The 107964-nt window shown below is 42.2% G+C and overlaps 1 protein-coding gene across 2 annotated transcripts; it reads left to right on the top strand.

Moving 5' to 3' along the window:
* The first annotated feature begins 432 nt into the window (after nucleotides 1-432).
* On the top strand, nucleotides 433-105990 carry LOC140464080 (alpha-N-acetylgalactosaminide alpha-2,6-sialyltransferase 2-like). 2 transcript variants are annotated; one of them, XM_072558770.1, is made up of 11 exons: nucleotides 433-634; nucleotides 47785-47865; nucleotides 48018-48136; nucleotides 54930-55152; nucleotides 77804-77972; nucleotides 85133-85307; nucleotides 86159-86297; nucleotides 90169-90272; nucleotides 92281-92364; nucleotides 98440-98539; nucleotides 103018-105990. In XM_072558770.1, exons 3-11 carry the CDS (start codon nucleotides 48036-48038, stop codon nucleotides 103198-103200), a joined length of 1278 nt encoding a protein of 425 aa, XP_072414871.1. In that variant the 5' UTR covers nucleotides 433-634; nucleotides 47785-47865; nucleotides 48018-48035; the 3' UTR covers nucleotides 103201-105990. The 2 variants fall into 2 exon arrangements, with proteins under 2 accessions (XP_072414871.1, XP_072414872.1); XM_072558771.1 differs by lacking the exon at nucleotides 47785-47865.
* Nucleotides 105991-107964: the final 1974 nt, after the last annotated feature.

The raw sequence follows: 107964 nt of genomic DNA, 5'->3' as shown, positions 1-107964 counted from the left end.
AAATATCGTCTCTTCACTTGCAGGAAGTTACTGTTTTAATGTGCTTAATTATTTGTGTTGTGGGTTTTGAGTTGCAATCGAATTGTGCCTCTCACACCTTGGAGAAAACGAAAATAATAATGGGTAAAACGCATTTTCTCATTTTATTAAGAATTGCTTTTCGAGTGGTCTTTCAATTTGACAGAAACAGGGTAAAAACGAAAACAACTCATACAGGAAACTTTCAACAGTTAAACAGAGTGCTATTCTGTTTGGGGGATGGGTGTTGCTTTGTAACAGTTCAACTTTGGAACGTGACTATAGCTAGCTCCCTGCTAATAAGCAACTGCCTCTTTAAATAACTGTTCCCTGCAGAGATTATAAAGCCAAAACTCCTGCCTCGGTTGTTTTTCCAGTAACAAGTGCCCTCACAATTGGGAAAGGGATACAAAGACGGTTTCAAAAACACCATCTGACCGTGTTTGATTTCCTCTGCACTGTTCTGTGAAAGAGAGGCGTTACCAATATTTAAAGAGGAGGGATCGCCAGCAAATGTAAAGTTAAAGCCCAATACTGACAACAGTATTGAGGTCAGCCATATGCAGTGAGCTATGTGACTTTAGGCTGTCTGGATTAGAATGATTTGCTGCTATCTGTGAGTAATGTGGTTTTATTTCCCCCCCTCTCTCCCCACTGTTGCTGAGAAATGTCTGATTTATGCAGATTGGAGTCGGTGAATTTGCTAACTTGTGGAAAAGTTTGCTGCACTCTGCTGTGATGTAGCGATTTACTCCAATTACTGACAATAGTACTGAGCAGTTACACGTTTAAACTTGCTGCCGTTGGAAAAACCCCAGTGTTTGGTGTTAACTCGGCGTATGAACACACAGCCTCACTCCCTTCCAAGTAAAGCTGTGGATTTTACAATAAGCGTTTCCCTAGCCCCCCTTAGACGGCGTTCCTGACACGCCCTCACTGTTTAACATGGCAGGATCCTTTAAGGGTAACGTTTACAGGAGATAGCGTTAACTCGAGGGCACCAGGGTTGTTATCATTGATCTACAGTTCGGAGGAGGCCATTGCTACAATAGTACAAATGTTGTAGAGCCACATCCCCCCTCGCCCTTTCAGTCAGCGCGAAACTGGAGACACTTGGGAGAAAAGCTAGTGGATTTGTTTCTGTCAGGAAGGACTAGTTGAGAGGCGATGTGATGATTCCGTAAATGTTAAAGGAAAGATCTTCTTGCAGTCATGTTCGAAAACTCATTTTTGACAAAAGGGCCACTTGTTACAGCGGTGTTGGCGACAGTTTGGAGTAAGTTAACAATTCATAAGGACAGGAGCCAGGCCATTCAGCCCGCCAAACATACCTCGTCATTCAATATGATCATGGCCGAGTGAACATATCAAAACCTTTGAAGGGCTTTTGCCCGAAACGACGGTTTTTCCTGCTCCTCGGATGCTGCCTGACCTGCTGTGCTTTTCCAGCACCACTCTAATCTTGACTCTGATCTCCAGCATTTGCAGTCCTCACTTTCGCCTACATCAAAAGCTTTTGCCCACCCCATCCCTATAACCCTGTGCTGGGAATCAGAACTCGATCAATCCCTCCCATAAACACACTGAGAGACAGTGGCAGAGGACTCACAATCCTCTAAGTAAAATCATTTCTCCTTATTTTGGACTAAAATAGCATCCCCCTTTTACATTGTAGATATTTTTTACACGGTGTGGTTATTACACTCCTGGAGCATGTGGGACTTGAACCTGGTCATCAGGCCCACAGGCAGTGCAGGAATCTTCCTCTCTATTGAGAGATGCTAGTAAACTTCTTGCTTGATAAGCTCAGGAAAGAAATGTAGCTGTGTCTGATGTGATGCTGAATAGTGATACCCACTTTGAGAGGAGGCTGGTTTTCCATTATATCCCACACCTTGGGGTGGCACAGTGGTTAGCACTGCTGCCTCACAGCGCCAGGGACACAGGTTCAATTCCAGTCTCGGGCAACTGTCTGTGTGGAGTTTGCACATTCTCCCCGTGTCTGCGTGGGTTTCCTCCGGGTGTTCCGGTTTCCTCCCACAGTCCAAAGATGTGCAGGTTAGGTGAATTGGTCATATTATAAATTGCCTGTAGAGTTAGGTGCCTTAGTTAAGGGGAATGGATCTGGGTGGGTTACTCTTCGGAGGGTCGGTGTGGACTAGTTGGGCTGAAGGGCCTGTTTCCACACTGTAGAGAAGCTAATCTAACCAGGTAGGACTTGAACACAGGTCTCCTGACTCAGAGGTACAGACATGACCACTGCCCAATATTGGCCAGTCCCTTATGTCAAATGGGAAGCAGGGGTGAATTGCCTGTTGAAGGGATTATTGACAGTTAACAGCAGCTCCTCATTCGGCAGCTTTCCATCTTCACTATCCATTGCAAGTAGACTAAATGCTGCACATTTTTGGCATTTAAGTCAGAGCAGATACCCAGTGGCTTCATTAGAACTTCTGGCTCAGTGATGGTGTCCGTGCCACTGGACTGAGAGATCTGCGTTCAAGTCCCACCCTGCTCTGGAGGTGTGCAATAACAGGTTGATTAGGAAACTGGGTTTTAAAAGAAAAACACCCAGTGACTTCAGCTCACTCCAGACTACAAGGGGTCTCTACCTATTCACCACTGTAGGACATCCAGGCACACTGCCATATGCACCGTCTGCAATGCCAATCTGTAAGAACCCTCCTCTCTGATCCACATTCAGTACACCTCTCCCCTTCATTGCTGGGGTGTATTGGCAGCCATTATTGTAATGCTGCAGCAAGAACACTGAGTGCTGAGGGGGTTGCACCCAGTTCATGCACTGGACCAGGTTGCAGCTCCAGGCTGTTCATTTGCTCTCATAGCATTCACTCGCTCTGAATCTACCTGGATGCTCACAGTATCCCTGCCTTGCCTTATCTTTTTATGCCTTTTGCTCCTCAGCCGTAGATACAAGGCTCAAAGTCTGAAAAAGTGTCCTTATTGTCAGCAACTGTCAGCTAAGTTGAAGGGGTGCTACCTTTTGGGCAGGCGTCCTGTTGCAGAACTCAAGGGCAGCTTCTGAGATTGTGTCTGATTTTGACAAAATCAAGCAAGGACCACTTGTTACAACAGTGTGGAATAAGTTAACAATTCATAAGGACAGGAGCCAGACCATTCAGCCCACCAAGCCTACCCTGCTATTCAATATGATCATGGCTGAGTGAACATATCAAAGCCAGAGACTTGGACATAATCATCAAGTCGCTTGGGCAATCAGTCAGGGTCCCTCCTCATTTGGGGTGAAGTGCTGAATGTCAGGCAGCTTGCCACCTGTCCTGGCTCTTTTGCCTCCTGTGGGCTGTTTCCCTTCTGGAATGAGAGAGGTGCAGCTATTTCAGGAGATGAAAGTGGGTGGTACAGGCATTCGTTGTTGGTGCAGGTGGGGAGGTGGTTGCGAGCAAGTAAGTAGACAGTGCATGCAGGGGCAGTGGTGCCAAGGAGTCGGCGTGGGAGAGTGTTGCAGGCAGTAGTGAGAGTGGTAGAGTGTGCGTCTTGTGGGGAGGTAGGTGCAGTAGCAGAGAGAGAGAGAGAGAGAGAGAGAGAGAGAGAGAGAGAGTGTGTGAGTGAGAGGTATCAGGGTCAAGATGGTGGCACCTACCCTGGCAGAGTGGAGGAGATCATTGACCTTCTTCCAACAGTGTTGGGCATTCCTCCAGATGGCAGAAACTGTGTCAGCCTGGGTGGTGCCCTCAGTCCAGCCTGGCAGCATTTGATGTTGTGCTGTCCTAGGAATGAGAATATTTCACCAGCGCACCACCCTGTTCACCAGGTCATCCAAAAGCCTGACTGAGAAACCAGGTTTCTTTTCTCTGCCATGTCTGGGACAAATGTCTAGAGCCGTGCAGGGCAGCCCCAGAGCTTGTCAAGATGCCCCCATTGGCTTTCAAAGATGGTGCTAATGCTGGCGATACAGATTCATTCTCTTGGTTTCTTTTTTTGGGTATAGCAAGGGTAGAATATAGTCAAAAGGGTATGGGTAAATAGCTAATGAGAATGGTAAGACACAGTGAGAAATTCGCCAGGTCTTGAAGGGAAAAACCCACCATGAAACTTGATGGCACTGATACTTAAGGCCTAAAAACATGACAGGTTCCTGCTTGTAAAGCTCATTTCAAAGAACAGTGTGAGGAATTAACACTGTGCTTATGAACCTAGTTAAGGAGGATCAGCTAGCTCTACATTTTATGGAAAAAAAGCCTACTGTTCACAGAATCTGTACAGCCTGAAAGCAGGCCATTTGGTCCATCATGCCCACACTGACCTACCTGACAACCCCTACCCTATAATCCTACATTTCCCATGGCTAACCCACTTAACCTGCACATCCCTGACACTAACGGGGGCAATTTACCTTGGCCAATCCACCTAGCCTGCACATCTTTGGACTGTGGGAGGAAACCAGATCATCTGAAGGAAACCCACACACGCAGGGAGAATGTCTTTGTGGAATATGCAGTCGCCCGAGGGTGGAATTGGACCTGGGTCCCTGGCACTGTGAGGCAGCAATGTGAACTACTCAGCTGTCTTACCCCCATGTTATGGAAGTAGTTCCTGAAGTTATGTTAGTAAGATCAGTGTGTTTTTAGATATTTTAATCACCATGTCCTGGACATGTTATAACTCACATCTGAGACAAATGGGACTTGAACATTGGCTTCTGGCTTAAATGCAGGGATTCAACCAGAGTCTGCCAAAATATCAAGAACAATTTAAAGCACTTCAGAAATTTTGCAGAGTCATGTAAATTTGCTGTTTTGGAAATGGCTGTGTGTTGTTACTACAGAAATAAATCTGCTTTATTAAAAGAGGACTACTCAGTAAGTAGATATTGGTCTTGATACGAGACACAACATGGTTACAGAACAAGATCATTTTGTCTACTGTTTGTTACAGTTCTCCAAAAGAGTAAATCTGTAAATTCTAGTTCACTGCCATTTCCCAAGTCCTGCAAATGTTTTCTTTTCAGCTCCTTATCCAATTCTTTTTTGAAAGTCACATGTATCCCTCGGTTCAGTGTAGATTCTAACCACTTACTGCACCAGAAAGGTCTTCCTCACATTGTATGATCTAGTATAGAAACAGAAAATGCTGGAGAAACTGAGCAGATCTGGCAGCATCTGTACAGAGAGAGAAACAGGGCTAACGTTTCAAGTCTGATATGACTATTTGTTTTCAGAGTCATACCAGTTTTGGAATATTAACTCTGCTTCTCTTTTCACAGATGCTGCCAGACTTTCTCCAGCATTCAGTTTGTTTCAGTTTTCCAGCATCCAAAGTATTTTGCTCTTATTTTCATAATACCTTGTGTTTGTTTTAATTTTAATTGTAAGACTAGGGTCAATTGCAATTAATTGACTAGGTTTGGAGAGCTAATCAGAAAGGGACTTGCAGCCCAGAATAGTTATTAAACCACAGGGTACGGGAACACATGGCTAATACTGATACTTGGCAAAGGTCAATGGAACATATCTCAACCTCCGTTGACTGTGTTCATTTATCTTTTGGTTACAGTTGATCTTCTGTCTTTCCCTCCTCCAGATGAGTCCTAATGGCTCGGTGGTTAGCACTGCTGTCTCTTAGCACTGGGGACCCAGGTTCGATTTCAACCTTGGGCGACTGTCTGTGTGGAGTTTGTACATTTTCCCCGTGTCCAGATCAGTTTGCTCCCACGTTTCAAAGATGTGTAAGTTAGGTTTGATTGGCCGTGCTAGATTGCCCATAGTGTCCTGGGATTTTCAAGCTGGTTAGATTAATCATGGGAAATGCAGGGTACAGGGGTAGGGGACTGGGATTGGGTGGATTGCTCTTTGGAGCGTCAGTGTGGACCCAATGGGCCGAATGGCCTGCTTCCACACTTATTATCTGATACGTATTTTATGCACACATCCCAGCTTGGCACTGTGCCATCTGATTGGTCGGTCATTGCCTAATTGCCGTACTTGATGGTGATATGGGCCTGGTTCAAGTTGTTGTCATCATTGTTTGTAGGAGGGGGAAGAGGGCCATCAAGATTTGTGCTTTCTTGCTGCTTATTCATCCACTAGAAGAGACTAATATACGCTTGGGCCAATATCACAATCATCTGGTTAGATGGGTTTCCAGTCATTAGTTAAAATTCTCCATGCGCATTCTACGGGTTTTTAAACAAAGGATCTTTTACATTGTCTGAATTCACTCCTTTTGTTGATTCCTGACACGGGCTGTTCCCAGGGGCATGCATGGAGATAAACATCAAATGTAGCTGGAAGGGTGCTGTTTGGTGTGCCAGTGCAGATATGATGGGCTGAACTACCAACTCCTGCTCTGTACCCATTCTGTGACTCACTGGTTTTCCACTGTGAAGGAGTTGCCCGTATGTGAATGTTATAGACTGGCACATTCCAAAGTGCAGGAATAGTTGCTGGGGGCTGTGTTAAAGCTTTCTCCAGCTGCTGCAGAGACACCATGGGGAACGGATACCGTCTTTGACCTTTCAGCTGTTGTACACCAAGGTGGTGGGTCCCCTCGAGGCCTGTGCCTTGCAAGGATTGCACATTGTTAACATTAAGCACAGTGAGGCACCTTAGAGCAGAACGTGGGGTATGGAGAAAAGATCATTTTCTCTTGCATTTTCTGCAGTTTTCAATTTGAAATGTTTGACCTTCAGGCTGTCAGCCATGTATGGAATGTATAATTGTTCACAATATGACCCTTATCATATCTAAGTTCAGTCTCATTCTACTGAATTTTGAAGTTGAGATCTCTTGTAATGTTCTCTTACAAGGTTTATGAATAAAGTATATTTTTGGAAGCAGTCATGTCATGTGACATGTCATGACTTGTAAACAACTGTAGCTACCACCAGCTGAGCTTATGTATTGTGCTTTAGTGTTTATGTTACATATAGAAAACTGGTTTAACCAATACACTTCAGGATAGTTATTGTATCTGTTGCTCCCGATGCGGTCTCCTCTACATTGGGGAGACTGGGCGCTCGTAGCAGAGCGCTTTAGGGAACATCTCCAGGACACCCGCACCAATCAACCATACCGCCCCGTGGCCCAACATTTCAACTCCCCCTCCCACTCTGCCGAGGACTTGGAGGTCCTGGGCCTCCTTCACCGCCGCTCCCTCACCACCAGACGCCTGGAGGAAGAATGCCTCATCTTCCGCCTCGGAACACTTCAACCCCAGGGCATCAATGTGGACTTCAACAGTTTCCTCATTTCCCCTTCCCCCACCTCACCCTAGTTCTAAACTTCCAGCTCAGTAACTGTCCCCATAACTTGTCCGGACTTGTCCTACCTGCCTATCTTCTTTTCCACCTATCCACTCCACCCTCTCCTCCTTGACCTATCACCTTCATCCCCTCCCCCACTCACCCATTGTACTGTATGCTACTTTCTCCCCACCCCCACCCTCCTCTAGCTTATCTCTCCACGCTTTAGGCTCACTGCCTTTATTCCTGATGAAGGGCTTTTGCCCGAAACGTCAATTTCGAAGCTACTTGGATGCTGCCTGAACTGCTGTGCTCTTCTAGCACCACTAATCCAGAATCTGGTTTCCAGCATCTGCAGTCATTGTTTTTACCTATAGGACAACCAAGCTCTAACAACTCTACTACAAAATAAACTAAAACGTACAATGTCACCAATGCTTTCTTTGCCAATCATCTTAAATTAGTCCACTAATGTCTTTAGGGAAGAAAACAATCCAAAGATGTGCAGGTCAGTTGAATTGGCCATGCTAAATTGCCCATAGTGTTCGGTGCATTAGTCAGAGGGAAATGGGTCTGGGTGGGTTACTCTTCGGAGGGTCTGTGTGGACTGGTTGGGCCGAAGGGCCTGTTTCCACACTATAGGGAATCCAGTCTAAACTGCTGTGCTTACCAACATGTGACTCCAGACCCACAGCAATCTGACCTGCCCTCTGGGAAATTAGGAATGGCCTAGCCAGAGATATTGTCATCCTGTGAATGAATAAAAGAGAAAAAAAAAATTGGTGTCCCCTGGTTTCTAACCTTTTTACCAAGAGGAACAGTGCCTGTGTATTGAGTCAGATCCTTTTGTTATCTTGAACACATCTCCCAAATATATTTTCAAATTTCTCTTTTCTGGATAGAACAGTCTCAGATTCACCAATCTACCATGTAACTTAAAAGTATCTCATCTCTAGAACCATTCTCGCCAATCTTCTATCTCATTAACATCCTCTGAGATCTCTGTGCTCCTTCAATTCTGCCAGCTTGGGCATTTGATGCACACTTGGTCATGTCTGTCACTGTCCTTCCTCTCAATCCCTCCCACTATCCAGTCTTTCTTTCTTGTTATGGTAGCTACTTAAAAGGCAATATTTTCATTTTTTCTTTCATCCTTGAGCTCCCTTCCTGAATTTCATTCCTTTCTTTAGTGTAGGCACATTCAGAAGGCTGTTGGCTAGGACATGCCAGGAGTTTGAGAACAGTCAAGAAAATTTCAAATTTGTTGTCACAAGATAAAGTTTATTGTGATATAAATTGAAATAAAACTGGATTGTTGAAGATTATATTTTTACCCTATTTCCTACAATCCATGCCTGTTCCTTTTAATAAGCGTTGATAGGTTTTAAAATGTATCACGTATCCCAGAGGGGGGGAGAAACACAGTGGTATTTGAGGTGAAAGTATTGGCTGTACTGGAGCACTACACTGAGGTGCACAAAACAGTTCTGCATCACAGAACCCATACAGTGTGGAAGCAGGCCATTCAGCCCATTGAGTCTACACTGACCCTGCAAAGAGCATCCCTCCCCTTCCCTTGTAACCCTGCATTTACCATGGTTAAGCCTGCACATCCCTGGACACTAATGGGCAATTTAGCGTGGCCAATTCACCTATCCTGCACATCTTTGGACTGTGGGAGGAAACCCACACAGACACGGGGAGAATGTACAAACTCCTCACAGACAGTCTGCTGAGGGTAGGATCGAACCTGGGTCCCTGGTGCTGTGAGACAGCAGCGCTAACCGCTAAGCCATTATGGCTCATCCAGAAGAGGAAACGCAGAGGATCAACTATAACCACTGTGCTAGCCCTCACAGTCATGAGTCATTGACCAGTTTTACTGGACTTTCCTTCTAGGATGGCCTACTTGAGGAGTTGATCCCACTGCTGTCTTTGGTGGGGAGTATACTAGTGAAGAGCAGCTCAGACCGATTCATATCGGTTGTTTTAATTTGGCGTAAACATGTTAAATGGGCTATTTAGAGAATGCTATCATGTTCCTTTGCTTGGAGAGGTTGGGTCAGTCATTTACACTCCAAGTTAGTGTCTTCAGGGTCTGGCTTAATCCAAAATTAAGAGGAATTATCTGAGCCTGGGATTGTTCCAGAAGGGTCTAGTATGATCTGCCGCAATCACCCTGTTGAAGGTACGGTATAAACGCAAGCAGCTGCTGTTGCTGCATTCTGTTTTCTTCATGCAAATAAAACAAAAACTTGAAGCAGGACTAGACCACTCGACGCTTTGAAAAACTTTTGTCCACAGTCACGCCTATTCCCAATTAACTTTCAAACCCTCGCTTATCAAAAACTTTGCAACTCCTTTAAAAGACTCTCACCAACTTTTGAGAAAGATATTTCCAAAGATTCATGACCCTCTGAGCCCTGTCTTAAATGGGCAACAGCTTATTTGGAAACAGTGACTCGTGGTTCGACATTGTCCTCCAAAGGGAAACCTCCTTCCCACCTGCACCTTGTCAAGACAGTTCAGGATCATTATATGTTTTAATCAGGTTGCCTGAAACCCAGGCAGATACAAGCCCAAGTTGCCCAAACTTTCCTCAAAAGGCAACCTGCCCACTCTAAGTACTTAGGTACTCGTCTTGAACTATTTCCAAAGTATTTACATTCTTCTTGATGTATGGAAATTAGTGCCACACAAAATGCTCCAGAGTGTTCTGGGTGTTGGCCGAGTTGTATTATCAGTGGATGGTGAATCCAGAGACCCAGGTAATGTTCTAGGATTGTGTTTGAATCCTGCCGCGGCAGTTGGTGGCATTTGAATTCAATTAAAAGTCTGGAGTTAAGGAACTAATCGCCATTGCTGACTGTGTCAGGATAAACCCATCTGGCTCACTAATGTCCTTCAGGGAAGAAAACTGCCATCTTTACCTGGTCTGGCCTGTGTGTGACTCCAGACCCACAGCAATGGGATTGACTGTTAACTGCCCTTTGGGCAATAAAAGCTGGCCTAGCCAGCAACACCCTCATTCCATTATTGAATAAAAAGTTTCACCAATGCCCTATTCAAATGAAGAACAACCTTCCTACCATTGTATTTGATTTCCCTTGCAATAAACAATAACATTCTATTGATTTTCCTGATTATGTGCTGTACATACATGTGAACCTTTTGTGATTCATGCAGTAGGTTTAGGACACCTAGATCTATCTGCATGCCAGAGCTCTCAAATCTCTCTCAATTTTTTGATTTTCTTTATTCTTTCTGCTGAATTGGACAGTTTCACATTTTGCCTTTCATACTATATTTGTCAACACTTAATCTTTATTTCCGGATGTAAGTTTGCTCACTGAGCTGGAAGTTCATTCTCATGAAAACGAACCTTCCAGCTCAGTGAGCAAACCTACATCCAGAACTTCACACTGAGCTACAAATCTTCTCAAAACTCGCTATTTATTTCCTTCTGTCCTCTTCAGACTTACTATCCCACCTAACTTTGTGTAATCAGCAAGTTAGGCAGCGACACCTTCACTCCTGACATTTCAGTCATTTCGATAAATGGTAAATAGTTGATGTGCTAGAATGAATCACTGTGGCGTATTACTTGTTGCCAACAAAAGAAAGATATAGTTATGCCTGCTCTCTGATTCCTATTATCTAATCAATCTTCTATTCATGTCAATGTTACCTTCTATACCATATGCTTTTATTTTCAGCAGTAACCTTTTGATGTGGCATGTTTTATATCCCCTGAAAATCTAAGTATAGTACATCCAGAGGTTCTCCTCCTTTATTCACAGCACAGTTATTGATTAAAGAATTCCAATAAGTTGGCTAGACGAGGCTTCCCTTTCACAAAACCATGTGGACTCTGCCTTATTACTTTGAATTTATCCACGTGCCTAGGTATAACATTTTAAAAATCGCTTTTAACATTTTCGTACGGAGATGTTAAGCTAATGGAAGGATGATGCTGAGAAAAACATCTCTGCAATTATCCCCATATCACTTTGCTCTCCCTTTTGAAGTGTACAAAAAAATATTCAAGTATATGTCCAACTTTAGCTTTTTGTAGGATAAATGATGCAAGTCTTTAAGATCAAAACAGCTACGCATTACATGTATTATATTTAATGCATTGCATTTGTAACTGAAATATTTGCTAGGTGTGTGAAGATAGTACCACATTTTTTTAAAAAGCAATATATGAACAAACAATCTTCAAAAAGCACAGGGCAGGGGCAGTAGGAGCAGATCCTTTCAGTCGTACAGCCTTCCACATAGGAGCAACTGGGCAGACTGAAGTACTGACAAGGTAAAAACAATGACTGCAGATGCTGAAAACCAAATACTGGATTAGTGGTGCTGGAAGAGCACAGCAGTTCAGGCAGCATCCAACGAGCTACTCGTTGGATGCTGCCTGAACTGCTGTGCTCTTCCAGCACCACGAATGAAATACTGACAGCCAATCATGTTTGAAATAGCTTTACATTTTATGGGTACCAACACTATCAATGTCACAGCACAATATGGTGCTGGTGTTGAACTGGGGTGAATAAGGTCAAAAATCACACATCACCATGTTATGGTGCAACAGGTTTATTAGAAATCACAAGCTTTCGGAGCACTGCCCCTTTGTGAGGTGAAGATTTCGCCTAATGAAGGAGCAGCGCTCTGAAAACTTGTGATTTCAAATAAACCTGTTGGACTACAACCTGGCATTGTGTGACTTTTGACACTAGGCAATACAATTGCCAAAAACGGAATCCAACAAAATAAATTTGCATCAAAAAAGCTATTAACATACACTACACCTGAAATACTGAAGACGGTGTTTATCAGCTGAGAAACCCTCACACGCACAATTTAAATGATATGTGACATGGTCATATATTAACCGAAAATAATTTGAATGTCATGCAAAGGAATTGTCATTACTCAAGGTTGAGTAAAAATGTACTCGTGTTAAGTTAATGAATTACAAAGCCCAATGCAGTTGTGCAGGGTTGAATGTGTTGGGATAGGTAAGAAGAGGATAATAGCAATGAAATCACTCCTAGGGAAATAACAAGATCTTATTTCAGATACTTATCCAATTACATCGTTTGTATATGTTACACTGGATTAAGAGACTTGTAATGGTTGTAAATGCAGCAAGATGAGCATGAAAGGGAGGGGTAGTTGCTTTAAAATACCTCTGACTGGAGAATATTATGGAAGAGTTTACTACTGGCGTAACTAATTCATGCCTTTAAACCATAGTTGAAGTGATCCTACTTATGCTGTAGTCACGGTTTACCAACATTCAATAGGAGTTTTAGGCCATTGATAGGATGATGTATATCTGATATTAACCAAATTTGTAGAAATTCAAGAATGCTGATTTCAGGCAGCGTATCAGTGTATATGATGTGTGTGAATAGAAGCAACCTGAAATTATATGAAGTTAAAAATTGGAAGCACTAGCTTTCGGAGTGACGCTCCTTCATCAGGTGCTCCGAAAGCTAGTGTGTTTCCAATTAAACCTGTTGGACTATAACCTGGTGTTGTGTGATTTTTAACTTTGTACACCCCAGTCCAACACCGGCATCTCCAAATCGAAATTATATGATGTTACATTGCCTGGAAAACTCTTGCCAAATTAGCGTTACCAATCAATAAAGCAGCCCTAAGTATCATCTTAGCCAAAGTTGATGAGTACTGTTTAATTAAAAGCTAGATTTGGGAACACTACCATATTCTCCTGTAAACCTCATTAGTGTGAAGAACAAAATGGCTTCAACAGATATTTAGTTTTGTAACCAAACGACAGCATCCCAAATAAGTTAGCCATCAGTTACTTAAAAAAGTTAGCAGATACTTAAAAGCGCACAAGTTGTTCCATTAAAATCAAATATACCTGGCTCATATGGCATTGGGTTGTTTTTAAAATACAATAATCTTTATTAAACAATTGAAATCAGAAATCATTGCAACAGAAAAATGAACAGTTGTGTTATCACGCTATAAACATTTTTGAACATTGTAACTTTGGATAATGAACTCAATTTAAAGCTGCAATGTTCAGAAAGGAGTTTGTTGGAGAAGACAGTTAACATTTTTTGAGTTTGAAGAAAATCAGATAGAAAATATGTGCATTGAGTTAAGTAAAAGTTGTTATGAACAGAAAATTAATGGCACTTGAATTTTTAATTCAATCAATTCTCAACTCTCTCCACAGCAAGAAGCAAGGTTAAGACTTCAAGAACTCTCTCATGCAATAACTGTTGCTTTCAAATTAGCTTGGAATATTGTGTAATGATTGGACATCATAGAGGAGGTCCAGTTTTTAATGGTAGTCATTGTGTTCTGTAGATAACTCTGTGTTAAATGTATCATGTTCACAAAATGGTTCCTGTTCCTGACCCCTGTTCTACAGGTTTCTTGTGATACAATAATAGTGCTTCTACCTCTGAGGCGGGCCATGAGTTCAAGTCCCACCTAGGTTGATTGGGGAAAAACAAAATCAAAATTGTTGTTCTACGACCTTTTGAGGGAAATTTCTAACCTTTTTTATGGGGTTGCACGGCGGCTCAGTGGTTAGCACTGCTGCCTCACAGTGCCAGGGAACTGGGTTCGATTCCAGCCTTGGCGACTGTCTGTGTGGGTTTCCTCCAGGTGTTCTGGTTACCTCTACAGTCACAAAGATGTGCAGGTTAGGTGGATCGGCCATGCTAAATTACCTGTAGTGTTCAGCGACGTGCAGGCTAGTTAGATTAGCTATGGGGAAACACAGGGTTACAGAGATAGGGGCTTGGGTCTCGATAGGATGCTGTTTGGAGGGTCAGTGTGGACTCTATGGGATTGAATCCCTGATGAAGGGCTTATTCCCTTTTTCAGCGCCACATACTCGACTCGATGGGCCAATTGGCCTGCTCCCAAACTGTCTGGTTCTAATGATCCTGCTTCCTGTCTCCCATTTTGAATAAAAGAGTTAGATTTGCAAATTTCTAGCCTAATGGTACCATGATGTAGGACTATGGTTTTTACTGTTCGGGAAACCCAGATTCTAAACTAGAGGTAAATGATTGTTTTGGTTTTTGTTCTGTGGATGTGACCTTTTTTTTTGGCAATAAAAAGTCAATTTTGAACAGAGTCAAACTGTTGTTTGCAGTAAATCATGTGATTTGCACTAAATGTTAAGCTTACTGGGAAGCTAATTGCTAAAGCGCTTAGTAATTTGAATCTTGCAGCAGATGGAAAAGGGGGCCAGAAGCATGTTCATTTCAGAAGTGATCTGTAACAGCAGATTCATACTGTTTCATAGTCATACGGTAATCAAAGTCCAAAAACTCAGTGAGTTAGCCAGTGTCCATCATCTCTGAAAGATGGAGAGAGTCACATAGAGTGATAGAAATGTACAGCACAGAAACAGACCCTTCAATCCAACTCGTCCATGCTGACCAGATATCTTAACCTAATCTAGTCCCATGTGCCAGCACTTGGCCCAAATCCCTCTAAACTCTTCCTATTCATATACTCATCCAGATGCCTTTTTAAATGCTGTAATTGTACCAGCCTCCACCACTTCCTCTGGCAGCTCATTCCACACACGTACCCTCTGCGTGAAAATGTTGCCCCTTAAGCCCTTTTAAATCTTTCTGCTCTCACCCTGAATCTATGCCCTCTAGTTCTGGATTCCCCCAACCCAGGGAAAAGACCTTGTCTATTTACCTTATCCATGCCCCTCATGATTTTATAAATCTCTATAAGGTCACCCCTTAGCCTCCGATGCTCCAGGGAAAACAGCCCCAGCCTGTTCAGCCTCTCCCTATAGCTCAAACCCTCCAACCCTGGCAATATCATTGTAAATCTCTTCTGAACCCTCAAGTTTCACAACATCTTTCAGATAGGAAGGAGACCAGGATTGCAAGCAATATTTCATCTTGTGTATGTGCAGAAGGTTGCTGAGAAGGGAAACTTTGTCAATTGATTAAGAAATTGTAAAATGAAGTCAGAAGGATACTTCACTGGGGTTAAAGGTATAAAGGATGTTATTGAGAGAAAGTGTTGAATCTTTTTACATGGTTGTGATCTGATCTTTTAAAATATATAAACATTTGATATTATTTTCCCTTTTGTCACAAATGTGTGTTCTTCAGTTAAAGGTACATTGGTGACATCTTGTAACCAAATTACAGAAAGAAAACTCATGGCCAACATGCCAGGTTTCACTTTGGGATCTGACTTGTTCAGCATACCATCAGCAGGGATCATCACAAATTGGGACTATTGGAGGGATAGAAATCCATTGAATTCAAGAGTGATTAGTGATTCTTTAAAGAAATAAATACATGGAAATACTGGACATACACTTCACAATAACACTGTTTATTACATGGACTGGAATAAAACAAAAAATGGCTTTGACGACTGAGGACAGTTCTGGGGGGAGCGATCTTGACAGTGGATTATTGAAATCTTTGGCTGAGGCTATACTGAGAGAGGCATTGCAGGTAGAAATAGATGCAGTGCCTCACAAAGATGGAATATTTAAAAGTTTAAGTTATAAAGAGGGAGACCTAAAATTGATGTGTTACTGGTAGAATTAGTTAAGATTCAACGAGAAACGAGAAAGAACTTGCCGTGGTGGAAAAAGTGAGAGGAAGTGAAATGAGAGAACTTTAATGATTAGATTCCCTACAGTATGGAAACAGGCCCTTCGGCCCAACCAGTTCACACTGACCCTCTGAAGAGTAACCCACCCAGAACCATTTCCCTCTGACTAATGCATCTAACACTATGGGAAATTTACCATGGCCAATTCACTCTCTCTTCGGAGAGTGGGAGGAAACCAGAGCACCCAGAGGAAACCCACACAGACACGGGGAGAATGTGCAAACTCCCCAGCCTGAGGCTGGAATTGAACATGGGACCCTGGTGCTGTGAGGTAGCAGTGCTAACCACTGTGCCACCGTGAATCCAGGAAAAGGAGTTGAAAGTCAACAAAGCGTAAACAAAGAAAAATAGAAAAAGAAAATAGAAATAGACAGTTTGAATTGGAGAGTAAGGGGAAAGAAAGTAAGGAAAATGGGAAAAAGCTCGATCATCTTCAAAGAGGGAAGTCCAACATGACTTGGTGAGAGAAAAGCTTAGAGTATATGAAGAAAGGAGGAAGTAACTCAGAGGATGATTCTGATTCTATTGAGAGATTTCATTTGAATAGAAATCTGCATTTTAGTGCCAATATTTAGGAGGATTTTGTGGAAAGACATTTCACCTCCATTTAAAAAAGTACTGTAGCCCAAAAAAGCTTGGTCTGGAACTTTGCTATTCTATATAAGAACCTCTCTGTAGAGTAGCTTAACTAGACACAAAGCACATTACAGCATTTGTAAATAATTTGACAGTGTACTTTAACTCCCCTTCCCACTCTCTCAAGGACATGCAAATCCTGGGCTGACTGCACCACCAAATCCAAGCCACCTGATGCTCTTGGGAAGAATGCCTCATCTTTCGCCTTGGGACCCTCCAGCCACACGGCATCAACATCCTTTTCACTAGTTTCCAAATCCCCCCCTCCCACCACCCGCACCTCCACACCTCATCCCAGATCCAACCCTCCAACTCAGCACCACCCTTTTTGACCTGTCCTCCCTGTCCATCTTCCTGCCTGGCTAACCGCTCCACCCTCCCCAACCCCAACCTGCAACCACCTGTTGCCTTCCCAGCTACCTTCCCCCCACCCCACCCCACCCCCACCCTCCTATTTACTTCTCAGCCCCCTTCCCCCTCCACATTTCTGATGTAGGGCTTACACCTGAAGGGCTGATGCCCGAAACGTCGATTCTCCTGCCCTTGGATGCTGCCTGACCTGCTGCGCTTTTCCAGCAACACATTTTCAGCTTACACCTGAAACGTTGACTTCTCCTGCTCCTCTGATGCTGCCTGACCACCTGTGCTTTTCCAGCGCCACGCTCTTCTCCAGCATCTGCAGTCCTCACTTTCTCCTAAATGTTATGTATTGTCAAGTGTGAAGCGATAGACTGGACAATTTGTTCATACCCGCAAGATTATAATTTAAGGGTCATGTTAAGAGAAGGCACTCCATCAGGAATAGTAAATGAAACTGGCAGGTCTAGAGTGGTCTGCTGCTCCATACTTTGGAAATGTTTGCTGACTTAGAACATAGTTTGCCATGGAGTTTTTCTTAGATTAGATTAGATTACTTAGTGTGGAAACAGGCCCTTCGGCCCAATAAGTCCACACCAACCCTCCGAAGAGCAACCCACTCAGACCCATTCCCCTACACCTAACACTATAGGCAATTTAGCACGGCCAATTCACCTGACCTGCACATTTCTTTGGACTGTGGGAGGAAACCGGAGCACCCGGAGTAAACCCACGCAGACACGGGGAGAATGTACAAACTCCACACAGACAATTGCCTGAGGTGGGAATTGAACCTGGGTCTCTGGTGCTGTGAGGCAGCAGTGCTACCCACTGTGCCACCGCCCTTATAAAACCAAGAACTGCAGATGCTGAAAATCTGAAACAAAATCAGATATTTCTGGAGAAACTCAGCAAGCCTGGAAGCTTCTGTGGAGAGAACAAAGAGTTAATGTTTTGAGCCTTCTTCAGAACTCTAAGTTTCTCCAGCAATTTCTGTTTTTGCTTCTAAATGAATTTTCTTTCTGTCGTTCTCCAACTGAAGGCTAGGTTCCTCTGTCCGCGCAGAGGAACAGCAGATTGTAGTGAAGTTTATCACTTTTGGAATTGGGCATCATGCTCCTAGTTCTATTCATGACCCCCTTGTGAAAATTGGCCATCTTAGTGAATATTGTTGAAGAGTGCAAACTACACTGAGAGCATGTTCCAAGCCAATTGGATAGCTGAGGGAAATGGTGTGACTCTGCTAAGTCATTCGTTTTTGATGACCACCTCAATTCCCTTATTTGTCATTGACCTAGAGCTCAGGATGCAGAAATATTCATAGAACAGGCTCTGAAAATGGAGGCTGTGGGACTCAACTTTTCAAAGAACAACATTCAGTATAATTTCCAGAGTATTCCAGCAAGTTGTTATAACATTCAAAACAATTGCCTCTGCTTGTATGTTCAAAGTTACATATCAAATGGGGAACAAGACAGTGCAATTTAAAAGATGTTGACATAATATAGAGTCATAGAGCTGTACAGCATGGAAACAGACCCTTCGGTCCGACCAGTCCATGCTGACCCGATATCCCAAACCAATCTAGTCCCATTTACCAGCACTTGGCCCATATCCCTCTAACCCCCTTCCAATTCATACACCCATCCTAATGCCTTCTAAATCTTGTAATTGTACCTACCTCCACCACTTCCTCCAGCTGCTTATTCAGTTTAGGGTGTAGGTTTGCTCGCTGAGCTGTAGGTTTGATATCCAGACGTTTCATTACCTGGCTAGGTAACATCATCAGTAGCGACCTCCAAGAGAAGCGAAGCTGTTGTCTCCTGCTTTCTATTTATATCTTTCTCCTGGATGGGGTTCCTGGGGTTTGTGGTGATGTCATTTCCTGTTCGTTTTCTGAGGGGTTGATAGATGGCATCTAGATCTGTGTGTTTGTTTATGGCGTTGTGGTTGGAGTGTCTTTGCTTTGCCTGTCCCAGGATAGATGTGTTGTCCCAGTCGAAATGGTAATTTTTTTCATGCAAGGACTGCCACAAACACTATGTAGGACAAACAGGAAGAAAGTTAGCCACCAGGATACACGAACACCAGCTAGCCACAAAAAGACACGACCCTCTCTCCCTCGTAGCCCTACACGCGGATGAAAAAAAACACCATCTCGACTGGAACAACACATCTATCCTGGGACAGGCTAAGCAAAGACATGCCAGAGAATTCCTAGAGGCCTGTCACTCCAACCACAACGCCATAAACAAACACATAGATCTAGATGCCATCTATCAACCCCTCAGAAAACGAACAGGAAATGACATCACCACAAACCCCAGGAACCCCATCCAAGAGAGAGATATAAATAGAAAGCAGGAGACAACAGCTTTGGTTCACTTGGAGGTCGCCACTGATGATGTTACCTAACCAGGTAATGAAACCTACACTCTAAACCTCAACCTGAGCTACAAACCTTGCAAAAAGCTTATTCAATACATGCACCACCGTCAGTGTAAAAAGATTTGCCCCGTAGGTCCTTTTTATATCTTTCCCCTCTCACTTTAAACCTATGCCCTCTGGTTCTGGACTCCTCTACCCTGGGGAAAAGAGCTTTAGTTATCCATGCTCCTCATGATTTTATAAACTTCAATAAGGTCATTCCTCAGCCTCTGACGCTCCAGGGAAAATACAGAAATATTAGGACAGAGTAATGGGGTGTTCCTTTTGAGTGGCAGTGGTGCATACCCTCATTATAATTGAAAATAGAGGGTTGGTTGGCTGAATAGCTGGTGTGTGATGCAGAGTGAAGCAACAGTGGGCTTCAATTCCCACACCAACTGGGGTTACCCGAAAGGACCCTCACTCTTATCCATTCCCCCTTGCCTGTTCTTGTGGTTAAAATATCACCTATCTCTCTCTCTCACAAGAATGCATGGCCTAACGTGACGATGGCAACTTTACCTTTTTCCTTGAAGTGCTGGAACCTAAAGATCTGGAGACCGTGATCTGGAAAGTGGATTAGGCTGATCGCTGTATTCCATATGGTGCATACACAGCTGGCCAAAGGATCTCCGTCTGCAGTGTACACCTTCGGTCCCTCCAAGTCTCTCACCTGTGGTGTGGTGATCCACTTACTGAAGATGCACATGAATTGCTAGTTGCTCATTAACCGAACAGCTGAACTGACTTTCACTCTAACTTTGTAAAAGCAGTACATTTGTATGGAAAGGGCAAAAAATAACTTCTTCACTATTTACCACTTAATGACAGAAAAATAGTTAAGAATGTTTGTGTGATCGCTTTTGATTTAAAAGGGCATTGCAAAAAGTACTCTGCGAAGCCATTAGCTTAGTTGTAAACTGACTAAAGGACAAGTAAATAACCAGAATAATAACCAAAGACAAGACAAGACAATTCTACTTGGAACTGGTAGGAAATAGCACGGTTTTGTCTGTTGTGCTAATCTTGAAAACGAGTTATCCTGAAAAACAACCCTTGAATACTAACCTGCTGCAGTTTCACTGTCACGGCTTTGTACAGAAAATGTCAAAGCACTTTCAGAACTGGATTGGGACAAAGGAAATTTAAAACGATCACTTGTCTTCAAACAGTTACCAATCAAGAAAGGTTGTAAGAAAACTCTGGACGATTCTAGCATTTGAAATCAGTGACTGTTTCTTCTCTTCCATATACCCCTTTCTCTGAATTTCAGTTTGAAACTGATGTTTGCTCAGAGTTTGTGCTTTGAAGCAAACTGGGACTATTTCCTCTACCTATAGCATGGCAAAAGAAGCCAGTGGGGATGATCAAAAATGCTTTTCATCATGGCGATGCGAGGAATCACGGACAAGCTGTCCAGTTGACAATATATGATATGTTAGCTTATTGCATTGTCAAGCTGACTTAAAGCATTCTGCTCAATGCTGCAAGCTCATTAGAAGCTCCAAGTATTACTCCAGTTATGTACTTCCTGAAGGCCCTATTCCTCGATCAGCACCAGTTCTTTTGGAACCATATTCACCTAGTTTTGTATTAAAATGAGAAACTCTCCTATGTGACGTTTTAGTTTATTAATAACGTGTGCAGGGAACCTTGCAGCCCACATACTGCATTGCACTCATGTTCACTCTTTTTTTACTTTTCTCTGCCACTCATGTGTAGAAATGTCATAGCTTTGTTCATTATTTAACAAATGAAGCCAAGGGTGGAATATTTGAATATGATATTTGTGAGGTGATGCATTTTTGAGGATCAAATTTAAGGTGTGAATTATGCCAGCTCATAGGAACATTAACATACAAATGAATCTGGGAGTGCAGGCTCACAGTTTCATAAGTGGCAACACAGGTGGCCAAGGTGTTTTAAGAAAGCATATGACAATCTTGCCTTCATCGGCCAGGCATGGCAAAGGGATATAAAACCCTTGCTAGGCTGCATTTGGAGTATTGTGTGCCGTTTTGGTAGCCACACTATGTGGAAGCTTTGGAGAGAGTGCAGAGAAGATTCACCAGGATGTTTCCAGGGCATTGGTTAGGAGAAAAAGTTAAAATGACTAGGATTGTTTTCATTGGAAAATCAGCGGCTGAGAGGAGACCTCATAAAGATCCACACAATTTGGGGGGGGGGGGGGTGGGGAGTTTGAGAGATGCACAAGGGATGTTTCTCATGTGGAGAATGGTAGGAGCCTGGAACACACTGTTTGAAGAGGTGGTGGAAGCAGGTGACATTTAAGAGGCATCTGGATTTTCACATGAATAGGGAGTGGATAGGGGGATACGGACCGAATAAGGGCAAAAGGTTTGTGTTTTTTTAGCTTAGTTGGGGCATGATGATCGGCACAGGGTTGGAGGGCCGAAGAGGCTGTTCCTGTTCTGTACATCTCTTTTGTTCTTATAACTGAATTTGCCAGTGAAGGGAGAGGGAAAGTGTATAGAAGCCAAATTGTACAGACCACAGTTTTTACTTGGTACCAAAACCAAACCCAGGGCACAATAGCCTCTTGAAAGTCACATCATTGTCACTGTGTGGATAACCTGACAGTGATTTTCATGTCTGAAAGCCCTCCGAGCACCAACATTTTAAAAAATCCTGAAAGAACTGCAGATACTGTAAATCACCAAACAAAACCATAAATTGCTGGAAAAGCTCAAAAGGTCTAGCAGCACTTTTGGAGAGATATCAGAGTTAAAATTTTGGGCCGAGTGACCCTTCTCAGAGCCTGCTAAGCTTCTCCAGGAACTTCTGGTTTTGTTTGTGATTTATAGTAACCGCAGTTCTTTCAGGATTTTTTTAAAGTTGAGGGCTTTCAGACAGGAAAATCACTGTCAGGTTCACCATATGGTGACAATGATGGGGCTTTCAAGAGGTTATTTTGTCCTGGGTTTGTGTTTTGGGCGAACAATTGTAAGGCAGAGGTGGTGAGCTGTCTCTCTCTCTAAGAAGGTAAACAACTAGGTGAATTGGTTATACTAAATTGCCCATAGTCTTAGGTGAGAGTGGTGCTGGAAAAGCACAGCAGGTCAGGCAGCATCCGAGGAGCAGGGAAATCAACGTTTCAGGCAAAAGCCCGTCATCAGGAATGGACCATTCCTGATGAAGGGCTTTTGCCCGAAACGTTGATTTTTCTGCTCCTCGGATGCTACCTGACCTGCTGTGCTTTTCCAGCACCACTCTGATCTAAACTTTGGTTTCCAGCATCTGTAGTCCTCACTTTCGCATAGTCTTAGAAGCTTTAGTCAGATAAATGGGTGTGGGTGGGTTACTCTTCAGAGGGTTGGTGTGGACTGGTTTGGCAAAAGGACCTGTTTCCACGCTGTAGGGAATCTAATTAAAAAAAACTTGTGAAGCTGTGGGTTTTTTTTAAAAGTTGGAACAATGGAAGCAGCCTGGGTGTATGGTCGGCTCTCTGACCAGGCTTTTTAGCTTTTTTTAAGTTCTTAGCTTCTGCTTAAAGCTAAAACTATTGGGGTCTCAAAAGAGATGGAAGCTTCAGTGAATGTTTGTTTCTTGGTTGCTACTCTCTCCGAATTTTCTCTTGATTTTTTTTCTCCTGGATTGGAGAACCACCTGTAAGAATCTGTATCTGAATTTTCCTTCTCAGCAAGAGCTGTGTTTTTGGGGTGTTTCTATATTGGAACCATGAAATTAGTAATTGTTAGTAATAATTATCTATTATTCTGTTAAGTTTCAAATAGAGTTGTTATTCTAAATTCCTCTTTTTAACTATAGTCATAGAGTCATAGAGATGTACAGCATGGAAACAGACCCTTCGGTTCAACCCATCCATGCCGACCAGATATCCCAACCCAATCTAGTCCCAACTGCCATATCCCTCCAAACCCTTCCTATTCATATACCCATCCAAATGCCTCTTAAGTGTTGCAACTGTACCAGCCTCCACCACTTCCTCTGGCAGCTCATTCCATACACATACCACCCTCTGTTTAAATAAATTGTGTTTTGCTTAATGTCAATCTGGAATACTCACTTCACATCTACCTTTTAAAATAAAGCATTGGGGTCTCAGCTGCCTTCTTAAAACATTGCAGCAGAGAACGGTGGGTGCAGGGTGGAAGCGAAGTCGGAGCGCAAAGCTGGTCGGGAAGGTAAGTGATTGTTATTTGAGTGGGTGTGTTCTAGACCCCAGGTCCTACAAAGTAGGGCCTCCCTCCCTCCCTCCTCCTCAACCTAAATTAAAAGTCCACAGACTTGCCCCAAAAAGAGGGTCCAAGGAAGTTCCTGTGGATTGAAGAGTGAGAATTTAGCTCAGGAGTCTTTGACAAGGAAGTTGAGTGTTGTGATTACGCCACAGTTGAAGAGGGTGAAGACATGACTGCCAAGCTGGTTCAGTGTGCTACGTGCTTGATGTGGGAGGTCAATGACTCTGGTGAGTCTGGCTCATATAAGTGTGGAAAGTGTGTGCATGTTCAGCTACTGACAGAGCATATTGCAGCACTGATGAAAGAACTCGAGCATCTTAGGCTCATCCGAGAGAACGAGATCTTTCTGGACAAGACCTTCAGCGAGGTTATTACACCGACCATACCAGAAGAGAGCAGACGATGAGGAAGGCAGAGAGGAGACAGGTGCAAGAGACCCCGGGGGAAGTACCTGTCAGGAACAAGTTGAATCTTTTGGAAACAGTAGAGACAGATGACACTGCCAGTCCGCAAGGCGGCCAGGTCTGTCAATCAAAAGTTGGCGTGGAGCCAGAGCGGAAGAGTCTGACATCGCACAGAGCCGCGGTGATAGGGGACTCCACAGTGAGAGGAACCGAATGGGGTTCCTGTGGCTGCAGGCGGGCTTTAAGGATGGTGTGTTGCCTTCCTGGTGCCAGGGTTAAAGACCTCACAGACAGAGTGCAGGAAATCCTCAAGGACGAAGGTGAAGAGCCAGAGGTGGTGGTACATGTCGGCACAAATGATGTCGGGAAGAAGAGGAGGAACATACTACAGTGGGACTTTGGAGAACTGGGAAGAAGGCTGAAAAGCAGGATATCCAGAGTGGGTATCTCCGGTTTGCTTCCAATTCCTCGGGCTGGAGAGGCCAAGAATAGGGAGATAATGGACTTGAATGTGTGGCTGGGGAACTGGTGCAGGAAGCAAGGATTTAAATTCTTGGATCACTGGGGTATGTTTTGTGGTAAGCATAAATTATACAAGAGAGACGGTTTGCACCTTAATAGGTTAGGGACCAGCATTCTGGCAGGCAGGTTCGCGACTGCAACACAGCTACGTTTAAACTAAGTAGCTGGGGGGGGGGGTGGGAGGGGACAAGGGACAAGGGACAAACTGGAAGTTTAAGAAGGAAATTGAAGGGTAAGTTAGAACAAGGGAAGTCAAGAAAGACAACTGTATCAATGAAGCGGAAAACTCAGAAAGGGATCATGCCGTAAGGTTGAGTAAAATAGGAGTTGATGGGAAGGGTGAGGACAGTAACAAATTAAAAATACAGTATATGAATGCACGAAGTATTACAAATAAGATGGAAGAGCTTGAGGCTCTTTTGAAAATTGGCAGCTATGATATTGTGGGGATAACTGAGACTTGGCTTCAAGTGGACAGGGCCTGGGAAATGAATATTCAAGGCTACACGTGCTATCGTAAGGACAGACTGACAGGCAGAGGGGGTGGGGTGGCCCTGTTGGTAAGGGATGATATTCAGTCCCTTGCACGGGGGGACCTAGAATCAGGGGATATAGAGTCAGTGTGGATAGAGCTGAGAAATTCTAATGGTAATAAGACCCTCTTGGGAGTTATCTACAGGCCCCCAAACAGTAGTATGGATATAGGGTGTAAGTTGAATCAGGAGCTGAAATTGGCCTGTCGCAAAGATGTTACTACAGTTGTTATGGGGGATTTCAACATGCAGGTCGACTGGGAGAATCAGGATGGTATTGGACCTCAAGAAAGAGACTTTGTGGAGTGCCTCTGAGATGGATTTTTAGAACAGCTGGTGTTGCAACCTACCAGGGAGAAGGCAATTCTGGAGCTGGTATTGTGCAATGAACCAGAATTGATCAGGGACCTCGAAGTGAAGGAGCATTTTGGAAGTAGTGACCATAATACAATAAGCTTCAATCTGTAATTTGAGAGGGAGAGGGTACAATCGGAAGTGACAATATTTCTGTTGAATAAAGGGAACTATGGAGCTATGAGGGAGGAGCTGGCCAAAGTCCATTGGTGCAATATCTTCGCAGGGATGATAGTGGAGGAACAATGGCGGATATTTCTCGGTATAATGCAGAAGATGCAGGATCAGTTCATTCCAAAAAGGAGGAAAGATCCTATGAGGAGGCAGGGGTGGCCGTGGCTGATGAGGGAAGTTAAGAAACATATAAAGTTAAAAGAGAAAAAGTATAACATAGCAAAGATAAGTGGGAAAACGGAGGACTGGGAAGCTTTTAAGGAACAACAGAGGATTACTAAGAAGGAAATACGCAGAGAAAAAATGAGGTATGAAGGTAAACTGGCCAAAATATAAAGGAGGATAGTAAAAGCTTTTTTAGGTATGTGAAAGGCAAAAAAATGTTTAAGACTAAAATTGGGCCCTTGAAGACAGAAACAGGGGAATATATTACAGGGAACAAAGAAATGGCAGAAGAATTGAATTGGTACTTCAGATCTGTGTTCACTGGGGAAGACACAAGCAATCTCCCAGAGGTAACAGCGGCTGAAGGACCTGAACTGAAGGGAATTTATATTTGCCAGGAATTGGTGTTGGAGAGACTGTTAGTTCTGAAGGTTGATAAGTCCCCGGGGCCTGATGGTCTACATCCCAGGGTACTGAAGGAGGTGGCTCGAGAAATTGTGGATCCGTTGGTGATTATTTTCCAGAGTTCGATAGATTCGGGATCAGTTCCTGCGGATTGGAGGGTGGCTAATGTTGTACCACTTTTTAAGAAAGGTGGGAGAGAGAAGGTAGGAAATTATAGACCAGTTAGTCTGACCTCAGTGGTGGGAAAGATGCTGGAGTCTATTATAAAGGATGAAATTACGACACATCTGGATAGTAGTAACACGTTAGGTCAGAGTCAGCATGAATTTACGAAGGGGAAATCATGCTTGACTAATCTTGTGGAATCTTTTGAGGATGTAACTCTGAAGATGGACGAGGGAGATCCAGTAGATGTAGTGTACCTGGACTTTCAGAAAGCTTTTGATAAAGTCCCGCGTAGGAGATTAGTGAGCAAAGTTAGGGCGCATGGTACTGGGGGCAAAGTACTAACTTGGACTGAAAGTTGGTTGGCTGATAGGAAACAAAGAGTAGTGATAAACGGCTCCATTTCGGAATGGCAGGCAGTGACCGGTGGGGTACCGCAGGGATCAGTGCTGGGACCGCAGCTTTTTACAATATATATTAATGATATAGAAGATGGTATTAGTAAATTTGCTGATGATACTAAGCTGGGTAGCAGGGTCAAATGTGAGGAGGATGTTAGGGTGACCTGGACAGGTTAGGTGAGTGGTCCGATGCATGGCAGATGCAGCTAAATGTGGATAAATGTATGGTTATCCACTTTGGCAAGAATAGGAAGGCAGATTACTACCTAAATGGAATCAATTTAGATAAAGGGGTAGTACAAAAAGATCTGGGTGTTCTTGTACACCAGTCAATGAAGGTAAGCATGCAGGTACAGCAGGTAGTGAAGAAGGCTAATAGCATGCTGGCCTTCATAACAAGAAGGATTGAGTATAGAAGCAAAGAGGTTCTTCTGCAGCTGTACAGGGCCCTGGTGAAACCACATCTGGAGTATTGTGTGCAGTTCTGGTCTCCAGAACATTCTGGCTATTGAGGGAGTGCAGCGTAGGTTCACGAGGCCAATTCCTGGAATGGCAGGACTACCTTACACTGAAAGACTGGAGCGACTGGGCTTGTATACCCTTGAGTATTGAAGACTGCGAGGGGATCTGATTGAGACGTATAAGATTATTAAAGGATTGGACACTCTGGAGGCAGGAAACATGTTTCCGCTGATGGGTGAGTGCTGAACCAGAGGACACAGCTTAAAAATACAGGGTAGACCATTTAGCACAGAGATGAGGAGAAACTTCTTCACCCAGAGAGTGGTGGCTGTGTGGAATGCTCTGCCCCAGAGGGCAGCGGAGGCCCAGTCTCTGGATTCATTTTAGAAAGAGTTGTTTCAAGCTCTCAAGGATAGTGGAATCAAGGGTTATGGAGATAAAGCAGGAACAGGATACTGATTAAGGATGATCAGCCATGATCATATTGAATGGTGGTGCAGGCTCGAAGGGCAGAATGGCCTACTCCTGCACCTCTTGTCTATATGGTTTTGGATCAGCTCAGACCCCTTCAAAACATGTGAAACAGATGAATTGTTCCTTTGATATTGTTATTGGGTTTAAGTCTATTTCTGTTGCTGTAACAACATGTCTAATCTGCTACAGCTTATCTGCTGCTGAAGTCCTCAGTCAGGCCTTTGACTATTGCAAAAAACTTCTGGGTGCCCCACCTTTTGACCCTTGGTAAACGCAAGGCCATTCAGAACTCTACTTTCTGAGTCCTTCACATAGCACTCTTCTACTCACTGGCTCACATTATTTTCTAGTTAAACAGCACCTGATTTTGAAATTTCCAACCTCCCTTTTTCAAATCCAACAATACAACCTGTGTTTGTGTAGCCCCTTCCAGGTAATAAATCTGTCCCAAGGCATAAGCAGTCCAACACCAGTTCCTCCACATTCATCTTGAGATAAGCATCAGTTATGGGTGATCAGAGAAGCAGCAGTTCTGGAAGACGCTAATGATATATTGCCCAGACAACTACACGTGGAGAAATAGATAAGTGGAAAATAACAAAGAAATTGGCGGAGTAGAAAATCTCTGGAAACAATCAGAAAGACACCAAATAATAAAGGAGTTTGGCAGGAGTATAAAAGTGTTTTTAAAAAAAAAATATACTTACTTACATTGTGATAACTCTGGATATATTAAAGTCAGTGAGTACAGCAGATACTGGAGATTAGAGAGTGTGGTGCTGGAAAAGCACAGCAGGTCCAAGGAGCAGGAAAATCGATGTTTCAGGCAAAAGCCCTTCATATTAAAGTCAGCCTGAGGGCAATATTTTTTACACAAAGGATAGTGCATATATGGAATGAACTGCCAGAGGTTTTGGTAGATGCAGGCACATTTATAACATTTTAAAAGACATTTGGATAGATATATGATAAGGAAAGATTTAGAGTGAAATGGTCCAAACATGGGCAAATGGACAAGTTTAGTCAGGGATACCTGGTTGGCGTGGGTGGGTTGGACCAAAGGGTCTCTTTCTGTGCTGTATGTCTCTATAAGAATTACAGCGGTAGAAATGCCTATGGAATCCTCCAGAGAATGGGTATTAAATCAGCGGCAGTAATGTTGGTGGAGCATCTTTCATCAAAGTCTACCAGGAAGAGAACAATCAAGCTCATTCTTCCTTGATGACTGATAATCAGATAACTGGAGTTTGTAAATACTTTATTTCAAAGGGAAAAGTAATTCCTTATGCTTCCAAACAAGGAAGTAAACCAATAAAGGCATGAGAGATTCTGGAGTTTGTCAGTCACTAATGCTGGCTAATGTTGCAATTTTGTATTCCTGAGTTAACTGAAGATGTTAATTGAAGGTATGCATGGAGATTGCCATAATACAGAGTTGGAATAACGACTGACTTTGGAAAGGACTAGATTGTAATTGGAATAGTGCAACAAATTCCTGTGGGAGGACTTGATTTTATCTTGTGGAATGGCCTGGCTAGTTTGAAAATATCATCAAAGATGGTGGCCCAACCAGTGGAAGTAATTTCCATACTGTACATCTCTATGACTCTAAGATGCTACAGGAAGAACATCTTGATTTTTATTTTCCCTGTTTTGTGACTGGGTGTCAGATCGATAGATTAAACAAGAGAAGCCTGTAAAAAGGGAGGTGATGAGTTAATTCCGTGATCTGGTATTATTTTCAAAAACCTAGTGAAAAGGACAAAAGGAGACTAAGCAAACTGAGCTTCATGTATCTAGCCCATTTTCTTTAAAGGCAACAGATGGATCCTGAAGTGAGGAAGTTGTATCAAATAACTGACTCAAATTGAATTTGAAGAATACCTTAGCATTAAAAATAAAATACCAATGAGGAAATGGAGGCTAGCTCAAATATCAGTCCTTTGAATAGAAAAGTTAGGTCAACATGATGAGGTTGTACAGGATATTGGTGAGGCCTCTTCTGGAATTCTGTATCCAGTTATAGGAAGGATGTTATTAAGCTGGGGAAGGTTCAGAAGTGATTTATCAGGATTTTGCCATCTCTGGAAGGCTTGAGTTGTAAGAAAAGGCTGGGACATTTTTCACTGGTAGGTAGGAGGTTGAGAAATGACCTTAAAGAAGTTTATAAAATAATGACGGGTATAGATAGTTAATGATAGGTGTCTTTTCCCTAAGATGGGGGATCTCAAGACTAGGAGCACATTTTAAGGTGAGAGGGGAGAGATTTATAAGAAATGAGGGGCAAAATTTTTAAATAAAGGGTGGGATGAACTTCCTAAGGAAGTGATGGCTGTGGGTACCATTACAACTTTTAAAAGCCATTTGGATAAGTACATTATTGGAAAGGTTTGAAATGATATGGACCAGGAGGGGGCAGGTGGGAATAGTTTAATTTGGGATTATCTTTGGCATGGACTGGTTGGACCGAAGGGTCTGTTTCTGTGCTGTATGACTCTATGACCAGTTGATGAGGAATGGGCAGTGGTAGTGCCACCTGACTATGGTAACAAAATCCAATGCATGGCTCATAAAATTCCAAGGTCATCTAGATCCTAGGAAAGTACAAGCCAAAATACAAAATCATTTTTATTTACCAGGGTTATATAAAGATGTGGTGAAATTTTGATTTGGAAGTGAACATTGGAGGTATAGTTAGTAAGTTTGCAGATGACACCAAAATTAGAGATGTAGTGGACAGATGGAGTCTATTTTGGATAAATGCGAGGTGCTGCATTTTGAAAAAGCAAATCAGAACAGGACTTATACATTTAATGGTCAGGTCCTAGGGAGAGAACTTGGAGTGCAGATTCATAGCTCCTTGAAAGTAGAGTCACAGGTAGATAGGATAATGAAGAAGGTGTTTGGTATGCTTTCCTTTATCATTCAGAGCATTGAATTTAGGAGTTGGGACATCATGTTATGGCTGTACAGGACATTGATTAGGCCACTTTTGGAATATTGCATGCAAATCTGGTCTCCCTCCTATTGGCAGGATGTTGTGAAACTTGAAAGGGTTCAGAAAAGATTTACAAGGATGTTGCCAGGGTTGAAGGATTTGAGCTATAGGGAGAGGTTGGATAGACTGGGGCTATTTTCACTGGAGCACCAGAGGCTTAGGGGAGACCATAGAGGTTTATAAAATCATGAGGGGCATGGATTGGATAAACAGACAAGGTCTTTTCCCTGTGGTAAGGGAATCCAGAACTAGAGGGCATAGATTTAGGGTGAGAGGGGAAAGATATAAAAGGGACCTAAGGGGCAACGTTTTCACGCAGAGGCTGGTATGTGTATGGAATGTGCTGCCAGAGGAAGTGCTGGAGGCTGGTACAATTTACAACATTTAAAAGGCATCTGGATGAGTATATGAATAGAAGGGTTTAGAGTGATATGGGCCAAGTGCTAGCAAATGGGACTAGATTAGGTTAGGATATCTGGTCAGCATGGATGAGTTAGACCGAAGGGTCTGTTTCTGAGCTGTATATTTGTATGACTCTATCCCATATGTGTTAGGTAGTGAGGGAATCCCAACTGTCAATTAAACCAACATCTAGAATTCCAATGTGAGGCTTTTGAAGAACTTTTTAATGGGACCTTAACAAATTGTCAAGGGTCACTAAGTAAAACCAGTTGCAGGGACTCAGTATCTTTGAACAATTATGGGTGTTTTGTCAAGCTTTCCTGAGTTAGTGCCTTTTGGGGAAAGCTATGTTAGAAATGGTAGTGTGGGAGTTAGTTCAATTTTTCACAAAATAGTATTACCCAAAGAAATAGTCAGATCAAGGTTCAAATTCTAGGTCACTGATATTCAAAAGAATAATAGTCTTGGAATAAAAAAAAATCCATCTTGTGCTTATCATTCACAAAGTCTCACTTGAGGAACATTTGAAGGAAAGGCATCAACCTTGGGGAACACAATGACCAGAATATATTGGTAAGAGTCCAATGAAATAAAGGAATTCCTTTTGTTATTGTTTGCCATGGGAGATGCCTCAAACAAATCCACATGATTCATTACCTTGAAAGTGGTTATGAGGCAAGAGGAGCCATTTAAGTTAAGTTTGAAATATTTGTAGACAAAAGCTTTGAGAATACACTCCCAATCTTTGTCACATTTCCAAGAAACACTAACCAAAATGTGAGAGTTGGTCAAGAAGCATTTGACTAGTGCTCAACAGGCAATGAAAGCCGATGGAGACAAGAAGACCAAAGATGTGGCATTTTGTTGCTGGATGTTAATGTGTTAATATTGTTATATGTCACTGGGGAACATTTTAAAAGCAAGATTCACTGGACCTTATGCAATCAAAGAGCAATACAATGATTTGAATTTATGCAGTGACTATTCTACACGAAGGAAAAGCAGTAAGTGTCTCATTCTAATATGTTAGTGATACTAAACCTGAGGGGATAGTCTGAACAGAAGTGAATGTACAACAGGGAAAGCACTAGTGAATTATATTAAAAAAAAGTGGATTAATCAGAATTTAAAAATTCACATTTTAGTTCTCCATTAAGCAAATTAGGTATTGGAGGTGCTTTAAAGAAAATAGAATATTATGCCTTCTCCCAGAAAGCTATTGAAAAACTATGTTTAAAAGCTGTTACAGATGCCTAAATCAAATTATAAATACACTGCCAAGCTCATCTTTGGGTGTACACAATGTCGGTGATTAATTACTCAAATCAACATCCTGACAGACTCAGCTTAGAGAAGTGTGCCCATTTGAGGGAAGGGATTAAATTTAAGATGGGCGATGACATCACTGAAACAAATCATAGGAGCTGGAGATCACCTGTTGTGATGGTGCCAAACCAGATGTATCACAAAGATTGTCCCAAAGTCAACTTCTTAAAAACATAAGAACTAGGAGCAGGAGTAGGCCGTCTGTCTCTTAGAGCCTCCTCCACCATTCAATTAGATCATAGTTCCATTTAACACACACATTTTCACCATAATCCTTACTTTTTTTGAAAAATAAAGGAATTATCTACCTTAAGCTTTAAAAGCAATTACTGATGTAGCGTTAACTACTTCCCTGGACAAGGAATTCCATAGATTAACAACCCTCTGGGTGAAGAAGTTCCTTCTCAGTTCAGTTCTAAACCTGCCTCCTCTAATCTTGAGGCCACGCCCTCTTGTCCTAGTCTTACCTACTAGTGAAACATCCTATCTATTTCTATTTTATCTATTCCCTTCACATTTTTATGTTTCTATAAGACCCCCCCATATTCTTTAAAATTCCAACGAATATAATCCCAATTACTCAGTCTCTCCTCGTAAGCCAAATACCTCTGCTCTGGAATCAACCTGGTGAACCTCCTCTGTACCCCTCCTAGTGCCAGTACGTCCTTCCTCAAGTAAGGAGACCAAAATTGCACACAGTACTGTAGGTATGGCCTCACCAGCACCCTGTACAGCTGCAACATAACCACCCTGCTTTTAAACTCAACCCCTTTAGCAATGAAGGACAAAATTCCATTTGCCTTCTTAATTACTTTGTTGTACCTTCAGACTGATCCTCTGTGATTCATGCACAAGGACACCCAGGTCCCTCTGCAAATCCAGCATGCTGCAACATTTTACCATTCAAGTCATAATCTATTTTTCTGTACTCCTACCAAAATGTATGACTTCACATTTACTAACATTGTCTTCCATCTGACAGATCTTTGCCCACTCGCTCAATGTATCTATGTTCCTCTGCAAAGTTTCACAGTCCTCTGCACACTTTACTCGGCCACTCATCTTAGTATCATTGGCAAATTTTGATACCGTACCTTGGTCCACAACTTCAAATCATCTATATAAATTGTAAATACTTACGGTCCCAACACCGATCCCTGAGGGACATCACTGGTCACTGATCACCAGCCAGAATTGCACTCCTTTATCCCCACTCTTTGTTTCCTGTCAGTCAATTAATCCTCTATCCAAGCTAATACTCTACTCCTAACACCATGCATCCTGATTTTATGCAGCAGCCTCATATGTGGAACCTTATGAAAAGCCTTTTGGAAGTCTCGGTACACCACATCCACTGATTCCCCATTGTCCACCTTGTTTGAAATGTCTTCATAGAATTCCAAAAGATTTGTGAAGCATGACCTGTCTGTCATGAACCCAAGGTTGATTTGTTTCTGATTTCATGATTGGTGCATTGTATTGCGTTTGCTAGGAACCACACCAAACCCCGGCAAAATATATTATGAGGATGGTCTAGACCCTAACCTTTTCTTATTTTCTTAGAATGCAGTTCGGTTGGTCAAACCAGTCTTAAAGCAAAACACACATTATTCATATACTGTGTAGTTAAAACACCACAAAAGAAATTGGAACAACTTTACTCTATTGGAAGACTTAATAGAATTATTTAATTTCTAAACAGTAATTGTTCGAATTTAGTAGTATCCCGTAAACGGCCCCTTGGTAAAGACAAATTCAGCAAAATAGATGGTCTTGCATGCAATCTTCAGTCCAGAAGGAAAAACATCAAGAGCAAACGTGTGTGTGTGGCAGGGAGAGATGTACTGTAGCTTCCAAACCCAGCTTCAAGACCCCTCCAACTGCTACTGAGAAACTACAACAAAAATTCCTGGTCCTGTGGGAGCATGACCCCATCCATTCAAACTGCTTCCATTGTTTTGTTGGTAGCCATGATGTGGAGAAACCAGTGTTGGACTGTTTTGGACAAAGTCAGAAGTTACACAATACCAGGTTATGGTTTCTGGAGGACTGCTGCTTGAGCAGGTGAAGACTACAAGAAAAACTCTCCATAAAGCTGTTGCTTTGTGGGCTTTGAAGCAGAGGGCTCAGCCTCTGTCTCAACCTTTCTTCATCATTTAAAAAAAACAGGACAAAGTTTGGGAGAAGATTTGTAGCTCGGGTACTCGTTGTTGTAGTTCTGTTCGCCGAGCTGGGAATTTGTCTTGCAAACGTTTCGTCCCCTGTCTAGGTGACATCCTCAGTGCTTGGGAGCCTCCTGTGAAGCGCTTCTGTGCTGTTTCCTCCGGCATTTATAGTGGCCTGTCTCTGCCGCTTCTGGTTGTCAGTTCGAGCTGTCCGCTGTAGTGGCCGGTATATTGGGTCCAGGTCAATGTGTTGGTTGATAGAGTTTGTGGATGAGTGCCATGCCTCTAGGAATTCCCTGGTTGTTCTCTGTTTGGCTTGCCCTATAATGGTAGTGTTGCCCCAGTCGAATTCATGTTGCTTGTCATCCTGTGAAGCGAGTTGCACGACAAGCAACATGAATTTGACCGGGACAACACTACCACTACAGGGCAAGCCAAACAGAGAACAGCCAGGGAATTCCTAGAGGCATGGCACTCATCCACAGACTCTATCAACAAACACATCGACCTGGACCCAATATACCGGCCACTACAGCGGACAGCTGGAACTGACAACCGGAAGCGGCAGAGACAGGCCACTATAAATGCTGGAGGAAACAGCACAGAAGCGCTTCACAGGAGTCTCCCAAGCACTGAGGATGTCATCTAGACAGGGGACGAAACATTTGCAAGACAAATTCCCAGCTCGGCGAACAGAACCACAACAAAAAACAGGACCAAATACACCTCTTAAAGCCATAGTATTGTCACAAGAGGATTGGACAAATATAATTTGTTACAAAAATTAACTTGTTGAAAGGATATTAGTAAGTTCTATTGACTGATACTGCCAAAACAAATCAGCTTTTGTCATATTAACACTTTATCAATGCAAAAACTTTGAATTTAAAAAATTGTCATTACTTTGATAATTAACCAACTTTTGCTATAAATTCTGTGTCTTGCAATCTTATTCTCCATAGCTACCTGATGAAGCAGCAATGCTCCGAAAGCTAGTGCTTCCAAAAAAACCTGTTGGACTATAACCTGGTGTTGTGTGATTTTTAGCAATTAGACATGTAATCCATGGCTAATACTTTGGAGACTTGGGTTTGAGTTGCACCATGGCAGCTGGTAGAATTTAAATTCAATTCATAAATCTGGAATTAAAAGCTAGTCTAATATTAAGGGAAATGGGCCAATGGCAGTTGTATGGAATTAGGCCACAGATCAGCCATGGTCTCAATGAGTGGTGGAGCAGGCTTAAGGGACTGAATAGCCCACTCCTGTTTCTATGGTCTGAATTGTGACCATGTAAACAAAACCTCCTCTGGTTCACTCATGTCCTTTAGGGAAGGAAACCGGCTGTCCTTGTCTATTTTGGTCACCGTGTTCGAGCAGACCCACAGCAACATGGTTAATTCTTAACTGCCTTCTCAAATGGCCCAGTAAGCCATTCAACTCAAGGGCAATAAATACTGACTGTACCAACATTGCCCATATCCTATGAAAGAGTTAAACAAAAACTAAACTGGGTGATGGTGCAATATTGTTAAAGCAGGTTGGGTGTTGGTTATTTGTCAGAGAAACTAGATACATGTATTCAGAAATATCAGTGCTGGAGAACGCTATTCTGAGCCTGACGCTAGTTGTACAACAGTGTGACATTTACACATCGCACAATGCTGCTGATTGGGACCACAGTCCTATCCACTTCTTTGCAACGGTTCCATAATAAAATCCTGAGATTATTTCATTACAGTTTTAATGTTATAAGAATACATTTATAAAAATCATTCATGTAGCAGATAAAGGCAATGCTGGAATTATAACACTTAATTTGGTGAGAGAAATTTGTGAGTGGCATAGTCTCTTGGGAAGAGCAGGGAGGAGCATAAATAGATTCATTTTTGCTGATGTGTCACTTATTGTATGTCAATGAAAACATGTTGAATTTAAAAAGCTGGAAGCAGTATCCTTTTTGTAATGCATGAATATTTGAATGACTTCTGTCCTTGACCATTTTGCCTCCTTGGTTGACATGATCAAAGCAGAGAGTATAACAAGGTGGAATTTGTACATCCATTAAATATGAGCGCTTTTGAAGAGAGCTATGTTAAAGTCTTAACAGAAGAAATTACTTCACCCGATAAGTATTTGCGTTAACCTCACCTGTTTGAACCCTAGTGTTAAGATCCTGAGTTTTACAATAAACGTGTTGTAATGTATACAGGAAAAAAATGCTGACTTAGTTGTAACTTTGCACCCAACTCAAAATTGCAAAGCTGAACATCCTCCGTGGAGATTATTAAACATAAAGACAGTTGATCTAATCCATGCAGATGTCGTCTCAGGCACATTCAGAATAAACCAGTCTGGTGACTGGGTAATGGAGTAGGTTGGAAATTTGATAATTTGCATTCAGAAAGATTGTACTGATGTGTGCAATTGAAAGCATTGCACTGGCATGGTGCAAGCTGCTGTCCTGAGGAGCGAGATGATATTAGGTTGGAGATGCAAACCTCATAGGCTCTATCTCAACTTCAGTGCTGAGGCTGGATGCCAAAAATACCGTGTACGCCTTGAACTTGCTGTCACCATGAGGAACACAAAGTTAAAACTGCCTAAGTGTCAACATCTGAGCCTGGGCTATATAATTGTAATGGATGTGTAGGTGGTTGATCAGGTCAGACTGTAGCTTTGAAGAAACAAGCACTGTTTATGATTGCTGAGGTTGCTGTCTCTAGATGCACTATCCATGCCTTGGCTGCAAGGACCATCTTGTCACGAAAAGACTCTCTGGATTCAGCTGCTCAAAGTCCAGCCAATGCACATTTGGAAGACTCCAATTCAAATCCCTTTCTGAGATGGCCAATATGGGAGTCTAAGTGTTATAATTGACCTCTGTGCCTATGAACTGGGAATCGGTTCAGCTCTGTTGACTGGATTGTTGGTTTACAGAGCTGTGTAATGCTAACCGTGTGGGTACAATTCCCATCACTGGTTTGAGGTTACTATGAAGGACTCTCCTTCTCAACCTTTTCCCTCACCTGAGGTCTGGTGGTCCTCAGGTTAAATGGTAAGGGCAAGATTTGTGAACCGTAGATGACTGGAGAAATTTTACGACTAGCCAAGGCGAAAATGGAAGCGTACATAAGTTCTAGGCAGCTAAGAACAGAACAGGCCCTGGAGAAATATCGGAAGAATAGGACAAGTCTTAAACGAGGAATCAAGTGGGCTAAAAGGGGTCATGAAATAGCTTTATCAAGCAGAATTAAGAAGAATCCCAAAGCATTTTATTCTTATATATGAAGCAAGTGGGTAACTAGAGAAAGGATTGGTCAACTGAAGGATAGTAAAGGAAGGCTGTGTGTTGAACCTGAGAGAATGGATGCGATTCTGAATGATTACTTTGCATCAGTGTTCACTGAGGAGAGGAACATGATACTTGAGATTAGCCATAGAAGTTTGATTAGTCTGGATCACGTTGGCATAAGTAGGGAAGATGTGTTGGGTAGGCTAGAGGTTATTAAGGTGGACAAATTCACAGGACTGAATGGGATCTATCTCAAGTTGCTGAGGGAGGCGAGCGAGGAAATAGCTGGGGCCCCGACAGATATCTTTGTGGCATCCTTAAACACCGGTGAGGTGCCGGAGGACTGGAAGGTTGTTCATGTTGTCCCCCTGTACAAGTAGGGTAGTAGGGATATTCCGGCTAACTACAGACCAGTGAGCCTGACGTTGATGGTGGGAAAGTTGCTGGAGAGGATACTGAGGGATAGGATCTATTTATATTTAGAAAAGAATGGGCTTATCAGTGATAGTCAACATGGTTTTGTGCAGGAGAGATCAAGCCTTACCAACTTAATAGATTTCTTCGAGGAATTGACCAAGTTGATAGATGAAGGAAGGGCTGGTGATGTCATATACATTGACTTTGCAGATGACATGAAGATTGGTGGAGTAGCACAAAGCACAAGGGACTGTCAGAGAATACAGGAGGATATAGATAGACTGGAGATTTGGGCGCAAAAGTGGCAGATGGAGTTCTATCCAGACAAATATGAGGTGATGCATTTAGGCAATACAATGCCGTTACATACAATACATGCCATTTCACCCAGCCAGTTGAAACATTAGCTCTGTCTGTTATTAATGTAATTAGATAGTCAGTCAATTTTTTTACAAGGCCACAGCACTTTCGACTCCCGACTTCACATCAGGATTTAGCCGCATCTTGAAATCCAGTGATTCGCTCTCTTTCTCCATAGATGCTGCTTCGACCTGCTGAGTTTCTCCAGCATTCTCTATCGTTTGTTTCAGACTTCCAGCATCCACAGTTCAGTGTTTTATCCCCCTAGCATTTACCAGGTTCTCCAGATCGTGAGCGATATTATCATAATGCCAGCATCTCCCCCACGGAGATCAAATATCGTGATAAATGCAGCCAAGCAGACAATTCTGCACTTGCGTCACTCTGTCTGTTTCTACAGAAGTTTAGTTAGGAAAGTCTGTCCAAACACAATCTCGATTATCACATGCAATCATTCTTGTCTGGTGCACACTAAATCTAGCTTGTTAGATCACAATTTTTACATCAATAAAATTGTGCAATCAATTTAACGAGGACAGCTAGATTGTTTATTTGCAATTTTAATGTTGAAGTTTCCTGCTGTTGTGACCTTATCTTTGTGATATGGATTTTTCAAAAGATTAGTTTCTGCTTCTTAACACAGAATGCAGTGAATTTCTTACCAGACAGAAATTGTTATGAAAAGAAGTTTAAAAATATGTTTGCACATTCAATACAACTGAGTGGCTTGTAGATAAGGGTGGCACGGTGGTTAGCACTGCTGCCTCACAGCGCCAGAGACCCGAGTTCAATTCCCGCCTGAGGTAACTGACTGTGTGGAGTTTGCACATTCTCCCCGTGTCTGTGTGGGTTTCCTCTGGGTCTTCCGGTTTCCTTCCACAGTCCAAAAATGTGCAGGTCAGGTGAATTGGCTGTGCTAAATTGCCCGTAGTGTTAGGTGAAGGGGTAAATGTTGGGGAATGGGTCTGGGTGGGTTGCGTTTCGGCGGGTCCGTGTGGACTTGTTGGGCTGAAGGGCCTGTTCCCACACTGTAAGTAATCTAATATAATCTAAAGATAATCTAATCTAATGGAAGACATTGAAGAGTTAAGCACGTGGCTGTGTCAGGTGTAGGTAAGACCAGGCAAGAGTGGCAGCTTTCTTTCCTTAAGGCAAATGAGTGAACCGGTTGGGCTTTTAACAAAAATATCATACTACTGAGGCTAACTGGGAATTCCAGACTTCCACATTGAAATTGAATTCCACACAACTGTTGTGTGGAAATTGACCCCATGTCTCCTGCGTACCAGGTTCTTTTCCTGAGGTTTCACACATGAGATGCAATTCGCACACACTAACTTCTGCAAACAGTTAAAGTTTATTAAAGCCTATACAAACTAGGTAACCCTTTTGACTCTCCTCGCAGGCGTGCAAAGTCAAGTCAAAGAAGCCCTGAACTAAGGAAACACATCCCCTTTATACAAGTCAGTTGGTAATGCTCACAGATGCTCTGGCCACTCCCCCATAGTCATATGCCACTCAAGAAAACCCCCAGCTTCTCAGTGACTAATTACACCAGATACAATGATAAGATGAGGTCATCCTCTGAGATAATGTAAATGCCCAAATCCTGGAGAATCATTATGCAAACAATTTCCTGATTCAGTGATTCCCCAAGACAATGCAGGCGTGACATACCTAGCTTCAGGGGATGGCTAGAAAATATTTCTGAATGGAGGGGGCTGAATTTAGTTTAAATTCAGTAGGGGAGTAGTAGCAAATGACTGTCTAAATGGTTAGACAGTCCATTTCCAGAATGTTCAGTCAGTGCAGTTTATCTCTTTTTAACATTACATTAATGTTCAGAGAGTGATTTCCATTTAATCTGTTAACATTACATGAGCACTAACTTGAGATTTCTGGATCACTATTTCAGTGATACCAGCTCCTTTCCTTAATTGTTTTTGTTATTTATCCTGAGTGGCCTTAACCTAATCAGTTAATTATAGCTTTTGCTTTAGTGAGTGTAGCAGAAGTTCGAATGGGATTGGAAAAATGTTGTTTTAGATGCAGGATGTTCAAATTGTTAGCTTCATTCTGGTACACAACTAACTGATTAACAAAGTTTCAAGATGAAGCTAAGTCTTTATCCTAGTGTGAAACATGTTGTCTTTCACTATTGGCAGTTGCAAGTTGTGTGGCCTTGTAAGAAACTTGACTGTGTAATAACATTCAATTCTTCATAAGGTGACTTCGGTTATACAGTGTCAAGACATGCCATTTCACCAAACCAGTTTATGCTGGTGTTTATACAACAGCCGAGCCTCCTCCCATCTTTTCGCAGAATCATTTAGATTCCCTACAGTGTGGAAGCAGGCCATTCATCCCATTGGGTCCATGCTGACCCACTGAAGAGCATGCTACCCTGACCCACCCCATCCCTGTAACTTTGTATTTCCCATGGTTAAGTCACCTAGCCTGCACATACCTGGACACTGTGGGCAATTCAGCCTGGCCAATCCACCCTAACCAGCGCATCGTTTGGACTGTGGAAGCAAACCAGAGCACCTGGAAGAAACCCACACAGGCATAGAGAGAGTGTCTAAACTCCACACAGACAGTCACCCGAGGCTGGAACTGAACCTGGGTCCCTTGTATTGTGAGGCAGCCGTGCTAATTACTGAGCCACCATGCAGGCCTTTTCTTTTCATTTAAATCTATTATTATAACCCTACATCTCTATCTCCCTCAATGTGTGCTTAGTTCTCTGTTAAAGGCATCATTACCAATTTACTTGACACTTTCCATGGTAGTGGGTTTCACATTCTTACCAAATCGTAAGGAAAAGACTTCCATCTTGAATTCCCAATGGGATTTCTTGGTGACTGCTTTGGTATTTTGTCTGTGGCATTTTGCTCCTGACGTTGGATCCAGAAGCGGGCAGCACTAATGCTTGTGTCCAGAGCCAGTTTCCTTGGAATCCCAATTAAAATTGAAAAGTGGGCATGGGAGACATGTATGGTTCATGTGGCTGGGGAAGTTTCTCTTCGATGAAACCTGCTGTTAACCCACTCATCCTTGCTGTACTTCTAGCTATCGTTATCATTTCCTGGGCAAACATTGCAGCCACAACATTCTCATCTAACTCTGTTGCCATGAGTGTAAGATACATTGACAGTACCAAGATGGCATGGGTGTTTCTCCAATTTGATAAGTTTCCTTTTAATAATTGCACATTAAGTTACTTCCAGTTAATCATGTGACCATCATCATTATTCTTTCAAGAGAAACCTCTTACAATTGCGGATCATTTTTAATATTGGGCGAGTCTGATTAGAATGAAGCCTGGCTTGTTTGACCGTGAAGTTGCAATTTGGTTACCATGGGTTGATTTATTGTAAACTTTATTAATGTCAACATACTTTAAACAGAAAAAAATGTATTACAAAATGGAAAATACAGGGAGAACTAGCTATTTGGATACAGAACTAACGTGAAGATAGAAGGCAGAGGGTGGTGCTGCGGGTTGCCTTGTGACCCGCGTGCGCCACAAGGATCGGTGCTGGGTCTACTGCTTTTTGTCATTGATATAAATGATTTGGATGTGAACATAGGATATATGGTTGGTAAGTTTGCAGATGACACCAAAATTGGAGGTGTCGTGGACAGCGAAGAGGGCTACCTCCAATTACAATGGGATCTTGATCAGATGGACCAGTGGGCTGAGGAGTGGCAGATGGAATTTAATTTAGATAAATGCGAGGTGCTGTATTTTGGAAAGGCAAATCAGGGCAGGGCTTATACACTTAATGGTAAGGACCTGGGGAGTGTGGCTGAACAAAGAGACCTTGGAGTGCAGGTTCATAGCTCCTTGAAAGTGGAGTCACAGGTAGATAGGATAGTGAAGGTGGTGTATGGTATGCTTTCCTTTATTGGTCAGAGCATTGAGTACAGGAGTTGGGAGGTTATGTTGCGGCTGTACAGGACATTGGTTAGGCCACTGTTGGAATATTGTGTGCAATTCTGATCTCCCTCCTATCGGAAAGATGTTGTGAAACTTGAAAGGGTTCAGAAACAAATTACAAGGATGTTGCCAGGTTTGGAGGATTTGAGCTACAGGCGATGTTGAACAGGCTGGGGCTGTTTTCCCTGGAGTGTCGGAAGCTGAGGGGAGACCTTTTATAGAGTTTTATAAAATCATGAGGGACATGGATAGGATAAATAGACAAGGTCTTTCCTTCAGTTAGGGGAGTCCAGAACTAGAGGGCATAGGTTTAGGGTGAGAGGGGAAAGACATAAAAGGGACTTAAGGGGCAACCTTTTCACAGAGGGTGGGGTGTCTATAGAATGAGCTACGAGAGGAAGTGGTGGAGGCAGGTACAATTACACCATTTAAAAGGCATCTGGATGGATTTATTAATAGAAAAGGTTTAGAGGGATATGGGCCAAGTGCTGGCACATGTGACTAGATTAGGTTAGGATATCTAGTTGGCATGGATGAGTTGGACCGAAAGAGTTTTCTTCCAAGCTGTATATCTCTATGACTCTATCTAAGAATATTTTTTTAAAATCTTATCATAAATGAAGAATTCAACATTTTTCCCAACAATGACCTTTACAGACACACCATGCCAATGAAGTATCGCTCTTCTATTCATTCCAAAATTTCTCACACAGCTGATATTCACCAGCTATCTTCCTGTTACTGTCTGTCTCTAATATACAGACATCAGCTAACACAGTGACTTGCCTAGTTAAACTTCTTAAAAAGCCCTATCTACTTGAACTATTAAAAATAATTTAAAGACATCGTTCCAGATCTGAAAGTTTTGGGAATTCTGGTTCTGATAGCTGCCCCATACCTGGTAAAAAATCTAATCTCCTAAACCGAAACCTTATTGTAGCACCTGGACATCTGCCTTCTCTGTGTTTTATTAAACATGAAATTCAATAATCAACAGTAATTATTACATTGGTAGCTATTTGAGTTAATTAGTTTAAATCCTACGATTACTTTAGAGGACTGTTGTAAATAACTTTCTGAACCTTGCCTGAAAATAGAAATCCCATTTTGCACCACTTTAGAATCCAAATTCCCAATTAATGATATCATATTGTAAATTTTCATCATTTTTCTTCCCATGGAAAGGTATTTTTGAGAAGCACTTACATTTTCTGTCACCATTTTTTCTCATTATTTCTGATGACTAACAATATGATTACATCGAATGCACAGGAACCTCCATAAAAATAATTTTACACCAGTCCAATTTGATATTGAGAGTTTTCTTAAATATTTGCTTTTGTCAAAGTATCTGATATACGATTATCTTTCCCTGAGATACCATTATCTTTTTCTAAACCATACAGCATTTATATGGTTGTAGCATTAAAGACCAGTTAATCAATTATCTACCCCACCGCCCTTTGGCCGACCACTTCAACTCCTCTGCAAGTCCTGAACCACCACCACCACTGCCAAATCCAAGCCACCTGAAATCTGAAGGAAGAATGCCTCCTCTTCTACCTTGCGACCTTCAAACTCTACAGCATCAACGTCGACTTCACCAGTTTCCTCATCCCAGGTCCAACCTTCCAACTCGGCACCACCCTCTTGAACTGAGTTCCACCTGTCCATCTTCCTTCGCACCTGTCCGCTCCATCCCCCAGCCTACCTTATTAACAATCACACTACCCTGCCTGCCTCTCCATCATGATCCAATACTTTCCCTGTGCTTTTACAGGCTATGTGACCAGCCCTGCAGGATGTAACATTTTCAGAACAGTGTACAGGTCATTCTGTTACAACCCATGTTTCATCAATATGAATTTACTGTAACACCGTTGACAAATTGGGGATGCTGTTTCTAAAGTGCAAACTTTTAAAATGTGTGTTGGCTGTAACGTGATTACAGCGCCGACACTTTGATCGCTGTTTCTAAAGTGTGATTTTTCTGTAACTCTGGTTTTGCATAAGAATGCAACCATTATGTTAAAGAAGAACTGACTGTATCTGAGCAGCGAATCATTTAAGGAACACAGCATCAAATAGAAGTGATGTCCTATCTATTTGTGCTTGCTCAATAATGTAGTACACTTCAAAATGAGGGAGACGTTGTTTCCACTTACGTGGCATTTTAAGATCTGAGGAGTTCGGTACTGGTGTCGTCTCCTGTGAAACATGCTGTAACTAATTTTAGGTCCTGTAACTAATTTTAAAACCCCTAATCTTACCCAATATTTAGTTGCTTCTTTCCAGTTAGCTCACACCCAAAGAAACTTTCTGATCCATTCTGCAAATCTTTTTTAGTACACATTTGATTTACTGCAAATCTGTTTGAATTACTGTTCTTAGCTGCATTTGGGCAGTTCTGTTTAGGATTAATTTTCTGGAATTTATAAGAATGTTTTATTAAGGAAGTGTTCCTGTTGTTTGGCCAAATCCATGTTTTCCTGCTTTCAAACTTTGGGTTCTAAAGAGCATGTTCATTCATGCTTCAATAACTGCTCATGCCTCTTAAAATACCTGTTTCATCTTTGCTGGAAATTTGCTAAACAACAGAAATTGTTTTTATATTTGGCTGACTGTTCAAACTACGGATGATATAGTAAGGGAGGTGGGGCAGATGGTGGCATGATGGTAGTGTCATGGGACTGGTAACCCTCTATGGGCTTGCTGAGATTGAGGGCCTCAGTCTGACAAAGGCTGTCGTAAAGGTCCTGTAGGAGGAGGATCTCCCCCCTGCTCTGCATCCTGGGGCTGGATCTCAAATCGCCCACTTCCAACTGAGTGAACAGTCAATCCACTTTTTAAACAAACGTTGCTCCAACTTAAAATAGCCACAAATTATCTGGTCATCATTTCAATACATTTTCACAACAATTTCCTAGCCTCTGACCTGCCCTTGTAACCACTGTATTTATGTGCTGTTTGAGTTTTTGGTCAATGGTAATCCCCAGGATGTTGATAATGGGGATCCAGTGATGGTAATGCCGTTGAGTGTCAGGAAGCGGTGTTAGCTTGTCTGTCTCTTATCAGAGATAGTCATTGCTTGGCATTTGTGTGGCATGAATGTTACTTGTCACTTATCAACCCAGGTCTGAATATTGTGCAGATCTTGTTGCATTGGACAGTGTCTGTATCTGAGGAGTTGTAAATAGTGCAGAACATTGTAAAATCATCAACAAACACCTCCAATTCTGATGTTTTGGAGCACAAGTCTTCAGAACTATATGCTGGGATGTTGTCAGGGCCCATAGCCTTTGCAGTATCCAGTGCTTCCAAATGTTTCTTCATTTCCTGAGGAGTGAATCAAATTTAGTTAAAGGCTGGTATTGGGATGCTGGGGACTGCTGGGGGAGGCCAAGATGAATCATCTAGTCAGCACGCTGATGAAGATTGTTGTGAATGCTTCAATGGGCGGCATGGTGGCTCAGTGGTTAGTACTGCTGCCTCACAGTGCCAGGGACCCGGGTTCAATTCCAGCCTTGGGTGACTTCTGTGTGGAGTTTGCACATTCTCCCCGTGTCTGCGAGGGTATCCTCCGGGTACTCAGGTTTCCTTCCACAGCCCAAAGATGTGCAGGTCAGGTGAGTTGGCCATGATAAATTGCCCATAGTGTCAGGCATGAATGTAGGGGAATGAGTCTGGGTGGTTACCCTTCGGATGGTCAGTGTGGACTTGTTGGGCCAAATGGCCTGTTTCCACACTGTAGGGAATCGAATCTAATCTTTATCTTTTGCACTGATGTGTTGGGCTCTTACATCATTTGAGGATGGGATATTTGTGGAGCTGCTTCCTCCAGTGAGTTGTTTAATCGTCCACCTCAATTCACAACTGGATATGGCTGGATTGCAGAGCTTAAATCTGATCTGTTGGTTATAGGATTATTGATTTCGAAGCTCCTTGGATGCTGCCGGAACTGCTGTGCTCTTCCAGCGCCACTAATCCAGAATCTGGTTTCCAGCATCTGCAGTCATTGTTTTTACCTTATTTAACTCTATGATTGGCTGCTTATGCTATTTGGCACACAGGTAGTCCTGTTGGGTAGCTTCACCAGGTTGACACATTATCTTCAGTTGCTGCTCCTGGTATATCCTCCTGCATTCTCCATTGAACCAGGGCTGATCCCCTGGCTTGATTTAATGGTTGAGTGGGGGATATGCTGGGTTTTGAGGTTACAGATTGTGTTGGAGTAAAATCTTGCTGCTGTTGATGGCCCAAGCGCCTCATGGATGCCCAGTCTTGAGTTGGTAGATCTTGTTCGAAGACTGTCCCATTTAGCATGGCAATAGTGCCACACAACACATGGAGGGTACTCTCAATGTGAAGGCAGTACTTTGTCTCCATGAGGACTGTGCACTGTTTATTCTTACTGATATTGTCATGGACAGATGCATCTGCAGCCAGCAGATTGGTCTGGTATGTTTTTCCCTCTTGTTGGGTCCCTCTAGTCAAGCAGCTGTGTCCTTTTAGAACCTGACCAACTCAATCAGGAATGCTGCTGCTGAGCCACTCTTGCTGGTGGATGTTAAAATCCCCCACCCAGAGTACATTTAGCACCCTCTCCACCCTCCATGCTTTCTGCAAGTGTTGCTGAACATGGAGTTCTAATTCATCAGCTGAGGGAGGATGGTAGGTGGTGAACAGCAGGAGGTTTCCTTGTCCACATTGACTCCGGACCCCATGAAGTCTCATGGCTTCAGGTTAAATGTTGAGGACTCCCAGAGGAACCCCCCTCCTGACTGTATGCCTTAGTGCTGCCACCTTTTGCTGTCTATCTGGTAATGGTAGTGTTTGGGACATTGTAAGGTATGATTCTGCCAGTATAACCATGTCAGGCTGTTGCTTGACTGGTCTGTGAGACAAATCTTTCGAGGTTGGCACTAGCCCCCAGATGTTAATGAGGAGAACATTACAGGGTTGGAATTTCCAGTGTTTCGGTCAATGCCAGGTAGATTTAATTTTTTTGTTGAGACCTTGCTGTGTTTCTGGAGTCACATATTGGCCAGACCAGTTGAAGACAGCAGATTTCCTTCCCTGAAGGACATTAGTGGGGTTTTTTTGACAATTCACAACGAACAATTTTTTTTTCAGGGATGATCAGATTGTTAACTCTGTCATGGCAGGATTTGAACCTGGATTGTTAGGTTATTTGGGTCTTTGGAGTAATCAATAGTGTAGCAATTGATAGCACCTTTCTATCACATGACTGACTAGGAAACTTTCCCTCTCTCTTATATAGACATAGCATTTTCCTTTCTCGTTTACAAACGGTTTCCGTGCACCAGGTCCTCACAGTGACACTTGATCCCTGAGCTCAAAGGTAAGGATATGAAGGAGATGTGGAGATTAACGTGTGAACTGGAACTCTCCGATTTAACAACGAGTTCGGGGGAGGGAAAAGGTGTGGTGTGAGTTGCAAAATGGTGTTTTGGTTTCTCCAATTTCACATGTTTTTTTTCTCTCTCTCTAAAGTTGATCGATGAGTTTGAAATGAAGATGTCAACGTCTGTCCAAAAATATTTTATTCTGGTTTTCGGTTCGCTAATGACCGTTCTGGTGTACTTTCTCTTTCTGAGTGGATCATCGATCAGGTACAACTTCTTGTCTGTCTGTCACCCTCTCCCTCTCTCTCTCTGTGGCTGTTACTGACCTGCACTGTGCAATATTCCTTTTTATCCAGTCTGTTCCCTCGCTGTTCCTAACGTGAAACTAAATCAACTTCCTAATAGTCCCCGGTCCCTGTTCTGTTCGGTTATTTCAATCCGTTCACCCGCTCAACAATCGGATTGTTATTCGTTATTTCCAATCATCGACCTGCGAATGTTTCTTTTTATTGTAGTTTGCGGATAAATGTATCTCCTCCTCTTCAACCCCACATCAAAAAAAAAGTTACTGTTAACATTTCTCCCCATTTGTGTTCCATCTGTTCCGTTTTTCCTTTGTTCGACTTGATTTTATGTTTAAATGTAATTTATTTTTCGCAAGAACCAGGAAACGGTATGTTCCCGTTCAGAGGATAAGTCCGAAAAGTTTCTGTGTAGGGAGAGATGCCGCGTTACTTTGTCCACTGCTCAATCTGAAATCTCTGTCTGAGTTATAGACATTTTGCAAGTTTTCCATTGGAACAGGGAAATGATGAAATGTTTCCAAATATAGAGCTGTACCCCCTGCTGCGGATATACCTTTTGGAGTTGAGAGTGTGGTGCTGGAAAAGCAGAGCAGCATTCCAGGAACAAGAGAATCGACGGTTCAGGCATAAGCCCTTCATCAGGAGCACCACACTGGACGACTCTGATCTATCCAGTATCTGCAGTCCTCACTTTCTCCCTGTATTCTTAGGGTGGCATGTGGGCTCAATGGTTAACACTGCTGCCTCACAGTGCCAGAGACCCAGGTTCGATTCCACCCTCGGGTGACTGCCTGGCTGGGTGGAGTTTGCACATTGTCCCTGTGTCTGTGTGGGTTCCCTCCAGGTTTCCTCCCACAATCCAAACTTGTGCAGGAACTTGTCCCATCATGTTAGGCGCATTAGTCAGATAAAAATGGGTCTGGGTAGGTTACTCTTTGGAGGGTCGGTGTGGACTTGTTGGGCTGAAGGGCCTGTTTCCACACTCTGGGGAATCTAATCTTTTTAAAAAAAAGCATTGCAAATTGTTTCTAGCACTGAAAGATTTTGGTACCTGCAGCTCCTAACCAGCCTGTTGATAGATTCCTGTTTATGTTCATTCTGAACTGTCTACATCAACACAGGAGGTTGCTCCAGCAACCGAGATATCCTGTAAACTCTGCGACAACCCAACATCATCAAGCATGGGAGTAAATGTCAGCCATTCAGCCCATCAAGTCTTCTCCATTTTATGAGATCCTGGCTGATCTGATAATCCTCCACTCCACTTTCCTCTTTTTTTTCTTTCCTCCCCCCCCCCCCCCAATTTCTCACTAAAAATCTGTCTATCCCAACCTTGAATATTCTTAAAGATTCAGCCTTGATGGCTATCTGCAGAAAAGAATTCTCAGTGCTACAGCGAGTCTCAGTGCAAACTGAAAGAACAACATCTCATTTTCCGTTTAGGGACTGCACAGTCTCCAGGACTCTAATGAATCCGCAGTAGTCCATGAGACTATTAATTATGTTCCGAATTGTATTTTTTCTCACAACGTCCCAGTCTCTGAACTTAAACTAACTGGTCTGGTGTTGCTTGCCTTATCTTTACAGTCTTTTATGAGCAAATACATAATGTCAGTAATTCTCCAGTCCTGGGGCATCTTCCCCAACTCTAGAGACGATCATTATTCTGGTGATCTTTTGCTCATTGTAATGCCAGTAGAGACAGAGGAAGAATGTCTGCTCTGTAAACATTCACAATGTTTTGAGGTCTTGGTTTACCAGTGGTCGTGCAGTGTTGAGCTGACTCTAAAGCTTATCCTTCCCATGATTCAAATGGAAACATGTCCTCTCACTCATAAAGCAATTTTCCAAGGTGCGGTAGGAAGACGGTTTTAGATTACTGTCAAATTTTGGCAGATGAAAACGTTGCTCGTTTTTTTTTTGTTGGTCAGATTGTAATAGTTGCACAGTGACTTCATTGTTTGAATCTTCCAAATGATCACTAGATGTTTGGATTGCGTTTCAAAAATAATTAAACATTGTTGTCCCTTTGCATTTCAATAGTCATAAAGATGTACAGCACGGAAACAGATCCTTTGGTGCAACTTGTCCGTGCCAACCAGATATCCTAACCTAATCTCGTCTCATTTGTCAGCACTTGGCCCATATCCCTTTAAACTCTTCCTATTCATATCCCCATCCAGATGCCTTTTAGTTGCTGTAATTATACCAGCCTCCACCACTTCCTCTGGCTGCTAAGTACACTGTTTCTTTTTCAGAAAGTTCAAAATGACCAAAATATTTTGTGTTCTGTGGAACTTGGAGTCATCTGCATTTGCACATCATGATGCTGTACATGTGGGCGCTTGTTAGGGGTGATGTATCATGTGTTAATGGATTAGTAGTCTCAGGCAAGATACTGATTATCTTTGAAACTGGTGGAGCAGCTTCTGCATGAATAAAAATAATGAATTTGATGTAAAGATCGCATATCTACCAGTTGGTTCCTTCGAATGCGGCTTTGGAAAGAAGAAGAATTAATGAGTTAAAATCTGTGCTGGTTCAATAAGTTGAAGGTCACTTGATATGTTTTTTTTTAGTGTAAGTCTTCATTGTTTCTTCATAATGAATGACCGGACATTGTTTTCCTTGAAGCAGAGGAGACTTGGGGAGGCCATGATTGAGATACCTAAAATTGAGGTTTGTTGACAGGAAGAAACTCTTCCCTTGATGAGGGATCAATGAGGAGAAGGCATAGATTTGAGGTAAAGGGAAAAATCCTTTCATCCTGAGGGTGGTGGGAATTTGAAATGTTACCTCCTGCAAGGGTGGTAAAGGCAGGAACCATCATAGTGAGTAAGGATCTAAAATCTGAATTTCGGCTGTTGTCAGGAGCAACCATTTTAATGCATGCTTTTACTAGCTACAAAATGGCTTCTTAAGGCAAGTAACATGAAATAACATAACAAAATGGCTTCTAGGAGCAATGCCATCTAACTCTGCTGAAAACTGCATTCCTGAACTAATTGAAAGATGAGCAAACAATGCCCTGTTCATCGTATGAATTAACTAAGCAAGATAGGACATTATTAAAGTATTCAAATTGGCCTTGGAAACCAGGTGGCAAGAGATAAAGACGCGAAAACAAGTTAGTTCCTAGGAAATATCATTGGCTTAATTTTATGTTTATTTATCACATTTCATTTTATTGGATTCATTTTGCAATTAAAGCTGTTATCTTTAAGAGACCTATAAAAAGTTGTCTGTGTTTTTAAGATTGCGCACAGCTTTTCCAGAATACACAGGGGAGTTTAACCTCTGTGTTGCTGGATAACCTATGCCCAGCCCATAATAAATTGTTGAAACTTGCTGAAGCAGACCGCATTCCTGTTGATTATTTGACTGATCGTGGAATCGAGAGACCCCTCTTAGGGGGTCGAGATCTACAATAGCACTTGAAGTATTTAGGTGTTCACTTGCAATGCCAAAATAAAACTATGGGCCAAATGGGATTAGCAAATTAAATGCTCTTGTTTTAACTGGCACACACTGAATGGGCCAAAGGGTCTTTCCCTGTGCTGTAGATCTCCATGACTCCATTGTATCCATGGCAATGAATGGAATCTATTAATGGTAATCTGTTTCTTCTCACAATTCAGTACCGTTTTGTTACATTTTGCCACGGCATTGGTTGCCCTGGTCCCGGTTCAGTTGTTTTCGGGGAAAGAGAAACTGATAGAGTAATGAAACTCGCCCAGGGTTTCTTCCAGTGTGGTTGGAGAGTGCGGGAGAGTTGCTCCTCCTCTGACAATCTTCAATTTGTGGGAAATGTCCTCCTGCAAGGAAGGAGGATGATGCAATGCTTTGTGTGCTGTGTCCAAAATGTCAATGTTGGGGGTGGAAGGGCTGCAGTGGTGGGGGAAGAGTGAGAATAATTGGAAAGAAGTGTGCTGTTGCATTTGCAGGAGATTGAAAAGGAACTTTGAAGAATAAGGCAGAATAAGAGACTAATGAGCTGTCGTGGAGTCCTAGAGATGTACAGTATGGAAGCAGACCCTTTAGTCCTACCTGTCCCTGCCGACCAGATATCCCAACTTAATCTAGTCCCACCTGCCAGCAGCCGACCCAAATCCCTCCAAACCCTTCCTATTCATTTACCTATTCAGGTGCCTTTTAAATATTGTAATTTTACCAACCTCCACGACTTCCTCTGGCAGTTCATTCCATACATGCACCACTCTGTGTGGAAAAAGTTGCCCCATAGGTCTCTTTTTATATCTCTGTTTCTTTAAATAACTATTTTAAAATCTGTGCCTTTTTAATAGCCCACCAGTCTGCCACTGGAAGACTGATATTCCTCCTGGATTTTGAACACCTTTTTTTAAAAAGACCTTTGTCCATCTCCAAAATCCCTCTCCCCAGCTCTCAGTGCTCCCACCAAGATCCACATCCCTCATCCACTCTTTGTAAACCTCTGCGTTCTTTAAAGATTCTCTACCTCTCGCAGAAAGTGGCGAAATTTCACTATCATTAAGTTCAGTGGAAATTAAATCAGGCCGTTCTGGAGCAGGTAGTTAATCGTGATGCCAACTTTATGGTTGTACCAAGTCTTAACAAAAAAAATTCCTACCTCCTGAGAAACTCCTAACTCTCAAACTGTCTAGGTATACCAGTGTAATCAGATGTTTGAAAAGGTTCATGTGGTAATATTAAATTTATCTTCAACATAAGCAAATATGAGGATTAATAAAACAATACTATAGACTCATTAATTGAGAGCAATTGATAAGGTTCACAGTATCTGACAGGATATTTGGTTTCTATCATGGCTGCTTTCAGACAGCCTGCATGTTATGGGACAAATGTATCAAATCTAAAAGGTGTGAGATTGATGGGTTAAGATAGCACACCTACCAAAAAAAATGACATGGCATCATATCTTAGAAAAAGATATATTCTGTTAAGTTTTCTTGTATTCTGGATGACTGAGACATCAATCCTTTAGACAATTCTCCGATTTGTATCAGTTCTTTGAAGGTAAGGATATTTTCTTTTGTTAAGGAGGCTAACAACGGATACAGTATTCCAGGTGTGGTTACAGCAAGGGTCTGTACAGTTTGGGAAAGACTACCTTATTGACCCTTCATGACAGAGACTAGAATATAACGTGATTTCCAAATTGCTTGCGCTAGACCTGCGCTCTAAGACCAATTTATCTATTTTATCTGTAGCCGTCTGCTGTTATGTATTGATTTGCCAACTTTTCATGTCATCAATTACTCCAGCATGATCTCTATCTAAACTAAATTCCTTAATTTCACTGCTTTCTTTGGCTCCTAACCACTTGTGGAATGGTTTCCTCTATTGTACCCACTGTACACCAGTGACTGTGTAGCCAAAATTGAAACAACGCCATCCACAAGTTTGTTGATGACACCACTGTGGTGGGATGGATATCAAACAACCATGAGTCAAAATACAGAAAGGTGATAAAGGGCTTGGTGTAAAGGCACAATGGTAACCCCCCCCCCGCCTCTCTCTTGTGCACTCTCGCTGTGTACCCAGTGCTATATCTGAAATAACCTATTTACTAGTTGAGAGAGTAGTGCTAGAAAAGCACAGCAGGTCAGGCAGCATCCGAGGAACAGGACAATCGATGTTTCAGGCGTAAGCCATTCATCAGGAATGAGGCCAGGCTTATGCCTGAAATGTTGATTCGCCTGTTCCTCAGATGCTGCCTGACTGGCTGTGCTTTTCCAGCTGGCAGATGTGGTGCCAGTCAAGCAGGTTGCTTTGTCCTGGATTGTATCCGGCTCTTCGAGAGTTGGAGCTGCTCCCTTCCAGGTAAAAACAATGACTGCAGATGCTGGAAACCAGATTCTGGATTAGAGTGGTGCTGGAAAAGCACAGCAGTTCAGACAGCATCCTTGGATGCTGTCTGAACTGCTGGGCTTTTTCAGCACCGCTGCTCCCTTCCAGCCAAGTAGGGACTATTCCATCACACTCCTGACTTGTGCCTTTGCAGATAGTGGCTTTGGGGAGACCAGAGGTGAATTTCCCACTGCAAGATTGCCAGCCTCTGACCTGCTTTTGTAACCATGGCGAGTCCAATTCAGATTCTGGTCAATGGTAACTCTCTCCAAGAAATCCTTTAGTGAAGGATTCAGCGATGATAATGCTGTGGAATATCATGGGGTGATGACTTGATTCTCTCTTTGCTGGAGAAATGGATATGGATTCATGAGGAAATAAGAGCTGCAAAATGCAACCTAAATCTGAGATTGAGGATGTGTGAGACACGGTCAGGGGGCTGGGGTATCTGCCCAATGCCATTTGTATTTATTTACAATTTGTGACAAAAATTGTTGAGCAAACAAAACTTCTGAAAAACTTTTGATTTTGGAACTTACGCTTTTTTTTTTCAATTACAGGTTGTTCTGTTATAACATGTATATCGTCAGCGTGAATTCACTGTAACACACTTGATGAATTGGGGATGTTTCTAAAGCGCGAACTTTTAAAACGTGTGTTGGCTGTAACGTGATTACAATGCTCGACAGTTTAAATGCTGTAACACGGGGTTGCACAAGAACGCAATCATCGCAATATAGAAGAACTGATGGTAGTCCCTTTTTAAAAGGGGGAAGGCCTATTATTAGAATAGTGTGTGGCCTGTGGGTGGGGTGGGGGAGGGCAATAGATTTTATTGTGTGGCTTATTCCGTGCTCTTGCCTTTTAATTAGCTGAATGGATGTCTTTTTTTTTCTCTTTCTCAGTAAATTAAGGCACATAAATTCCAAATCCACTAACGTGAGGAGTAATATTACTTCTGAAAAGTCCAAAATAATAATTGCTGTGAACTTTTGGGGTGTTGATACAAAAAGTGTAAGAATTGAAAGTTTGCTTCAAAATGCTACAAATGGAACCCGTGCACCAGTCACTACAGAACCACCATTCCCAGGAGACAAGTATGCCATAGATGATACCTACCTACATTCGGTAAGTTACAATTTTGATTACGTGGTTATTTAATTTAGTTGTGTAGATTTCTGTTTCAATCGTGGGCCCAGCCCGGTGATTGGCAAAGTATGCAAAGCTGTTACAGACAGCTGAAGAAAATGGTGGGTTTTTTTTTAATAAAAAGGAAATGTGTTGGTGAAAAAACTGTTTATGTCCTTGTATTTCTGGAATAAAAATGCAGAACCATTTGTGTATCTTGAGCATTTTAATACTCAGTGATTCTCTTTAAAGTTATGACGCGGAGTTGCTGGTGTTGGACTGGGATGGATAAAGTCAGAAGTCACATGACAACGTCCTATAGGTTTATTTGATATCGAAAGCTTTTGGAGCGCTGCTCCTTCACCACATGAAGACATATTAAAGTTAACATGCAGGTGCAGTTAGAAAGACAAATGCAGTGTTAGCGTTCATTCCAAGAGGTCTAGAATACGAGATCAGTGATGTATTGCTGAGGCTGTATAAGGCTCAGGTCAGACTGTATTGGGAGTATTATGAGTAATTTTGGGCTCCATATCTAAAGGATGCACTGGTGTTGGCAGGAGTCCAGAGGAGGCTCACAAGAATGAGGTGACACAGTTAGCACTGCTGCTTCACAGCACCAAGGACCCAGGTTTGAATCCAGCCTCCGATGACTGTGCAGACTCCACACAGACATTCTCCCTGTGTCTGTGTGGGTTTCCTCCGGGTGCACCAGTTTCCTCCCACAATCCAAAGATGTTCAGGTTATGTTGATTGGCCATGCTCCATTCCCCATTGTGTTCCAGGATGTGTAGGTTCAGTGCATTAATCGGGGGTAAATGTAGGGTATTGGGTTTAAGTGGGATACCCTTCATAGGGTCAGTGTGGACTTTTTGGGCCAAAGGGCCTGTTTCCACATGTAGGCGATTCTATGAAGAATGATCTCCAAAATGAAAAGCTTGTGAAATGAGGAATGGCTGAGCCCCCACATTCCTGATGAAGATCTTCTACCCGAGACATCGAGTCTCCTGCTCCTTGGATGCTTCCTGACTGGCTTTTCTAGCACCCCTCTTTTCCATTCTGATCTCTAGCATCTGCAGTCCTCACCTTTTTCCCATTTAATGACCCCCGTTGATCAACTCTTCAAATATTCCTGTTGACCAGAAGTCTCTACGCAGTCAAAGTTAGCTTTATTCCCCCATCCCATTAATTTACATATATCCCCATAGTTTGGCAGCTAGCCCCTGCATCGTCTGATGCTGCTATGTTTACCAGCCTTTGCTTCATTAACAAGAGGCAGGAGGACACCTCACAATTTGCTCAAGTCTGGAACATATGCTTTTGTTTTTTGTAAGTTGCAGCAAATCATTCATTGAAGTTCATGTTTTAGGGAAAATTTAATTGCTATGGTTAATCTGTGTTCTGAGAGAGAAGAGTACTTTGACGGGCATCATGTTCTTGATTGCACATTGTAAATTGTTTTTTTGTTTTGTGTTTTGCAAATTAGAGGGAATGACTTAGCTGATGTAAAATCTACTGTGAAATGGATTTGGTTCTTTCTGTCCTGGGAGGAGAGGAGGCAATCTCTAAAACGTGCAGTGCTGGTACTGTGTAGATGAGTGTCACGTGATCTCTGGATTGGAAACGCCTTCAAAGCCCCTTCAGATAGCTTGGTTACTGTTTATGAGCATGAAAATGGGGACTGTATTTCCCTCCAGAAGGTTAAAAGTGTAGAGGAACAAAGTTTTGACTCTTTAATTATCCAAGTTATTTTCCCTGGCAAACCTTATTTCTGTGCTTTTATAACCCTTTTAAAAGGAAGATTTTATTAATGGGAGTAGTACCTCGGCAAAACTTTCTTGCAGTAACTCTGTTGGATATTAAGAAAATGAAAAACGTCAATTTGCCAGGATGCAAACTCTATTCTCAGCAAGGTGTGATGGGAGGAATATGTTGACAACCAAGCTCCATGACCCCCGTCTGTTAGTTTACGAATGTCAATTCAATCATCAATAGGGCCTGTTCTGTTTTTTTGTGCTATTATCCAGAATAAAATAAACTTCCTCCTACCTATTTCAATGAACTGTAATAAGAGGGCGGCATGGTGGCTCAGTGGTTAGCACGGCTGCCTCACAGCGCCAGGGACCCAGGTTCAATTCCCGCCTCGGGTAACTGTGTGGAGTTTGCACATTCTCCCTGAGTCTGCGTGGGTTTCCTCCGGGTGCTGCGGTTTCCTCCCACAGTCCAAAGATGTGCAGGTTAGGTCAATTGGCCATGCTAAATTGCCTGTAGTGTTAGGCAATTTCTAATTGTCCTAAAATGGGTAATGTAGTAACTAACTACATTAGTCAGAGGGGAATGGGTCAGGGTGGGTTGCTCTTCAGAGGGTCGGTGTAGACTTGTTTCCACACTGTAGGTAATCTAATCTAATCTAAACAGGTTATTTTAATACTACTTCTTAAAACTAGTGGCAAAAACTGGTTAAGGTCAAAGCTGCAATCCAAACTTAGAATAATGTCCTGTGAACTCCAAACACAGAGACGCTCTCACAATGCAGAAAGATGACAAATCCTGCTGTGGACCAGGGATCTGGAAATAGGATGAAATATTGTGACTTCTCATGACATTGGAGGTTTCCTGTCAATGATATTGAATCGTTGACAGCTGGTACAGAAGCATATGTTCTGAGTACAATCAATCTGGATCAGAGTCTTCAGAAAGTGATCCTGTTGGGTACAGTGCTCTCTCATTGGAATGTTAACTTTTGTTGTAGGGCATGGACCCCAAACCTTATCACATCGACGCTAACGTTTGAGCCACCGCTTTTGAGGTTTTACCAGATAGTCAGAAATACTGATGCTCAACTTTTCTCAGATTCCTGGAAACTTCTACTGAGAAAAGGATCCTCCCAGCTCCCGGAACGTATTTCTTAGTAACTACTGAAGTTTGTTTAGTGTTTTATAGATTACAGAATGGATTGCTAGGCAACTTTTAACATCAAGGCTACCTAATTCTTTCATAACCATAAAGGCAATAAATTCCACTTCTTATCTCCTTTCAAAGCTTTCTCCAAAGTAATTTAATAGTGTTCGATACAGTTGATAGCTTCTAGCCCACATTAAACTATTAACCTTCTTCCTTGGTAAATCCCCATTTAGATTCTGGAAATCCAATCAAGTCCACATCTTCCAATTTCTCATGCAGTGTTTGGATTACTTATTTATATTTAAGGACTATTTTGTCAATACACCTGAATTTACTTAATATTATTTCTTCTTATACCTACATTAAAGCAACCTGTAGATTATTCAAATGAATTTCCTTTGAAATTGCTGTTGCTGCAGAACCGAGAGTCATAGAGAAGTACAGAACGGAAACAGACCCTTCAGTTCAACTCATCCATGCCAGCTAGATATCCCAACCCAATCTAGTCCCACCTGCTAGCACCTGGCCTATATCCCTCCAAACTCTTCCTATTCATATACCCATCCAAATGCCTCTTAAATGTTGCAATTGTACCAGCCTCCACCACTTCCCCTGGCAGCTCATTCCATATATGTACCACTCTATGTGAAAAGTTGTCCCTTAGGTCTCTTTTATGTCTTTCCCCTCTCACCTTAAACTTATGCCCTCTAGTTCTGCATCCCGCCTGCCCTTTAAAATACTGAATTAGTTATTAACATTTTCAATTTGGACTTGTCAAATGCAAAACTAAAAATTATTGCATTTGATTTGGAAATGGTTCAAGAGCAATTGCTTGATGTTTCAGTTAGCTGTGACGAATTAATTAACTCTGTAGGAATAGACCCTTTTTTATTTCTGGCCGCTGTTAATAACCATTTCTTCTAGTGTACATTATTCAAGCCATTTTCTCCAGATTACTTAAGACCACTGCTATCTTGAGACAGACTTGCTGAAGAGAAGCATAATTGCAAGCAGCTCCCACATTTCGAATGAGTTTGATTCTAGAGTTATTCACAAATTGATCTGTACACAAGTCAGAAGACAATGCAGGACAATATAAAATAGCCACTTGCAAGTATGAGGAAACATTCGTATGTTGGATCTTTGAAATTAATAATTGTATGGGATCTCACTTGGAGGCACGAGTGTTTCTAAGTCAGCCATTTGTAAGTTGGGGACCCCCATAGCCCAGTTCCAAAGACCATGTTCCCATATCCTGGGATATCATTGTAAACACAAGCTTTACAACTCAATTTGGTTTTCACTTCTGCCATATTATCACCTCCAGCTAATTTTGCCCCCTTCAAAGATGTTCTGCTTGTTTACTCCTTGCCACTTCAGCTGTTCTGTGAAGTATTTTGCAGTTTCGTTTGAATGGTCTTCATGCTGTTTTTCTTGCAGTTACAAAACAAAACTCCTCTTGAGACCAGACCAGTTATTTGGCACTACTGAGTGTGTTCATAAAATGGAGGGACTTGAAACTGTGCACTTTGTACTTTTTCTGGCAATCTCAAGATAACGGAAATCCAAAGAAGTGCTTTATTTCAAAATTTATTATCTGCTATATTGTAGGACAGGGAAAATTCAACTTTATTGCAGCCATAATGATTCACATATATCTAGTGCCTTCCACAGCCGTCTGATGTCTTTCCTCCCATCACTTTTTACAATGCTATCAGGATTGTTTGTAGCTCGCAAAATAGACAAGAAGAAAGGTCACAGGACTGAAATGTTAACTCTGTTTTCTCTCTACAAAAATTACCAGAATTTCTCCAGCAATTTCTGTTTTTGTTTGTTACAGTCAAGAACTCTCGTGCTCTTCAGAAGAAGTATGCTATTGTCTCCCATTTATCTAAGAACTGGTAGGAATTTGGTTTGGCACTTTCTAGGGTACAGTGCTCTCTCACCAGAATATCAACTTTTTGTTTTAGGGCATGGACCCCCAAACCTTATCACGTAGATGCCAACGTTTGAGCCACAGCTAACAATGTGCTCCTGACTAGGTCATCTGTTTTAATGAGATTCTTTGATGCCTAGCAAGACTGTTGGCATTGCGAATGGAAGAATTTTATTTTGCCCTGTACCCACTATCGCTTTAGATACTCCTTAGGCAATGGATTCAATCTACCTCCACCTTTTTAAAAGAAGTTAATTGACCCTCCCTCCAGCACCTTCTGAGGCGCTGTTTCGTAGATGGACAGCCCTCTGAGAAAAAATATTACCTCTCTCCCAAAAGGGTGACCCTTAATTTTCAAACAATGACCTCTAGTTCTGGGCTTACTCACAACAGGAAGCATCTCTTTCCATGTTGACCTAATCAAGACTCTTTGGAGTCTTGTCAAGTCCCTGCTCACTCACTAACTTCCATTTAAAACAAACCCTGGTCTATCTGACTGACCCAATGCACCAGGAAGAACAACCTTTAATGCTTTCTGAAGCAAAGTAGTTACTTACTACTTTACAAAAGATCTGGGCTTTTCAAGCTGGATGATGGTTTGCCGTGCTGCTCCACATTGGCCTTTTACTTGCTACAAATCTTATTTAATTGTGGAATGCGAGTGCCTCTGGCTGGATCAGCATTTATTGCCCATCCCTTGTTGCCCTTGAGAAGGTTGTGGTGAGCTGCCTTCTTGAACCGCTACAGCCCACCTGCTGTGAGTTGACCTGCAATGCCAGTAGGGATCAAATTCCAGGATTTTGACCGAGCGAGTGAAGGAATGGTCATGTATCTCCAAGTCCATATGGTGAGAGGATTGATGGGAACTTGCAGGTGGTGGTGTTCCCATGTGTCTGCTGCCTTTGTCCTTCTAGATGGATGTGGTAATGGGTTTGAAAGGTGCTGTCTGAGGATCTTTGAATTTCTGCAGTGTATTTTGGAGATGGTACACACGACTGCTACTGAGGGTCAGTGGTGAAGCGAGTGAATGGACTGCTTTGGCCTGCATGTTGTCAAGCATCTTTAATGTTGGAGCCCCACACCTCCAGGCAAGTGGAGAGTATTCCATCACGCTCCTGACTTGTGCCATTATGAGCAGGCTTTTAAAGAGTCAGGAGGTGAGTTACTTGCTGTTGTATTCCTGCTCTTGAAGGCACTGTGTTTATGCCGTTGAGTTTCTGGTCAATGGTTAACCCCATGGATGCTGGTAGTAGGGGATCCAGTGATGGTAACTGGTTTCTGAATGTCAATTGGTGATGGATAGATCATTTCCTATTGAGAGATGGCCGTTGTCTGGTATTGATATGGCACAAAATATGTTTGCTACTTGTCAGCCCAAGCTTGGATATTGTCCAGAACTTGTTCATTTGAACATGGACTATTTGAGTATATGAGGAACTGTGAACGATGCTGAACATTGTTCAATCATCCACAAACATCCCCACTTTCTGGCCTTATGATGGAGGGAAGGTCATTGAAGCAGCTGAAGATGGTTGGGCCTAGGATATTATCCTGAGGGACTCCCACAGAGGTGTCCTGGAGCTGAGATGACTGACCTCCAACAGCCTCCAACCAGCTGAGACTTTGCCCCCTGATACCCATTGATTCTGGTTTATCTAGGGCTCTTTGATGCCATGCTTGGTCAAATAAAGACTTGATGTCAAAGGCAGTTGTTCTCCTCTCACCTTCGCTCTGTTGTCCCTGGTTGAATCAAGGCTGTAATGAGGTCAGGAGCTAAGTGGCCCTGGTGGAACCCAAACTGGGTGTCACTGAGCAGGTGCTGCTTGATAGCACTATTGATCACCCCATTCATCACTTTACTGATAATCAAGAGTAGACCGATGGGATAATAATTGGCTGAGTTGGATTTGTTCTGCTTTTTTGTGAAAAAGATATACCTGGGCACTTTTCCACATTGTCACATAGGTGTTATTGATTGATCCACTGGAACAGCTTAGCTAGAGGCACAAGTCATCATATTGTCAAGATCCATAGCATTTGCAGTATCCAATGCCTCCAACCATTTCTTGGTTATCACATGGAGTGACTCAAATTGGCTGAAGGCTGGTATCTGTGATATGGGAACCAGTGGAGGAGGCCGCGATGGATCATCTACTCAGTGCTTCTGGCTGAAGATTGCTGCGAATGCCTCAGCCTTATCTTTTCCACTGCTGTGCTGGGCTCTTCCATCATCGAGGATGGGGATATTGGTGGAGCTGCCTCCTCCAGTGAATTGTTCGATTATCCGCCATCATTCACAAATGGAAATGGCAGGACTGCAGAGCTTAGATCTGATCTGTTGGCTGTGGGATCGCTTAGCTTTGTCTATCACTTGCTGCTTATGCTGTTTGGCTGCAAGTAGTGCTGTTTGGCTCCACCAGGTAGACACCTCATCTTCAGGGATGCCTGGTGTTGCTCCATTGAACCAGGGTTGATCCCTTGGCTTGATGGTAATGGTTGAGTGGGGTATATGCTGTGCCATGAGGCTGCAGATTCTGCTGGAGTACAAGTCAGCTGCTGTTGATGGCCCACAGCGCCTCATGGATGCTCAGTCTGGAGTTGCTAGATCTGTTCAAGTTCTGTGTCATTTTGCACGGTGACCATATTGCCGATTTAATGTCAGGCTGTTGTTTTACCAGTCTGTGAGACAGCTCTTCCAATTTTGACACTAATCCCCACACGTTAGGAAGGAGGACTTTGCACAGTCGATAGGGTTGTTTCTGACACTGTCTTTTCGAGCACCTAAGTTGGTCCGTGCAGTTTCATTTTTTTGTTGAGACTTTGTGGTGCTTAGTACTACTGAGTTGCTTGCTAGGTTATTTCAGAGGGTTTTTAAGAATCAGCCACTTTGCTGTGGGTTTGGAGTCACCAAACCAATTAAGGATGGGAGACTTCTTTCCTGAAGGAATTGGTGTGTGAGGTTCCCTTCATGAGATTCTTACACGCTTGATGCAACTGCAATACGCCAACTTTTTGCGAATAGCCATAATTCAGTTAAGCATGTAAAGCTTTTTGGAGGATCACTTAACACTTTTTTTTTAAGCTGCTTGCGGAGTGTGTCAAGCGATACACTCTGACTAAGGGAACAATCCTCCCTTTATACAGGGTTTTACATCCAAGCCAGTCACACGCAAGACACAACCCCCATGCCACTCCCCCATAGTCACATACCCAGCAACCGTGATAGTATGTGTCACCCAAAATCCATGTGTAATTAGATTATTCCTTATTTTTCAACTGCTATCTTGGATGGCTCAGTATTTACAGGGAACAGAGTATGACTAGATTGTCACATCTTGCCTGCAAGACAGAAAAACTAAACCCTCTCTGTGTAGTTTAGCATCTAATTTCTTACATGTCAGCAGAACAAATGCAAGCCAGATGTTTTTTATTTCCCAACAACTGGCAATGGTTTCATGGTCATCATTAGATTCTTAATTCTGGATAGTTTTTATTGAATTCAAATTCCGCAATCTTCTGTGGCAGAATTTGAACCCAGGTCCTAGAATATTAGCTGAGTTCCTTGATTAATTGTCTAGCGATAATACCACTAGGCCATGGGCTCCCCATATAGAATGGCTTCCAACTGTACAGTCAGTTTCTGAGTCTGTTATCTAGTGGACACTTCCTGATCTCACGTGGGTTCAAAATGAATTGCCAAAATATTTAAACAAAAGTGGGAGGAAATAGATAAATGAGAAGAGTGTTTGTCAAAAGAAAAGCCAAGAGGAGACTGCAAGGGATTATTAAAAAAATGTGATCCTCAAATAAGTGTGCGTAGAATGTACCAACCTTTTTAAATATGCTCCTCTTGTGGAAACCATTTTTTTAAGCTTCATTTGCAAATTGAGAATCCAATAATGGCTCAGCTATTCAAACCTATTCTTCCAGCTATAAGCGAAAAAAGATCCAACCAGTTTATTTTGAGAACTGCAATATAATTTGTCTTGTTGTCTTTATTTTAAAGATAACTTCCTCTTCTTGAGTTTTAATGCCTTCAAGCTTTCTTCATAGTTGATTAGATTCCCTACAGTGTAGAGACAGGCCATTTGGCCCAACCAGTCCACAATTGATCCTAAGAGTCCTGACCTGCACATCTTTGTGACTGTGAGAGGAAACCGGAGCCCAGAGGAAACCCACACAGACACAGGGAGAATGTGCAAACTCCACACAGTCACCCAAGATGGGAATCGAACCCAGGTCCCTGGCATTGTGAGGCGGCAGTGCTAACCACTGAGCTACTATGACAGCCATGCCGATCGCAGCTGGGAAAGGTTGCATGGAAGAAAAAGAAACATTTTTAAACCTCATTAGACTCCAGAAGCTTAGGTTACAGACGCTGAGCTCCCTTAACTGCTCGAATGTTTCCTTTTCGCTTCTGAGTTTTTAAAAAAAAAGGAGAACTTGAGCTTGTGTACTTTTTGAGACATCTCGGAGTGCTTTACAGTCAATTGATGACCTTTCAAAGTGTAGTTATAGTTGTAAAGTAGCCAAACCTGGCAGCCAATTTGCATTCTGAAAGGTCTCAAACCGCAAGGAGGTAAGTGATCAGATAGGATGATGGTCACGGCACGAGTAGAATTTCCTTGCTCTTCAAATAGATTCACGAGGTTCCGTTTTACACCTGATTGAAGAATGATACATCTGAAAGGACAGTATGCCCTTATTCTGATTTGAAATATCAGTGAAGAAGATCTGCTTGAATGAGGTTTCAGCCACAAATATCTGAGCTGGACAAATGTGTCAAGAGCAAAGCCGAGGGCAACTTTTAAACTGTGAAATGCTCAAAAGAAGCTATTGTCTTCAGGCATGTAGCTGCCTGGTGTGTTCAGCCATGTGAGTGAGAAGAGAAGATTGTAGAGTGAACTTTGGTGGTATTGCCCACTCAGTCCAATCTCTGCTGCATGGGAGTTCAGTGTTATCTTTTTTCTTCTTTAAACTAAGAAAAATATGGGGTATTTTCTGAAATGTTGAGAAGCATTTTGGAAAGGCAAATCAGAGCAGAACTCCTACACTTAATGGTAAGGTCATGGCAGGTGTTGCTGAACAAAGAGACCTTGTTCATAGTTCCTTGAAGGTGGAGTCGCAGGTAGATAGAATAATGAAGAAGGTAATGGGAAGCTTGCCTTCATTGGTTAGTGCTGAGTATAGGAGTTGGGAGCATATTGCGGCTGTAGAGGGCATTGGTTGAAAAGGGTGCTGCTGGAAAAGCACAGTCAGGCAGCACCTGAGGAGCAGGAGAGTCGGCGTTTTGAGCATAAGCTCTTCACCAGGAAGATGAAGAGCTAATGCTTGAAACTTTGATTCTCCTGCTCCTCGGATGCTGCCTGGCCGACTGTGCTTTTCCAGCACCACACTTCTTGACTCTGATCTCCAGCATCTGCAATTCTCTTTTTTTTTTCTCCCAGGACGTTGGTTAGGTCACTTTTGCAATGCTCTGTTCAATTCTGGTCTCCCTTCTATCGGAAAGATATTGTGAAACTTGAAAGGATTCAGAAAAAAAATTAACAATAATGTTGCTGGGACTGGAGGGTTTGAATTATAGGGAGAAGCTGGATAGGCTGGGGCTGTTTTCCCTGGAGCATTGGAGACTAAGGGGTGGCCTTCTAGAGATTTATAAAATCATGAAGGGCATGGGTAGGGTGAATAGACAAGGTCTTTTCCCCAGATGGAGGAGTCCAAAACTAGAGGACATAAGTTTAGGGTGAGAGGGGAAAGATTTAAAAGGGACCCAAGGGACAATATTTTCATGTTTAGGGTGGTGTGTGTATGGAATGAGCTGCCAGAGGAAGTGTTGGAGGCTGGTACAATGAAAACATTATAGGCATCTGGATGGGTATATGAATAGGAAGGGTTTGGAGAGATATGGGCCAAGTGCTGGCAAATGGGACTAGATCAATTTAGTCAGCATGGGATCTGTTTCCATGTTGTACATCTCTATGACTCTAACTGTGGAGCATTAGAGAGACTTGGGTCTTGGTGAATGGGGAGAATGTAGACTTTGGATTTGTTATAGGTACTGGTTGTCCTGGTTGGGTCCAAATTTTGTTGGTCTGAATGTAGTCCGGAGTCCGTGCGGGGTCAGTCGGTTTCGTAGACAGGTGCTGAGGGAGGAGATGTGGCTGTGGTAGCAAGCCTGTTTGAGAACGTGGCTAAAGAAGGGCTCATGCCCGAAACGTCGATTCTCCTGTTCCTTGGATGCTGCCTGACCTGCTGCGCTTTTCCAGCAACACATTTTCAGCTCTTGGTGAATGGGTCACATTGGATCAGTGCAAAGAAAATCAGAACATTTGTAGCATTGTTGACTTTTCCCTCAACTGAGCTGGGATACAAATTACGAGAAGTAATGTAACATTACAAGATATCTTGTACTTGGAAGGGGGTGGACTGCAGATTCATCAGAATGATCACTGAATTGTTGTTGTTACAGAAGGAGGCCATTGGACCCATCATGCCTACTGTGACTCTTTGAGCAATTCTCTGTGTCATTTCCCCTGCTTCGCCTTGAAATCCTGTACTGTCATCCTCTTTGGGTCATATTCCAATTCCCTCATGAATGCCCCAAATGTGCCTGCCCCAGTTACTTACTTGGACAGTTGATTCTGGACTTCAGTCACTCATTTTGTGAAAATAGTTTTTATGTTGACGTGGTTTCTTTTGTCAATTACCTTTTTAAATCTCTGACCTCGCATTCTTGATCTTACCACCAGTGGGAATGATTTCCAGCTTGATGACTCTTCCCCACTCCCAGCTTTCTCTTTTCAAAGGGGAAAAAAATATTTGAGCTTCTCCAATCTATCTCCATGACCAAAGTGCTAGATATTGGATTAATTTGAGGACAAGTTATTGTAGCTTGTAACTGCCTGAATAAAGAAGGTTAAGGAATGGTATAACTGGGTAGTTTTGGAGAGGCGTAAAGGATTCAGTAGGGTAGATAGACATTATTTCCTCTGATGGGGAAAACGAAATACCACATCAAGGTTGGAGCGAGGTAAATCCTGGCAATGTTGGGGAAGCACTGTGAAAAGGGAAATGGGAGCCTGGAATACATTTTTGTTTTGCTCAAAAAGGCTGGGTTAAACTGAGGGTGTTTGGCAAGGGCACCGATATTGAGGGATAATGAAGCAACGTGAGTAAATTCAATTGAGGCGTAACTAGAAACTGATTTAAAGCGAGTGGCTGAATGGATGCTCGCTCCTCCTGCAATCATGGATCATGGGATTGTACAGCACAGAAGAGACCATTTGGCCCATCGAGTCTACACCGACCTGTCTACACTCATCCCACCTTCTTGCACCTCTCCCACAACCTTGAATGCTATGACATTTCAAGTGCTCTCCCAAGTACTACTAAAAGGTTTGTGAGGTTTCTCCCCCTTCCTTCCTATCTGCGGCCCCAGAACTGCATTCAAAACTCTGAATAAAAACAATCTTTCCCCAAATGCCCTGTAAACCTCCTGCCTTTCACCTTAACATTCTGTCCCCTCCTATTGAGGTCTTTCTGTTGTCGCCATGGATGTGTCAGCTTTCACTGAAGAATGGATAGAGTTGTGCATTTCCATCCTCGAAAGTTAAAATTCCAGACTATTCAATCATATCAATGGAATTGGACTTGTTGATTTCTTGACCCTGAAATGTAGGACAGCATTCCAGTTGCTATAAAGCACCAGGTCCGTGGGCCCAGTCACAGCATGAGAGATTATCATCTCTCATAGTCATTTTGCAATTCCATATTTAAAACCGAGCATATCCAATTCTTCTGAGCTTTGAGGTCAGTTATGTTCCTACTCAGCTGCCCTTCTCTTAGGTTACATTTCAATGTCAGGTGTTCCACTAAGGAGCTTGGCTTGTTACTGCCCTGTTTGTAGCTGTTAGACACATTGTCTTTCAGGGACACCCTTGGGTTGAGTAGCCTTTCATGCATTTTCTCCTGTGCAATAAAATATTGCTATTCACCTTATCTTATTGAAATGCTGATACCATATCCTCCAAATTGCTGCAACATCCTCAGAATCTGCAGTTTGGAAGTTCAAGTTCTTGCTACCTGTAAGTAAATATTAGCGAGTGACAAACGAGATTTGATTTCAGCCCAAACGTCTTCATGTTTGAGCTTATGCAAACCGAGGAAAGGGTTAGCCAGCTGCATGTCCCCTAACCTAGCCCAACCTATTCACAAAGCTCTGAATTGATGCTGAAAGAAGGCTATTCCCATTATCTGACATCTCACACTGGTTTTCCTTTTTGGTCTATCAGCTGTAGTTAAAAGATGCTCTTGTCTAGAAAGCTACCTGGAGGCCAAATTAATTATTTATTTCCTCTTGTCATTGAGATGAAAATGTTGCCTTTTTGGAAGCTTATAAATGTAGAAACTTTTGCTCACAGTGTTAAAGTATGGGAAAGATTTATTGTATGAAGCACATGCAACTAACTCAATAATTTTACAGCTTTGGTTTGAATGAGGATACAAGTATAACATAGGATTTATTTAATTTTTTTTCAAAAACTCCTTTTCTTCCACCCTGCCCCTCCTGATCTCCTAAGGAAAGCTTTTAAAACACAGGCATTTATCCCAGCGAGAGGTGCTATATAGCAGATTGAATGATTGATTTGTTTGCATAGGTGAGGCAGGGCAATAATTAAGTAATGTGGTTTAAAAAGAAATGCTGAGTACGGTCTCTGGTCTCTAAGCTGCTGGGCTAATGGCTCAAGGATAAAACATGACTCCAATGTGCTGCACTTTGCAGAGAATGAAGCATAAGCCATAACTGTACCAGAGTCATTGCCGTAGATTACTTGGTGAAATGTGTGACACATGGCAAAGAAATGTTGATGTGTGATGAAACATCTCCCCAGTTTCTCACTGAATCTATTCACCGTATGTTTTTGGACTTAAGTTGACTTGCATTATTTTGCATGTTGGCGAGAGGTTTAAGATGAGCGTTTTGTCAATAATAAATGAAGTAAGTAGTTAAACATATTGCTCAATGGGTGTGCAGCATACTCATTCCTCTCTGTTTGCGTCAGCTTGACCAAAAGAGACTTTGTACTTCCAGAATTGACTGGTCCAACCTGCTTCTCACTGGTACTTTGTACTCTCTGTAAACTTGACTTCATCCAAATCTCTGCTGCCCGTCTCTGTAGATATGGGCAGTCCTTTTTTTGCCTATTGCCCATTCACAGGCTGATCTCCATTTGGCTCTGAGTCTGACAATGCTTTGATTTTAAACTTTGCACTTGCCTTTTCAAATCTTTCCATAGCCTCACGCCTGCCCAGTCTATGTAATCTTCTCCTGCCGAATAACCCTCTATGATATTCATACTTGTCTAATTCTAGCTTTTTGAGCTTTCCTGTTTTTAATTATTTAATTGCAGTTGGAATTGCTGCCTTTTATCTGCCATGGCTTGAAGTTCTGGAATATTCCCTGCCTTGAGTTTTTTTTTTCTTCCTCCTTTGAAACACTTTAAAACTCATTGACTAAACTTTTTGGCTATCTCATCTGATATCCCCTTATGTATTTTAGTGTCAAGTTCCATCTTATTCCAAAGAGTCTTGAGAGATTTAATTACACAAGGTGCCTTTATACCTGTAGTCTCCAGATATACTAAACTGTTAAAGGGGAAGGAAGGAATGATTTAAAAGTTAGTGTCTCTGAAGTATAAAGAAAACTAATACACTTGAAATTCTGGTGTTTTTGATATTGTTTTCTTCCTTTTTAATGTTTTTTTTTCTGAACATTTTTCTCCCTGTTATTGCTACTCATTGTGATTTTGGATCTGTTATATTCATGCAACGATTGAGCTTATCTATCTCCTGTCAAGGGAGTTTCCCTTGAGCAAAAGGGAAGTTTAAGTATTGAATTGTTGGGGCTGGGTTTGAAGCCCCTAAATAGATAATTCTGAGATTTTAAGCTCTGTGTATGGAATGGTTGGATTCTTGAGTATTCTTTGTTCAGGCAGCACTTTGAACTAAGATTCCAACATCGTGTAGCAACTGCGTACATGCTCAACTACCCATTGTATTGGTTACTGTCAAAAAGTGTGGCGCTGGAAAAGCGCAGCCAGTCGGGCAGCATCCGATGAGCAGGAGAGTCAACGTTTCGAGCATAAGCTGTTCAGGAATTCCTGATGAAGAGCTTAAGCTTGAAACGTTGACTGTCCTGTCCCTCGGATGCTGCCTGGCCTACTGTGCTTTTCCAGCCCCACACGTATTGACTCTGATCTCCAGCATCTGCAGTCCTCCCTTTCTCCATATACTGGTTACTGTCCTTTAATCTTTGTTCCTTAAGTTACCATTATAGTCCCAGTCAATTCCGTTGGGTTCAAGTTTGTATGCTACATTTGGGAACCAGCATTTTACTATTGCCTTGTCTGTGGAGGTGGTCTGCAGCATTATTTATTAAAACTGCTCTAGGCAGGGATTGTAACTTTCTGTTTTAACAGACGTAACTGAAATTCCCTGGAAAGTAACTGCATAAAGTGTTAGTGCAATTGCTTGCTAGAGGGGAGAGTATATCACTTTTTTTTTTAAAATAGTGTATTTTTTAAAATACTCTTTTTATTTCTGTGCAAAGACTTCAAGATTATCAGTGATTACTTCTTCACCTATTAATGCACTATCCTTTTTGGAAAGTGGTGATTTGTACATGATATCATGGGCTGTAGCAGTCTTTGTTATTAATCTTCATGCCTTGTGTTTAGGCAGTATGTGCTAATGGAGTACATCATCCTCGATGTCTTTGACATCAAGCCTGATCATCTGAAGAGCATACTTTCAAAGAGGGGTGACTGGGAATAATGATCAGGACTGCAAGGTTCCGGTTTTATTTTGCTCTCTGTCCTTCCCAATCCTCAAGCCGAACCAATAGAGCCAGTTATTGCAGTTGAGATGCACAAAGCTGTCTTCGACTTGCTCCCTCTGCACAGATTGGCCACAAGGCCTGGGAAATTTCTGTGCTCTGTTCACATCGTGAACGAACATTTGGAGAACTTTTTTCTCACTGACTTTAAAATGCAGAAAATGTCAAATAAATTAGTGTGTTTAAAAGGAACTCCTGCATGGTGCCTTTCCATTATGATTTTTCATAACCACTTGACACCTAAATTAAAGGTTTTCCAGTTTGTTTACTGGATTTTTTTTTTGCATCATGTCACAAAATATTCAGTTAATTGCATCGCCTCTAAATCAAAATCTTTCTCTGGTAACTTTCTCTGACCAAGGACAACAACTTGTATCCATGTAACAAAACTTCCAAAGGTGCTATTGTTTAGTCTTTTCAGGGGATTGTAACGACACAAAGACTCAATTACTTTAAACAAATTAAATAAATCCTTTAAGAGTATTAGAAACATCATTCAAGGTTATTCGCAGTGATAGCTTGTGAAATTAAAGATTAGAGCTTCAATTGTTGAATATGTAGTATCTCTGAAATCAACAAATTTTACAGACTGTGTACCAATTACTTTGCATCTGCCTGCTGGCATCATTGCTTTCTCCTCTGTCCCAACTGGACTGAGTGGTGAATCATCTTTGGTTATTAATGTGCTGATGCCTGTTCCCTTGGAGATGACCCATGCTTAGTATGTCCCACCAATTTAAATCTGGAGCTTGAGATTTAAAATGTCAACATGGCATGCTGTGAAACTGAATCGCACGAGTCAGGTCATTGGTGAGATAGTACCAGAAAGGTTAGGCCAGAGTAAAATCCTAGTGTTGTTATTAATGTCCTACCAGTCCAAGCCTGCGTGCAAGCCATTTATAATCAACCTCCATCAAGGAAATAGGTATCACTGCTGTGGGGGCTACAGCTGTTCAAGGTGGTCTTGTTATTACCTTCAGGGAACCAGAGATGACTTAAGTCTTGTATTTTCATTCAGGGAAATAGCCAAAAACATCGTACATCCCATATTGTGTACAGAATGATTTCAAAAATTTTAAAAACTGTACTAACATAATATCAGCAAATATTTATAGAAAATAGGAGCTAGTGTAGGCTATTTGGCCCCTTTTTGAGTCTGCTGTCTTATTTCATATGCTCATGGCTGATCATCCCACTCAGTCCCCTGTTCCCCTTTCTCCCTATGCCCTGTGATCCTTTTAGCCCTAAGAACTACTGCATTCAATTCAGATCTCGCTCCTAGCGGAAGGATGTTGTGAAACTTGAAAGGGTTCAGGAAAGATTAACAAGGATGTTGCCAGGGTTGGAGGGTTTGAGCTACAGGGAGAGGCTGAACAGGCTGGGGTTGTTTTCCCTGGAGCGTCGGAGGCTGGGGGGTGACTGTATAGAGGTTTATAAAATCATGAGAGGCGTGGATAGGATAAATAGACAAGACCTTTTCCCCACAGTGAGGGAGTCCAGAACTAGAGGGCATAGGCTTAGAGTGAGAGGGGAAAGATATAAAAAAAAGACTTAAGGGGCAACATTTTCATGCAGAGGATGGTGTGTGTATCGAATGAGCTGCCAGAGGAAGTGGTGGAGGCTAGTACAATTACAGCATTTAAAAGGCATCTGGATGGGTATATTCAATAGGAAGGGTTTAGAGGGATTTGGGCCAAATGTAAATATATATATTTAGGATATCTAGTCAGTATGGACAAGTTGGACCAAAGCATTTGTTTCCATGCTGTATAGCTCTATGATACTATGAATATCCAACTCCTTCTTGAAAGCATTCAATGTTTTGGTCTCAGCTGCTCTCTGTGGCAGAGAATTCCCCAGGCTCCCTACTCTCTGGGTGAGGACATTTCACTGCATCTCAGTCCTAAACCCTGTATCCTTAAACGGTAACTCCTACTTCTGGGGTTTTTGTTGAACCAAAATTAGATTTGCCACATTTGGTAAATTTTGCTAAACTGTAATGCATTTTTTTTTTAAACGTATCATAAAAGCTTTGAGTTTCTGTCTTAGAAACCATAAATATTACAGAACCACAAATACTTTCAGTTGCTCTTTTGGACTCTTGATATAGAATCCGTGATTATAGTTGTGACTCATTTTGTAAATCTTCAGTTTGTTTTATTGCTAATATTTTTAGTGTTGGAAAACCTGAATAGAATTGTCCCGAAAGCTATAGTCCATTTCTGTTATTCTGTATAACGTTGGTTTCCTGTTGCAAATAAGCAATTGCTTTTGGGGTTTAATTCTGCTATAGCAGCGTTTCAGTATGACTTGTAGCACCAAGGTCAATAAATTTGTAGAATTCTTGAGATTAAATTTTGATAGAAAATAACAGTGATACCATTTTTATGTTGAGTTGGATTTAACAATGATAAGGATTTTTTTTAAAAATTAAAAAGTGATCTTCAAATCCCCTCATGGCAAATTATCAAAAATGTTGAATAAATATACTTGTGTTTGAGGCAGTTCAAGGAAGGTTCATGAGGTTGAATCCTATAAGGAAGAGGAAATGTTAGCCGATATTCATTGGAGCTCAGGATGAGACATGGTTGTGTTCAAACATAGGAGATTCTGAGGGGGTTTGGTGGAGTTGATGCTGAAATGATATTTCCCCTTTTTTAGAATTGGAGGACATATTTTCAGAATTTTATTGCAAGACTGAGGTGCAGCAGATTTCTTAATATCCAGAATTGTCTACCATAGAGAACAGAGGTCCAAAGCTGAAGGAGTTGCATTTTCAGGTAGTTGATGGTTTTGGGGAAGAGGCAGGAAACTGTATTGAGGCAATGCTTAGATTCCTCCACAATCTTATTGAATAGCAGAGTAGGTTTGAAGATCACATGGCCAACTCCTATTTCTTAAACCCTTAGTGAAATCTTGCCTTTATATAAAGACTCCGAGTGCTTTACAGCCAATTGAACTTTACAACAGTGACTAAACTTCAAAAGGAAGACAATCTGTCAGGTCACTTTGGGCACTGCAAGCTCCAACACCCAGCATCATGATAATGGCCAGATACTAATATTCATTGGTAACATTGATCAATTGAAAATATTGTCTCAGACACTGGGGTGATGTTATGGACCAAGCCAGACCGCCCCCCCCCCCCCCACCTCCAAAAAACATTTCAAGAAAGTAGCCCAGACCCTAACTTTGCTATCTGTTTTAAGCAGGTATAAGGTGGATATTCCCGGAGTAATGCAGCTGGCCCAACTATTTAGTTTTAAATGAAACAGAATTTATTTACAAGATTTACCAAATGAAATACAAACAAAAGAGAACAGGTTACAGAATAACAACTGTTTGAAAACCCAAACTATTTATCCCAACTTAATAATGCTGTTCCAAGTACTTACAACGATCCCCACAAACACCCCTTTGCAAAAAAAGCAAAAGTGCAACACAGGGTCTTACAGGAGAGATGTCTGAGAGAGGGAGGTTCACAATGGACCTGCTTCTTTGGGTCCAGCAGCTTCACAATTAACTGCTTATTTTCTCTGAACCCAAACCAGCTGAACTGGGAGAACTGGCTACTCCCCTTTCATTGTACGAGTGTTTGTTCTAAATCTTAAAAGCCTTTTGCCTGAGGTGGAATCTGTTAGCTACAATCAAATTGGCCATAAAACCCATCCAAGCCAAACCTTTTAGCAACTCTGCATTTGTGACCCTTCTGATTAAAGAAACCAAAGGCAACCACTGTCACACTAGCTCCATAATCCTAATGCCAAAGCAGATTGTGCAAGGACTCAAAAATGTAAGATGCAATTGACATGTCATCCTATATGAGAAGTATATTTAAACAAAGTCATTTCAAAGCACAGATCTTCTGGCAGACTAGACCATGTTGAATATACTGCAGCATCATACAAAAACATTTATGGGTGGCTCAGTGGTTAGCACTGCTGCCTCACATCGCCAGGGACCCAGGTTCAATTCTCGCCTCTGGCAAATGTCTGTGTGGAGTTTGCACATTCTCCCCGTGTCTGCGTGGCTTTCCTCTGAGTGCCCCGGTTTCCTCCCACAGTCCAAAGATGTGCAGGTCAGGTGAATTGGCCATGCTAAATTGCCCATAGTGTTAGGTGCATTAGTCAGGGGTAAATGTAGGGGAATGGTTCTGGATGGGTTGCTCTACAGAAGGTCAGTGTGGACTTGTTGGGCCGAAGGGCTTGTTTCCACACTGTATGGAATCTAATCTAGGAATCTAATTAGATACACCTCTGCCAGAGGACCTTGTACATTGCATTCACCTTGCTTAATGTACAAGGTCCTCTGGCAGAGGTGAATCTAATCTTTTTGTATAATGCTGCAGTATATTCAACATGGCCTAGTCTGCCAGAAGACCTGTGCTTTGAAATGACCTTGTTTAAACATACTTCTCAAAAAAGGGTGACATATTTAGGGTGTAGGTTTGCTCGCTGAGCTGTACGTTTGATATCCAGACATTTCATTGCCTGGCTAGGTAACATCATTAGTGGCGACCTCCAAGTGAACCGAAGCTGTTGTCTCCTGTTTCTATTTATTTCTTTCTCCTGGATGGGGTTCCTGGGGTTTGTGGTGATGTCATTTCCTGTTCATTTTCTGAGGGGTTGATAGATGGCATCTCGGTCTATGTGTTTGTTTATGGTGTTGTGGTTGGAGTGCCAGGCCTCTAGGAATTCTCTGGCATGCCTTTGCTTAGCCTCTCCCAGGATAGATGTGTTGTCCCAGTCGAAATGGTGGTTTTTTTTTCATCCGTCTGTAGGGCTATGAGGGAGAGAGGGTAGTGTCTTTTTGTGGCTAGCTGGTGTTCATGTATCCTGGTGGCTAACTTTCTTCCTGTTTGTCCTACGTAGTGTTTGTGGCAGTCCTTGCATGGAATTTTGTAGATGATGTTGGTTTTGTCCATGGGTTGTACTGGGTCTTTTAAGTTTGTTAGTTTTTTTGTTTGTGTGTTGGTGGGTTTGTGTGCTACTAGGATTCCGAGGGGTCTTAGTAGTCTGGCTTTCATTTCTGAAACTTCCTTGATGTATGGTAAGGTGGTTAGGGCTTCTGGCTATGTTTGGTCTGCTTGTTGGCATTCGGATTATGGAGCTAGTATGGTTGTGGAGATGTCGGTATAATTTGTTGTATTGCAGGTTTGCATTAGATTTGCAAATAACTTCCTCCATAAAATTTTGGTATCAATTTTGTTGTGAAATGGAAACAAGGTCTTATTCCATAAGGACTGAGATATGTTTGAAATTCTTTTGTAACTTTTTAGAATGAGCCTTTGCATAAGAATATTGTATGTTCTGTGTGGTTCTGAAAAGGTTGCAACTTGATTGGGAGCAGTAAACATTGGCCACACAGATAACGTCATGAGGACTTGATCAGTGTAAAGAGAAACTGAGAGGAGGGCTATTGTGCTCCAAACACACAACCACATTAAACAAAAGCAGAAATTGCTGGAAAAACTCAGCAAATTTGGCAGCATCTGTGCAGAGAAATCAGAGTTAACATTTCTGGTCCAGTGACCCTTTAGAAGTTCTGAAGCAGGGTCACGGGACTTGAAACATTAACTCTGATTTCTCTCCACAGATGCTGCCTGACAGGCTGAGCTTTCCCAGCAATTTTCCTTTTTTTGTTTCTGATCTCCAGCATCTGCACTTCTTTCAGATTTGTACTCTTTCCAGTTATGTGGGTCATATTCATGTAATGTGCATAGGGCTGTGCGTGCGCACAACCCACTTCATGCCATTTACTCAACAGGACCTTCTGGTTGGATTAGAAAGCTGGCTCACCCTCCAAGTGTTGCAAAGTTGGGCACAGTAACTGTGGATTGGGAGACAGGAAGTTCGAATTTGGTGTTCGTAAAATTTGTAAAATGGGCAAAGCATTGCATGGTCCCTTTTTAAAAGATGGTGTTTTCTCAGTGCTTCGGGATTTTAAAATGGATGTCTGTGAAAAGTAGCTGGAAAGTTTACAACTACAGAGAGCAGCCGAACTGAAGCATTTTGAATAAAAAGGCCATATAGTTAGCAGAACAAGCAGCAGTTTTAACCAGGACAGCCAGGTTTTTAATTTAGAGTCAAGAGTGTGGTGCTGGAAAGTACAGCAGGTCAGGAATGAAGGAATCCTTATGAAGGGCTTTTGCCCGAAACGCCATTCTCCTGTTCCTTGGATGCTGTCTGACCTGCTGTGCTTTTCCAGCACTACACTCTTGACTCTAATGTCCAGCATCTGCGGCCAATCAATTTGAACCAGCTACTTGGAAACAAAAACCTATTGCATTTAAATCAATGGTTTCGACAACATAGGACCAATCCTATGTAAGAAATATTCTGTATATGGAATGGATTGCCAGAGGAAATGGTAGAGGCTGGTACAATTACAGTATTTAGAGATAGAATTAGAGATCTGCACAGGTACATGGATAGGAAAGGTTTAGAGGGATGTGGGCCAAATGGGATGAGTTCAGTTGGAGAAATCTGGCAGGCATGAATGAGTTGAGCCCAAAGGTCTGCTTCCATGCTGTATGACTCGATCATTCTCTCTTTGTACAGCACCTTTTTACAGTTTCTGGCTTTCGTAAATCACTTCACAGCCAATGATGCTCATTGAGGAATGAACATTGATCAAAGTGCTGAGGTAACCTCCCAGCTCCTTTCACTGTGGGATCTTTTATCACTTGAGAATGAGTGGGATGGCCTCCTCTGAAAGATGGCTACTCCAACTATGCAGCAGTGCTCATGTGTGTCAGCCGACACTTCTGTAAACAACGATGAGTTAGTTAGTCACCAGAGAGTCTGTATTTGGAGATGTTGACTTGAGGGATAAAATTGTACCAGGTTGTTTGGAAAATTTGTTGCTGCTCTCCTCGCTTTACCTTTTTTATTATTGAATTGTCTTTCCATTCCTAGGAATGCCCTGAAAACTTGAGAGCACGAATTGCAAAAATACCGGAGTTTAAAGATGTCTTTTTGGGGACAGTACCTCTCCTGCAGTGGAATAAACATGCTACTCAGCAGGAGTATCAAAGACTGAGTAGATATAATGGGGCTCATGGTTGGGAAGTCATCAGCTTTGAAGGTAAATACTATTTTTGTGTGATTAAATAATTATTGAATATACAACCATAAAATTTCCAATAAACTAATGGAACCCACCGCTTGATGGATGTAAATTCTGATATACATTTTTCTGTTCACTCACTATCCCTATGAATGAAGGTTTTGAGTTTGGGGGCTAAGGATACCCAAGAAAGGCAGTTGATTTTTGTAAGTAATTTTAAGGTAGTTTTATTAAGGAGCAGCAGTTTTAATATGATGCATGCGACAATTAAACAACTCATTGGAGGAGGCGGTTCCACAAATGTCTCTATCCAGAATAATGGGGGAACCCAAACTTCAGTGCGAATTGTAAGTCTGAAGCATTTGCAACAATCTCGTATCATCTACATGTGTTAAGTAGAGGATCCATTTTCACCACCTCCAGGAGGCCCCTTGTGTCACCTAAAGCCAGTCTTTGGCCAATTTGATTAATTCCACACAGTGTCAAGAATTGGCTGAAGGCACTGTATAATGCAAAGGCTACAGGCCCTGCCAATATACCGGCATTAGTACTGAACACTTATGCTCCTCAGTTTGCTGGCCCCGCTAGCTAAGCTGTTCCAATACACTTATAACACTGGTTATTTACCTGGCAATGTGGAGAACTGTCTACATATGACCTGTGCACACAAAGGAGGACCAATTCAACCTAGCCAGTTACTGCTTTATCCATCTCTTCTGGATCATCAGTAAAGATATGGAAGGTGTTGTCAACAGTGCTATCAAGCAGAACTTGTTCAGTAATAATTTGCTCTTAGACACTCCAGTTGGTGTCCTCTACTGCCCCTCAGCTCATTACTGTCTTGGTTTGAAACAGGGACAAATGTTTGAGGTCGGGTGAGAATAACTACACTTAATATCAAAGCCTCATTTGGCTCAGTGTGGAATCATAAACCCTGCAGGGTTTTCCTTTGGTAGACATTTTTAATCAACCTGGTCTCACATATTATGACACATCTCTGGAGCAGGTGGCCCTTATACCTGGGTCTTCTGGCCCAGAGGTAGGGCCACAACCACTGCACCACCAGACCCCTTATTCCTCAAGGCTGTGTCCTCGGCCTAACCATCTTGAGCAGCTTAATCAATTACCTACTCCCCATCAAGAAGTCCGAAGTGAGGATGTGCAAGCAGTAAGGAATGTCCAGCACCATTTGTGACTCCTTCCTTTTTTCCTCCAGTTATCAGGGACCACCTTCAACTGTCACAGGCTGTACATGTTTCCTGTCTATTTAGCTAATTTTGATTTTAACAAATTCAGGGCACTTGGATGTCATTGGCTGGGCCAGCATTTATTGCCCTTGAGAAAGTGATGGTAAGCTGCTTTCTTGAACTGCTGCAGTCCATGTAATGTATCATCTCCCATGATGCTGTGAGAGTGTTCCAGGATGTCAACCCGGCAACTGAACAACAAAGCGCTTGGGGCTGCAGCTACCTTGGAAACTCTCTCAGCTGATGAATGTGTATTTCATTCCTAGCAGCTGGTAGCTTTCCTTCTGTCCAGCATAGTTTGAAACCTTCTGTCCAATGAGTTTTGGACAGTTATCCAAGATGTCAAGATGACTAGCTGTCTCCCTGTCCACCCTGCAGCTTGCACCTTTTTTTTTTCGAGCCACATGCACAGAGAATTGATGCACAAGGTACCTCAAACTCATGGAGCTGCCTTAGCACTGGGAATACAATGTTTATCTCTATCTTCTCTTGGTCCCTGGCTGTTTAGAATTGGTCACGTCTTTGGCCAGCGAGAAATTCAATGCCATAGCATTAGTTCTATCCTACACAGGATGTTCGTGAAGTCTCCTCTGGATTACTGCGTGCAGTTCTGGTTGCCCTGCTCTAGGAAAGATATTGTTAAATTGGAATGGGTTCAGAGAAGACTTACCAGGATTTTGCTGGGACTGGTAGGTTTGAGTTTGAGGGAGAGGTTAGATAGGCTGGGGCTTTCTTTCACTGGAGCGTAGGAGGTTGAAGAGTGATCTTGCAGAGCTTTGTAAAATCATGCGGGGTACAAGGGTGAATGGCAAGCATGTTTTTCTGAGGGTGGGGGAGTCCAAAGCCAGGGGACTTTATCAATCTTTCAGGTGAGAGGAGGAGGATTTTAAGAGGACACGAGGGGCAACTTTTTGACTGAGTTCTTAGTGTCTGGAGTCAACTACCAGACGAAGTATTGGATGCAGGTACCATCAACATTTAACAACATTTAGATAAGAACATGAATAAGGAAGGTATGGAGAGATGTGGGTCAAATGCAGGGCAGTGGGACTACTTCAGTTTGGGAACATGGTCGGCATGGACTAGTTGAATCAAAGGGTCTGTTTCCATGCTGTATGACTCTAAGACAGGGTTTTGGCATTTGCTTTGTTCTTGCAGCTCCTCCCAAGATCATGAAATGTGTTCTATTAATGCAAGGTTTTCCTACCTCACTCAAAGTTCATATCGCTCTGCTGTTTCCCAGGGCATCCATGTGTTAAGAATGGTTTTGTCAAGTCTCTTTCTGACAGAAGTGTTACTGAACAAAGAGACCTTGGAGTGCGGGCTTATAGCTCCTTGAAAGTGGAGTCACAGGTAGATAGGATAGTGAAGAAGGCGTTTTGGTATGCTTTCCTTTATTGGTCAGACCATTGAGTATAGGAATTGGGGGGTCATGCTGCCACTTTTGGAATATTGTGTGCAATTCTGGTCTCCTTCCCATCGGAAGGATGTTGTGAAACTTGAAAGGGTCCAGAAAAGATTTACAAGGATGTTGCCAGGGTTGGAGGATTTGACCTTTAGGGAGAGGCTGAACAGGCTGGGGCTGTTTTCCCTGGAGTGTCGGAGGCTGAGGGGTGACCTCAGAGGTTTATAAAATCATGAGGGGCATGGATAGGATAAATAGACAAAGTATTTTCCCTAGGGTGGGGGAGTCGAGAACTAGAGGGCATAGGTTTAGGGTGAGAGGGGAAAGATATAAAACAGACGTAAGGGGCAACATTTTCATGCAGAGGGTGGTGCATGTATGGAATGAGCTGCCAGAGGAAGTGGTGGAGGCTGGTACAATTACAGTATTTAAAAGGCATCTGGATGGGTACATGAATAGGAAAGGTTTAGAGGGATATGGGCCAATTGCTGGCAGGTGGGACTAGATTGGGTTGCAATATCTGGTCGGCATGGACCAAAGGGTCTGTTTCCGTGCTGTACGTCTCTGTGATTCTATAACATATTGCAAAATGTGAAGATCAGTCCCTGTATGATCCAGATCTTGCCCTAATTAGGCGTCACAACTAACGTGTATTCAAAAAGCCTGAGGGTGAGACCATGTGTGCATAAAGGATTGCCCGTATTACTCAAGGACTTAAATAAACAAGGAAATATTATGAAATGGAGTCTGCAAATAACATTGAAGCCTGAGGCTTAGAAAAGTACACTTTCATCTAAGAATGAATCATTTAAATTTTAACTACTTAATAGCTGACAAATAGGATTAAAGAGAATCCCAAGGCATCCTATACCTTTAAAAACAAGAGGATAAGTAGGAGGGGCAATGGCCTAGTGGTATAATCACTTGGCTGTTAATCCAGAGACAATGGTGACATTCAGAGGACCCGGTCTGAATCCTGCCACTCCAGATAGTGTAATTTGAACTCCGTAAAATCTGGAAGTAAGAGTCTAATTATAACTGTGAATCCATTGTCAAATGTTGGAAAAACCCATCTGGATCACTAATGCTCTTTAGGGAAGGAAAGCACCATCCTAACCTGGTCTGGCCTACGTGTGACTCCAGACCCACAGCAATGTGGTTGACTCTTAACTACTCTCTGGGTAATTAGGGGTGGGCAATAAATGCTGGCTTAGCTAGTGACACCTTCTCCCATGAATGAAATTAATAAAGAAACTAGGGAGAGGGTAGGACCACTTGAGGATGAAGGAGGGAACTTGTGCTTGGAAACAGAGGGTGTGGGAGAGATCCTAAATGAGTACTTTGAGTCAGTGTTCACCCAGGGGAAGGATATGGAGGATGGTGAGATTAGTGTGGAGCATGCTAATATGCTTGGGCACTTTGAGATCTAGAAAGAAGTGGTGTTCTGTTTCTTCTGAGAAAATGCGGGCTGCAGATGCTGGAGATCAGAGTCAATAATGTGCTGGAAAAGCACAGCCGGTAAGGCAGCATCTGAGAAACAGGAGAATCAATGTTTTGGACATAAGCCCTTCATCAGGAATGAGGCTTGTGGGCCAAGGGGGCAGAGAGATAAATGGGAGGAGGGTGGGGCTGGGGGGAGAAGATAGCTAAGCGTGTGATAGACAGATGAAGGTGATAAGTTGGAGAAGAGAGTGGGGTGGATAGGTGGGAAGGAAGATGGACAGGTAGGACAGCTGAAGAATGTTCAGGTGGAGAAGTCCCAAGGGCCTGATGGGGTCTACCCCAGTTTGTTGTGAGTGGCAAGAGAGGAGATTGCAGGGCTTTGACCAAGATCTCTCTAACCTCGCTAGCCGCTGGAGCAGTCCCAGAGGACTGGTGAGTAGCATTGTTCCCTGTTCAAGAAGGGAAAGAAGTATAATCCAGGAAACTATGGACCAATGAATCTCACATCAGTGGTTGGGAAGCTTTTGGAGAGAATCCTTAAGTATCAGATTTTGGAAAAGCATGACCTAATTAGGGACAGTCAGCTTGGCTTTGTTCAGGGCAGGTCATGTCTTACTAACTTGATTGAACTTTTTGAAGCAACGATGAAGGTGATGATGGGAGTAGAGCAGTGGATGCTGTTGACGTGGATTTTAGTAAAGCTTTCAACAATGTTCCTCATCGTAAGCTCATCAAGAAGATTTGCATGGGATCCACAGTGACTTGGCCATGTGGAGTCAGAATTGGCTTGCCTGTAGAAGACAGGGGGTAGTGGTGGAAGGGTGTTTTTTCAGGCTGGAGGTCAGTGACTAGTGGTGTTCCACAAGAATCAATACTGCGACCTCTGCTGTTTGTGATAAATGACTCGGATGAAGTTGTAGATGGGTGGGTTAGTAAGTTTTGCAGATGATCGGTGGAGTTGAGGATTTATGTAGAAGGTTGTGAAAGGATACAGTGGGATAAAAATCAATTGCAGGTTTGGGCAGAGCAATAGCAGATGGAGTTTAATCTGGGTAAGTGTGTCATCATTTGATATAAATGATTTAGATGTGAGCATAAAAGGTATAGTTAGTAATTTGCAGATGACACCAAAATTGGAGGTGTAGTGGACAGCGAAGAACGTTACCTCAGATTACCACAGGATCTTGATCAGATGGGCCAATGGACTAAGGAGTGGCAGGTGGAGTTTAATTTAGACAAATGTGAGGTGCTGCATTTTGGGAAAGCAAATCTTAGCAGGACTTGTATACTTAATGGTAAGATCCTAAGGAGTGTTACTGAACAAAGAGACCTTGGAGTGTAGGTTCATAGCTCCTTGAAAATAGAGTTGCAGATAGATAGGATAGTGAAGGTGGTGTTTGGTATGCTTTCCTTTATTGGTCAGAGTATTGAGTACAGGAGTTGGGAGGTCATATTGCGGCTGTACAGGACATTGGTTAGGCCACTGTTGGAATATTGCATGCAATTCTGGTCTCCTTCCTATCGGAAGGATGTTGTGAAACTTGAAAGGGTTCAGAAAAGATTTACAAGGATGTTGCCAGGATTGGAGGGTTTGAGTTATTGGGAGAGGCTGAACAGGCTGGGGCTGTTTTCCCTGGAGCATCAGAGGCTGAGGGGTGACCTTTTATAGAGATTCATAAAGTCATGAGGGGCATGGTGGGGTGGGGGATTTCAGAACTAGAGGGCAAAGGTTTAGGGTGAGTGGGAAAGATATAAAAGAGACCTAAGGGGCAATGTTTTCATGCAGAGGGTAGTGCGTGTGTGGAATGAGCTGCCAGAAGAAGTGGTGGAGGCTGGTACAATTACAGCATTTAAAAGGCATCTGGATGGGTATATGAATAGGAAGGGTTTGGAGGGATATGGCCCAGGTGCTGGCAGGTGGGACTAGATTGGGTTGGGATATCTGGTCAGCATGGAAGAGTTGGACAGAAGTGTCTGTTTCCATGCTGTACATTTCTATGACTGTGAGGTGCTGCACTGTGGGAGATCAAATGTTAAGAAAAAGTATACAGTTCATGGCAGGACCCTGGAGAACATTGTACAGAGGAATTTTGTAGTTCAAGTCTACAGCTCCCAGAAAGTGGCCATGGAAGTAGGTAGGGTGGCAACAAAGGCATTTGGAATGCTAGCCTTTATTGTTTGGGCAATGAGGATGTCATTTTGCAGCTTTATAAGATTTTGGTTAGACCACACTTAAGAAGAGTATTGTGTTCAGGAAGGTTGTGGAGGGCTCAGAAGAGGTTTAGCCAGATGCTACCTGGATTAGAGGCTATCAAGGAGAGGCTAGAAAACTTGGCTTGTCTTCTCTGGAGTGGCAGAGGATGAGGGGAGACTTGATAGAAGTCTATAAAGTTATGAAATTCATAGATAGGGTTGACGGTCAAAATCTTTTTCCCAGAGTTGAAATGTCTGATACCAGTTATTTAAGGTGAGAGTGGAAAAGTTCAAAGGAGATGTGAGGGACAAGTTTTTTTTTAAGAGTGGTGGGAGTCTGGAATGTACTGCCAGAGGTGGTGGTGGATGCAGATATGATAAGGGTGTTTAGGGAGCTTTTAAATAAGCACATTGAATGTGCAAGGAATGGAGGGATGTGGATCAAGGAAGGCCGAAGGGATTAGTTTAATTTGGTGTCCTGTTCGGCACAACATTGTGGGCTGAAGGGCCTGTTCCTGTGTTGTACTATTCGATGTTCTATATAATTCTTAGTTACTTAGCATCATAGAGACATGCAGCATGGAAAGAGACCCTTCGGTCCAACTCATCCATGCTGACCAAATTTAATCTGGCCCTATTTGGCCCTTATCCATTTCTGGACAAATGGTGGAGATTGTAGGCTGAAGATGCCAGTCTATATGTCTTTGTATTGTCACTATGCTTGATGTAATCTAGGAGAAACTGTCTTGGTAAAATGCACATTTTCGTTTAGTTTGCAAATTCAATATTTTTAAAAGTTAAATATCATTCTCTTTATTTAAAAAACCATTGTTACTGTGAAATTACACAGCAAACTGTATTAATAAAATAATCTCAATCCTATGTTGCAGATCTAAAAGCTGCCTTAAGCTATCTTAACACGTCTGCAAATGCTTTTATGTTTGATGACTGGGAGAAAAGACCAAATAAATCTTCCTGCATTCGTTGTGCAGTGATTGGAAATGGTGGAATTCTGAATGGCTCTCGGAAGGGTGAGGAAATTGATCAACATGACTATGTATTCCGGTATGTTCATATTTGTATCTCAATGTGGATTGTGGCAAATGAGCCTGGAATGCCTGTGAAACTCTGTTCATCTGTTAGCCTAGGACACCAATCTAAGCCAGGTCAAAAAAAAATTGTCTTTTTGTTGCTGAATTGAAGAGTTTTAAATAAAATGAGTCTGGGCATGGAATCCAGTTCTGCTTCCAATACTGTTTCAGTTCTACAGGGTTCTGTTGTGGTGTCCATATCTCTGAGCCAGGAGGCCTGGGCTCAAGTTTCACCTGCTCTAGAGGTGTGTAATAACATCTCTGAATAGGTTGATTAGAAAATGCCAACCAATTGAGTAAATTGGCAACCTCCTAAGGATTTTTAGCACATGGCATTTTTATTGCTGTGTTGTTGGAAATTTGAGTGTTGTTTACAATCTTCAGATTTAGGTGCTGCTTCTACTGACACACACCCAGTTTTAATTTTTTTGAAATCAATATTCTGTTGAAACGTAGTTTGTATTTTGGTGACAGCGATTTGTTTGAATATTTGGCCCTTGCAAACCAAGCTTGCCATTTTGTTCATTGCCTTTTGTTTATAACCCCATTCCGATTTGGCGATCCTTGGAATTAAAATTCATCCAAGTCCTGTCAATATGTAATGTGTATATTAATTTTATGAAACCTACAAAGTGGGGTGCTACCCAGTTTGAAGAGTAAAAGGAAGATTGAGTAAAGCAGTAAATAAGATAAGCTTTTTTTTTTGTTTTAAACGACTGTAGGTTCTAAAAGGTAAAGAGGGCTGGGAGAAACATGAGAGAGTTAAAAGGTTTTATTTTCTATCAGTCTCACTATTTGTTTGTTTCTGCTGTTTTTCTGATCTAGAGCAAATGGTGCCATTATTAAAGGATTTGAGAAAGATGTAGGGACCAGAACATCATTTTACACATTTTCCACAAATACAATGAAAAATTCTCTATATGCGTATCACCGTTTGGGATATATTGGTCTGCCACAATCTGAGGTAAAGTGTTTTTCCAGGTCAGCTGCCTGAGGCCAAACTGCACAGTTTACAAACCTTGGTGTCACCTTTGACTCTCAGCTGAGCTTCTGACCACTCATCCACTTCGGCTGCCTATTTTTACTTCAAACGGAGCTGATTCCACTCTCAGCTCAGCTGCTGCTCCGTGTCTTAGTTACCTCTGGACTTGACAATTGCACTCTTTGATGACCTCTCATTTCTCCGTGCACTTGAAGTTTATTCAAATCTTTGCTGCTTCCTGCCAAAGTCCTATTCGCCCTCTGCCTACGTGCAAGCTGACCTACAGTGGCCAAATAAAGTCCAGAGTTTTAAGATTCTCATCACTACTTTCACATTCTCCTGCCCTAGTTCAGTAATCTCTAACCATCCCTTGCCTTTGGCAGTTTGGTCATCCTTCAATGTCAGCTGTGATCAGTTACTCAATGTTCTGGAACACAGCCACTGTCTAACCCTGAGGCCCCACACCTAGTGCTTTGTGTAACAGCAAGAGAAGCAACGCATCCACTTTGGTTACAAGAACTTACTCCTATGGGACTATTCCATGAGTTGAACCTAAGGGGCAACTTATCAACGCAGAGAGTGGTGCATGTTTGAAACAAGTTGACTGGGGTGGTGGTGGAAGCTGGTATAATTTTACTTTTTAAAAGGCATCTGGATGGGTATTTCAATAGGAAGGATTTAGAAGGATATGGGCCAAATGCTGGCAAATGGGATAGGATTAATTTAGGATAGTTGGTCAGCATGGACAAATTGGACCAAAGGATCTGTTTCTGTGTGGTACATCTCTGGAAATGTGAACTTCCAGACGTAATGTTCAGACGTCATTACAGCTCACTCATGTTGGTATATGACACGAATCTGGGTAACTGCTGGAAATCTAAAAGCCAAAGTTGCATTCAGATTGTTCAATCATTCAGTCTTTGCCTTTGATAATATATCAGTGAAAATTTGAAGGCACTGGCTTTATTGTTCACCTGGTTGGCTTTGGAAAGAGACTTGACAAAACTATTAGATTACTTAGAGTGGAAACAGACCCTTCGGCCCAACAAGTTTACACCGACCCTCCAAAGAACAATCCAGCCAGACCCATTCCCCTACATCTAACACTATGGGCAATTTTAACATAGCCAATTCACCTAACCTGCAGGTTTTTGGACTGTGGGAGGAAACTGGAGCACCCGGAGGAAACCCACGCAGACACTGGGAAAATGTGCAAACTCCACACATGAGGTGGGAATTGAACCCAGGTCTCTGGCGCTGTGAGGCAGTGGTGCTAACCACTGTGCCACCATGCTACCCATGTTCTTTTCATGCCCTGGCAAATGTCATGCCAATATGAAATTCATTGAGTGAGGTAGAAAGAACCTGCATTGATAGAACAAATGTCCTGATTATGGCATGCCCCAGAGAGCTCCAGAGTCAATGAAGGGATTTTTATTTTTGTTGTAGTTTAGTCGTAGTTGTAATATAGGATGCAAGTTTGTGCACAGCAGGTTTGGATGGTTTGAGCTCTAAGGAGACGCTGAATAGGCTACAGCTATTTTCCCTGGAGCGTCAAAAGGGTGACCTTCGAGAGATTTATAAAATTGAGAGGCAGAGTTAGGGTGAATAGCCAAGATCTTTTCCCAAGAGTGGGGGGATCCAAAACTAGAGGGCATAGGTTTAAAGTGAGGGGGGGGGGAAGATTTAAAAGGAACCTAAGGGGCAACTTATTAACGCAGAGAGTGGTGCATGTTTGAAACAAGTTGCCTGGGGTGGTGGTGGAGGCTGGTATAATTTTACTTTTAAAAGGCATCTGGATGGGTATTTCGATAGGAAGGATTTAGAAGGATATGGGCCAAATGCTAGAAAATGGGATAGGATTAATATAGGATATCTGGTCAGCATGGCCAAATTGGACCAAAGGATCTGTTTCTGTGTGGTACATCTCTATGACACTAAGTCCCTACAAAATGGAAATGTGAACTTCCAGATCTGTTTTGGTGAAGGCTAGTTGAAAATTAATTGGCCAGGGCACCAGCAAACTCCCATCTCCCATTCAGAATTGTACCAGGGAATGTGTTGCATCTATCTGCAAGAGAAGATTCGCTAGGATGTTGTCTGGGATGAAAACTCTAATGAGAAGAGATTGGTTAGGCTGGGTTTGTATTCCTGGGAGCAGAGGAGGCTGAAAGGGTTTTGAAGTACACAAAAAACTGAGAGTTGTTGACAGGGTGAGCTATGAGAACCTTTGTCCCTGTAGCAGACACATGAGACCAGCGGGCACAAGTTTAAGGTGAGGAGTAAATGGTTTAGAGATTGGAGAGAAAATGTTTTTCACCCAGACGGTGATAGATATGTGGAACATGCTGCCTGAAAAGGTGGTAGAGATTGGCGTACTCTCAACATTGACGTGCTCATCCTGATGCTTCTTAAAATGCCAGGGCATAGTGGGCAGTGGACCAAGTGCAAGTAAATGGGATTGATGTTGTTTAGTCTTTGTTGGCTGCCATCGAATGGTGGGCCAAAGGGCCTGTTTCTGTGCTGTATGACTCAATGACAGTAAAAACAAAAAGGCCCTTTGGTTTCATTGTTCATCTGAAAGGCAGCATCCCCAGCAATACAGCCATTTTTCTCTCTGTATGACATTGAAATGTTGTGTTAGATTTTATCCTCTCGTTCTGAAGTGGAACTTGAATCCAAATTTTCTGATTAGAATCAAGCATATGACACGCTGAGGCATGGCTGACACCCACTGTATAGTCAGTCCATAGACAGAGTAAAGGACATGATGAAAAATTTGAGGGAATGAGCTGTAAGTTGGGTTAAAGTAGGAAATTTCCATCCTCCTTTCGTATGAACTAGTAATATATCCAGAGTCTTCTGGAGTAAATGAACTAATAATAACTGGGTTGGTGGAGATAGACAGCACACTCTGATCTGGATTTTTTTGTTATTCATTCCTGGGATGAGGGTGTTGCTGGCTAGACAACATTTGAGGCCCATCCTCAGATCCCAGAGTGCAATTAAGAGTCAATCACATTGCTGTGCGTCTGGAATCACATGTAGGCCAGACAGGGTAAGGATGGCAGTTTCCTTTCCTAAAGGATCTTAGTGAACCAGATGAGCTTTTTCAACAATCAACAATGGATTTGTGGTTATCACGTAATTCAGATTTTCTACTTTTTTTAAAATCAAATTCAAATTGCATCATCTCCTGTGGTGGGTTTCGCTCCCGGGGTCCCAAGAACATTATCTGAGTCTCTGAATTGACAGTCCAGCAGTAATACTGCTAGGCCATCCCCATCTCGTCCCCTCTCCCTCCAACCCATATTATAATAATATATGGACATAATATAACTTTGTTTTAGTGACTGAGACTGAGGAAAAGATGGGGATCCAAATGGAGTTTGAATATTTTCTTTTTTGGAAGATTAAAGCTTACAATTAGAATAGATGGCACTGGTGTTATCAGAGTGCTCAGAAGGGAGGAGACTTAAAACATCTACATTAGTTCTGTAATAATTACAATATACTGCATGACCATATTGGGGAAATGAAAATTAGTTGGGTCGGCAAAACAGTTTGTTCTTGATGCTAATTTGAAAAGTGATTTAATTAATCCCTGATCCCTGTATTAACATGGGAAAGGAAAGAATTAAATAAATACTTTATATGGTTGTGTTTTATAATTCAGGCAAATAAACCATTCTTGTTACATTTTGATTATGATTTGTATACTTGGCAGCAATATTTACCTCATGTGCATGAGGAATGCCGCGATTAGTCTGTACAATTTCATCATCGTTTGTAATTGAGCCATTGCTTCCATTCTCCATGTAATTTCTCTTTATTTACTTCTCTTTATTTGAAGGAGACAAGATACGTGTTTCTTCCAGATCACAACCGAGATTACTACCTAGTAAAAGCTGCCATACTGAATGCACCCATAGAGAAGGGAAGTGACAAATCCCAAAAGTAGGTTGTTGTGGTTTATGTTCAGTTATGCTGTTGTTGCATCACTATCTGAGTCAGTCAGTCACTGTGATTAGTAGAGACATACTGCATGTAAACAGACTCTTTGGTCCAATGAATCCATGCTGACCATAATCTCAAACTAAACTAGTCCCACCTACCTGCACTTAGCCTATATCCCTCCAAACATTTATTAATAATGTACTTGCCAAACATCTTTTAACTGTACCCACATCCACCAGTTCCTCTGCAAGTTCATTCCACACATGAACCACGCTTTTTAAAAAAAAATTACACCTCCTGTCTTTTTTTTCCTCCTCCTCACCATTTTAGGAAAAAAGTGCCCACTAGTCTTGAAATCCCCCACCCTAGGGATTTCATTCACATTGCCATTCACCTTATCCATGCCCTTCATGATTTTATAAACCTCTATAAGGTCACCTCTCTCTATATCCTGCGATTAACTGAAAAACGTCCCAGCCTATTCAGCCTCCCTTATAACTCAAGCCCTTCATTCCCAGCAACATCCTGGTAAATCCTTTATGAACCCTCTCCAGCTTAATAATATCCTTTCTATAACAGGGAGATCTGAACTGTACACAGTATTGCAGAAGAGACTTACCAATGTTCTGTACAACCTCAAAATGACATCTCAACTCCTATACTCAAGGTCTGAGCAATGAAGGCAAGTGTACTAAATACTGCCTTAACACCCAATCTATGTGATGCAAACTTCAAAGAATTATATATCTGAACCCCAAGGTGTCTCTGTTCTATGATATTATCCAAAGCCTTACTTTTAATTCTATCAAGTCTTGCATTTTGGTAAATCAAACAAAGGCAATACCTTGCGTTTATCCAAATTAAATTCCATCGGCCGCTCCTCAGCAGAGAGGAATGATTGCTTCACTAGCTGCGAGTGCACACACTGTGCAAAATGAAGTGACTTGTCTCTTGCTGGATATAGAGCTGAAAACGTGTTGCTGGAAAAGCGCAGCAGGTCAGGCAGCATCCAAGGAGCAGGAGAATCGACGTTTCGGGCATAAGCCCTTCTTCAGGAATGAGGAAAGGGCTTATGCCCGAAACATCGATTCTCCTGTTCCTTGGATGCTACCTGACCTGCTGCGCTTTTCCAGCAACACATTTCAGCTCTGATCTCCAGCATCTGCAGTCCTCACTTTCTCCTCTTGCTGGATATATTCAGCATTTCACTTTCCCCTTCTGTTCAAGGTGGGGCCACATTATACCGGGTATGGATTTACCTTAAGTACAGTGTAATCCCTGTGTAAACAACTTTTTAAAATAGGCATTGCAATGACAGTTATGACCAATTATTTCCCTCCAAGCACCTTATTTTGCTTAAAAGGGCCCTTCTGGTGCGGTGGTGGTGTCCCTGCGTCTGGAACAGAAGGCGTGGATTCTGGTTGCTGTAGAGGGCTGTCTGAACTGTTTGACTGAAAATGCCCAGCTTTTTCTGCTCCACCTCGTTTTATTTTTTTGCAATGGAGATTAATGTGTGAGTGTGCAAATCTGTCCTGAGGACAGTGCATTTTGAATCAGATTAATTCTGGGAATTCAATGCGGAGCTGCACTGCCCCTCATTGTCCAACTGGATGGTTTAACCTCCCAGAATGACATCACAACTGTGCGTCCAATTGGCCATCTGTAGAAGAAAGATGAGTAGGAAAGCCAAACTTGGACTCTTGTTGCTGATTTTGTTTTTGTTTTGTGTTTGGTGGTACAATGTGTAGGAATGTTTCCCATCCTTTCACAGTTGAGCGGCCCATTACATTCAATGTGTCCAGCCACACATGAGGAAGAACTATTTAGTAACTTACTAAAAACCATCTCTGTGGAGCCGCAGTTGACTATTTTCAGAAACAGTGGATGAGAATTGCATGGCTATTGGAAGCATCGGGGAATTAAAAACTGAATGCATGTGTAGCCCTGGAAGGAGTTCTGAAGGGAATGACTATGTAATATTTTGGTTTTCTGTTTCTTTATGCCTTAGGCCACCGACGTATTTTGGAGAAAATGGTCGACCTGAAAAGTTCAAGATGTATCACCCTGACTTTATTCGATATGTTCGAAATAGGTAAAAAGGAGATTTGATTTTGCAATGTTAAAAGGGAGAAGGAGTCAGAAATGCTTGAGAATGTATTGACAATTGGATTTGTAAAGTTGCCATTGTCCCAGAGGAGAAAGTGAGGCAGATGCTGGAGATCAGAGTCATAGAGTGTGGTGCTGGAAAAGCACGGCTAGTCAGGTGGCATCCGACTGAGCTTATGCTTGAAATGTTGATTCTCCTGCTCCTCGGATGCTGCCTGACTGGCTGTGCTTTTTCCAGCACTGCACTCTTCGACATTGTCCTAGAGGACCACTCGACTGTTCTCTCTCGTTAGCGAGTGACTGATTAGTGTGTAGCCTCAGGGTCCCCACTGATCAGGTGGGAGCAGGTAACCTCAGCTGGAGCAGGTATTGAATCCATGCTGTTAGCCTCACTCTATCCCGAACCAGCTGCCCAGCCAATGGAGCTAAAAGGGCTAAGGATAACCAAAACTGCCTTAAGGGTCAGATGTTTTGTTCAACATGTGCCACCTTTACTAGACAGAGCATAGTTGGAGAATTCCCACTCTTGTTAATGGTTATAGTACAGTGTTTGAGCGGTGATTGGATTTGGTGCTAGTGGAAGGGCATCACTGTGTCATCAAAATGGACCCAGTGGCAGGAGATGTGACTCTGACATTGGTGGGTTGGGAGCAGATGATGGCAAAGGACAATTTCCCAGTGGCGAAAGGTGGAGCCTGAAGAGTGGCAACTTCAACTTTGGTTGGGTCCGGTGTAGATGGCGATGGAGACGGGATGGTGACACAGGCATCATTGGTGACAGGCATCATTGGTGAGCTGGCTCGGGACTGATGGACTCTCTTTTAAGCTACATAGAGTCTTAGAGATGTACAGCATGGAAACAGACCCTTTGGTCTAACTCATTCATGTCAACCAGATAACCTAAATTAATCTTGTCATGTTATATCCCTCCTAAAGCCTTCCTATTCATGTACCCATCTAGAGCATGTTTAAATGCTGTAATTGTACCAGCCTTTATCACCTCCTCTGGCAGCTCATTCCACACACACACCACCCTCTGTGTGAACAAGTTGCTTCTTGGATCCCTTTTAAATCATTCCCATTTCACCTTGAACCTATACCCTTTAATTTTGGACTCCCCGAGCTCAGTGAATTGACCTTGTCTATTTACCCTATCCCTGCCCCTCCATGATTTTACAAATTTCTATAAGGTCACCCCTCAGCCTTCACTCCAGGGTAAACAGCCCCAGCCTGTTCAGCCTCTCCCTATAGCTCAAACTCTCCAACCCTATCAACATCCTTGTAAATCTTTTCTGAGCCATTTCAAATTTCACAACATTGTTCTTGTAGCAGAGAGGCCAGAATTGCAAGCAGTATTCCAACAATGGCCGAACCAAAGTCCTGTACAGCTGCAACATGATCTCCCAACTCCTGTACTCAATGTACTGACCAATGAAGGCAAGCATTTCAAATGTCGTCTTCACTATCCTATCTACCTGTAATTCCACATTCCAAAAACTATGAACCTGTAACCCAAGGTCGCTTTGTTCAGCAACACTCCCCAGGACCTTACCATAAAGTATGTAAGTACTGCCCTGACTTACCTTTTCAAAATGCAGCACTTCATGTTTATCGAGTCTGTCTATTTTCTTTATCATTAAACTATTCAAAATGGCACCGGATTATGGCGACAGTGGGAAAGCTTTTGACTGTATTTTACTGTTCTCATAGTCAAAGGTTCTCACAGTAAAATACATGTCACAATAAAATCTTTCTTTCATTCTTTTCATTCATTTCATTCATTTCTTTCGTTCTTTCTTTCGTTCTTTCTTTCGTTCTGATCTTTCCGGCCATTCCCTGACCTCCATGTTCCTTTAATCACATTCAATCACTCTCCATCCCTTACGACCTCCAATATCATCTCCTTTGTCCATCTCCGAGACATCCATCTGTCTCGGAGAATCTTTGCTTGAGTTTTACCAGCTTGCAGTTATTGCCAAGAATACAATGACCTGCATTTGTGGGGTTTAACAGGTTTACACTTGATTAGGTATTGATGGATTTATGTCTTAAGAATTTGAATTGGCACTTGTTACAAGCATTGAGATGGATCAAAGGATGATCTTCTGCACATGTGAATGAGTTAAACTTTCTGATGAGTCCCTTCTTACTTGCAATCAATTTGCTTTTTACATTTGGTTAAAAGACCATTGCATTCCCAACTCTTCTATGCCAATTCACTTACTCTCGATTTTCATTCTGAGTTTCTGTAGCCTTGACACAGAGGGAGCTAAAGCAGCACAACTGCTATGTTAATTTCTGAGTTAGGACTGCTGCAAATTTGAAGGTGAACCTGTTTAATTATGCTGATTTTAAAAAATCAAATTCATGTCTTATCACTTTTATGATTTCTGTTTAAAATACAGAATAATTATACAATATTAGAAAACAAATTGCCTTTACTTTTCACTGAAAGTTAGGTTTGACTTATAATTAACAAACCATAGCTGCAATAAAAATTAATCACTGTGATTCATTCTCAATGACACTGTCAAAAATACTCGCTATTTCCCTGCATTGCTGACTGCACTGGAGTCTGTGGAGGTGAGATATGAATGTGTTGAGCATAAAATCTTATATCTGAGTGGGTCGAGCCCTAACATCTGAGCCAGAAGGTTGTGGGTTCAAATCTCAGTCCGAACTTTTTGTGTGTAATTGTGGCTGTTGCATTGGTGTGGTAGCTCGCCTGAAGATGCTAGCTTTCTGAGGTGATGCTACATTTGAGGCTTTGTCTGTTGTCTCAGGTGCACATAAAATACCCCATTACACAATACTGAAGCAGATTGGATAGAATTCTATCCAGAGTCCTGTTTAATAGTCATCCTTCAATCAAGACCACAGAAACAGATTGATTGTTTGTCCATTATCACATTGCTATATTTGGGAGCTTGCTTTTTGCAAATTGGGGACTGAATTTGCTGTATTGTAGCAGCGACTACTCCATACCAAATATTTTTGGGAAGTATTGAGGATTATAAAAGTGCGAATCTGTCCTTCTGTTTTAATCTTAATTATTTCATACTCTAAGCTGGCAGCAGTCGAGGAGAAAGAAGTTAATTTACAGTTTCTCCCTCCACAGATGCTGCCAGGTCAGGTGAGTTTTTCAAGCATTTTCTATCTTCGTTATTTCTTTTCTGGAAGGGTCAACACTAGGGTTGCGTTATTCACAAGCCATATACATGATTGAGGCACATTATTTGAGAAAGGATGTACTGGCAGTGGAGAAGGTGCAGAGGAGGTTCACTAGGCTAATTCTGGAGTTGATAAGGTTGCCTTGTAAGGAGAGTAGACTGAGACTCTCCTCATTGGAGTTTAAAGAATGAAGGGGAATCTTATAGAAACATATAAAAGGATGAAAGGAATGGATAAGATAGAAGCAGCGAGGTTGTTTCCACTGGCTGGTCAAACTCGAACTAGGGGACATAGCCTCAAAAATAAGGGGGAGCAGATTTAGGACTGAGTTGAGGAGGCACTTCTTCACCTAAAAAGGTTGTGAATCTGAGAATTCCCTTACCAAGTGAAGCAGTTGAGATTACCTCATTAAAGACCGAGAGACTTTTGAACAATAAATGGATTAAAGGTTATGGTGAGCAGGCGGGTAAGTGGAGCTAAGTCCATGGAAAGATCAACCATCATCTTATTGAATGGCGGAGCAGGCTTGACAGGCCAGATGGCATACTCCTGCTCCTGTTTCTTATGTTCTTATGCTCTTATTACTTTGTTTCTTTGTTTAATCACCTCACCGTTTAGTTTCCTCCTACCTCTTCCCTGCCCCCCCCCTCCCCCTTGCTTTGTAATCCTGAACATGAAAGATGCAGTCAGCTTACATGAGGACGTAACTTGATGTGTAATGTGGAAATGAGATAATTCACTGTGGTCATAAAAGAGTAAAGCCAGATTGTAAATATTGATGCTTTGAAACACACTGTTCAGGGACATTTTGGTTGTGTTCACTTATTCAACACAAAGTTAACATGTAATTACTGTAAGCAATTTTGATATCAAGTAATATGTTTGAGGTACCAAGTTCCAGTCTCTGGATTAAAAAGTGTATCCTGAATTCATCGCTGGATTTGTTAGTGATTATTTTGTATCTAGATTTGAACTTCCACTGCCCCCTTCCATACATCTACCTTATCAAACGCTATTCAAAATTAGTGTTATTGAATGGAGTGGGTCTGTGTCCTCAAACTCAGCTATGTGAAGTAATCTGATAGAGTGGAGCAGTTCTGAAAGCTAGTATTTCCAAATAAACCTGTTGGACTAGAACCTGGTGTTGTGTGACTTTTAACTTAATCTCATGAAAGCTTACAATTCTAGTAGAGGGTTCAACAGTGTGAGTATTGAGATGCTGTCATTCCTTTTTGGGTGTCTTTTTTAAAATATTTTAATCAACATTGTGATGTGGGTGTCAATGGCAAGGCAAGAATTTGTTGTCCGTCTTCGGTTTCCTTGAACCAAAAGGCTTGCTAGACAACTTCATAGGTCAGTAAAGAGTCAACCACATTGCTGTGGGTCTGGAATCCTGTGTAGGCTGGTTTATTTATTTTCATTAAATTCAAATTTCACCATCTGCCCTGGTGAGGCATAGTTCTACATTACTCGTCTAATGATATCACCACTACACCACCCACAGCTTCCTGTTTAGAATTATGTGTCACAGAATCCGAATAAGGAACTGGGGTGTAGGCCTGAGGTGAGGGGAAGAGGTTGAGAATCTATTGAGAGATGTAATTGTTCACGTGTTGAGTATGTTCAGAACTAGGATTGATAGATTTTGAACAGTGAGCCATTCCTGGTGTATCTTGTAGACAGGACAGTGACAAAGGTATTTGATACACTTGCCTTTCTTGATGACTCCATTGAATATAGGAGTTGGGAGGTCATGTTGTGGCTGTACATGACACTGATTAGGCCACGTTTGGAACACTGCATTCAATTCTGGTCTCCCTGCTCTAGGAAAGATTTTCTGAAATTTGAAAGGGTTCAGAAAAGATCTACAAGGATGTTGCCAGGGTTGGAGGGTTTGAGCTATAGGGAGAGGTTGAATAGGATGGGGCTGTTTTCCCTGGAGCATCAGAGGCTGAGGGGTGACCTGATAGAGGTTTATAAAATCATGAGGGGCATGGATATGGTGAATAGCCAAGGTCTTTTCCCCAGGGTTGTGGAGTCTAAAACTAGAGGGTTTAAGGTGAGAGGGGAAAGATTTGAAAGGAACCTAAGGGACATTTTTTTCACAGAGGGTGGTACGTATATGGAATGAGCTGCCAGAGGAAATGGTGTGGCTGGTACAATTACAACATTTAAAAGGCATCTGGATGGGTATAGAAGAGTTTAGAGGGATATGGGCCAAATGTTGGCAAATGGGACTAGATCAGTTTAGAATATCTGGCTGGCATGGACAAGTCAGACTGAAGGGTCTGTTTCTGTGCTGTATGATTGTGACTTTCTACGTGAACTGATGTAGATCAGCTGTGAGCTGTTTGAATGGCAGAACAGACTGGAGGGATTTGAGTCTTGCTTCACTTTTTAATTTAAGTAACTTAATTTGGTGAATTACTCAACCTTCTATTTTCTGGAGAAGAGTCTCAACTTGTTCATTTTGGTTTTTCATGATAGCTAAAACTTCCGATCTGGCGTCATCCTTGTGGATTGTTGGAGGTACTGTTCTCTAGTGCCTCTGTTCTCTAATGTACGGATCGGAACTTTTGTATTAGTTAACTCCATTAAACCACTGAATGATAGAACCGTAAATTGTTGTAGACTACATTCAGTGCTGAGTCATAAAGTATTATCTTCATAACAGTTTGCCATTGTTATTCTCTGTTTGTGCAGCCATAATATTCTGTCTTTGAATTATAGCTAAAATAAGGTTTATGATATTAAACCTACTTCTCTACAGTAAGAAAAATAAGTATTCTGGGTCTCATTTCAAACCTTACCTAATATTGCTTCAATTTGCAAGATTCAAAGTTTTCTAAAAGGGTTGGGTCATTCTTTTAATGTAATGCTATCTCTATAGGTTTTTGTGGGCACATATATTGAAGACTTCACACCGTAATATTTACCGTCCCTCCACTGGTGCGACCATGCTCCTTGCTGCTATCCATTCCTGTGATGAGGTGAGAGCTGTCTCTTCTTGTATTTCAATTGCTACCTGCCCTTGCATTTCTGCTCCCAGTTGGATTGGAGGCCATTGTGGAGTTTGGTTCCAAGAGAGTTGGCAGTTGAAATGAACGCCTCTAACCTTTTTAATGGGACAGGGAGTGGCAGCTTCACTGTGATATTATGACTGAAGAGGCTTCTAGTCCATAGGGCTCTGGCAGATTGTACCATTGTGAGCTCAAGGGTAAGTGGTAATCTTGCTGAACAGATAAAAAAAAAAGGTTTAGTTGTCAACATTTTAATTCTTGAAAGTATAGAATCCCTACAGTGTGAAAGCAGGTCATTTGGCCCATCGTGTCCACACCTACCCTCCAAAGAGTATCCCATCTGGACCTGACATCACCCACAAACCCTGCATTTTCCATGACTAACCCACCTAACCTACACATCCCTGAACACAATGGGCAATTTGGCATGGCCAATTCACCTAACCTGCATATCTTTGGATTGTGGGAGAAAACCAGAGCACCCGGAGGAAACGCATGGAGACACTGGGAGAATGGGCAAACTCCACGCAGACAGTCGCTCGAGGCTGTATTTGAACCCGGGTCCCTGGCACTGAGAGGCATCCGTGCTCACCACAGAGTCACCGTGCTGTGAAAGTTCTCATGTAACTACGTTCCCCCCCACCCCCATATAAGCATTTTTCCACATTCTTGTTTGCTTTTGAATGGGCCGACACTTTCATGCTCAGCCAAACCCAATTAGTCCCCCTTGCTTAAATTAATTGAACACGCTGAATAATGTCTTTAAGGTTTTTCAGACTGGAGGCCTGTGAAGTGACCAGTGGTGTGCCACAAGGATCGGTGCTGGGTCCACTACGTTTTGTCATTTATAAAAATGATTTGGATGTAAACATAGGAGGTATGGTTAGTAAGTTTGCAGATGACAACGAAGAAGGTTACCTCCGATTACAACGGGATCTGGATCAGATGGGCCAATGGGCTGAGGAGTGGCAGATGGAATTTAATTTAGATAAATGCGAGGTGTTGCATTGTGGGAAAGCAAATCTTAGCAGGACTTATACACTTAATGGTAAGGTCCTGGGGAATGTTGCTGAACAAAGAGACCTTGGAGCGCAGTTCATAGTTCCTTGAAAGTAGAGTTGCAGGTAGATAGGATAGTGAAGAAGGCGTTTGATAGACTTTTCTTTATTGATTAGAGCATGGAGTACAGTAGTTGGGAGATCATGTTGTGGCCGTACAGGACATTGGTTTGGTCACTTTTTAATATTATGTGCAATTCTGGTCTCTTTCCTATCGGAAGGATGTTGTGAACTTGAAAGGGTTCAGAAAAGATTTACGAGGGTGTTGCCAGGGTTGGAGGATTTGAGCTATCGGGAGAGATTGAATAGGCTGGGGCAGTTTTCTCTGGAGCGTCGAAGGCTGAGGCGTGACGTTATAGAGGGTTTATAAAATCAGGAGGGGCATGGATAGGATAAATAGACAAAGTCTTTTCCCTGGATTGGGTTAGTCCAGAACTAGAGGGCATAGGCTTATGGTGAGAGGCAACGATATAAAAGAGACCTAAGGGGCAACGTTTTCACGCAGAGGGTGGTACGTGTATGGAATGAGCTGCCAGAGGAAGTCACGGAGGCTGGCGGAATTGCAACATTTAAAAGGCATCTGGATGGGTATATGAATAAGGAAGGGTTGGAGGGATATGGGCTGGGTGCTGGCAAGTGGGACTAGATTAGGTTAGGATACCTGGTCGGCGTGGATGAGTGGACCGAAGGGTCTGTTTCCATGCTGTACATCTCTCTAACTCTGTGACTCAATGTAAGCCAGTTTAACCAAGCACAAGTTGATCCTCCAGCACCTCTGCAATTTGGGGTTGTACTATTGTGTAGTTCCCAAATAGTCGGTGGGAATTAGAGGAACAAATATGCAGAGAGATTGGAATATTTATGGAGAGGGACAAAACTGGTCCACAGGTTCAAGTTCTAAAGTGGGGCAAGGCTGAATTTTGATGAGACAGCAGTTTGTGGGGTTTGATTGGAATGGTTTGTTTGCAGGCAAAGGGACCTCTGGCAAGTGAGAGGCCTTTAAAAATAAGATAGCTAGAGTTCAAGGTCTGTCTGTTCCTGTGAGGGTGAAGGGCAAGGTTGTCAGGAATAGTGGACCCTAGATGATATATTGAGGCTTTGACCAGAAAAATGGAGGAGACATCGCTCAGGTACAGGCAGCTGAGATCAAGGGAATCCTGGAGGTATGCAGGGAATACAGGAGTTTACTGAAGAAGGAAATCAGAAGGGTGGAAAAGGGGCATGAGAGGGCCTTGGCTGAGACGATTAGGGTGAATCCAAAGAGATACTTTAAGTATATTAAAAGAAAAACAATAACTGGGGAGAGAATAGGACCCCTCAAGGACCAAAGTGGACATGTATAAGTGGAAGCACAGGAGGTGGGCGAGGTTCTCTATGAATAATTCTCCTCTGTGTTTACCATCGAGGAAGATATGAAGACTTGGAGAAGCTAATAGCAATATCTTGGGGACTGTTCATATCACGATTAGAGGAGAAGTGTTGGATGTATTAAAATGTATGAAGGTGGATAAATCTCCTGGTCCTGACCAGATATATCTATGAGCACTGCAAGAAGCTAGAGAAGATATTGCGTAGGCCCTGGCTGATATTTTTGCATCATAGTTAGCTACGGGTGAGGTCCTGGAAGACAGGACGGTAGCGAATGTTGTGCCATTACTCAAGAAGGGCTGCAAAGCCTAGGAACTGTAGACCAGTAAGCTTAATATTTGTGGTGGGTAAGATACTTGAAGATTCTGAGGGATAAATGTACATGCATTTGGAAAGACAGGGTTTGATTAGAAGTAGTCAGCTTGGCTTTGTGCATGGGAGATCATGCCTCAAATTTGTTAGAGTTCTTTGAAGTGACCAGGAAGGTTGACGAGGGCAGGATGGTTGGCACAGTCTATATGTATTTCAGTAAGGCCTTTGATAAGGTTCCATACGTTAGGCTACTCTGGAAGGTTAGATCGCATGGAATCTAGGGCGAGCTGGCAAATTGAATACAAAATTTGCTTGATGGTAGGAAGCAGATGGTAATAGTGGAAGGATCCTTGTCGGACAGGAGGCCTGTGACTAGTGGAGTGCCTCAGGGGTCGGTGCTAGCCCGATTTACTGTTTGTTATCGATATCAATGATTTGGATGTGAATGCACAGGACCTGATTAATAAGTTTGCTAATGACACCTAAAATAGGTGGTATCATGGACAGTGAGGAAGATTATTGGAAATTGCAGTAGGACATTGATCAGCTGGGGAAGTGGGCCAAGAAATGGCAAATTGTGTTTAATATAGATAACTGTGAGGCCTTGCATTTTGGAAAGTCAAATTAAGGTAGGAGTTTCATGGTGAATGGTAGGGCCTTGAGGAGTGTAGTGGAACAGAGGGACCTTGGAATTCAGGTTCACAGTTCTCTGAAAGTGGAGTCACAGGTAGATAGGGCAGTGAAGAAGGCTTTGGGCACACTGGCCTTCATCAGTCAGGGCATTGAGTATAGAAATTGGAAGTTGTTTTGCAGTTGTACAGGATGTTGATGAGGCCGCACTTGGAGTGTTGTGTTCAGTTTTGGTCACTTTGTTATAGGAAGGATGTTATTAAACTGGGAAGAGTGCAGAAGAAATTTACAAGGATATTGCCAGGACTCAATAGTCTCCGTTAGAGGGGGAGGTTGGACAAGCTAGGACATTTTCTTTAGAGTGTAGGAGACTGAGGGGGGGACCTTTTATAGAGGTGTCTAAGATCATGAAAGGTATGGATAGGGTAAATGCATTCCGTCTTTTTCCCAGGGTTGGGGAATCGAGGACTAGAGGGCATCAGTTTAAGGTTAGAGGAGAAAGAATAAAAGAGAGCCTGAGGGACAATGTTTTTACGCAGACAGTGGTACGCATATGGAATGAGCTGCTAGTGGAAGTGGTTGAGGCGGGTACCTGCACAACATTTAAAAGGCATTTGGACAAATACACAGCAAGGAAAGGATTAAAAGGATGTGGGCCAAGTACAAGGAAAAGGGGTTATTGTGGATGGACACTTTTGGGCTAAAGGGCCCATCACTGTGGGTTTGTATCGCCAAATGCTGTTGTGGAAGGAGTTCCTGCATTTGGATCCAGTGGCAATGAAGGAACAGCGGTTATAGGTTCCAGGCCAGAATGGGGAGTGTCTTGGAGGTAAACATGTGGATGGTAGTGGTACTCCCATGTGTCTACTGCCCTTGTTCTGGTAAAGGCCAGGATTTGGAAGCGGCTGTCATTAGATCCTCGGTGAGCTGTTGTTGATCATCTTGTCATGAAAGTTAGCAAATTCGGATCTACCTTTTTGCTGTGAAATCAGTTCGCACTTCGAGCTTTAGGCTTGAAATCTGTGTATTTCCAATTCTGTGTTCATTGTTTAAAATGTTTCCTGTTCTCTTCTCTTTTAGGTTAGTGCTTATGGATTTATCACTGAAGACTATGTAAAATATTCAGATCATTATTTTGATCGGGCCTACCATAAATTGGTCTTTTATTCGAATCATGACATGAAATTGGAAATGAAGTTATGGAAGAAGTTGCACAATTATGGGATAATTAAACTCTACACCAGGGAACAAGATGCAAGATGAACTCGAATCTGAGATCTCAATCTGATTTTCAAGACTATATTTCTAGCGTTATTACTCTCTTTGGCTCGGGAAATTGCAGTGGGTTATTTTGTGTCCTTTTGTCACTGAATCTTTGGGATGTGAATCTGACCTGAAATTGCAAGGTCGAAAGCATCATCCCTGTCTCTCTGTCTCTGTCTCTCTCCCTCTGTGTGTGTGTGTGTGTCTCTCTCTCTCTCTCTCTATGTCTGTCTATCTCTCGTTAGCATTGGTTGCTGCTAGGGCATGGAAAGCATTGGAGAGAGGGATGAAGGTGGTCAGTTTTTGACAGGTGATAGAGGGTGGAGGTATACGTGGGGGCATGTCCTCCAGTTCAAGAGAGTTAAGCCTTTTTGTGTGAAATGAGTCTTGAGGTTTGTTCAGGACGGATTAGGGTATTGGATTTACATCTCTGTAATTTTGCCACTTTGCCAGACTTTAATTTTGCTCTTTATCATTGGGGCCTTTTATAAGGCAATTGATAATTTAAATGCCTGGAAACTACTCCAGTATAAACTTGTTCTGAATGTTTGCTAGAATGTGCCAAAAAAGGATGTGATATTACTGTATTTAAATGATTCATTCCACAGTACTTTTAACCAATGGAGGAATCCTATACTGCAATTAGAATGTTATGTTGTAGCGTTGTGGTTATGGACGTTCGTGTTGAATTGAGAAATGATTGCATTTAAGTGATTGCCTGAACAAAGCATCAGAACCAAGAAAACCATTCTGTCAAAGGCTACATTGCTCAGGTTTAACTTTAGGTGTGGAAAGGACAAGTTAGTAGCTACCCTGCTATGACAAGCGAGGTATCAATTCCAGTCCAGGTTAGTTAGAGGCTTGGGAGGGGTGGTGGGGTGGGAAGAGAGCACAGGTTAACCATGGACAAATCTATTCCTGTGGCATCCGTAAACACACTCTCTTATTTATTCTGGCTGCGCAATAATTGTTTATTTGCACTTTTGAAGAGGGATTTCCTCCTCTTCACTTCACAGCCTGGTTCAACTGGACTGTAACAGAACAAGCATTGGTCTAGTTGTCCCTTCGCTGTATCTGTAGTATGGGACCTCCCATTTGCAGAAGATAACGTATGATTCAGGTAGGTGCCACAGACAGCTGTGGAAGCCTTCAGAAAATATGTCAATAGAACATTCACGTAGCAGAATGCGTTAAATCTGCTACTGTCTCATTACCATTTGAGTTAGTGGAGTCACAATTGGTTCTTGTTTCATTATTTCCTAATTTTTGTTCCATCTTAGTAACTTTCTGTGCCTTCCAGAAGCCTCAATTACTGATAAATCATACTTTTTCTCTAACAAACTTTTTTTTTAACGAATCTATATTTTGGCTCATAATGATTTGAGTTATAATTTGAAAATGTTTTGCATTTAGATTAGATGTATGAGTTAGAATTCATTTATTTCTTGTCCAGTTTTTGAATGTTAGCAACAATCAATACTTCCAACTTGTACTATGTATGAGTGAGCATTTAAATCTGTCACTAACGTGCCTTAAATAATGTGCCTTAATTTACTTTTCAAAAGAGATTTGTTAGTACGCTATGCACCTCAATTACTGATGCAAATATTGGCTTTGCTTAGTGACCCAAGTAATTTTGTCCTTGATTAATTTGCCAAATTGGTCAACAGCACCTAGGTCTTGGGTAGATCTTGCCAAACCATTCTTTTGTTTCTACTTATTGTTGAACTTTTGCTGCTGGGATCACAGATTCCATTCTTATTACCCAAAATGTCACAGCCTCCATTTAATTCTCGCTTATTGCTGGGGGTGAGACCATAAATTCAACTGAACTGGACGCAGAAGGGAAGGAAATATGAGCAACTCTTCATTATCGAGAGAAAATTCAGTTTCTCTGCTTACGTTAGTTCCTCCAGTTGGGATTGCTGCCTGATTCAAGATTTGACAATTTTCTCCTTTTAAAAAGGACATTGAAGGTATTGTGTTGGTATAATGGGCATTTACTGGCACAAGCCGTTGTGTTGGACATGGAGATATTGACACTAATGTAAAATTGTGTGGGAGTGTACAACTTGACATTAACATGATTCTAAGCTTTCTTTGAATTGATATGTATTTGTGTGTATTAGCAAAAGATTGAAGCAATTCTCACCATTATTTCTGCACTTCCCCATCATTGGTCTGCCTCTATCAGCTTTGCCCATCTGACAATATCCTTTTACCAAGATGTAGAAAGTGGAATCGAGCTGTGTTGGGCTAAGTAACCTGACCTCCATATTGGCTATTGTTTTGTCAATGATTTCTGCTATTATAGTTGCGAGTGTAAATTGACACATATTTTGGATTAGTCAGTTTTTGAGAGTTGCAAAGAACAAGCTGCCTTCTGTGGAATTCATTACCCCAAAAAACATACATGGATCAAATGCTTCTTTAAGTACCTGGTTTACCAAAGACTCTGAAAATTCACTGAAGTTAAGTACTTAATGTGCAACATTCTCAAGTTTTCTTGAAGTTAAAAGCACGGGAATTTGTTTGGCATTGACCGCAAGTAGAGAGATTTTCCTTGGAAATTGTGGTCAATCAATTCAATGATATGAGGTGGATGCATTGCACACACTACACAGCAGTAACCAATGGTTTAAAAATAACAAATGTCTCCATAAAGTACTTTGCGAGAATGCCTGTTTACAAATATACCATGTTCTATCATAGAACTATTATGTTGAATGTACAGAGATTTATTTTGTTTTCATTTGCACACTGATCAATAAATTTGAAGATATTCTGAAAGTTGTGACATTTTATTCTTAGCTTTGCATCTGAAGCCTTGCCAATTTGCGAGAGATTCTAGATTTGTATTTTTGTTTAATTCTCCTCACTGCTGTGGGCTTCACTGGCTGGACGAGCATTTATTGCCCATCCAGAGTGCCAAAGGTACACCACCTAATTTGTTCCACAAATCCGATCGACACAGATTTTCTGTACAACGGCAGTGGCTTTATTATCGGACAGCCGGCTGAGAGATTCAAATCGTCTCTAAAGTAGCCAAGTGTCTACTTGTGGTGACGCTTCTTCACGAATCTCTGCCTTGCACACAGTGACAGTATATTTTATAGGAGTCAGACAAAGGCATATCAGTCACATGGGCAATTATCATTACATAGTTTAAAGTAGGTAATTGCGAATTTACAAACCTTGATGAATGTCGATGTCCTGTGATAACGTGTGAATAGATTACAGAAACTAATTATCGTTATGTTCATGGTTATGTGTTGATGGGAAGAGATTAAGGCAGAAGGATCCTTCTTTCAATAAATGGGGGATTCACTTACCTATGTTAATATGGAGGAGAAGTAAGACAATGGGAGCAGGAGGCAGTTTAACAGGGTTGCGGCCAGGGCCTTGTCTGGAAAGGGCAAATTCCTCTGAGGCTATGGGGGAATCCACGTGTGGCTCCAATAGGATCTATTTCTGAGATACAGTCAGCCTCCTCTTTGCCCCCCCCCCCCCCCTGAGGTATTCTGTCTGGATTACAAGAGTACAGGCCTTCAGTTGATACTGCAGGAGGTCCTTTGGCAGGGGAATGTGTAACCCTTGAGTCCCTAATGTGTTCTGAAAGAGAAGCAAAGTATGGAACTGGCCTCTCTGTGGCATTTTAACTTCCTCACCACTGCCCTTCCCACCACCCCCGAGAAGGATTGTATTCTGTCCTGTTGGTGAGTTTGTTGCCTGGCACGAACGTTATTTATAACTTCTCAGCCCAAACCTAGATATTGTCCTTGCCTCTGAGCCAGGAGGCCCAGATTCAAGTGCCACCAGTGGTGTGAAAAACCTCTCTGAACAGGTTGATTTTAGAAGATACTTATTCTGAGGAATTCCTGAGGATTCTGGAGATGACTGACCTGCAACAGCTGCAGTCATCATCCTTTACATCTGTTATGACTCCAACCAGTGGAGGGTTTTTTACCCAATTCCAGTTTTGCTAGGGCTCTCCCTTGGTACCTCTGGTTGAAAATGGCTGCGAATGCTTCAGCCTTTCGCACAGGTGGAGATCTGATGGACTGAATGGCATCCTGTGTGAATGCAGCAACTGAAGATGTACATCACTCCTACATCAAATTAGTATGTTGTTTCGGTGTATTTTAAGGGAATGTTGAACAGACATGAGAGATAAAGGGAATAATTTATGTTGATTGGGTGAGATTAAAAGGAATGGAAGGAAGCTCTTGCCTGCAGCATAGATCAATGGACTGAATGGCCTGCTTCATAGAATCCCTTCAGAGTGGAAGCAGACCATTCAGCCAATCGAGTCCACATGACCTCTGAAGAACATTCCACCCAGACCCAGCCCCCGCCTTATCCCTATAACAATGCATTTCCCATGGCTAATCCAACCAACCTACATGTGGGCAATTTAAACTGTTTATTGAGAAAACAGCAAATCCACACGCCCCAAGAAATATCTGACTTTCCAGAGAATTTTTTTTTGTCCATGGGGCAATTTGCCTAACCTGCACATCTTTGGACTGTGGGAGTAAACCAGCGCACCTGCAGAATTTGCAAACTCCACGCAGTCACCCAAGGGCAGAATCAAACCTGGGTCCCCAGTGCAGTGAGGCAGCAGTGCTGACCACTGAGTCACTGCGCCTTCTGTATGTATAATCTACACTTTGGATAGAATTGGAATAATTTTGGATCTTGTCAAGTTGCAAGTAAAAAATGCGCTTTGTGAGTATTAAGGCATGTTCATCATTGCATCTGCTC

This window comes from Chiloscyllium punctatum, chromosome 39, assembly GCF_047496795.1.
Source record: "Chiloscyllium punctatum isolate Juve2018m chromosome 39, sChiPun1.3, whole genome shotgun sequence".
NCBI lineage: Eukaryota > Metazoa > Chordata > Chondrichthyes > Orectolobiformes > Hemiscylliidae > Chiloscyllium > Chiloscyllium punctatum.
This window is presented reverse-complemented; position numbering and strand designations above follow the sequence as displayed.

Excerpts from the sequence above, each read along its gene's own strand:
- LOC140464080 (XM_072558771.1), top strand. The coding sequence starts at position 48,036 with ATGAAGATGTCAACGTCTGTCCAAAAATATTTTATTCTGGTTTTCGGT. Across the intron at positions 55,153-77,803 it reads ATGATACCTACCTACATTCG|GAATGCCCTGAAAACTTGAG; the intron begins GTAAGTTACAAT and ends TTCCATTCCTAG. Across the intron at positions 77,973-85,132 it reads GGAAGTCATCAGCTTTGAAG|ATCTAAAAGCTGCCTTAAGC; the intron begins GTAAATACTATT and ends CCTATGTTGCAG.